Source organism: Mauremys mutica, chromosome 1 (assembly GCF_020497125.1).
Source record: "Mauremys mutica isolate MM-2020 ecotype Southern chromosome 1, ASM2049712v1, whole genome shotgun sequence".
Lineage (NCBI taxonomy): Eukaryota > Metazoa > Chordata > Testudines > Geoemydidae > Mauremys > Mauremys mutica.
Window position 1 is genome coordinate 166,899,284 of NC_059072.1, and position 144,179 is coordinate 167,043,462.

General features: G+C 42.2%; 1 protein-coding gene across 2 annotated transcripts; it reads left to right on the forward strand.

The window, feature by feature from the left end:
- The first annotated feature begins 29,860 nt into the window (after positions 1 to 29,860).
- On the forward strand, positions 29,861 to 96,026 carry ZPLD1 (zona pellucida like domain containing 1). 2 transcript variants are annotated; one of them, XM_044984526.1, is made up of 16 exons: positions 29,861 to 30,028; positions 50,895 to 51,018; positions 52,096 to 52,312; positions 52,399 to 52,537; positions 54,240 to 54,423; positions 54,548 to 54,660; positions 61,893 to 62,006; positions 74,831 to 75,051; positions 78,778 to 78,959; positions 79,652 to 79,724; positions 83,331 to 83,428; positions 85,612 to 85,692; positions 87,174 to 87,345; positions 89,194 to 89,302; positions 92,750 to 92,779; positions 94,178 to 96,026. In XM_044984526.1, the coding sequence occupies exons 7-16, from the start codon at positions 61,901 to 61,903 to the stop codon at positions 94,351 to 94,353; spliced, it is 1,248 nt and encodes a 415-aa protein (XP_044840461.1). In that variant the 5' UTR covers positions 29,861 to 30,028; positions 50,895 to 51,018; positions 52,096 to 52,312; positions 52,399 to 52,537; positions 54,240 to 54,423; positions 54,548 to 54,660; positions 61,893 to 61,900; the 3' UTR covers positions 94,354 to 96,026. The 2 variants fall into 2 exon arrangements, with proteins under 2 accessions (XP_044840461.1, XP_044840462.1); XM_044984527.1 differs by lacking the exons at positions 29,861 to 30,028; positions 50,895 to 51,018; positions 52,096 to 52,312; ... (2 more) ...; positions 54,548 to 54,660; positions 61,893 to 62,006 and adding an exon at positions 72,697 to 72,783.
- Positions 96,027 to 144,179: the final 48,153 nt, after the last annotated feature.

The window sequence follows — 144,179 nt, forward strand, 5'->3', positions numbered from 1 at the left end:
TCTAATATCTAATCTAAACCTCCCCCACTGCAACTTGAGACCATTCCTCCTTGTTCTGTCATCTGCCACCACTGAACAGCTGAGCTCCATCCTCTTTGGAACCCCCCTTCAGGTAGTTGAAGGCTGCTATCAAATCCCTCCTCACTCTTCTCTTCTGCAGACTAAACAAACCCCTTTCCCTCAGCCTCTCCCCGTAAGTCTTGTGCCCCAGCCCCCTGATCACTTTCGTTGCCCTCTGCTGGACTCTCTCCAATTTGTCCACATCCTTTCTGTAGAGGGGGGCCCAAAACTGGACACAATAGTCCAGATGTGACCTCACCAGTGCCGAATAGAGGGGAATAAACACTTCCCTTGATCTGCTGGCAATGTTCCTATTAATACAGCCCAATATGCCATTAGCCTTCTTGGCAACAAGGGCACACTGCTGACTCATCCAGCTTCTCATCCACTGTAATCCCCAAGTCCTTTTCTGCAGAACTGCTGCTTAGTCAGTTGGTCTCCAGTCTGTAGGAGTGCATGGGATTCTTCCGTCCTAAGTGCAGGACTCTGCATTTGTCCTTGTTGAATCTCATCGATTTCTTTTGGCCAAATCCTCCAATTTGTTTAGGTCACTATGGACTCGATCCCTAGCCTCCAGTGTACCTACCTCTCCACCCAGCTTGCTGAGAGTGCAATCTATCCCATTGTCCAGATCATTAATAAAGATGTTGAACAAAACCGGCCCCAGGATCGACCCCAGGGCACTCCGCTTGATACCGGCTGCCAACTAGACATCAAGCCGTTGATCACTATCCGTTGAGTCCACTACTAGACAACTTTCCATCCACCTCATAGTCCATTCATCCAGCCCATACTTTAACTTGCTGGCAAGAATACTGTGGGAGACCGTATGAAAAGCTTTGCTAAAGTCAAGATATATCATGTCCACCACTTTCCCCATGTCCACAGAGCCAGTTATCTCGTCATAGAAGGCAATCAGGTTGGTCAGGCATGACTTGCCCTTGGTGAATCCATGTTGACTGTTCCTGATCACCTTCCTCTCCTCCAAGTGCTTCAGAATGGTTTCCTCGAGGACTTACCCCATGATTTTTCCAGGGACTGAGGTGAGGCTGACCAATCTGTAGTTCCCTGCATTCTCCTTCTTCCCCTTTTCCAAGATGAGCACTATATTTGCCTTTTTCCAGTCATCTAGGACCTCCCCTGATTGCCACGAGTTTTCAAAGATAATGGCCAATGTCTCTGCAATCGTATCAGCCAATTCCCTCAGAAGCATTAGATCTGGACCCATCGACTTGTGCATGTCCAGCTTTTCTAAATAGTCCTTAACCTGTTCTTTCACCACTGAGGGCTGCTCACCTCCTCCCCATACTGTGTTGCCCAGGACAGCAGTGTGGGAGCTGACCTTGTCTGTGAAGACCGAGGCAAAAGAAGCATTGAGTACTTCAGCTTTTTCCACATCCTCTGTCACTGGATTTCCTCCCCCGTTCATTAAGGGTCCCACACTTTCCCTGACCTTTTTCTTGTTGCTAACATACCTGTAGAAACCCTTCTTGTTATCCTTCATATCCCTTGCTAGCTGCAACTCCAGTTCAGGGCTGGCTCCAGCTTTTTTGCCACCCCAAGTGGCGAAGCAGGGGGGAAAAAAAAGAGAGAAAAAAAAGCTTAAGCCAATTGGTGGCACTTTGGTGGCAGCTCAATCGCACCACTTCATTCTTCTGCAGCACTCAGTGGTGGGTCCTTCACTTCTTCTCTTCCTCTTTGGCGGCACTTCGGCGACAGCTCAAAAAAGAACAGAGACACTGAGGGGCCCGCCGCCGAATTGCTGCCGAAGACCTGGATGTGCTGCCCCTTTCCATTGGCCTCCCAAGCACCTGCTTCCTTCGCTGGTGCCTGGAGCTGGCCCTGCTCCAGTTGTGTTTTGGCCTTCCTGATTACACCCCTGTATGCTTGAGCAATATTTTTATACTCCTCCCTAGTCATCTGACCAAGTTTTCACTTCTTGTATGCTTCCTTTTTGTGTTTAAGCTCGCTGAAGATTTCACTGTTAAGCCAAGCTGGTTGCCTGCCATATTTGCTATTCTTTCTGCACATCGGGATGGTTTGTTCCTGTGCCCTCAATAAGGTTTCTTTACAGCCAGCTTTCCTGGACCCCTCAAATTAGCCTCCCAGGGGATCCTGCCCATCAGTTCCCTAAGGGAGTCAAAGTCTGCTTTTCTGAAGTCAGGGGTCCATATTTTGCTACTCTCCTTTCTTCCTTTTGTGAGGATCCTGAACTCAACCATCTCATTCTTTTATTTCTGAACATTTAAATTTATGTTTCGTAGGGTGTTGTGCGCGTTTTTTTTAAAACAGGCTTGGTACCTAGCTGAGACTTTGGATGGCAGTTTTTTTAGCCTGGGACAAGTTTTACTAGTGAGTTAAAAACACCAGTAAAAACAAATTTATAATGGAAACATTGACAGATCCTTAACTATAGTAGTGTTGGCAAGCACCACTATAATATTCATATTTCAGCTCAATAATTCTTATTCTAACCATAATAAGCAGATATTGACTTCTGCTGAGTTCAACATCAAGATTTATTGACCCAAGAGGTAAATATTGGCTAAACAAAAGTCAGGGTCAGTATGTCTCTTAAGGGACTGTTAATCTAGTGTAGCCTGGAAAAAAGTCAATATCAGAATTATTACATACTTCTATTATAAAGATTTCTATTACATGAACACACAAAGGAAAAAAACTTCACAAAAAAATAGCAGAGCAATTTTCTCTGAGGCCTATGACAACACTGTAAATCAGACTAGAGCACCCATACATTGAAAAAAATACCATGAAAGGGCTCTTTATTTACCACCATACACTGTGTAGCACCCATTATTCAAAAATGGGGTGGGATACGGGAGGAGGGAACTGGAGTTTATATTGCTGGTCAGACTAAGAACTCAATCCTGCAAGATGCTGAGCGGTCTGTCCCTGACCTAGCAAAGCGTGTGCTTTGCTTTAAAAATATGAATAGTCTAAGTCAATGGGAGTACCTCTATTTTTAAGCACTCATGTGTTTTCTTACTTTGCAGGATCAGAATACTCAGCCCCTTGCAGAATTGCATTCAAAATGTGGCTGGGTGAACTGGGTTGCGTAATAATCCCATCCAGACCTTCTTAAACATTCCCCTGAAATTGAACCTTTGCTGAGGTTAACTTTTTTTCCTCATCTGTTATTTTCTGAGGCTTCTGCTCTGCTCCTCCAAGTTAACTGAGATGGAAGCATTGGAAATCTTAGAAGCCAGCTTGTTCTTGTCTGTACCTCCTCTAAGTTTTGTGGATTCAACTGCCTGCACCTGAAGTTTGGCATGCTTATCCATATAAGACCCAAACTCCCATCCTCTCAAGGTTCACCATTACTATAGCTGTCTGTTGCTCTTTTCACAATATACATAATATGAGGGAACAATATGGGCACAGTGGGGTTCAAATAACATTGCTTACTACCTATAAGCAACTTGCAAGGCCTAGCTACGTAAGTGCACTGTGTCTCTGGCAGAGACCTAGTGGCTTCTGAGCAGAGATGAAAGTGGGCAAGTACGGCATACCAGCATGAAGTGGCCGCTGGTGCGGGTCCGTATGCAGCCAATGTTTTAACATTGCTGCCCCTTTTGCTTCCCTGCCTTGTGTGTGTGTGTGCGCGCTGCCCAGGCCCGGTGATTTAAAATGGGCCAGGGCTCCTGGCTGCTGCCGCTGCAGCAGTTGGAGCCCTGTGCCCTTTAAATTGCCACTGGAGCCCCAGGTGGTGTGGGCCAGGCAGCGTGGAAGGGCTGGTGGGGGGATGCTGAACCCCCAGCCCTGCCCCCTTCTGCCCAAGGCCCCGCCCTTTCTGGGAGCCTGGAGGTGGGCCCCCGTACTGGTAAGTCTTTTATGTTACTTTCACCCCTGCTTCTGAGACAACATGAGGGCTACTGGAAGGGGTCACAAACTATTTAACATTATAGTACTCCCAATTCCTATATACTATAACTAGACTAAGCACAAAACGAAGGGAGTTTTCAAATGTTGATTTTTGATTGAATATAATAGGGTAATTCTAAAGTGGAATAAAAGGTCCAGGAAGAATGAAACATAAGGCGAAATAAAAATAAAACAAAGAATTGACTAAAAAAAGTCTATAGGCTCTAGACCCTGGCATAGAGCTGAATGCAATGTAAAATTGCTCTGTAAGGCATCCAGGGTGTAAAAGTGGCACACATTTTAAATGTCATTTGCTTTCTTTGGTAATGCTTAATGTTGACCTGATATTGCAGTTAGAGAGTTTGCACACATTTCCTGATATGCCATATCATCAACTACTAAGGAATGGAGCTCAGCAAATATCTCAGGTTTCAACAGAGAGCAAGATTTGCTGTTCATTATTCATGATTTGTTGTTTCTCATTTGATGATCTCATGTTTTTCAAGTTTGTCACCCATTTAGGGAACAGAAGTTATATTGTGTGACTTAGGAGACCTGTCAAACAGCTTGGATAGTGAGTAGGGAACAGTCAAAGTAAACAATCTCATAGGCTGAAATTGTCCATATAAATTATTTGGTGAATACTTGCAAATAAAAAATACATTAGTAGAAAGTAGGATTGGGCCACAAATGACTCTTAAAAAGGAAATAGGTTTGAATTCACCAGACCCATTTATTTGGAACAAATAATTTGACCAGCTGTCGTTATCCTAATGAAGAAAGTATAAAAATAAAAATTCACATTTTGTAGGGCAAGGCAAAGCATCTTTTATGCAAATAGCAATACATATGCACATTTTTATTTACATAAAAGACTATTTCATCCTGTAAAATATGTGAATTTTAATTGTATAGTACATTAAAAAATGTGTGTGTTACTTGCATAAGAGATATTTTATACAAAAAAAGGCACGCACCCACAGAGAAAACGTTTTCATTTTTGCTAAATGTCACACTAACTTATTTTACTAATTTTTTTTGTAAATCCTTTATATCACTTATTACAAAACATGAACTGTAGGCCTGAAATGTAACTATCACATTCTAAAGCTTCATATTTTGTGTAGCTAAATACTATTTTGTTTTGTTTTTTCCCCACACTGCAGGACTGATTGGGATCCGTGCAGAGAGATAGTGTCACGGGGTGTATTCATCCTACACTGGACAAGACGGGGTTAACGCCACACTGTGGGCCAAGGAAGCCATGCTCCCTCACCCCTGCTGGGCATGCTCCAACTATAATATCAGTATAAAAGGGAGCATCTCAGTCTGGGCTGACTGCCGAGGAGGGAGGATGCACCTTGCAGGCTCCAGCCTGGGGGCTGATGATGTCCCAGACTGTGGAAGCCAGAGGCGCTGAGACCCCAGTGGATGCCCAGGTATCTATGGATGCCCAAGAGAGGTTAGAGCCATCGGGAGTTGCCCCGACCAAGGAACCCGGAGTCTCCCGGACCACGGCATCAGGGACATGGTAGGAAGTAGCCCAGGGGAACTAGACATTGATCTGGTTGTAGAACTAAACTGTAAGTCAATGTGTTTCTGTTGGATCCCTGCTGGCTCAGTGGTGAACCCAGTTGCCACTGCCAGGGCCCTGGGCTGGGATCCAGTGGAGTATGGAGGGCCCACTTCCCTGTCTGGCCACTAGGCCATGCAGCCTTGTGAAGGACAGCAGGCATATTGACTCTGGCCATTGGGCAATGTTACCCTGAAGCTAAGGATAGCCAGTTGGACTCAACCGTGGGGCTATAATACCCTTCTCCCACAACCCACAGGGTGACGGGTGTCGTCACCCATGACAGATGGCAAAAGAGGCCAGATGTGTCAAATTCTATGTTACCGCTTGTGCGTCTTCCAAAAAAGAATAGTCCCTGAAAGTACTCCATCTGTGGGGGAATAAGGGTATCTATGGTGACTCATAAAGCAGGATTGCTTTAGCAAGTTATAAAACAGCACGTCAAAAGGTGACCGAGAACTGCACTGGAACTAGGGGACATTTCAATCCATTCAGCATATATGCAGTTTCCATTTAGTGGTGAGTTGAATCAGTAATAAGTATCTAGCAAAGAAAGTGAATTCTTATCTAGAGTATTTTGTTACATAAAAAGTTACCATAAAACTCTACTGATGCATGTATGAATCTGTTGGTTTTTTTGCCATCTCTGGTTTATATTAAACAAGAATGACATTTCCATATAAAAGTGTGAATAAGCCATTATTATTAAGGCTAGGTGAAGGGCCTCATCCACAGGCCTCTGGTCAGTGTGAGTCTTTCCATTGACCTCAGTGTTTTTTGGATCAGGTTCTGTATGAATTTGCCCTGAATATAACAACTGAGGCGGCTCCCATTTATTGTAATGGAGATTGCAGATGCTTGGGCTGCCAGTAAGAGACAGGCTGCAGTCACCAGAGCTGGATGGTCTGGTCAACACATGACACGTGTGAGCATGGGAGGGTAAGTGGAGGAGCACTAATATAACTTTCAAAAACTTTGTTTTTGCAGGACACTTTGAAATGGCTTGTTTTCATTCTCAGTTGGAATGAAAACACATTTTTGAAATGTCAGAATATCCCACAGAATGGGAATTCCGAGTTTTGAATATCTCTAGCAAGTAGATCGACCTTCTTCATACTATTTATTATTTTGTATATCTCTGTAATATCTGCTCTTTAAACTAAACTGTTTTAATCTTTTCAGTCTCTCCTTATGTCAAAAGTTCTATCTCAAGCACTCACCACCCAGGGATAAGTGAGTATGATCATATATAGAGAGGTAAAATGTCTCTCCCACTCCTAAATCTCTTTAGCTCTATGTGATCCTTTTCATCTGTAGGACCTTCCCAGAATGCAGTGCTGTACACACGCACTATACAGGATTCAAGGAGCAGTGATAGGGTTTTTTTCTATGTATGTGTTAGACATAATTAGACACACAAGGTGGGTGAGGTAACATCTTCTATTGGGCCCTCTTCTGTGGACCTCAAGAAAAGTTCTGTGTAAGCTCAAAAGCTTGTGTCTCTTGCCAAAGAAGTTGGTCCAATAAAAGATATTCCCTCACTCATCTTGAATCTTTAATATTCTGGGACCAACACAGCTTCAACCACACTGCATAGAAATAATTAGAGCTGGTTACAAAATGGAAAGTGGTTTTTTTTTGTGTGTGTGTGTGAGAACTCTTTTATACAGAGTAACTAGAACCAGGTGAAAATGTTTGATTGGTAATTTTGACCAACATTTTTGTAAAAAATTTGAATTTTGACAAAGTCAAAATTTTTGCAAACATCTCATCCCATTTTTCGACCAGCTATAGATTTGGTTAAAGATCCTCAAAATTCTAAATTGGAATGTATTTAATGTATTTGTTTTGTTGTTGAAATTTCAACAACAAAAAAAGGGATGAAACTTGTGTGGGAAATTTTCACTGTAATGGTGACCTGTTTTTCAACCAGCTGTTAAGAGTAACTTCCCTACATAATGCTCAGGGAAACTATACTAGAAATCTGCTAGTACCAGCCATGTCAATCCATGGTGGCTGTTACCATAGCATGGTTAAGAGATCCTTCAAGATCTGATGGCTTTTGGAGACCACCTAACTTTCCCTAATTTAATACAAGGCCTGATTTTTCCCTTCAGCGGGATAAGTAACTCCTGTTTGTTTAAATAAGAATAATTTGTATCCTGGGGAGAAATAGGGCCCTGGGGGAAAAGCAACTGGTACTGAGATCCTCTCTGCTGAAAAATTCATTCTTTTTTTGTTTATGTGCTAAAGGATTGAGCAATATAGTATAACAGACTAGAAGCTATTGAAAAGTGGACCTTCTAAGCAGGAAAGTCTATCCTGAGGGACTGCACTTAGCATTATATGCGTACGTGTGTGACCTTTCTAGTGCAGTGGTTCCCAAACTTTAACATGTGAACCCCTTTTACTAAAATGTCAAGTCTCGCGAACCCCCTCCTAAAACTAAATATTTCAAGGGATCTCTTTTACCTGAGTATAAGTTATAAAAGCAGTGATCTTGGAACTATTAAATTTGTTTTTATGACATGCTTATTACACACTATTTATTATTAATTATTATTTATCATTACAATATTTTTATTACATTATTAAAACAGCACCACTCTCCCAAGATCTGACTTTCATAGCTTGTATCACTTTGAATAAGCCTGTTATAAGACAAGGCTCCTATGTTTAATCAAGGAATATCAGATGTGAAACAGCATGAAGGTATTTAAGAAGCCAACTCAGAGTTCCTCCTACACAAGCATTCAGGTCTTGAGCAGTCCAGGCAAACAACACACGTTACAACAAAGCTTAAACTTGTTCTTCATAATAATTTTAAAAACAATACTAGCTGCCTATTTAATTTAAAAAACAGCAAAAAATATCCACCTCCCTTTCCATTACTTATAAGGAGTCTTGAAGTTTAAATCTCCTCAGTGTGATAGATATGCTTGCTTTGATCTGCTTGGCTCTTGGAAGTCCAGGTGCTCTGGGCTGCTGGCCCCATGGTGCCCGGGGTTCCTAGGGACAACTTTGTCCGCCATTAGGGAATTTTTCCCTGAGAACCCCCTGTAACATTTCACGAACCCCAGTTTGGGAACCACTGTTCTAGTGTGATGCATTGTATGAATTATGCTCCATTGATCTGTCATGAAAATACACATTTTATTAAAATAATCAGCAGCGTCCGAGTCAGACTCATGTTTCCCTTTCATTGTGGATTGGTAATGCATTTTGTTTGAATGATTGTTGCGAAATTTCGGTTTCTTTCCTTTAAACACAAATGATACCAAGATCAGAATAACCTAGCAAAAGGGAGGAAATGTCTTCTCACAACCTTGATATTTGAGTGCAAATTGTCTCTGCAGCTGCTGGCTGGAAATTTTTGTTGCAGTTAGTATTAAACGAATGTTCAATTTCCATGCCCACAGCAATGGAGCTAAAGAACATTACAATCAGGATGACTATGGGAATCAGACACATGGCACCGGACTAACAAATCCACACACCATGCTTCACGTTAATTAGCTTTCTAATTTCTGTTGCGTTTCTTTTATAAGGTGCAAACTGTCCATTCAGACTAAAAAACAGATATTACACCATATGTTGGAAATGCATCAGAAAAGTTAAGATGATGTTAGGCTAGACAGTATCCATATTTCATCCTGGGTTAGCAGCATATTGGTAGTGCTTACAAGGACTATCTAAGCAGTCTCTCAACCCTTTTCTTTATTACTTTGGGTTGGCCCATCTCTTTTATACATTACACTGAACAGTCTATATTAGGGTTTCATTCAATTTCAGTTTTGGGGGGACTCCATTCTTTTCTCTCTCTCTTTTTTTTTCTGTAAAAACCAGCTCACTGTAGCTTTCATAGATTTGGTGTATGAAAAAAGCAATGGCTGTATTGAGGGATATAGCTCAGTAGTAGGGCACATGATTTGCTTGTATGAGGTCCCAAGTTCAGTCCCTGGAATCTTCAGGAGATTGTTTCGGCCTCTTCCAGGATGAGACACATGGATCTCCCCACAGGCAGGCTTTGGGGGTTGGTGGCTGCTGCCTAGCCCTGCTGGGATTTTAGCTGCTAGAACTCCATGAGAGTCTGATGCTCATGGGAGCAGCTGCTTGCTCCTGCACATGGGGTGACTTCCCATGCCCATGTGTCTTGTGCACACCATGGGGGTGCCTTGGGAACTGCCCTGCCAAGCTCCCATATGTGTTGTCAGCCCTGCTGCCCCCTTGGCTCTAGGCAGGAGGAGCCTGCCTGCCTACCCCAGCACAGGTGTGGTGGGAGCAGGATGAGCTCAGGGGCTGCCCCTTTCCAGGGTGCTGACAGCCCTTGCAGACCCCTCAGGTCCCCCCGGCTGGGGCTGCCTGAGGCTGGGGCTGCCATCTATGGGTCAGGAAAGGTGAAACAAGGCTGTGCCCAGGCTACCCAGCTCACTCCCTCAAAGGCTTGCTCTGGTGCTTGGCATATGGATGTGAAGAGCCCAGTAAGTGTGTTTGGCGTGCAGCAGCTTCCCACTATGGCTGAGCTGGCATCTTGGAGGAAAAAGCCATTCCCTGTGCATGACGGTCATTTGCAGGAGGCTGTAATTTATTCCTGCGCGCACACATGCACATGGCGTCATGCTGGGCTGGGTCTATGCAGTCGTTCTTGCACCTGAGGGGGGGACTCACCCTGTTTTCTGACATTGCAAGTTCAGATGGAGCTACTCACAGAGCTCCAGGAAAGTGGGCTAACCCGGAGAACTTATGAATCCATTACTGTTCATCACAGATCTCCAGAACTATATGGGTGCAACTTCTCCTGGGTCCAGGCTTCAAAAAACTTCATAAAGTGAGGTGAACTTGCATACCCCCCGCCTCCATCCTGCTAGAGCAGGATGCTGAAGAAAGAATGAAATAGAGAGGTACTTTTTGCTCCAATATCTGAAATAGAAGTCCAAGAAGGATATTTCTTCAAATCACCAGGAATCATAAGTGACTTCATGAAACAAGCAAGAGGGGCATACCTTCTAATGGAGGATAGACAACAGTACCTGGTCACTCAGAGCAAGCAGTCAGGGAGTGTCTCTGTTATGGACTACATGGCATCTAGCTCTTTGATATCCTACAGTCAACATGGGAACAGTGAGTAGCTAGGTCTTTGACTCTGGTTGCCTTGGCTTAATGCACTGAGTTGAAGAGCAATGAAAGGGAAAAGTCAGGCAGGCAAATTCAAACCAATTTTACCTTCAAGGTAGAAGTCAGTGTGTGATCTTAAATGTTTCCAGACCTAGTCCTCCCCTGGAGACCTTTGCCTGGCAGCTCTGTGAGTGGGGAAAAATATCCATTCTAATTAATCCCCTTGTTTGGAGAGGCCTAGCTATGAGGAAACTTGCAATGCAATGTGGTGGGATCTTCCTCCACTTTTATCTAATGCTTGTTTCAGTGTCTGCACAAAATGCTCTGCCAATCCATTTGTTGCTGGGTGACATGGTGCCACTTCTGGCATGTTTAAATGGCTGTTGCAGGAGTCACACTGGATACTTTCCACTTTCATATCTTGATCTGAAGCCAGAGCAAAAAATAACTTCTGGACACCCCTTTCATTTTTACTATTCCTTGGTGCTGCTCCTGTAACTCCACTAGAATCTTTTTCTGTCAACTGTGTAGTAGTATTTCTCAGTCTCCATAGCAAACAATGTTCTCCATAGATAACTCCAATTTCTCAAAATAGTAAGGGCTAAGCTGCTCTTCTTTTATGTGATTTGGCCACCCCAAAAGTGTACAGTACATCACCATAACCAAAATGGGGTATTTTCTTGTTTCTAGAGCAATTTTCTTAGTCGTAATAGGGAGGTCATCTAGGAAAGAGACTTTATACCCAGAATTTTCCTCTCTTTCCCTGTGTGAAGGGGTAAACTGGGAGAGTAAATTTGCATTAGTGGGGTTTTTGATTATCTATCATACTGGTAGGCAGAAAGATCAAAGCCCATCTCTGCAATCTAGCTGCCACTAGTGGAGGAGCTCTGACCTTTGGGACCTATATTTTTACCAGAGGTTCCAAGCAGGTACTCCTGGAATTTAATAACCCCTAAAATGATGCCTAAATCCTTTTCTATTTGTGAGTAGTTTCTCTCAGTCTTTGACAATGTTCTGGAAGCCAATGCTATGAGTTTTTCACTCCTATCTTTACAAATTTCTATAGGAGAGGCATCACAGGTTGTTATGGGAAGCTCTAGATTAAAATGTATCAGCAGACTGGCACTGCTCATTTCATTTTTTTTTCTTCCTCAGAAACCTTATTCTCTTCTTCTGTTCAAACACACTTAATATTTTTAGGTAACAGGGCAGAGTTTGATTCCAAATTTATAAACCTTAAATCTGCCTAGTCTTCCATAGTAGTTTAACATGACCAGAAACAATATAAAGTCGGAGACGTTCTGTGGTAGTGGTGCATTCTCAAGGGCTTTTTAATTTCTCTTTTACTGGATGTACCTCTTCTGCAACTATACAATGACCCAACTAAGTATCTTGAGTGTGTGTTTGGGGAAAAAAAGCTCATTATCGCAACATTAAAACCACATTTTTAGAACCTCCTGTAGGTTTTTAAAATGCTCCTCTGAATTCCTCTGTTATTAATGTCATCAAAATAACAGACACCACCAATTATCCCCTGCATTACCCAATCCATTATTCTTTGAAGCACAGCAGCTGTGCTGACTACCCCACAGGGTAATCTTTTATACCTAAATAACTCCTTATGTGTGTTCACTGTCAGATTTTTTTTTAAAATCTGTCTCCAATGCCACCTGCTGGAAGGCTTGGGACAAATCTCGTTTGGTAAACTTCAGTCCATCTGCTAGTTCTGCAAATAGATCTTGTGGTTTAGGAATTGGATTTGGTTCATTTCCAGCTTGGGATTTATGGTGACGTCCTAGATCCCACAAATGCTTGTGCTGTCATCATCCTTCGGCATACACATGGCTGGTACAGTTCATTCATTGAACTCATAAATTAAATTATGCCCTTATTTGCAATTCATCCAGTTGCTTTTTTCACAGGCTCCTGCAGAGCATATGGCACATGTCTAGGCTTCAGGAACTTAGGTTTTGTCAGACACAACCAGCCTCACAGTTATTCCTCTTTCCCAACCCATGTCTGTACTGCACACAGCTTTGTATTTTTCAATTCCCCCATTCTGTTGGGCATGCGGAGCACCACAATCCAATCCAGTTTAAGCCAGTTTGTGCCCATCGCTGAGGACCCATTTCCTTCGCTCACAATTAACTCCTAATGGTGAACAGATACCTTTATGAATTACAGTGACGGGAGACTGCCTAACATGGCTATCTGCCCCTAATTGTAATGCTGTAAAATCACATTAGTTTCTCTTGATTTTTATCCAGGAAATGGTTTTTTTCGTAACCTTCCCCTCGCCCCCCAGATCAGACATGACAATGGAAGCAAATATAGGACGGACCAATATCACATTTACCTTTGTTACCATAATATGGGGGATGATATGTCCATCCATTTCCTACCACATACAGTTCTGTGAAATAATATAATTCATGCATGTTTTCATCCAGGGGACAACCTGCTTCTGAGCCAGGCTTCTCCCCAGTGACATAACTAGGACAGTGGCTCCTATTTGTAGGCACATATGGCTTCCTCTTGACATATCCTTTGCTGTATCCTGGTGCAGCCAGGAAAGCCTGCAGTCGTGTCTCCTCTTGAAACCCTCTTTGCTCTGCAGCTTCTTAAGGAAACACTCCTCCTGCTTGTGTGATGTCTCTAAACCAGGGGCAGCTCTAGGCACCAGCAAAGCAAGCAGGTGCTTGGGGTAGCCCATTTGCAAGGGCGGCAGCGATCTAGCCTGGGAGCTGAGAACCAACAGGGGGCCCTGGCAGCTGTAGTTCCTTGGTTAGCTCCCTGCCTGTAGAGCCAGTCCTGGAGCAGGGAAAGAACTACATTTCCCAGCATTCCTCTGGCCGCTATCAACAGGAAAGGGAGGGGTGTAGGGAATATGGTAACTGAAACCTCATGTAAAAGCAGCAAAGAGTCTTGTGGCACCTTATAGACTAACAGACGTTTTGGAGCATGAGCTTTCGTGGGTGAATACCCACTTCGTCGGAAACCTCATGCTGCAGCTTGCTGTGAATGGAGAGCTCACTGCTAGAGCGGGGTGGCACCGTGAATGGAGAACAAGTGTGCCCAAGGAATAGAAGGCTTTGGCCCAGATATCACCCTCAGAAGACTTAGCCAGACTGGATTAGGGATACTGGTCTGACCTCACCTTGCAGCCCCCAAAGAGGGAATTGAGTGGACTAAATGGACAGTGCCCCCTCTCTATCTGAAGCCTAGCAAGGGAGGTATGTGGATCCCACTAGAATTTAAAATGTAAAGTACGGGAGGGGAGGCTCTGGCCCTGGGCAGCTTTAGATACAGTGCCAGGCACGTAGGAGGATTTCCACTTTTGAGCCATGGAAGCAGAAATTGACTTTTCCTTTCCAGATTTAGCTAATATTCAGAAAGGGAATCTAGCACCTGCCTTCCATATTTGAACACCTCAAAATTCAGGAGTGCTCAAGCTCAATTTGGGCAGCTGTTACTTCATTTCTCCCAAATCAAATATACTGATCCACTGTAATTTGCTGTAGAAAAAGTGGGATAAAATTGAGCAAGAAATGCTTCCCAGTGGTTTTTTAGGACTGGAATTGCTATTTTCAACAGCCATTGCCTTTTTTTTTTTTTTTTTTACAGTTTTGTTTAAAAGGAAGACAGTGATATTGCATTGGCAAATTCCCCATAGAAACACAGAGTGGAACAAAAGAATAATAAAGGCAACTCAACTTTTCCTTATTTATGGAGGACAGTCTTATAATACGCATCCAGATATCCTCCAATCACATAAGCTGAAAATTGTTCCACTTTACTGCAGCTCTGTAACCATATGGGAACCAATCCTGTCTGTGTTCTGTGCACATCCAAAATTCCTGCTGAATGACCTGCTCTGGGAGCAAGTTACCAGTGACGGGTAGGAAGGAGGGTGCGGAAGGAGGGTGCAGGTGTGGTGGGGGAGAACTCAGGCCTGGGGTGGCAGGGAGTGTGGGTGGAGGGGGGGAGAGCTCAGGGCTGGGGCAGCAGGGTGTGTGTGCGTGGGGGGGGGGCACTGGTGAGCGGGAAGGGGGGAGCCCAGAGCTGGGGCAGCACGGGGTGTGTGTAGGGGGAGAGCCCAGGGCTGGGACGGCAGGGGGGTGCGGGTGGGGGGAGGCCCAGAGCTGGGGCAGCAGGGGGTGCAGGTGGGGGGGGGAGAGAGAGCCCAGGGCGGGGGAAGCAGGGAGGTGGGAGGGGGTGGGGAGCCCAGGGCTGGGGTGGGGGCAGCCAAAAATTTTTTTGCTTGGGGCAGCAAAAAACCTAGAGCCGGTCCTGCTCTAAACAATAGAAACAGGGTTCCTTCTGTTCTGTTTGGATCTTGTGAGAGATGCCAGCCAGTGGTGGTGGTGTTTTCTACCCCTTGGTGAGGCCTTTCTTTCCAGGCCTGGCATGATGATGCCAATTTATTTTCAAATTTCGATTGTTTTCTTTTGTAGTGTCTGGAGTGCCCTCTAGTGGCATTTCCTTCTTATACACAATAAACAGCCTCTCTCTTCATTCAAGGTGTTTTATATCAACAACAAACTGATCTGAGAGCATCTTTCAGAAAATTCCCAGAACAAGTAGCAGCCCCCCCCCAGAGTTGCCAAAAATTCAGAGATTTTCTTTCTGTTTGTGGTAGGCACATAATGTTTCTTTAGAATCTGTTATGTCTTTATACTGCAGCTCACCAGGTTCTTGTGGAAAACGGAAGGCTTTAAGCTCTGTCAATGTTGATTTCCGCACCAAAGTTAGAAAAACTACCCTCTGTTTATCAGTATCTTCTATAGCATTTGCATAAAAATACTGCTCAAATCTGAGTATGTATTGCAAAATATTCCTGTTTGTCATTAAATTGGAAACTGTGCATATTGCCATATGAAGCCGTTATTTTTCTTCTTTTTTTTTTAAATTATCCCTTCCTCATTGCCAGTTTTTTCTGTTATGTTCACCACTGACACACAAAGAAGTTAAAAACAAAATGCTCTTGCTGGAAGGTTGTAATGTAACACTATTTTGCTTTTTAGAACCCAGAACCCTAACCCACAAGTACAAAAAACAGACCAAGCAGGCTGCTCCATAAGGGAGAGTGGCACAACTCACTCCAACTTGCTCAAGGCTGGCTCTTTGCAGACTGACTGCTGAATACAGTTCTCACAGTTTCTTACAGAGCCCCCCTCGTCTGCAAGCAGTACCAGGAAAACCCTGTACCACTTGAAATGATAGTCTTTGTGAATTTAACACAATTTTCCATATACCACCTCCTTTACGATTGCTGAGTCTAGATTTTGTGGGGCTCTGTTTGTTTTTTGTTTTCCATATTTGATTGTGGTGAGGGAGGTGCAGGCATGTAGGTTCTGTCCCAGCTTCTTCTAAATCCCATCCTGCTGTCCATCCCAGAAGCTGTCCCCATACCTGAGCCGCCCTGTTGTGTGGTCATTCTCTGTTCTTTCTAATTTCCTTGAGATGGATGTGGTCTCATGATTCCCCCCACACCCCACTCTAGGGTTGATTCCTGACCTGTCCAATCAAAATGCTTTCAATATTATGCTGAAGTGCTGCCGCTGCTGCCCCTGAGGCTCCTAGCACCTTGTTGTATGTGAGAGCTAGGGCAGGGATGAGTATAAGTGATGTACTGATGTCTGCCTGAATCTACAGCCTGCCTGAAGCAGAGGCAGGAAGCTGTCTGACACCACACTCTCCAGACTCCCTCCTGGCAACTCCAAGCCCTGAAAAGTCATGTCAGGCCCCCTCCCAATCCTGAGATGGCTTAAATCATTTGATACGTGTTTAGTTCTTTTTCTTTGCCTTCTGGCTGTTTGAGCCTTTAGGCTGTATTCAACTCACATGTTTGAGCTTTTCTCTGCAACCGTGAAGGCTGAGAAGGTGAAGGCTGAAATTCTCCTGAGTCCAGGAGCTGGGGCTTTAGGGAGAACAATATTTTAGCCAGCTCTCCAGGGGTGGGAGACAGACTTCAAAGTGGTTGATTTTCTGCATTGTCCTTTAAGTATCCATAATAGGATGGTTCTGTTGGTAGGCTGAAGGGTAGTGGGGTTGTGTGATGGAGTGTGCACCCCCACTAACCATGATCGAGTTAGTGAGGGCCTGAGAGGCTGGTTAGGTCACCTGAGAGGAGGAGGACATGGGTTAACTGAGAATGAAGCCCAGCTGGGGAAGGGCTGGGACAGCACTATAAAACTATGAAGCTGAGAGTAGAAGGAGTCTGCAGTTGCTATCTGGGCGGTGGGAGGCCTCTGGAGAACCAGGAGGAAGTGGTGGATGGGGAGATTCCTGTGATCCTGCCCTGAAGTAAGGAGCCTAGTAAGGGGCTAGGAGTACATTACGTAGCCATGGGGAGTAGAGTAGGCTTTAGGGGTGAACCCAGCAGCAGGCAAGAGGCTGAGTAGGAAGAAGCCCAGGGAAACCGTGACTGAGGACCTGAATTGCTAGTTGTAGGGTCCATGGGCTGGCATCTGGTATAGCAGGAGGGGTCTAGTTCTCCTGCCAGCCACTGGTATAGTGGCACAGAGCCCTGGGCGGGGTGGACTAAATGGTGACCTTGCTGGAGGCCCAAGTTACCAGCAGACAAATTCTTGCAGAGTGAGCAATGAAAAGCAACTGGGCATCTGATGCAGCAAGGATTAATTCCCAGACATAGACACAAGGAGGTGCACTAGTGGTGAGTAGCAACCTTGTTACAGGGTGTCTGACATATATGAACTGTGCTATGGATCATCTGCCCGGTATTCTTTCTGTTAGTTGTAATTTGCACTGGGCTTGTGAAAGCCAGGGGGAAATGTGTGCTGGTGACTGGGAAGGAGAGGTGTGAAGGTTTCTGATACGAGACCCATTACTGGCAACATTGCCAGTACCAGTGATGCCAGGGTCAAAAATGCTTTGCTTGTGTATTTTAAGAACAGGCCACTGTGGCTTATTGCTTTTTAGCAGGACATGTGCTGTTAAACAAACGAACGATACCTTAGCCATTCCCTGATTGTCTGTCTTACCGCTGGGATCTGTGCTGTTGTTTGACCTTTATCTTGTGCCCCTGCTGTGTTGCTTTTGTGCTCTGGATTCTTCCCTTTGGTTCTTTACCTGGACATGTGGAGTTGTGAATTGCAGACTGACTCGTGAGCCAAGCTTTATTTTGATTAGCTTCTTGCTGGACATGAAGCCTTGTTTTAAAACCAAGGATGCACCTCCATTGCTATATTGAACACTAGCACCTTTATTAACCACTGTGACAAAGTTCCTCCTCTACCTTGGTGGGTCCTGCGCTTATTGGCAGATTTGCTCACCTCAGTGATCTTCTCCACAGTCTGGATCAACTCCTCCTGTGTCTGATCAGGAGTTGGGAGGTTTGGGGGGGAACCCGGGCCCACCCTCTACTCCGGGTTCCAGCCCAGGGCCCTGTGGATCGCAGCTGTCTATAGTGCCTCCTGTAACAGCTGCATGACAGCTACAACTCCCTGGGCTACTTCCCCATGGCCTCCTCCAAACACCTTCTTTATCCTCACCACAGGACCTTCCTCCTGGTGTCTGATAACACTTGTACTCCTTAGTCCTCCAGCAGCACACCCTCTCACTCTCAGCTCCTTGTGCCTCTTGCTCCCAGCTCCTCACACGCACTTCCTCTCCTCTGGCTCCTCCCCGCCTGACTGGAGTGAGCTCCTTTTTAACCCCAGGTGCCCTGATTAGCCTGCCTTGATTAGAACACCGGCAGCCAATCAGCCTGTCTGCCTTAATTGGTTCTAGCAGGTTCCTGATTACTCTAGTGCAGCCCCTGCTCTGGTCACTCAGGGAACAGAAAACTACTCATCCAGTGACCAGTTTATTTGCTCTCTACCAGACTCCTGTACCCCACTGGCCTGGGTCTGTCACACCACACTAAAGGGAACTTCAATGAGCATGCACCACAAGCAACAAGGTTAAACTGTAACCTTGAAGGCCTTCCAGTTGCATATCTGAGGTTTGTGTCCTGCCTGGTAAAGCTCTCCTTGTGCTGGGGAGTAAGGGGTTAGTTCTCCAGTACCAGGCACAAGACAAGAGGTGGGTGTGGTTTGCCATTGCTGTGTCTCTGTTTATTAGAGGAACAGTTTCTTTTGCATTTTCTGGTCCATCTCTGTGCTCTGATTAACCTGTAAACAACATCAGTTGCCCCTCTCTGTCCTACTCTTTCTCCTGCCATGGCTCCTCTCTCCATCTCTGTGGCCCAGTGCTGCGGCTGCTGCTGCCACACGTTGTAGGGTCTCTTTGTGCCTCTCTGGGATTCACTCATCAGTGAGTCCAACAGAACCTCCCTGATCTTTCTTGTTCTTGACATCAAACCTGTGTTGCTGTGCAGATGTCAATGACTGTCCAATCGGCTCTTCTGTGGCTGCTGAAAGACGAGTCAGTAACCAGAGTGAACAAGGCAGCGACGGCAACCCAACCTTCCCTGGCCCAGCCACAACAAAATAAATGATTTTACCAGCCTCAATCTAGGGCACCATGAGGTTCTTAGGAATCTTCAAACTGCCACTTTTGTGACTGGGAAATGTAATGCCCCCCAGATGCTGTGAGTGACCCAGTCTCTTATGCGCCATCAGCCTAGGATTGGAGAACACACTTTGGGTGTTTTCATGTGTCGTAGAGTCCCACACATGTAAGAGCCCCACAGAGAGCTGGGAGGGCCTTTGCCCTGTGTGCACCATAAGCCCACTACTAATGGGGCTTATGGTGGCCTCTGAACAGTCCTGGCCTCTGAACAGCTAATGGTGCTCTGGAGATGGAGTGATGGCCTCCAGACACCAGGGAACCCCCGCCCTTCATGCCCAGAACATGAAGGAAAGCCATTGCTGGCCTTCATAACTTCTGTGCTCTGGAGATGGAATGGCTCCTCCATGCCTGGGGACCCTCTCTTCTGCTTACCTGATCTCTCCCTTATCCCTGACTCTGGCTCAACCTCCTGGTCTAGGTAGGAAGAATTTGAAATTGTCCCCCTTGAAACACTTCAGTTCTCAGCCACCTGGGAACTTGCCTATTGCTCAGTGAAACTAAAGTCAGTGAATGCTGAGTTAAGGTTGAAAGATCAACTTTATGTCTGCCCCCTTGTGCTTCTGTTACAGACAGATCCAATTTAAAGGCAATAGTAAACTAGTGTCTCATGATGTAGGGCACCAGAAGTTACAAGCTGGGATAGAAGCTTTCACATGGTGAGTTCCAGCATCCCCCACATACTCAGCGAATGGGGCCAATTGTCTGACCTTCTGCTTGTCACATCTAGGCAGTTTGCAGCACAGTTGGAGCAGCCCGTGGAACAGTGAGTGGAGCGGAGCCGAGCTGAGCGGTTTGCGATAAATTGACCCCCGAGCGCTCTCCCATCAACTCCTGTACTTCAGTGACATGAGAGGCACTGGCAAGTCGACGGGGGAGCGGCAGCAGTCGACTCACCGCGGTGAAGACACCACAGTAAGTCGATCTAAGTACATTGACTTCAGCTACATTATTCACGTAGCTGAAGTAGCATAACTTAGATTGATTTTTTTTCCTCCCTCCCCGCCCCCCAGGTATAGACCAGGGCCAAGTACCCAGGTTGCCTGGGCAGGCTTGTACAGCCTGCATTGAAGCCTGTGCTGCTGCACTTTCACTGCGATTGGTACTTGTGCTACCTAGATTAAAGCCAGCTCTGGGTATGTCTACGTGTGGTTGTCTCTGACTGAATTGTAGACATACCCTAAGGCTGCATCTACAGGGTGAGCTTAAGGCGGGTGATTCCCTACTCGCATACTCATGTATGTTGGATGGAAGCTAGTGCGAGTATAAATAACAGTGTAGCTGCAGTGGCAAGGGCTTAGCCATGATGAGTACATACTTGGGGTTCAGGTGTGTATGCACCCTGTTTGGCTACACTGCACTATTGCTGCCGCTGCTAGTGCTAACGCAGCTATGCTACTATTTATACTCATGCTAGTTCCCATGGAGCTAGTGCAAATTTGTGTATGTGAGCTGGGTATCACACCCCTCAGTTGTACTGTATTAGTTACTTGGGCAATGAAAATGAGCTATGGTTTGCAGTCAATTTCTAATATTGCTGGTTCTAGTAAATTAGCAGGATGCTGGAATATTTGGATTGCTGTGTGTGTGAGGGGGAGGAATCGTATTAATTTCTGATCAAGTTAGGTTGAATAAGAGTTCTTATAAAATTGAATGTTGGGCATAAATTGACCTGGCAGAGTCCTTTATATGAAACTATGTTTACTATATTTCAGTTTCCTCATTTGTAAATTGGCAGAATATCCACAAGCTCTTGATATATTTGTTACTCAGTAAATATTGTTATATTTATGAAATGATCATGAGGACAGTTCTGGAAGTATTTATTTTTTTGTGCGCTATTTGAGCAGTATTGATTAGGAGTGATTAATTACAGGATATTCATTCTGTTCCTTCTCTGGCTGAGTCCATTGCCTGTATAATTTTATATAGGAACCTTTGCATGAGTGAGAGAGAAACTTGTTTTTGGCGACTACTCAAGCATGTAACTCTGAAATTGTTACTGGCACAAATCCTTGCAAACAATGACAATCAATGACGTGAATATTTGTGAAAAGCAAACACAAAAGAAGTGAGCATGGTCAAAGCAATTCATGTAAACACTGGCAGACTTTTTTTAAAAACAGTATTCACCTGTCTCTAAGCAATACTTCCCTAACTCAAACGGATGTTGCGATGGCTAAAGTTCATAAGGTGCTTCATAGATATGCTATACCTCATCAAGTGTTAATTTTGAAATTGCAATTTTAATCAGTTTCTCTGAATATAGCCAGCCACTCAGTTAGTTCTGATGATGCACTGATTCTAACCTGGTATTTCATTGGTTGATTGAGTCATGATATCCCTGCTGGAAAAGATGTGGGTGGAGCTCTGAGAGGGGCCTTAATTATTTATCTCTGTTTCATCAGTTTAGCGTAGCTCCATTGTTACTTTTCTGACTCACAATACTGAATAGTCTCTACATGGGGGTGTAAATCCAGCATTACGTACATTTTAAAGTTTGGCATCAAAGGGACCAACAGTTATATGATGCTGCTTTTTGAGAGAATGAAAATAAGGCCCAATATCTAGATGGTGCTGTCCCTCCTAGATTCCTATGGATATAGATAACACAATGATGTAAAGTAGTGCCATTCCTACTCATTTTACTTAAGGAGTCTTACTGAGGCCAACAGAACAATTTTTTTGAAGGCAAGCAGGATCTGGCCTTTAATGTCGGGCTCATATCCCAATTACGACCAAAAGATGACAAGGGTTAAAAGCATGAGCCTCCACAGGGTGTTAGAGTTAGCTCCTGTAGCTGTAACAGATTTGTATCCTCTGTGGACCATGCATGTGAGGAGGGTGTGTAATACACATGAACAGTGGGTTGCAATGACACAGAAGTTAGAGCTAGAAGATCTTTATTAGACCATTGTCCAGCCCCATGCATGCAGGAAATAGGCCACTGAGAGATGTATGAGAAATTAAACCAACACTACATATGCTCTCAAGTCAAAGGTGCTGAGTTTCAGCTTCATCTCTGCATGCCCTCATTATGGCGGTTCTAAGTCAGATCCCTTCTGCTGTTGTCACTTATTTTTCGGTTCAGTTGTGTATGGGTAAAAAAATCTTGCGCTACAGTGGCTGAGCTGATATTAAAATCTAAGAGACTGTCTGATCTGTATATAAATCTGATACAGGTCAAAATTCAAAGCTCCATCTTATTCTTTCTGAGGCAATAATCTACACAACCGAGCAGTTTGTGACTGCATTAACTCACTACAATTTTTGACAGAAGAGACCTTGTTTGCAGAAATCCCTTGAATACTGATGGGAGTGTGATTACAGCTTTAACAAAAGTGAAAGCTGAATACAAATTTGGGAGGGCCAGAAAGTGTTTGGTATCACTTAATGTTTTCATCCAAATTCAAAATTTTATTCATCCAGATGACTCTGATCTTCATATCAATGCACCAAAGGAAAAGAACAGAGGAGCAAAAAGGCTTTTTGACTGAAGAACTGATTTTGTTATCATGTTACCAATGCAGTCCATTTGGGATATTGTTCAAGGGCAGGATCAGTGCTAGGCTTTTATTAGAGACCTTATGTTTAGAATACACTCCCTCTCCTGGGAGTTAATCCAATGGAAAAATGTTAAATTCAAGTCAGAAGATACAGAAGGTGGGATTTTGCTCAGCACGTTGAATTTTGCTGGCAGAGTGACTCTGCCATAAGCTTAACACTAGCCTGATTCTTGTGAAAGCTTTCAAACTTAATAGCTAGATTCTATTTTCCAGTGTCAGGTTTTGTTCCTGAAACTAATTGGCAATTAGCCACCAACCAAGGGAACAAAGGGGGTTTTATTCCAAGTAAATGCAAGCATTGGGGCTTGTCTTGGTATCTTTGTTATGAAATTAAAAATAAAGGTGTGTATTTTTAGCTGAGTAAGTTGAGCAGAATTGCGTATTATATTTAGGGTAGCTATTCTTTTCTTCTTGGTGTTCAGCTGCTGTACCCATGCTATAGCTCTAATATCACTGCTTCCGGTGTAGCAGTTTCAAAATGTAAATGGACAAATGGTTGTGGCCGGCCTCTGCAAGATGGGGACAGGGAGAAGGCACAAGCCCCCCCCCCACTCATTTTGTGCCCCTTTGCATAGACTGGCCAGTATCCCCTTGGGGAGCACAGTCACTGCTCCCTGCAAGTACTCTTCTTGGTGTCTGCTGTCTGAAAGGGGGCTTGGGTGAAGTCAGGGCCATGGCTCTGCCTCCTGTCTCTGTCCAAGCCTGCTGAGGTGTGTCCAGGTATGGAATATGGAATGGCTCCCTCCTCTCCAAGAGCTGTATTAGAGCAATAGCAGGTGCTCCCCTGCAGTCCCCAGGAAGAACTCAGTCTGCCACAGGGAGAATTCTCCCTGGGGGCTTCGGCCTACCTGTATCCTACTCCAGCACAGTAGGGGAGTGTGTTGCCCAAAGTTAATGTCGCATGAAGACCTTAGCTGAGAGAGGAACCCTTCTAGAGGCACTAGGTCCTGCAGTGAGCTGAACAAACTGGACTCCTAGTGAATTCAATGGGATTTGAGGGCATTGGGGATCAGACCAGTAACAAAGGGGTACTTTGTTCCACTCTGAGCACCCCAAACTCATCACTGTTCTGTATTATTTAAGCTAGCTCAGAAATACTTGAGTTTTTAAAATAGTGCTTAAATGAGTCTTATGTCAGACCAGAACCTTGTGAGGGGAGAGACCACACACTGCACCTTATATTGGAAATGGCCATGTCAAACATGAGGTTAGGACAAAGTTCCATTTCAGTCCAGTACTTCAGTGGCAACATTTAGAGGTCTATATTCTGCATGTTATGTGACAGTATTTGAGATCTGTGTTAATGGCAAGACTCGCTGGAAATGATGCTGGTGGTTCATGGCTTATATTTGGGAACCATTGTGTTCTGCTTTTGCTGTCCATTTTCTGGCAGACTAACACCTAATGTCATATAAGGCTGTGATTATTTTTTTTTTCAAAGGAGCCTAACAGAGCAAAGTTGCTCAACTCCCAGTGAAATTCAATGGGATTTGGAAACATCTCCTGTAGGCGCCTTTGAAAAAAACCACAGCCTTAGGCCTTGTGTAGGTGGGGAAATATGCTGGCAGAACCATACACAATTATATTTGTATAATTCCCTGTGTGGATTTAGAGGACCATTTTTTTAATGCATCTCGTCTCTTTGGAAGTGGTTTAAGCTAAGCTAAACCAAACCACTTTGTGGCCACATGCCTACTTCCAGAAATAATTTGGTATCTCCAAAAGAATATTCAGTATATTGCGAATATCCTTTTCTACATTCCTTCGTCCAAGGAGGATTTTTCTTTATCTTGCAAGATTCAAGCACACATCCTTGTTTTAATACTAGCATGGACAAATGTCATTAAATAGCTCTGTAAAGAAAATCTACTCTAACTTGTATTGCTGGTTTATTCTTTTATCAATACCTAAATGCTTCTGAAGTGAGTAGAGGTCATCAGTCTGAACCACCCAAAAGAATAGTTGTAAATCAGTGTTCCTCATCAATAACACAGAATGCCTAGGAAAACTCCCTCCCTCCCCAACCCTTCCTGGGCTTCAGAAGTCTTTTTTTTGTTTCTGAAAGTGGACACACCATCATAGGTACCGGAGATGGAAACAAAGTAAATAATAGAATTCTCATAGTCATTCAAAGTGGATCACTTCTGCTGAACAGATTGTGCCTCTGTGCATCCATGTTTTCTATATGGCTGTTCCACCAATCCATATGGTAGTGTTAGAACAAGACACCTACAGAATCAGATACAGGCTGGTGGAAAGGTATGTCTACTTGTTCCAATTTTTATGAGCGATGATAGACATTTTGACAGACTGATGCAGTTCTCCTTCCTTTGTCTTGTGATCCTGCAAGCCCTCTCCAGTGTAGAGGTCCAGTTTTGCTTCAGTAGAATGCTTCACGTAGCAGGCTTGGACCATGTATGAGCAGAGCAGTGGGTCAGATAGAGAGTGGTTATGCATAGCATTTAATAGCTGGTGTCAGTTTAGATGGGAATCATTGGATGATATTGGCTTTGTGATGAAATCTGTGACTAAACAGAAGGCTAGATGGAGAGTTCCCTGGCAGGCTCCTGTTGCAGGAGCTATGTCACCACAGGAGCAGCTCTGGAAAGACATTATGATTCAGCTACCTCTCATCTGGAACTCTTGATTGCTGTATGGAAGGGAAGTATGCTGCATTTACCCATTAGCAGAGCCAGTAGTATTTCTCTCCCCCTCCCCGCTCTCTGCTGCATAAAGCCTGCTCTGTTGGCTGTCATGTGACCAAGCACTCCTATACCACAGAGATGAGTGTAGTCTGGATGGATATGTAAAGTTGAAGTGGTAAAGCCCTGGCACAGCCTACTTGTTGGCTCCTCTCTGCTCTCACTGCACCTCTCTCTGCTCACCTTGCTCATTGAGGGGAATATTGGGCACAAAGTTTCACTTTTCCTTCTCCTCAGACTGGGATCCTAGTGAGCCCTGTGTTGCTGAGCTACTGGCAGGGCCAGGCCTTACAGCCTGTAAGAGGGGGCAGTCACCGCTTTAGCACCTCCTGCTGCTGTGTGCAGTAAACAGGCCTTTTCCTGCACCTGGAGCCCCCTGTGGGTTATTGGCTTGCTTGGCGGCTCTTCAGTGGCTTAGCCCTCTGGCCAGGTTACGCAGTCAAAAATCCCTTCCAGGATAGCAAAGAGTCCAGCAAAAAAAACCTGCCTGTCTTCCCTCACCAGGGTCTTCAGCCCTAGCTCTGGGGCCTTTTAATCCCGACCTTCACTTGGGCTTCTAAAGGAGCCTTGCCCCCTTCTAAGGGCTTAGGCTGCTTTGCCAGTGGGGGAACCCAGGCCCACCCACTACTCCAGGCTCCAGCCCAGGGTCGCTATTAAGAGCAGCTGCATACTGCTCCCTTCAGTTAGTTGCTGCTACTTCCCTGGACCTCTTCCCACCTGGCCCCTTTATCATCACCCCACCGCTTATGTTAAAGTCCCCTCTCTCTCCCATCTTAAGCAAATGCAGCCAGTTGAGCTCCTGTGGCCAGAGCAGAGCCCTTTTCCTCTCCCCTCTGGTCCCTGCCAGGAACTGCCTTGCTAAGACCCTGCAGCTCCTTTTATCCGAGCCTTCTGGACGCTAAGTGGCTCATAGACTTTAAGGTCAGAAGGGACCATTATGATCATCGAGTCTGACCTCCTGCACAATGCAGGCCACAGAATCTCACCTATCCACTTCTATAACAAACCCCTAACCTATGTCTGAGTTATTGAAGTCCTCAAATTGTGGTTTGAAGACCTCAAGCTGCAGAGAATCCTCCAGCAAGTGACCCATGCCCCATGCTGCAGAGGAAGGTGAAAAACCTCCAGGGCCTCTGCCAATCTGCCCTGGAGGAAAATTCCTTCCCGACCCCAAATATGGCCATCAGTTAAACCCTGAACATGTGGGCAAGACTCACCAGCCAGCACCCAGGAAAGAATTCTCTGTTACCTGTTGTTTTTGAATCCAGAATTCTAAACTAGTTGGGCAAAGAACGCACTCCTTGTACCCAGGTAGAAAACTTCTGCATCTTGTTTTTGATAGTTTCCCTATCTGCGGGTGCCAAATGCTGAGTTATACTGTTACAAGGTATTGTAGGATACTTAGCATAGAAGAACAAGATGTTTCCTTACAGTCTTTCAAGACAGGCTTGGAGGACCCACCTTCACCACTCCTTTCCTGGGTGGTGTAGAAGGACTGCAGGGCCTGCTGATCAGAGTTGCAAAGGCCAGGTGCAGCCCTTCACTCCCTCCCCTCGCTCTCTGGTGTGGTCATGGAGGGCTCAGTCATAATGGAAGCCAAATATTAAATTCTTGTTTGCTACTGTTAGGTTGGCAGATAATCTGGATGCAGGTGTTGGCTAATGTTGAAATATAGCCACAAAAGCCACAATAAGCAGGCTTATAATATCCCATAGTGTATCTCCATCACAGGGCAGACTTTCTCCTACCCTCAGAGTACTGCCGACTAGCCTGTGCTTGTGGTCTCCTGATCACAAACACACAGAGGCTGTTTCTCTTTGACCATGTGGGCATTTATTCTTCATTTCCAAAGCAAAACAGAATGTACCACAGGCATATACAGCAGGAGGAGAATTAGGGTCTGGCTACACTAAAGAGCTTACAGCGGCGCAGTGTCACTGGTGGAGCTGTGCCGCTGTAAGCTCTCTAGTGTAGTGGCTCTAAGAGGATGGGGAGAGAGCTCTCCCTTAATTACTTCAGCCCCCACCAGTGGTGGTAGCTATGTCAACATTGTGCTGTCCACATTGATGCTTAAGTTGGCATAAGTTATGTCACTCGGGGGGTGGGGTGGCTAATTCACATCCCTGAGTTGCAGTGTAGCCAGAGCCTTCCGCACAGCTTTCTCTCTTCTCCTAGGCTTACCCGCTGAGCTCCCCTTTCTTTCCTGTCCCTCCCAGCTACATACCCTCCTAGTTACTGAGCCAATTCCCTCGTCAGCCCAGCAATTCCCTCCCAAATGTCAGTAATCCTTAACGGGAATGAGTTACTTGCTTCAGTGAAGCCTGCAGCCTTCCTGGCGCTGCAGCAAACTCAGTGACCAGGATGCTACAGGTAGCACCTGTCACTATCTCACTATACGTAGTCTTGTCATCCAAATATCTTTTTTACGACAGTGATGAAACAATTTAAGACTATGCATAGAAATTATTGTTCTTATCAGTTATGATAAAATTATTCATTTGTTGTCTGTCAATATTTCATTGTTTTTACTCGTGGTCCAAATGCATCACAAAAATGATTGTGTAGTCAATTAAATCAAGTTGCTCTTTGGAATCTTGTGCTTCTTATTCTTTTGCAAATAGCCAGATGTCCCTAACTAAACTTTGGTGTTCTTATTCTCAATTATCTTAATGTCATAGGATTTTTTTAGTACAGGTATTTATGGAACTCAAGATATTACCTATCGTGCTGGTAGTTCATACTTTGCTCAGTACTGTACTTCACTAGAGTAAGTTGGAGTTGGATGCTAAAGTCATGCTGAAGTTGGCTGGTGGAACCTTTTTGGTACTATCAAAGCCATGCCATCAGCCTTAGTGAGTATCTGGCTGAGATCTCCTCACTATACAATCACGTGAACAAATGAGACATCTCTATGACTAAGTCATAAACTTCCAGGAAGACAAACACCCCACTCAACTCTTGCCTGCCTGAGCTACCTTGTTTAAGGTTTCTTTCAACAACAGACTGTGATCCATTTAAGAGTGAATAATTCATTTGTCATACCATGAAATACATCTCTTAGTTTCCGATTACTGGTTTGATGGTGCTCATTCTTTTGCAAGAGACCCGCTCCTCTTTCAAAGTTCAAGGTTGTTGTCTTTCACTAGGGTCTACTGACCAGGGGTGGCTGCAGGCCCCAGCACGCCAAGCGTGTGATTGGGGCGGCAAGCCTCGGGGGGCGCTCTGCCGGCGCTGCAAGGGCGGCAGGCAGGCTGCCTTCTGTGGCTTGCCTGCGGAGGGTCCGCTGGTCCCACAGCTTCGCAGGAGGTCCTCCAAAGCGGCGGGACCAGCGGACCCTCTGCAGGCAAGCCGCGGAAGGCAGCCTGCCTGCCGTGCTTGGGGCGGCAAAATTCCTAGAGCCGCCCCTGCTACTGACCATTGTTTAGAGGTACTAAGCACCCACTGATTTCTGAAAAATCAGGCCACATTCTTCTACTCTAACATAAAAAGCCAATGCAAAAAACCCCTCCAGTTCTGGAACTAAACCCAAATATTGGATTTTGAATATGCTTTAATAGTGCTCATGGCACTTCTTGGATGGATGAAAGCACTTGCTCTTGAGGGTCATCCTTCACAATGATCTTTGGATTTTGCCACTGGTTAAGTAACATACCCTGTTCTAACTTATTACTTAGACCCAAAGTCTGCCCATATATGCGTGAGTACAGCTCTTATTAACTTTAATACAGTCAGGCCCATGTACCCGAGGCAGAATTTATCTCTTAATTAGCATGCCACAGCTTTTTCCAATTCTCTTCCCAGCAGAGCATATTTATATCAGCGAGGCATCCAGAAATTCCAAGCATTGCTTTTAGTGGCTGAAAGTGATGAGAATCAATATTTAGCTTGCCTGGGGAGATGGATATTGTCTGTAGGCAGAACATAATCTGTGACTAATGTATTTTTCTTTGTACAGAGGTCAGGAATACCTGAACATGTGGAGATGTTAAAAACAGGTTAGATGAAGTGCTTAAGAACAGTATATATATTCAGCAAGAGCAGCAGTCCTGCCTCAATGGGTGGGTGGGTGGATGGATATAAATGACCTACTGCATCTCTAATATAGGATGTATGATTTTTTTTTTAAGTGAAGTATTGTACAGTCAAGCAGAGCTGCTGTTGTAATCACGTCACTATTTCAGAGCAGTACGTTTAGAAAGGAGTGGGGATGGGGCATATTTTCTAAAACTGGATTTTACACAGTCTTGGTCTTGAATTGAGGCTGAAACAAAACAACATTCAACAAAGTGCTTAAGCACATGCGTAAATCCCATTGATTTCAAGTAAGGGCAAGTCCTCAACCAAATTCCTAGCCTGAGTGCAGATTATAAACAGGCATTGGGGATGTAAATAATCATTGTCCCTTCCCCTTGTCCCCAAGTTACAGAGCAGATGCTGCTGCAGCCCCGAAGATGCAATAATTCGGTGGTCCTTATGCATCCCCTTCAGATGTGATTGGGAGTGTGAGATCCAGGAGAGGGAGGGTCTTCCTAGAAGTACGTTCTCTTGGCCTGCCCTTGCCTTGCCTCTGAGGAGCTGAGTTCCATGCTGAGCAAGAGGTGTGTACTCCATGAGGGCAGGGGACTGGACTCGATGACCTCTCGAGGTCCCTTCCAGTCCTAGAATCTATGAATCCTTCTTCAGCTAGCCATATCCTGCCTTATTGCACAGAAGAATCACACCAGTTCTGGCCCTCTGTGGGACTGGGATTTTCCCCTTAGAGCAAAGTTTTCCTTTTTGATTTTCCTGGTGTATCTTGAACTCTCCCTCTTCTTGTACTGACATGGGAGATAGGAGACTAAATTAGTAGGGAAAGCAGAATAGTAGTCAAGAGTCGCTCTTGTGTGGCTGTGAGAGGAGAACTTTGCCCTTGATTTGCAAACATCTTTCACAAATCAAACTGCTATACGGCATCAGGGGGAAGCCCTGGAAAAACTGGGCTTAGCTGTTTTGTGTGTGTTGCTGCAGGGAGGGAAGAAGGTAATTTGTCGCTCCATGGACTGTACTGTGGTGGAATTGAGCTTGCAAGTAGTAAACTACTGAGCACCCCGGTGACAGGCCATAGTATTTCACTACCTCAGCCCCCCCTTGTTGCCCAACTCACAGGCAAACAATATTGGTTTCAGCCCACAAGGGAAAAGGAAAAAACTACTACTAGTAGTGCAAATGTAATAGCAGCATTCACACCTTGTGACAGAAAGTTAAGCCTAAGGGCATTTTTGATCATAGAAAGCCTTGTCCTTTCTGGCTGGCTTTGTAGCACTGCTGTCATTTCTCTACTCCAGAATACAATTTCATCAATCTCAGTGCCTGTGCCTGTTGTCCTGGAGGGAGGAAAGGTACCATAATAATATATTAAAAAAAAACAAACCCATCAGAAGAGTATGAAGAACCTCCTACTGAGAGTGCATTGTAAGCAAATTGACATAGTGAAATGTACTTCAGCCCATTCCGTGCTTTGTTTCCTTGAATACGTTTTTGATGATGATTAGGAAAGTAATTTTTCTTGGGGTGTGGGCACTTGTTTTGTGTTTCATTAATAGCCATGCACTATACATTACTAAACAGGATTGGAATTTAGTAATGTATCTCATGTGGAATATGAATCTTCTGTTTAGTGCAGTTAAGTGTGTACATGTTTTGTTTTTCACAACAAAAAATACATTAAAAGAACATTAAGGCTGTGAAATGGAAAGGTACAGCTAAGGATGAAACCTGCACACAATGCAGAACTCCATGTTAAAGCTAGACTACTGCTACACTTTCTTGAGGTAGCCCCTGAGGGTTTGATACTTTGGTGTGAATTTCCTTCTTTGTTTTGCTGTGTTAGTCTGGATCTGTAAAAAGCGACAAAGAGTCCTGTGGCACCTTATAGACTAACAGAAGTATTGGAGCATGAGCTTTCGTGGGTGAATACCCACTTCGTCGACTTCTGTTAGTCTATAAGGTGCCACAGAACTCTTTGTTGTTTGTTTGTTTTGCAACTTTAATGTTCTTTACCTGTCTGGCTATGTGAACTGGGGGTGGGGGTGGGGGAAAAGGAGAATCTGTCATTTATCATTTATTTTTTTCAGTTGAAACACCTGTAACTAATGCCCCCATGAAACAATGAGCCATGCACAGAATAAATGTTGATGTGCTCTGTGAATTTCTTAATGTAAATTTTTACTTGATTGTTGTGTATTTCCATAATTAGTGTAATTATATCTAATCACACAATTTATGTATGTATGTTTAATCTCATATTTACAACTGTTTTATAATGATAAAAATCATTAAGGAAGACAAATCTTTATTGGGCATAACCTTTTTGTATATTTAAATACGTGGTGTATAAACCATGTACACAGGGCTTGAAATGCAACATCTCAGACATTTGAAAATGCGGTTACTTTAGTACAAGGGTTTCAAACGTGAAATAATGGCACAGGCCTTAATTTGGGTAAACTGATGTAATTTATCCATCCCAGAGATAATGCTGTAAATGCCACCTGCATCCTTGTATTTGTTGTCCTAGTGAACTTTGGAAATCCTATTTTATTAAACTGGGACAGGTCATCTGTGTTTCTTTTTTTAGGTTCCCACTGTAAGATGCTTCAGCTTAGTAACACGGGTCTTTTCATCCTGATGTTATGGGGTAGAGGACAGTGAATGACATGGAATTTGAAGTTAAGCATAACTCTGAAAACTAGTTTTTGGGTTCACAAAAATAACTTTGATCCCCCCCCCTTGTAATCTATAATCATGAGTGTCACAGTTCAACGCAACTGTACCTGTATTCCCCCTCTATGGAGCAGCAAGGGCATCCGGCTCCACTGGCAGTTGTCTCTCTTGGGTGGAGACCCATGTCTCTCTCCCTTCTGATGAGGTATTTCCAGGCTGAACAGTTTCCTGGCCTCACTGTGTTATTCTCAGCAAGAGGCTCTGCCTAAGCAGACCTGCTTACTTTTTCCTCAGAGACTAATAGAGAAATTGCTCACTGTTATAAGTTACCCACACAGCACTTCCTATACAAGCCTGTTTTATTCTCAATTCCTGCATCAAGTCCATAACTTCTGGTTGAACTAGATCAGGGGTGGGCAAACTACGGCCTTGCGTCTGGGCCTTCAGATGTATTAATCTGGTCCTCAAGCTCTTGCCAAGGAGCGGGTCAGGGGCTTGCCTCACTCCGCGTGTGCCGTGGCTCCCGAAAGCAGCAGCATGTCCCCCCTCTGGCTCCTACGTATAGGGGCAGCCAGGGGGCTCATCACACTGCCCCTGCACCAAGCACCACCCCTGCAGCTACCACTGGCTGGGAACCATGGCAAATGGGGGCTGCAGGTGTGGCACCTGCAGACAGGGCAGCGCACAGAACCACCTAGCTGTGCCTCCATGTAGGAGCCGGAGGAGGGACATGCCGCTGCTTCTGGGAGGTGCTTGGGGTAAGCACTGCCCAGAGGCTGCACCTCTGATCCCTCCTATGTCCCAACTCCCTGCCCCAGCCCTGATTCCCCTCCTTCCCTCCAAAGCCCTTAGTCCCAGCCCAGAGCACTCTCCTGCACCCCAAGCCCCTCATTCCCAGAGCCTGCACCCCCAGCCAGAGCTCCCTCCTGCACCCTGAACTCACCATTTCTGGCCTCATTCCAGAGCCTGCACCCCCAGCCCACCCCCTCCCACACCCCAAACCCCAATTTTCTGAGCATTCATGGCCCACCATACAATTTCCATACCTAGATGTGGCCCTCAGGCCAAAAAGTTTGTCCACCTCTGAACTAGAGCATGTCTTTTAGGACCTTCAATCTTGACCTAAACCTTCCAGGTGATTGAGAATCTACCATGTCTCTTGGTCTGCTTTACAGAGAGAATGTTACCTTGGGACAAAAATCTAAAAGGAGACAGACTAAAAGGAAGGCAGTTTCCATTACCAGTAACTTTTGGTTCCCCCTCTGTGGTTATTTTGGATATTTGTGTTTGTGAATTGAAGCTTTCTGCTCCACAGCTCCTTGGTCCTTTTTTAGCCAGTCCTGCAGTGTGTCTAGTGACTGTGGTTCCACTGCTATAGAATGATGACTTCACAGCAGCAGGAGGTAGGTAGGGGAGGGGTAATGAGGGAGTACTCCCTTTGAAGACAAAGATCTTGAATAATTAACCAACATGGCAAGACAAATGCTATCAAAATCATGGCAGATAGCTTAAAGTAGATACGCTGTGGAAATCCAGCTCTGGAAATCAAAACACTTTAATTGTAAAGTAATATTCTTTTTTAACTTAGTTTTTTTTTAGATAACTGGAAAAATAAAACATTAATCACAATCTAAAAGTGATCAATTTAAATATCTGCCTGCTGAGAGGAGTAAGCAGTTTAATTCTGGGAGCCTGCCAGCTTCTGCTTCATTCTCAATCAGCAGTGAGTTGTGCTCATAAATCTTCCATGCATCAATGGCAGATTATACACCCTAGGGCTATATAGTACACTCCCTTCAAGCCACACTCAGAATTTTCATTGACCGTAATGGGGGTGGAATGACGCCTGGTATGAATGGTAATAGGAAATCAAGTTAATTTCTTGGTTACCAGTCTTGATGCAGGGCTGCGGGAAGGTAAATTGATGTCTTGGACAACAAGTTAGGTGTCAGCTACCATCTCCCACCACACCACCTTCCAGGGGAGTCAGTCCTTACATCTTTACTTCCTCGCAGCCTCTTGTGTCTGAGCCCAGTGTCTCAGCTTCATCTACTGGTTCTGACAAGATCCCCTCCTCCAGGGGAGCAATAGAACTTGGAAAATTACATGAACATTTGTTGTATAAGAAACACTTACTGTTATAGTAGAGTACATAGATTTACCCTGTTCATGGATCAGATATCTGTGCATCTTTGTAATCAAGGAAGTTGGTACTTAAGAGCACATGCTAATATAGCTTAATGGATACCTAGAATTCTGGGTGCTGTCCTGTTCCCCTCACTTTTTTTAAGATATCAGTATCTATTTAGGGTTGATTGTGGTTTTGAGCTTGTTTCTCAATATTTTCTGGCAATAAAATTCACCTGTGTAGGTCTGTAATGTTTCAGAGCATATAAAACATTTTAAATTATTCTCTTTTTGATGGGCCATAATTATACATGTGTATAAACAAAACACAGCTATTTCTTAATCACGTGCACAATGTCAATGATCTCTCTGTGACACACCAGGCTACAGTCGAGACAAATGAGCAGTTGTGTGAAACCTGCCCTGCAACCCCTGGGTGCCTTACACTGCCTTCAGGAAGTAGCTCTCATCTGGACTGCTCAAACAGCCTTCTAGCTAGCGAGAGAGAGAGAGAGAGTGTGTGTAACTGCAGCCTGCCAGCCACACTTGGGTTATACTCTGGCTCTCACTAACCTTGGTTATACTGCAGGGTGACCCCAATACACTCCCAGTATCAGATTTCCCCCCCAGGAATGTATAGTCTGTACTGCCCAGTGCTCTCCTGGACAGTACAAAATATTTTAAGTTCATTCTTCCTTAAAGGGAATAATATGCCACCTTATTTCAAATGATTTTTTAATTTAAACACACTGGCTTAGATAAAAAGGTAAAACAGGTTTATGAACTGCAGACAGAACTACAGAGATTTTAAATGTGTACACATAATGAGGTGTCAAAATCAGAAATAGTTACAAAAACTAAAGATAAGACATTTACTAATACCTTACTTCACAAACTTTATCAGTTTCAAGCAAAGTTGCTCACCGCATGCTGTCAGCAGTCTTACTGACCAAATGCAGTAGGTCAGGACCCCTCACCCATAGTCCAACAAATACTCTCTTTGTTGCTTCAGGTACAGTGAATGCAATGGTCAGGAAGAGAGACAGGGAAGATGCCTTGGGGTGTTTGTCCCTCCTTTTTATAGTTTCAGTCCTTCTTTTGAAAACACTTCCAGCTGGGCACTAGGAGACAGTCATTGTGGAAGGATGTTCCCTGGTAGCTTTTTCTCACCTGTTTGTTTCCCTTCCTCCCTGATGTCTCTGTTTGCTGCTTAAATGCAATTTAATCAGAGCATGCATTCTGTTGTTTAAGACAGATCTGTTTGCCAATCTTTGTTTGGGCAGGGCTGCGGGGTTTGGAACATGTGTTAATAACACCATACAGGGAAATCTTATAACTTTATGTACAATGTTGCCACCCATTTTATTAGGGCAATACTGACCAACAAAGTATCAGTTTTCAAATGATACCTTCCAAGACATGCCTTGTACAAAAATTATTACAGTAGTGTGTAAGTTGTAAACACAGAGGTATATTATGTCACACTCTTGTTTCCTGAGTCAAGTATTATTGGTCTACTTGATTTCTTTGGAAAGCTTGTGGTGCCATAGGATGCTTTGAACTATTTGTAAAATCTCTTCAAGGAATACGTGAGGGTGAAATACATTCCACTCATAGAAAGTTTGATTTTTGGGGGGTGGTGGTGGGGAGGGCTCTCTACATGTAGGGTGTATTTCACCCTAGGGAGGTGAAATCCACTCTCTCAATCTTCAGTAGAGCAAGGAGAAATTTTTGATCTGAAACGCTTTTTGGTGAAAAATCCAACTTTGGCAACACTGAAATGTTTCAGGACTTCATGTTAGTTTTGTCACATTGTTTCAGGGAAAAAATCCACCAGAACTAAATGTTTCATTCTGATATTTTCAAAATGAAAAACATTTTAAATATTTTGTTTCAAACAATGTCTTATGCCAAACTTTCCTTCAATTTAAAAACAACAACAAAAAAAAACCAAACCAATCAAAATGAAATGTCTTGATTTTTTTTTTGTTTAAATGAAACTTTTGTTTGACCCCACAACCTCTCCACCCCCTGGAACTGCCAGTGAATTGAAAATTGTTATTCACACAGCTCTAATTTGGAGCCAGGGAATACAGTTGCCATGCAGCTCCTTATACCTGCTTGTCCAGCCAATGGGAATATATTGCCAGTTGCACAATGAATTGAGGCCATAGGAGCTGTATAAAGGGGAATCCATTGGCCCCTCCTGGACTTGCCTCCAACACTCCCTTCTGTAGAGCCTGTGTGAAACTGGTGCAGAGAGACCTTTTTTAACTATGGTGTCTCTGCACAGGGCTTAGCAGCTGCATGGAGCTACATCTGAATTTTGCCCTGAATGAATAGTCCAAAGGTCAGAGATGACAAAATGTAATGCAAATATAAAACACTTTGATTTAAAGTGTTAAAAGTCACAAAAGCATTCTCTACCCTAACCAGTTACAGAGACCAATCTGTTACTGCCAGCAACACCTCTGCCAGAGTTACAAAGAGGAAATGAATTCCTCGACTGAGAGCTCTCTGGCCTGGGGACCATCATCACTGTGGAGTTTGTTTGCATAGTCTAGTACAAGTGGCCCCCTTGGAAGTTAATTAGGCATTGTCCCAAATTGAAATTAATAAATAATGACTTCTACAGAATTTCCCTTGAGTGAGGAAGAGGACTAAGAACTAACTACAGCAGGGGTAGGTAATCTATGGCATGCATGCCAAAGGCGGCACACAAGCTGATTTTTCAGTGGCACTCACACTGCCCAGGTCCTGGCCACTGGTCCGGGGGGCTCTGCATTTTAATTTAATTTTAAATGAAGCTTCTTAAACAAACATTTTAAAAACCTTATTTACTTTACACACAACAATAGTTTAGTTATATATCATAGACTTATAGAAAGAGACGTTCTAAAAATGTTAAAATGTATTACTGGCACATGAAACTTTAAATCAGAGTGAATAAATAAAGACTTGGAACACCACTTCTGAAAGGTTGCCGACCCCTGAACTAAAGGCTTCCAAGAACTGAGTACACATGCCACAGTTCATACAAGTCATGAAATTGTGCCTAAGGATTAAGAAAAAAAATCACATTGGGACTTCAACCCATAATGCTCTCTGGTTAGAGAGGGCTCTATCTACCTATCTTAAAGCTTGCCAGTGAAATAATTGTAGCCTGTAGTTATAGTGCTATTTAGTCAGTGTATTATTAATGCTGTGCAGGTGACACAACAATATTATAGCATTATACAGAATTTCTCCATGATACTTAATGTTACAGTTAAAAAAAACAAAGTGAAGTTAATTTTTTTGGAAGTACCTTTACTGTTTTTGGATGAATAACAGAGTGGGGTGTGTGTGTGTGTGTGCGCGCGTGTGCATAGAGAGCACAAGATACAACATGTTCTTGAGTATTGCTCTTCTGGCTTTGAGTCTTTCTGTATGTATGTGCTTCATCCTGCAGTTTCTGCCCAAGAAAGCCCAAAGATGCTATTGGATAGTAATGGTATAAATTAAACGGAGATATTTGCTTCCTCGGCGCTTCTTGCTTACTCCATGTCTCCTGGCTGTAAAAGTGAATATCTTTTATTTCCTGCACACTGCTCAACTTCATATTTCATTTCATGGCCTCTGTTACAAATCTGAGCATAATAGACTGTGATGGGCTGGAGGGGGTTCTCTGAGCTGATTTCCCAGCCTTCTCTGCCTGCCACTAAATCAGTCCTGCACAGATTACTTATCCCTGAAGCTCATAAAAATATTTCTGAAGTGCAATTTTTATTTGCTTTCAGAATGGACTGGATTGCGCCAGATAACATATTTTCCAAAGATTTCCCTGGGGCAGAAACCCCCTGGGTCTCTTGCAATAATTTCATACTCGCTCCCTTTCACTGCATATTCCAAACAATGCGATATACTCAGCAGCACCAGAGTTCTTGTGCGTGCAGATGATGGAGGAGGAGCTTGGGGGAAGATGACTTTAAGACACCCTGGCACTCTCCCAACCCCCAGGACAGTTGGATGCAGGGTCAGACCCTAACATAGTTTACAAGCACTGTAGCTTTAAAGTTGCTCCATATTCTGCCTGTAAAAGCCCCCCAAGGGCGGCTATGCCATTTAGGGATTGCAGGAGTGCAGTACGGTCAGGCCAGGCCCCTCCTGCTTCTGGCATGCTCCCTAATATGGGTGGGTGGGGCCACTCAGAGGTGACATTGAGCTTACAGTGTCAGCTCTACACCTGCAGAGGAGTCCAGTGAATGGTTCAGGCTCAGGCAGACTTTTTTGTGTAGGAACCCCTCTCTTTCATTACCTCCTTCATGTAAATGTAGGGCCCAATTGTGTCCAGCTTCTCCGAGTTGTATGGAACATTCTATGCTGCACTCATTGCCATGGCATTGGAGGACACACAAAATGTGGTACCATTTTTCAAAAGCACCCAAGTGACTTAGGAACCTATTTTAAGACATGATTTTGGGAGTTAGGCCCCAAGTCGCTTTTGAAAATGAGATTTAGGGTCCTAAGTCACTTATGCACTTCTGATCATTTTACCCAAGGAGACTAATGGCTATCAAATAGGATTCCTTTCCAAACCTCTGCACTGGGTAAAATTACATGCAAGCTAATGTTGTTGTTGTTTGTTTGATTATTTGTGGTCATGGACCAGGATCAAATTGTGCTATGTGCTGTACAAACACAGAACAAAATGACAGTCTCAACCCCATAGCACTAGCAATCTAAGTGTTGTCTTCTAAGGGTTTTGCGGCGCTCACAATTTGATTGCTAGTCTCGCAATATGTGGTGTTTTTCCAGGAGCTGAAGCGTTAAGGGAGGCTGTTATTATTTCATGCAACTCTGGGCTTTCTTTTCTTTTCTTTTTTTTAAGTTAAATTTCTAGTCTTCACGGTTATGGAGTAAAGCTTGAAAATATGATCCCTAATGGGTCAAACCCCAGAGGTAAATAAAAAGAGCCCTGGATTTATTATTTTGTAAATCTCACCATTTTAAAGCCAATCTCATAATTTTTGTGTCTTGACTCTCGAATTTTGGTTGGTGTTGGCAATGCTATGAAAGGTGCAAATCAGACTTATGGTCGAGAGAATCTGCCCCACTATGTGGTTGACACTAATGCTCAGGGATTCCTGTTTCCTTTCAGACCACCCCCAGACTTGCATTCCAGAATCTCCAGTCCCATACTAATGTATATCCCTCTAGGAACACGATCCTCTTTCTTCAGTTCCACGCCTCATACTATACCCCAAAAATCTGCTTCTCATCATTTCTGATCCATTTGAGTTAGGCAACTAGTATATCAACTAATATTATGCTCACCACTGCTTGTTTTCTCTTCACAGTTAATTTTAAAATTGCTGCTTGCTATGCTGCACTAAGTAGAATGACTGGTTCTGCTGTTGGGTCAAATAGGATGTATTTACAGATTCGTTTAAATGAAACTCTATGCTCTGAAATGCTGTCACATTTTTTTAGTGCATCGAAGTTGTCTTGTCTAATCACCAGTCTCAAAAGTGTACTTAGGCTTCAGTAATTCTTAATAAATCTAGCACGATAACATACTATGCCCAGAAATTGGTTCATGTCTTACTATATATAGAGCTAAGTCTTTCAGCTTCATTAATTTCTTTCTCTTTCATAGACTCTGGACAAACATCCTTACTGGATAATGCATATCCATTGCAGTCTTCCTCCCCACCCCCCATGAATTTAGTTTTCTTTAAGAATTCTGTTATGATTTTAAAAAATCAGATACTTCTCTTGAGGCTCTATTGTGGTTTTCTTTCTTTCTTTATATTGTTCCAGAATATCACCACTATAATTAAATGCATTCACTACAGATTGTATCACCTGTCTGATTACATCTTGGAAAAATTCTACTGCAGAGGAAAATAAAAATGATTTAGGAAGGAAAGATGGTGTGTGGGACTGGGATTTAGGAGGTTGGAGTTCAGTTTTCAGTTCTGCCAGAGACTCCTTGTGTGATTTTTGAGTAGGTCGCTTTATCCCTTGGTGGCTCAATTCATCACCTGTGAAATGTAGAGAACGTATAGTCTCACTCTTAGTCTGTTTTGTCCATTTAGACTGCAAGCTCTTAGGTGCAGGGACTCTCTCTTACTATATGTTTGTATAGTGTCTATCTAGGACAATGGGGCCCAGATCTAGGCTGGAGTTGCTAGAGGATTTCCTAATACAAATAAGCCCAATATGAACAGATTAAATAAATACTGAGCTGGAGTCCTCTTCTGGTTCTAATTAATGACTATCTTTGAGATGCAACTTAGAAAATGTTTCGTTTCCATTTACCATCTATAAGCTCTCATTCATTGTATTTGTAGAGGTGGGTGAATACTATGCAAAATTGTTCATGAACACTTATTCATATGTGTAAATTCATTGGCTTTGCATACACACATGACCATAACATGATCTTTTAAAGCTATTTTCTTGTAGTTGTGATCAAAGAAGATAGAAATAGGCAGAAGTTTAAAAGGAGAAAATAGGAATAGGCAGTGTCCTTTAAAATACAAGATTATTTTTAAATGTTTTGGGAAAATTGAGTTGTACACGTGTGACTCCCTGTACCCCATGTTCACCCCTGTTATATGGTTATGATATAGTTTGTGAAAAGCATGCCTTTGTGACATATCATTTGAAAACTCATAATCTGCTGAATATTCATATCCTGTTGAAATGTGTGTAAATTGACACTGCCTGTCAAATTATGAGATTTTGTTATATGATTGCTAATGAAATATGCTGTAGTTCTGGGTGGACTAGATGGACCATGGGTCTGATCCCTTGGAGCAACAATTATGTTGCTAATGAGACTTCACATAGCTTTTCAACTAGGCAATAATTTTATTTTCTTGGGACCCTTCCCTTTTTTTTAGTTCAATTCAGTTTTAGTTTCTCTTGGTTGCTGTTGTAAAGTTGTCCTGAAAAGAAATGATGAGGTCAGACAGCTTGTTACATTAACAGAAACATTCATTTAAAAGTCGTCTTCAGGTGGAGCACATAGATCTGCTCTATTCATGGATAGTATTAATCCTTTGCAGATCTTTCTAGTCAACCAAAATTGAAGCATTTGATTGACATCTTGCTTAGGCAGAATGCTGGTATATCTTGAGCCTGCAGAGATGACTCCTCAGCTCAGGGGTAAGGCACTTTGAGGAAATGTTAGTTTTGACTTCATTGTTAAGGTTGCACTCAGGCTTTCATTACAAGCCTTCTTTTAACTGGCTCCCTTAAGGACTTGTAGGTAGGGTAACTAAATATCCCAATTAATATCAGGACTGTCCCGATATTAGGGGCTTTGTCTTATATAGGCACCTATTTTTCTCCCCCACCCCGTCCCCAGCCACCATTATCCTCCCCTGTCCCAATTTTTCACACTTGCTGTCTGGCCACCCTAGTTGCAGGTAAATTTACCAAATGGGCTATGAATTCACTGGAAAAAAAAGGTATGTTTTTTACCTTAAGAGAGCTAACTTGGGATAGCTTTCTCAATGCAAAATACTAATGGAGACAAGGCACAGGTGGTATTTATTTCATTGTAGGTAGCTGAGGTAAATTCCAGGGGGGAGGGGGAGTACAGTGATGATCTCGACTAGTTACACTGAAGTAAAAACTACCCGTATCCCCTAGGATTTTGTATCCAGACAGCTATCTCCAGGTAAAAACACACCTTTTTTTTTTTTTGCAGCGAATACATGATAATAGTCATTGGCTCCCTCTCACTAAAGAATTGGCAGTGTAAACTTGGGTTACTTAAGTATGATGAAGGTACTTCAATGTTAAGCAGCAACCTTAACTTCAGCTAAACAACATATTTCCTCTGTCATAAACAGAGGACTTCAGTTCCCAATGCTTTCACTACAGCTTCTGTAATTAGCACTAAGTTCATTTTAAAGTAAAAAACCTCCTCCCCATGCCCAAATTAAACATGCTGCATTTATAGACTCATAAACTCATAGACTTTAAGGTCAGAAGGGACCATTATGATCATCTAGTCTGACCTCCTGCACAATGCAGGCCACACAATCTCACCCACCCACTCCTGTAACAAACCCCTAACCTATGTCTGAGTTATTGAAGTCCTCAAAGTGTGGTTTGAAGACCTCATTGATAGATGTGGCACCGAGGCACAGAGAGATTCTGTGACTTGCCCTTGGTCACAGTGCGTCAGTGCTGGAGCTGAGATTACAACCTAGATCTCCTGGTTCCCTGTCCTGTGCCTGAAGCACAAGACTACCCTTCTTCTTGGCTGTCACTGCACAGTGTCTTTTTAACCTGTCTAGGTGCTTATGTGGCTGCGCTGCACCATGGTCTGACTGTCGCTGATCTCTTGCTGCTACATTGAGCCCTGAAACCTCATAAATGAAATGTGGTTTCTGAGCAGTTTTCTTGATTAAAGCACTTGAATGAATAAATAATGAAGTGGACTTAACAGCTGGGGAAGAAATGGCTCAGATAGAGCTGTAGGTCTAGAGAGGATCTGTTTCCAACATTATTTTTCATTTTTATGGATTATTTAAATGAAGTCACTAATCACAATGGCTCATAATGTTTTCATTTTGTATAACAGCATTTACTTTGATCTTCTTGTTACTGTACTCAGCACGCTCTTATGATATCTACCCGACAGTCTCTTTCTCTAATGTACAGGCAAATGAGAATTGTAAGCCTTTATTTCCTCCCCATTTCATCTGGAAACAAAGATGAAATTCAAGCCTTGAAGTGTTTTCATTCTTTTGTTTTCTTTTGCAATAGCAGGGCAAGCTGCCCTCATGCTGCCCCACCAATGTGTTTTGATCTTGTCCTGCCTGCAGCATTTTTGAGATATTCTCTCAGCGTAATGACAAAACTGTGACCAGGAAAATCACGAGGGTGGTCAAGCAGGGCAGCTCAAAGGGGTGAACTATGTCGCACTGGTTTATGGGCACATCTGCAAAGGGCTGGAAACAAGGATGCTAAGCAAGGGATGCTTGAAAGCTACCTCTTCACTAGTGGCGTAGTGGTGTATAAACTAAGCTTTTTGGTATTCCAGCCTGGGCAGAGGCATGGTAGGCATTTAAGGGTATACAGCGCTGCCCTTATTTCAAATTGGGTTTATTGGTATATTGAATTGGGTTTATTGCCCTTATTTTGAATTGCATTTTTTCAGCACTCACTTTCACTTGGAAAGTGACCACACTGTGCATGAATCTAATGCTTTGGAGAGTTTTATAAATAAATACATTTTAAAAAAGTGAGTAAATGCAATATTTTCCATTTACCATCTTCACCCTCAACTACACTACTGCTCTTCACTAGAATGGATTTTGTTGTCTCTAGTAACAGGGAACAGTATGCTTATTTGATTTCTTTAAATGGTGCCTAAAACATGCTAGGATTTTTAGAGGCTGACAGAAAAGGAAGTCCCTGCCCTAAGAGCTTGTGATCTGACATTCAGACACAATACAGTGAATGAGAGCAACAGGCATTGCGGTGGGCATAGGATGTAGAAGGAAAAGGTTTAGAAAGCTTAGGCTGTGCAGTTACTTGATATGCACAATGGATTGTTCTATTAAAAATACAAAGAGCTCAGTTCTGCCTCTTCCAGGGAGGAGATTTCTAGGGGGAACTAAATGGGCAGATGCCTTTACCACAGCCATGGCCAGTATTTCCCTCAGCTGCTCTCCTGCTAACACTTGATGGCATGCAACGACCAGGCCCTTGCCTCCCGCCAACCATCAAAACATGTAATCCCAGAGGACTTAACCCATTGCTCCCCTAGTGTCTGGTGAAGCTAAATGATGGCTGATTCCTGCATAGGTGTGACAAAGGTAGATGGGAGAGAAGGAACTGCATAATTTGGCCTAAAGAGCAGAAAGAAAAGACTCCCTCAGGAAGACGTAGGGGTAAAAAAATGGAAGTGCTGATATATTTTAAAATACGACAGTGAATTTCCAAAATTTTTAAAAAAAATTAGTGCCCTAAGTTAGTTCTTTTTCCCTATAGGAGATAAATGGCTCCCAAAGAAAAACATTTTTGCTTGAATTTTGCAGTTAGCAAACACAAATCATGTCCAGCTCTGAGGTGAGCCAGAACATGGGATGAGCACAGCTTTAAAGAAAATAAAAATAAAAAAGGTAGGAGGGTGTGTGGGGGTGTGCGTACCTTTAGAGCATAAAGAAATGAGACAATGGAATAGCAGACAGAGAGCTGGTACCAAACAGCCAGATTCACAGGAAAGGGCAAGCCATCGGCAGATGAGATGAAAACACTTCAAGGTCCAAAAGTGACAGCATAGCATTTTAATGCTTACTTTGCAGTTTCAAACCGCAAATAAAATCTCTAGAGAGACAAACTGGCAAAGGGGAAAATGTAACTCTTAGAGTCCTGGATCTAGAATGTCATCTCCAACACAGAAAGGGGAGAGGAATGGAGAGGCTGGGAAGTGCTATATCAGGGGTAGGCAACCTATGGCACTCACGCCAAGGGTGGCACGCGAGCTGATTTTCAGTGGCACTCACGCTGCCTGGGTCCTGGCCACCAGTCCGGGGGGTTCTGCATTTTAATTTAATTGTAAATGAAGCTTCTTAAACATTTTTAAAACCACATTTACTTTACATACAACAATAGTTTAGTTATATATTATAGACTTATATAAAGAGACCTTCTAAAAACGTTAAAATATATGACTGGCACGCGAAACCTTAAATTAGGGTGAATAAATGAAGACTCGGCACATCACTTCTGAAAGGTTGCCGACCCCTGTGCTATGTGGTTCACCTTGAGGCGATCCCAGGAAATGTGTTCTCAGGTGGGAGGAATTTGGAGGCTATGAAGTAGAAAGAACAACAATTTCTCAGACTCTGTGGGGAATCCCCACATGGTGCACGATAGGTCCCTGTGATACGGTTATGACCTCTCTCTTCCCTCTGCTGACATGGCTTCATCGGATGGTATATTGGAGGACTGTCTCCTTGCCAAGACATGAAGGAGAGAATATACCCATATGCTTAATTTGCTAAAGTGAAGTATCAGAGTGGTAGCCGTGTTAATCTGTATAACATTCAAAAACCAGTCGGAGAACACTTCAGCCTCCCTGGTCACTTGATTACAGACATCAGAGTTTCAGTACTCCAACAAAAAAACTTCAAAAACAGACTCCAATGAGAGACTTCAGAATTGGAAATAATTTACAAACTGGACACCATTAAATTAGGCTTGAATAAGGACTGGGAGTGGATGGGTCATTACACAAAGTAAAACCTATTTCCCCATGCTATTTCCCCCCCCTACTGTTACTTACACCTTCTTGTCAACTGTTGGAAATGAGCCATCCTGATTATCACTACAAAAGTTTTTTTTCTACTGCTGATAATAGCGCACCTTAACTGATTACTCTCATTATAGTTAGTATGGCAACACCCATTTTTCCTCTGTGTATATGTATCTTCCTACTGTATTTTCCACTGCATGCACCCGATGAGGTGGGTTTTAGCCCACGAAAGCTTATGCTCAATTTGTTAGTCTCTAAGGGGCCACAAGTACTCCACTTTAAAAACAAGAATGAGCAGTGCTAGCTGGTTTGTTTTCTGCCAGAGATAACCAAGTTCCGAGTTGAATAATAATCTCTCAGTATTGTACTGAAGTTGGCCTGGTTGGTTTATAAAGTATCCAAAGGTACTTTCATCACAAGTAATAGCATTAGAGGCCCTTTCAGGGACTAAAACACCAGATGTAATTGATTTGGTGATGATCTTGCTGTTTCTTAGGCAAATGCTTTCTGTTGTGTGGCTGTAACAGTTTCAAGCTGATGAAACGACAACAGAAAACACACAGGGAAATTGGTCACCCTGCCAAAGACAGCTGGGCATAGTTCCCTCTTCACAACAACTACTAAAAAGAGGGAATTAATTGAGTGTTGTAATAACTCACCATCCTTCCAGTGCAGAGGATGTTGCCTTTGGGACTGTGCTGCACTCCTGGCTCCTGATTGGGTGTGGGAGTGGGGAACAGACCAGGGACCCGTTCCTGTATTGCGTTGTCACTAGATCTCCAGGCCAGTCTTATGTTCTCATTTTGATAGCTATGTTGAGGTGTCAGCTTTTCATTTGCTTCAAGGGTTCTTTAGATCCAGTGGATGATTTTTTTTTCAACCTAACTATTGCGAAAAAACCCTTAGAAATACCACTGTATGCAATATTAGTATTGTGCTGCATTCAGTGCCTTGTACAAATGCTGGAGTCCATTTTGGTGCATGGCTTGTGGTGCTTGGAGGCAGAGGGATGCTCCAGTTATGCCATGTGCTTGAGAATATTCTAAGCCCAGTGAAATTGGTGCACCCTTGGCAAATGATGATTTGGGAGCTCATTATCTCTTTTGAAAAACTCATTTTCCAGCCTACTGATTAAGGTTATGAGAGCCTAGTTTCAATATGCCTCCTGCTCAGTTTTTAATTCCCTGGCTGACAGAAAAGAAAATTCTAGCCAATTGTCAGGACAGTTTATATTATTCTTTTGTCTGGATGGCACATTGATCCTTGAATGTGCCTTCTTGAAAAATGAGTTTGTCTAAAATCTAGCTTGCAAAGGGGAGGTATAAAGGTACATAGAGTTTTCCTCTCACTGGGGACCTTTCTGTTGTTCTGTATTTTGGTACAGAGTATAATTTAGAGTTATAATCTAAAGATCAAGCCTCTTGCATGGGAGAATCTGAATTTTCTGCTTTATTGTGCTTGATAGGGTATTCCCTGATTGATTGATTTTTATGAATGTGAACTTCCCCAATAAGATTGTTTTAGTAACTAACATGACCACGTTCCAAGACCCTCATTCAATTTTCACTCTGTGTTCACTCATTACTTACCTAGGAAAGTTCCAGAGAAGCGGGTTGCAATCTGAGTAAATACTGAAGATTAGGGGATTGTCCATATAGGAAAATTTTACCAGTTAGACAACTATAAATAGTAGTATAACTCTTCTTATGAACCACATTCTAGAATAAGAGTGTTTTTCTTCAGCTGATCTTAAACCCCTTTTACATGTCAGAGACATAAGCTAAACTAGAAGAGGGGTCTCTTATACCAAAATAAGAGTGTTCATATGGGCATTCTATGATATGACCATAGAGTATGCATTTAAAGCTCTATCTTATGCCAGTATATCTTTCCCATGTAGACAAGCACTAGATTGCACAACTGTTATTTGCATGATGATCGCTGATTCATGCAAGTAATCCACTTATTTCTGTTCTATTCAGTTCTTATAGCACCGATCACTGTAGCATCTGGGATGGTGTGTATGTAACTTCTCACCGGTGTGAATAAGGATTGAATATCTGAGTAAAAGCTAAATAAAGGCATCAGGATTTGTTCCCCAAATAATGGAAGATGCAGGCATATTTCTTTGTGATGCAAGCTAAACTACCCATAGTTTTCAACCAAATAATTATTGCTTCACTCACCCTACATTCTAAAAATGAACAGACTCCCAATCATATGAATGAGATAATCTTTCAGCAACTTAACGCTAAACTCCAGAAAAGGTGAAATCAGAAAAGCACTTAGGGCCATCACAGAGAGGCTATTTTACTCTTTCTCAGAAATACAAGATTTACTATTCAGCACCTGCAGGTGTGTAGGGAACTATTTGAATGGGAGACTCTGTCCACTCCTCTAAGTACTTAATGGGTCGCTTATTTCTTCTTGCCAAAGAGAGACTGGTGATGCCTGTGCTTTGTTGAAGTAGCTAATGGCAGAGGGAGGGGAAGGGCACTACTGTTAAGCAGCAGAGAACTAGCTTAGTGTCACTTTCCAGAATTAAAAGGCCCCCTCTACACAACCTCCTAAAATTCTTATAGGTCTCCACATAGGAAGAAAAATGCACTGAGTTAATGAAAGATGTAAATATAACACAATTAACAGGGAGAAAGTGTAGGATAATGGTTAGAGTAGGGGTTGGGAATTGACCGTATTAGTAAACAGGACTCTTGCTTGATTAATAAATGAAGGATAGATTGTTTAGTGTTAACTTCATTTCAGTAATGTATAATTTTGTCTGTAGGACTAAATGTGATGGCAAATGTTTTGTTTAAAATTAATTAAAAAAATCAGAGATGATCCCAAAGCAAAACACTAGGTGTCAATATCCCTGAACTGAGAGGAAATGCAGATCCAGATCTGTATTTTGCAGCTGGCATTTATTACTATAATGGGCCAAATCAAAAGCCTGGGTCCTTCCAAATGAGTTGAAGCTGATATCAAAGTCTAGATTCAAAATTGGAGATCCATTGCTATAAAATATAATAAAGAGAATATTTTAAAATGAAGAGGAGTTTTAACACAAGAAATTCACTGCTCTGCTGTTCCAAAGCACACGTATCTAGTCACTGCGAGGTATTTGTATAATCAGGGAAAAACTGGGAGTAGCCTGGTGCAGAAACACTCACAGATTTTAGTTTCAGTTAGCAATTGGTGACAATGTTCCCTTCACATCAAATTTGCCTTGCAAATAGTAACAGCATTCTAACCCTGTGATGGGTGTTATTAGGGTTACCATGACTTGTGCGGATTTACAGGTCCCAATCCTGCAGTCTTTATTCAGACAAAACTCCAAATGATGTCAGGACTGTAAGTAACCTGTCTTGGGAAAACATTTGCCTTCAGTAGTTCTACATGTTTAAATTTCATTTGGGCCCAGTGTGATGTCACAGTGCAAATACAATGTGATCTTCATTTTTCTCATATGTTCTCTCTGTTCTCCTAACAGGTTGCATTAGAAATATTTACATTTTAAATTATTCTGGCAAGGTAGAATGTGAACTGCTTGGCTTGGAGCTAGCCAGTCTCTAATAAACCATTAAATTATTTAAAATGGGTAATTCTACTCGCTACATCCTAATAGATCATCTAAATAGACATCAACGTTTCTAAACTGGTTTCTCTGTCTTTGTATGAAAAAACCTCTTAAAATGATTTCAGTGTTGATGGCTTTTCCCTTGCAGCTGCAGTTTTCAAAACCCTAACTGAAACTATATATGAAGGAATAATGTAAAATACTCATATACGCTCTTGGATTGTAAATTCACTATAATCTCCTGAGAAAGAGACGTAGATATTCCTGTGAGTAGCTCAAAGTGTACTTGGTGGTCAGAAAAGCAAACAGCGTTTGGATGTATAGAGAAAAGGGTAGAAATGAACGCAGGACATAATGCCTGTAAATAAATCAGCAGGGCACATCTTGGCGTGTAATACTGTTGTACTAATGACACTGTATCTCAAGAAATGTATAGAAGAGGTTCAGAGATGTGTGTTTAAAACATCTGGAGGCATGGAAAGTTTTCACTATAAAAAGAAATTGAATAGATTATTGTAGGTCATTTAGTTTACAGAGGAGACAAATAAGAGGGAATATGATAGACTTGTGTATAGATACAGTGTTTGGTGTACAGAAAGTAAATGAGGCCATTCCTGATTACTGTCTTCTAAAATACAAGGATAAGAACCTATCAATGAAATAGAGAGGAAAACAAAGCTGTGAGGCACTTAGCTGCACGACATCACTGAGGTTGAGTTTACCATGATTCACAAAAGGATTGGATATCTAGATGGATGACAATATCCATTGTTACACATGATGGAATGAAAAGTTATAAGATATGTAAATCACCATGCATCAGGACATAATGATTAACTCCATGATTTAGGAAAATCTTCCCTTGGAGTCGTATTATTTCATAATTGTCCATTATGAATGTTCTTGGACCTTCTTCTGAAGCATCTGGCTTTTGTCACAGACAAGATTTTGAACTACATGGACATCGGGACTGATCCGGTCTGGCAGGAATAAAGACAAATTTTGGTTGCATAATTCATTTAAAAACCATGCACAAAAATTACTGAATGAATCATCTAGGGCCCATCCAGAGACAGTATAACGTTTATTTTGAGTTTGATCAAATGACTTGTGGGAACTAAGAAAGGTTTTTTTTTTTTTTTTTTTTTTTTTAAAAAATCCATCTGGTTTTGTTCTTGTGCTCAAGCAGCAAACTAGCTAAGTTGTGTGTGGTTTCAGATTTCATTGTGGAGTTCTAATGGTGACTCAGACGAGGTGATTTCAAAACTATCAAGGAGGAACACTGTATCTTGAGACCTTTGTAAGGGATGCTGATGATGGCCCATTGACTTATGAGGGAATTCAGACAAGGAAAAATATGTAACAGGTCATTGGTGACTGTCTTGTTTTTTTTATGCATATCACTGGTGCTTAATGCATAATAAATAATGAGAGTTATGGCATTTGGCTAAATATTTGATATTTAGAAAATAAAAGCAAGTTATTTTAGAACTTATTATCATTATCATTATTACTATTATTATTATTTGCATCTACAGTTCTGAAAACCACTTTTTAAAAAAAAAATGTTATCATAGAAAAAAGTTTTACTTGCTGAGAAATCTTGGTTTTAAAAAAAAAAATCATCTTGGTCCAAATCCCGAAGCTTTTACTCAAACAAAACTGCAAGAGGAGCTTAGGTTGAGAATGGACTGTGTGAGAATTTTAACATTTGTCTCATTATTAGAAAGCAATATTTTCCACTGAGCTGAGCAATCCTTTGGACCATACTTTTCCTTTCCTTCTACCTCAGCATAGCTCTTTGGCTGTCAAGGCCAAAAGGTGCATCACCGCTGGCTTGCTTTTAAAACCTCTTTCAAAAAAATCCACGTGAAGAATCACCCCTCCAAATAGTAAAGGAGAAAGCTTGAAATAAGGTAGGTTATTTATTGACCATGTATAAAGTTTTCTAAACTATCAGTTCTGAGCGTCAGCAGTTCTGATTTCAAATAATGTACAAAAATGAGTAGTGAGATAGGAAAAGGTCTGTGTGGAATGGATTAAATTTGAGTTTGTAATGAGTAAAGCATGTTGGAATTGTAATGAGGTATGTTTGAGAGCCAGAATAAGTAAATGTATTTTGTTTTCTCTTATGATATATGCATAGCACCGTGCACTTATATTTCCTGGCGAGAATGACTGTTTGAAATTTTGCTATAGAAAGTGCAAAAAACATTGAATATTTTACACAGCAAAATCGCCCAGCAAGCTCATGCTTTGTGGAAGACAGTCAGTCACTTGCTATGACCCTTAAAGATTCTTCAAAGGAATGAAGATAATCTAGTTTTTGTTTTATTTTTCCACATTAATGAGTAAAGGGGATTCCTATTCTTTAAATGTAAAGGGTAGGTAAACACAATGTATTTAGCAGTAAAATTACTGAATGCCATTATTGATAGAGACCTGGATAATGTATCCTTTTGTTTTTATGGGTGCCCTTTAGATTGTACCTAGTACAACTCAATATTGAAGTGCCCATTTCTAAGAAGTATTGAGATTTGTTAATTGCTTTCTATAAATAACCAGATGAGTTAATTACCATTGAAACACGTTATTTTTCCTTTGCTATCTAATGTTAATGGATTTAAGGCTAAATTGTGGCCACACCAATGATGGCTGGAAAAGTGAGTGGGGAGGGCACAGGGAACCAGGCTCACCACCAGTGAAAGCGGCAGCTGTAATTTTGATAGTAGGGGATAGAGAGAAAGGTGAATTGTTTGTGCTGTTGGCAGTGTTAATGACCTATGAAGGAGTACGTCTTACCAGAAGGAAGGTCCCAAGTCTTCATAGCTGTACAGTGAAGAGAACTGGGGTACACTGCCTGGGTCTCTTCTCACTTATACTGGTACAACTACTGACTTCAGTGGAGTTACTTCTGGTTTGGTTCAGTGTGTGAGAAGAATCTGGCCTCATTGTGCCTTTCAAAGACATAATATTATACCTCTTTTGTACAGGTCAGGCTTTGAGGATCTGTCACACAGCCCATAGCACCTCATTCGTAATGGAATTATTTGCTTTGTATTGAAACGAAAAAGCGAAACTACATATCTGAATCTGGCCCAGGATTTCACTGTGTTCCTATACAAAGGAAAACAGTCCAAACATCATTGGAGGTCCCTGTGAAGCTGCACTTGCTGTCAGCGGTAATGGAGAGAAACTGCAAGCAGTGTTGTAAGATGATTTTATGTTTTTAATCATCTCATTTCAAAACCAGAAACCAATATTTTTTTATAATGGTGCTTTTTTTTTTAAATCAGGAGATTGGCATATTGGAAATCTGTTACAGGGTAGATGATGCTGTAAACACTCTTGTCTGTGGGACTGAAATTGCACTGAAATATTCACTCGTAGATTTGCTGGATGCAGAAAGCAAACTTGTCTAAACTTTAGTAGGAGGTAAGAGATGCGAAACTCCTTGTTGCTATGTTTGTCTTCGTTTTGTATTATTAGACCAAACCTGGGCTCTTTACTGTAGGCCATATCACACTGCTGATGGCATGGAACGGACTTTACATAAGAATGGACATACTGGGTCAAACCAAAGGTCCATCTAGCCCAGTATCCCATCTTCTGACAGTGGCCAGTGCCAGGTGTCCTAGGGGGAATGAAAAGAACAGGTAATCCTCAAGTGATCCATCCCCTGTCACCCATTCCCAGCTTCTGGCAAACAGAGGCTAGGGTCAGTGTCCCTGCCCATCCTGGCTAATAGCCATTGATGGACCTATCCTCCATGAACTTATCTAGTTCTTTTTTGAACCCTGTTCAAAACTTTAGTTTTTACTGAGTCTTTACCTACCCAAACTCCCATTAATATTAATGGGAGGAATTAGCCTGAATAAGGGTGTATGAATTTGCCTGGGTAAAGACCCCCCTAGTGTTTGGTCTATAATAATAAATCAGTCTTTATAATAATAAATCCTGCAGTCTTTACTTGGTCAAACTCCTGTTGAAGTCAATGAGTTTTGCCTGTTTAAGAAATGAGGAAGGCAAGATTTGGTTCTCTGTAAATCAGTAAGGGCCAGATTCTGCCTATCTCTTATGTGAGTGCACAGTGTTGGATGACTCAGCTAGAGGAGCACAGGGACTGCTTCCTCCCAGTTCCTTTGGAGGTGCACAGTGTGCTGATGGAGAACAGGACAATGGCATCCCTCCACACTGACCAATGGAGTTGGCTGGCTGTGCAGGGGTGGGGGATTCTGTACCTCACGAAGGGGCATGGCAGCGTGCACACAGCCTCTGCCTTGGGGAGGGTATTTCTTGATGTTCCTTCTGGAGCATTTTGGCTAGGCACCACTCCGTACTATGGACTGTACCTACATGGCATAACTGAGTCCTTGCTATTTAAGGAGAAGTGTGATGGCTTATTTCTGCTATTGTCATTAAACACTGGTGGTATCAGAATGATAATCATGAGCAGGACATAAATGCATAACCTCAGCACAGCACGTGCCATTACTGCACTTAGGAGATGACTGCTGGAAAAAAATAATGCAAACTGTGTAGGCTTGTAAACCTACAAAATACACTTCAATGTTTAGAGTGGTATCCTGAATGCAGTAATGGCAGAAGCAGGGCTTTGCTCTGTTTTTAAAAAATCAACCAACCAAAAAACAACCCACCACCCATGAAAACCCCACCTCACTCAAACATTCCCTGCAGTGCCAAAAACTGTAGGTTACCATTTCCTTACCCAATGAGTAATAATAGTGTATAGGTACGGACTGTTCCAAGTAAAACCAAAGCAGGGAGAAACCCCCTTCCCCCAAGGTGCTTTTTAAAAAAAAGTAGAATTCCAGAACTACAGAAGTAGATGTTATGAAGCAGGTTCAGTTTCTAGCAGCTTGATCTTTGCCTTTGTGCGCAGTTGGCTTTGTGTGCATTGATGTCCTGTTGGTAATTATAGTTCTGATGACACTCCGTATTCATGATGACACTCCATATCACAGTTTCATCGCAACATGAAATGTTGCTTTTTTTTAATGAGTTTAACCCAGAATTGAAAAGGCTAGACATTTCTCACAATGGGACATGGATAACCTTGCAGATTAGCTACTGATCCTATCTCAGTGCTTGTCTCTCACTCTTTCTCTCTTTTTAGGCAGACAAGGGTTTCCCTCAACAAGCTGACGACAGAATAATTTTTCCAGGTTGATTGCTCGCTCCACATGGACCTCTTGAGATATTTCTACAGAAGAAAAATGGAGATCAAAAGCCAGGGAAATGAAAAAAAAAGAGAGAGAGAGATTCAGGATTGAAAAAGCTACCATAAAGAACCTGCTCAGGTTTCAGTCTGGTGATGAACAGACTTGTTAAGAATTCTAAGACCTGTCAAATTTTCCCATCCGAAATCCAGGCATATTTTTAAAAGAATTTTCATAATGAGTGTCTCTTTACCCCCATCTGAAGGGTCGGAGTATTTTCTGAAAAAGTTCTGCAGGGCAGAGAAGTCAAACACTTATTCACATGCAGCAGTACAGGATAGATGGAGTACAGTTGACTTCACAGCTACAGGGGATTTGGTAAGTGCCCATCATGTAAGCCACCTAAAACTTTCTAGAATATTGGCATTTTTTTTAAAAGACTGCATTCTTTGATGTTTGTTTATCATTTTATCACCTGTTAGGCAAGGCTGACCTCACTGGGAACTCTAGCGATGGAGGAGAGGGCATTATATTAGGAGCTGACTATGAAAAAGGGGAAACAAATGTAAACATTTGCCAGTGTCAGTCTGAAAAGAAACATTAATTTTTCAACTTGGATTTTATTTGATGAGATCCAGTCCAGACCCACATTGTTATCTTGATGTGAGAAGGGCATCAAGGGTCCTCTCAGCAATTCCCTTTCAACCTTGAGGTTACTGCTGCAAGTCAAACACAGTCAAACCCTCTCAAAATGATTCCATCAAGGAAACAATCTTATCTGACTTGCAGTGTCAGTCTGCCAGTTCCCACACTCCTTGCATTGACAGAGACAAACCAGCTTTGATAGGCGAGAAGTCTTATCAGGGTCCCACTGCAATTGAACAACATCAGTTCATTGATTGGAACTGACATCTTGAATTACACAGATGACTGGATATACTAATTGTACTAGCATTGTTTCTTAAAATAATAATAATGACAATATATTCTTGACCAAGAAATAGCTGGAATTTGAAATAGGCTTTCTGTTTAGCTGATTAACAGATACAGGTCAAGTTGACATGGTTATTGTAAATATTTATATGCACTGTGAGACATACTGTTATCCTAGTCTGAGGACAACAAAAGATTGTCTAGAGGCCAAGCTTTTTGACTTTTGTGTTCTCTTGATCAAAGAATATTTTATCAGTGCATGACATTATTGTTTTCATTCAATTAGATCTTGAGCAGTATCCTTCCTCTCATTCTAGAGGTTGATTCGAATGTGTTTTCAAACCTTGTTATGAATCCAGGCTGTTTATGAAAGGGACTCAAAACAAGGTGAAAGAAATGTCCGTAAATGAATTATTTTCCCATTTCAACATGGAACCCATTTGTTTTTCTTTTTTAAATAAAAATCTGGCAATATTGTGTATGTACTCTGACTGAAAAGATTTTAGCAAACTTATGGTATTCTGTGCTTTCTCAAAATGAAATACTGGAAGCAAAAATTGTGTAACCTGTAGGGATTAGATAAAGCTGTAGTGTATTGCAGCAAAAAATTTCAAGTAATTTCTTAAAACCAGGAGAGCTAAAGTGATTCTGATAGAATAAACTATTGCTAGTTTGGTGCAGGGAAGTCTTGCTTTAATGGTGACGTGGCTGCAGTATCATCTATTTGCTAGTGATATTAAACAGTTATTTACTAAAGATTTATATTTATATGGCTCTCTCCAAAAGTGTAAAAGGAGTCCCTAAAATAGAATGGTATTCATTTAGATATTTATTTACCTGTGTGACTGGATGACAGGCATAAAGATATGGAACATCTCACTGCTAGATCGCTGGTTTGAATCCAGCCCAGGGTTAGAAGCAACTATAGGTCATTAGCATCTGATGCTTTTTTGGTGGCCTCTGTAAAATGATTTGATAGTCCTTGTAAATTTCCAGGAGGACCGATGGCACCGTCATGATCAGTAGTCTAAGAAGACAGTCAGTTGACTTGAACATGCATTGACAATGAACTACTTCTTACCCCTACCCCTGTTCAGCACAGGATTGAGAAAGGTTTTTGGGCCTGCATGGGGAATTCTGCACAACTATGGACTGGGCTGTGCACAGAGGACTTGAGTCATTTTGTCTGCAATCTGGCTGGCCACTTTTGCAAATAATTTACTCACACAGGGCCGCCCGGGCCCCAGGCCCTGCAGGGGCCCCCATGAGAATATAGTATTCTATAATATTGCAACTTTTTCTTATGGAAGGGGCCCCCGAAATTGCTTTGCCCCAGCCCCCTGAATCCTCTGGGCAGCCCTGACTCATAGCTGAAAAGATCTTGGGCTGATTCTTATCTTATACTAGTGTAAATTAGGAACAACTCCAATGAAGTCAATAGAGTAAAACCAATGTAAACTGGCATGAGAGAAATCTGAATCAGACCTTTTATCCCTCTCAGTGGTGAATATATTTTAAAAAGTAAGAAACACTGTTTATTTTACAAACGTTCTGCTATTATTTCACACATTACAAATTCTTCTGGAATACACAGTCTATAGTTAGTGCTTGTGAAAACTGTAGACTGTATTGGGCAGTCATTTTTAAAAAAATGATCAGCTTCATGCACTTCTTTATGAATTAACAGCATATTTGTTATATAGTATATTTATTACCTGTGCTACCTGATCCCCTAGTCCCTAGGCAGGTGAAACTCCCACTGAGCTCAGCTAGAGTTCTACCCATCTAAGGATTGCAAGATGAGGTGCCAAGAATTCATACACTATTATTGATCGTAAAACAAATCTTTGCTGATTTCAGCAGGAGTTCTTCATAGGTTTCTGGGCATTACATGGCTTTATTATCCAGCATCCACATCTAACTCTTGTTGGCATCAATGTGACGAAGGTCAGCCTGAGATGCATAATTCAGATGCACATCTAGATTTTGAACATTTTCCCATTCAACGGTGCTTAGCGCTGGTATTTTGGTTTGACTTTTTAAGGAGATGGGGACCATTTGTACTTAAAACTACCTCTGGGTTTGGATTTTAGTTGCCCACACAGAATTCAGATCTGGGGTTGAAATCTTCTCTAACTTACCCCCAAGCCCAAACTTCAGTTTGGTTTGGCCTCCTCTTGAAATGTGATGGTTTTGTATGTTTTTAGAACTTATATTTAGTATGTTTGAATATATTTGTAACATGATGTCCATTTCTCTGTCTCACTCCTGTGTTTTCCCTGCTTAAAAATAAAATGTTATCAGACAGAGATTGGCAAATAAATCAGAATATTGGAAACTTTTGCTTTAGTTTGTTTTACTCCAATGTGTTATTTTCAAAGAGCCAGATCCTGATGTCACTCAGGCGTTCATCCTGCAAACACAAAGTGTTTGATGGTTCAGGGTCTTAGTAGTTATCTCTTTATTAAGGCAAAACATCCATTTGATTTCAATGGGGGTTGATTAAGGGCTCAGGATTTTGGCTGAAGGTGAATTACAAAGATGAGTTGAGAATGAAATTGTCAGATTTATATGTTGACTCATACTAAGAACTGCAAGTATACAAGGATGATCCTGGGATCAAATATTTGATGTTAAATGCAAGTATTATGCCTCAGTATGGACACTCCTGCATATTCTATGCATGATCTTTGTTGCATCATCTGTATGTTCTCCTCGCCCTATTGTCAATATAATGGGATGACCCAATAACTGATGGTGGGTAGGGATGTCAGAGAGAAATGAAGCTAGCAAAGATATACCAATCTCCTAGAACTGGAAGGGACCTTGAAAGGTCATTGAGTCCAGCCCCCTGCCTTCACTAGCAGGACCAATTTTTGCACCAGATCCCTAAGTGGCCTCCTCAAGGATTGAACTCACAAGCCTGGGTTTAGCAAGCCAATGCTCAAACCACTGAGCTATCCCTCCCCCACAGCGATCAAAAATGATTAGGGGGCTGGAACACGAGATTTATGAGGAAAGGCTGAGGGAACTGGGATAGTTTAGCCTGCAGAAGAGAAGAATGAGGGGGAATTTGATAGCTGCTTTCAACTACCTGAAAGGGGGTTCCAAAGAGGATGGATCTAGACTGTTCTCAGTGGTAGAAGATGACAGAACAAGGAGTAATGGTCTCAAGTTGCAGAGGGGATGCAAACAGACAAAAATAAGTATGATAGACATAGAGCTTATTTGTCAGCTGTAGAAGACCAGAGAGAGGGGCTCTAGCTGGATAATCCACAGACAATTACTTTGCCATAAACATCATGTTATAGATTGATTTAAACAAAATGTTTTTGTATTCAATCACAAATAATGCATTTAATTCTGGACATTTGGGAAGGTTTTCTGGCATGGCAAAACTTGGGAAAGCAGGGTCAAGGTTCCAAAAAATGGTGATAATGATGTTACTGGGAGGTTGTTGTCACCATGATCTGTTTCTTTATGATGCAAAGTGTAGAACAGTCAGAACTGCCTCTGTGCTGTGCATATAAAGAACCAACTTGATTCAGTAAAGATCACTGCTAGCTGTTTCTATATTGTGAACATTTTATTGTTTCATTAAATAGGGCCTTTAATTTGTAGGACCATTTACATTTTGAATTGATTATTGTTTAAAAGAATGGAATAAACTGCAGTTTACAAAATGACTTAAATAACCTGGCTTGATGGGTCTTTTTAAATCTCTGACTGTCCCTTTGTCCGTGTCCTTTCTATTAATGCTTGAGATATTAATCAAGTGAACGTCTGTGGGTGTTAATGGAAGTCTTGTACACAAATTTCACCTCTGCCCCTAAATCCATAGGGAAAATAGAGCCTTTCAAAGCAGAAAATACCATACTTAATACGAGGGAGAGGGCAGGGGGAAAATAATTTAGAAGTAAAATTATTAAACTGTTTAGGAACATATTTTGGTGTGTTTGGGCCACATTGTCAGTTTTCTTCACAAAGCCAAAGCATTACAGTGTTTTTATAAACAAAACACTTCAAATCATTTGAACATTAAAGATTACTTGCAAAAACCCTCAGCAGAGACACCAATGGGAAAGGAGGACTTGGAAAAATAAATGAGAACTCAGCATGTCAGTCGAAATTGGATCAGGTTTTTCAGCTAAGGATTTCATAGTCATTAAGAATCATATTTCCCTTATGGCATATGTCAGCATCTTTAAAGGCATAAAACTTCAAACTGTTTTTTTGACAACTGACTATATTTCTTACCTAGGCTAAGCAGCATTTTCAGGAATGTGCTGTGTGTGTTTTTCTTTTTCAAAATAGGCTCAAAGGACTTCACATAGTAGGGTTAAAAAAATTGCAAAATTATGTATACCATGATTAGATGCTCATTTTTTTCTTGTTTAAATAGAAAAAAATATTTTCTGTACCTTGAATCTAAGTACTGAAACTAGACTTAACTCCCACAAAAAAATAAAAAAATTCAGTCATGACTTGATTACAGTGTATAAATATCTTCACAATGAGAAAATACAGGATACTAAAGGGCTTTTTAATCTAGCAGAAAGAGGCATTATGAGATCTAATGGCTGGAAATTAGTCAGACAAATTAGAAATAAGCCACACGTTTTTAATGGTGGGGGTGATTAACCACTGGAACAAACTACCAAAATCCAGAGTCATTCACTGAGATCACAATGTAACTGGATCAGAATCTGGCCCATATACAGCAGAACAATAATTGCAACTTTGTCCATCCAGTACTATAAAAGCAGAGGCGTTGGGATCTTTTACTGCAGGAGAGATGTCATTTTCCTGAATGAAAAATATGATTCTTACAAAATAAAAATACAAATTGTAGGGGAAAGAGCATTTCCAGCAGTGGGAAACAGAGGCCAAGGAGGAGAAAGTGTGAGAGTGCAAGTAAAGGTTTCTGCAGCAACCCATTTAGCCAGTTTCTTTCATAGCTTTTTCAACTCTTCTTGTCAACATTCACTGACAATAGGATCTAATGAATGAACTAAGAAGGCCAAAATGTGCTCTCATTAACAGTGCTTGAAATAAAATGGGATTGAACTTTTGTGACCGAGCAAATTTGGCCCAGAAGCTGCACAATTGCAGTTAGACCAAGTGTGTTTTGGATGGACCAATCAAAAATCTAGTTTGATTATAAAGTACCACATTTAATAAGAATCTATTATGTACAGTATTCCATTTTTTTACTTCTTGCTTGTTCAAGCAACGTTGCACAGAAATTAATGGGTCAAATTTCTTCCGATTACACTCGTATCTCCCTTGACTGTGCTGGGATTGCAAAAGTGTAAATGAGAGCAGAATTTGGTTCAAGATTGTATATGCTCCAGTTGCTTAAATTTTGCTTGGAGGGGAGGAGGAATTTTTGTATACAGGGAATGTACCATATGAGGCGCTTTCTGCATGAGCCTTTTAAAAACTCATGTTTTGTTGGCTCTATGGGTCCCATCCAAAACCCAATGGAGTTCATGGGAGCTTTTCCATTAATGTCAGTGCGCTTTGGATCAAACCTTGTGCAGGCACTAAAGATCCATTGGTACTTTTGCGAGAGAAAAGGGTTTAACCTAATGTCACTGGCTATAACTTTCCCTCACCCTACAGTTGTCAACTCTTCTGCACTATGGCTGCCGTTCGCCATGCTAGAAATGGCTGCTTTTCAGTCATGTGGTATTTATACAGTTTGTGAAGGACTTTGAGATTATTTGGGATGAAAGACTGATGATAGTAATCTGAGTAATGTATCAATAGTACCAGCATTACAGAAACCCAAACTTCATAATTTACCACCTCTTAGAATTTCACAGCATCTACTGTCTGGAAACATACGGAGTATCTTAAGAGCTATATTAGAGTGCAGCTTTCTTTCCTAAATGAAAATGTTCCATTTCTTTTAAATTCTGCAAGTTGTAGATCTTTTGTCAAACATTTTTGACATTTTGGTAAAGCAAACATTCTTCATGATTGGCCTGTGTTATATATCTATTGCATATACATTATACCTTGAGGGTTTTCTGTCAATCAAGGTGTGCTCTAAGATGTCCGTTTGTTCTGATTTTGTAGCCTGGTTGCCAAATTTCATTTCAAATGTTTTCCGTTTCTATGCAAACTCTCTCTAGTAAAGGGCAATGCAACTGCAGGCATGCTTCCAAGGGCAGAATTTGGTGATAAGATATAAAAAGACAGATTTATTCCAGCACCTTAAACTTGAGAAGTAATTTACATACATTTAGCTGTATTGTTTTCAATGGTTTACTGAAGCAAAACTGTTGTTCTGTCAGATATATCTAATTTGGCATTACCTCTCCTTAAGTATCTGAAAGTAAAAGAACAAAAATACTCTCTGTATTTAACAGTTAAATGCTCTATTAAATCTGTAATATACTTTTGAAACCTTTATTTCTTAGCTGTTTTAGGAGCTTTTTGTTTGCCATAGAATATAGGTCAACTCCATAGAAATCAACAGGCATTACTCATATCCAGCAGTCGGAGAAATGGGACCCTCTGCCCGTGGTGTGTTATCAATTTGGTTTGTGAGCCTTGTTTCTGATTCCTGGGTAGAAAACTTGAGTGGCTATAGAATCATTAAATCTTTGCATTAAGTCTCTTTAATGCAATAAACAAATGCATGCAATAACTTCATAATGTCTTGCTAGGTTTTGCAATGGAACGAATATGGTTACTGCTCCTCCTGACAATTCAGGTGCTTTCGGTGACTGCACAGTTCAATGGATATAACTGTGAGGCCAACCTACATAGCAGGTTTCCTGGTAAGTGTTAATGGGCTTTTTAGAATGGGCTCTTTATTATGATTTCCAGTGATGATTATTTTTAAGTACAAAGCTTTAATCTGCAAGAAGTCTAGAAACAGACCTTCACATAAAGGAATGTTAACTGTCAAGTGACAATGAAACTCCTTTGGAGTTGCATGTTATGCCAACATTAATGGGGAAAAGGCCAAATTCAGTTCTGGTACAGGCAGGTGTAATTACATTGACATCACCAGGGTTTAACCCATTTATGCCCTTATATTGTATCCAGAAAGTTCACCAGAGTTAATGTTGCTAGAATGATTGCTCCCAAATGTAAAAGGATTGGCCACTTGGTATAAAAACTGGGTGCAGCTAACTTTTTAGACATTTTAAACTGGAATTTTTTACTTTTTACAGTTTTTACTCTGATAGCATAATATGGTCGTTTAGTGCCCCCTTACGACAATACATTTTTAAAAAAATCTAATATTGAGGAAGCTTAAATTAGGGCCGGCACAGAGTTTTGCTATTGACTTCAGGATCAGGCCCTTAATTACTAGACACATGAGTAAGTCAGTGTGTTTTTATACCAAGTGGCCAATCCTTTTATATATGCATACACACTGACTTACTCATGTGTCTAGTAATATATAATATATAATAAAGAAAAGATGTACACTAATGTTTACACAAGAAGGCTGGAATTGCATAGGGAACTCTGGAGACATCAAAAATAATTAAAGCAGACCTTGTGAGATACATTTACATAAATCAGAGCCGTAGTATGTATATTGGATTATGTGCTGAAATGACGTACTCTGTCTTTGTTTCTTGCCTCACTCTCCCTTCTTTGTTTCTTGACTGCAAAAAAAGGAAACCAGTGGATAAGGGCTGATATCATGGTCTATGCTTCTACTAGTAATTGAATCAAACAATATAGCACTGAACTCTTAGCACAGTAGTGTGCTGTAACACTTCTCAAATACTTTTTACAGTATTTAGCTTGGATTTGCTAGCATGAGTCAATTGTTATTGTCAAAATTATGAGCCAGCAGCAAATCTACAATATGTAGTATTACTATTTTTTCCATGCTGCCAACAGTGTGCTACATGCCTGTGGGCATGTTTAAAGACAAAAGGTTTGATTCTCATCTCACTTAAACTGGTATAAATCATGGGTAACTCTGCTGAAGTTAATGGAGTTACTCATGGTGTGAGAGGAGGATCAAGTGTGTTGGATCTACCTTAAAGAGTTTACCATCTAAATACACCTACAGGGAGAGCTTGCATTACAAAATTTAACTCTTGTCAGTTACTGACATTGCTAGAGTTGTGCAGCTGTTCACTGTACATGTTTTTTACTGGTACCATTCAAGGCTTCTTGCTTCTAAGTGTTAATGAGGAGGCCGGCATGTTATTTGTAAATAGTGGCCTGAACTAGATCTTGAATTCAAATACCAGATTCATCAGCACATTACATTAAAAGTACATCTTGAAACTTACTTCAGGTTTATTCTAAGAACTTGTCTACATTTACAGTTCTGCAGCACTTAGTGAAGACTCTATCTATGCCATCGGCAGAGCTTCTCCCATGAACATAGGTACACCACCTCTCCAAGAGGCCGTAACTATGTTGATGGGAGAAGCTCTCCTGTTGAGGTAGCACTGTCTACTCTGGAGGTTAGGCTGATATAACTACGTTGCTCAGGGCATGGAAAATCCCCACCCCTGAGTGACGTAGTTATACCGACATAAATTGGTAATGTAGACCAATCTTAAAACTGGGTAATTCTCCTCAGACAATCAGAATTTATGGCTGCCTGATTCATCAGCAGCATAAAGTGGACTCTCATTCCACTTATCTGTCTCCTTTCTGGTGTGGGGGGGGCGGAAAAGAGGGTGTCTGGCAAAGAGAGGGACGTGGCAAGGCCAGATGTAATGTAACTTATAAGTATCATTCATGTTATGAACAAATCATATCGAACCATCCTAATAGCTTACTTTGACAGGGTAACAAGTGCTGTAGATAGGGGGGAAGTGGTAGATGTGGTATATCTTGACTTTAGTAAGGCTTTTGATACTGTCTCGCATGACTTTCTCATAAACAAACTAGGGAAATACAACCTAGATGGAGCTACCATAAGGTGGGTGCATAACTGGTTGGAAAATCATTCCCAGAGAGTACTTATCAGTGGTTCACAGTTATGCTGGAAGGGCATAACGAGTGGGGTCCCACAGGGATCGGTTCTGGGTCCGGTTCCATTCAATATCTTCATCAGTGATTTAGATGATAGCATAGAGCAGGGATCGGCAGCCTTTCAGAAGTGGTGTACTGAGTCTTTGTTTATTCACTCTAATTTAAGATTTCGCGTGCCAGTAATGCATTTTAACATTTTTAGAAGGTCTCTTTCTATAAGTCTATAATATATAACTAAGCTATTGTTGTATGTAAAGTAAATAAGGTTCTTAAAATGTTTAAGAAGCTTTATTTAAAATTAAATTAAAATGCAGAGCCCCCCAGACCAGTGGCCAGGACCTGGCAGTGTGAGTGCCACTGAAAATCAGCTCACGTGCCGCCTTTGGCAAGAATGCCGTAGGTTGCCAACCCCTGGCATAGAGAGTACACTTATAAAGTTTGTGGACAATACCAAGCTGGGAGGGGTCGCAAGTGCTTTGGAGGATAGGATTAAAATTCAAAATGACCTGGACAAACTGGAGAAATGGTCTGAAGTAAACAGGATGAAATTCAATAAGGACAAATGCAAAGTATTCCACTTAGGAAGGAACAATCAGTTGCACACATACAAAATGGGAAATTTCTGCCCAGAAAGGAGAACTGCGGGAAAGGGGTCTGGGGGTCATAGCGGATCACAAGCTAAGTATGAGTCAACAGTGTAACGCTGTTGCAATAAAAGCAAATATCATTCTGGGATGTATTAGCAGGAGTGTTGTAAGCAAGACTCGAGAAGTAATTCTTCCGCTCTACTCCATGCTGATTAGGCCTCAACTGGAGTATTGTGTCCAGTTCAGGAAAGATGTGGACAAATTGGAGAAAGTCCAGAGAAGAGCAACAAAAATGATTAAAGGTCTAGAAAACATGACCTATGAAGGAAGATTGAAAAAATTGGGTTTGTTTAGTCTGGAGAAGAGAAGACTGAGAGGGGACATAACAGTTTTCAAGTACATAAAAGGTTGTTAGGAGGAGGAGGGAGAAAAATTGTTGTTCTTAACCTCTGAGGACAGGACTAGAAGCAATGGGCTTAAATTGCAGCAAGGGTGCATTAAGTTGGACATGAGGAAAAACTTCCTAACTGACAAAATGGTTATGCACTGGAATAAATTGCCTAGGGAGGTTGTGGACTTTTAAGAGCAGGTTGGACAAACACATGTCAGGAATGGTCTAGATAATACTTAGTCTTGCCTGGAGTGCAGGGGACTGGACTAAATGACCTCTCGAGGTCCCTTCCAGTTCTATGATTCTATGTATTGGCGAGTTTAAAAAAAATTAAACACTCCTATAGTTTAGAGCAGCCCTGCAGCTGGGGTATCTATGCTCAGAACACTGCCAGTATGACTGTATGCTATGAGAAGGTTATCTTGGGAAAAGCAATTTCATCCCTGATGTTGAGCCCTCTGAAACATAGATGTGTGTTTTTGATAACAAAATTAGAGCTCATTCTACAGCTGAGCAGAATTTACACTCTGACCACAGGAGAGGAGAGGAAAGTAGCTCCAAGCCAACTTTCTGTACCCCTGTTCCTGGTCATCTTGGAGCCAAAACAACTTAGCTAGCCACTGCACCGGGTGGCATGCCCACTATATGGTGGAGAGAAGAGAATGAGTGGCATAGAGCCAGCTTACACCATCTTTATTCCAGATGACAGTTCCCCGGTGGCAGAGGGATCTTTGGCTGCCCATTTGGGCTAGGTTTAATTTGGGTTACACTGGCATAAAACCAAAGTGAAGCAGTGGAGAATCATGCTGTGTGTGTCTCAGGCCCATCTTTAATTATTATACATGGAAGTCTGTTTCAGGCTTCTTAAATTAACTTTTTAACAATGTTGGGTGTATGCTTTCCTCTCAGTGTGTGACAAACTCTGTTAGGATAATCCTTTCCATTGCATATGCATCAAGAGGTGTATATTTGCTATTTGATACTCATGAACTACTCAAACTACTTGTATTAGTTTATTGTGTGCATACAGAGGACAGCTTTAAAGTGTGGTTTCCACTCTGAAAATGTCTCCATAGCAATGGCCCTGTTGGATGTCATGTCTATGGTCTCAATGATTCCAGATAAAATTTGTTCAGTTTGCCAGTAAAAAGATGCTTCCCCCCCACCACTGCCATTCTCCAAACTAACCCTGGGTTGTGAGTCAAGCTGAGTTATTGTTGGTGGTGCACAAAGCCCTGCATGCTAGATCAGAGGGAGTTCCCCCAGAGCACATCTCCCCAGCAGGCAGGTGCATGAGCTCACAGGTGGGCTCACAGTCATGTCCATGAACCCCACAAAGCAGAACTACATCAGCGTCACTGCATAACATATATCTGCTCTCTGTGTGTATTCACAGTGTAACAGGATGGACTAGGCTCAGAAGGCTCAGGGTCCTGCCACACCCATCCCAGGAAAGGGGCAGTGGAGCTAAGTCCTCCAAGCCGCCTACAGAGACTGTGCAGGAAGGAACCAATCAGGTTATTTGAGTCTGAGTTCCAGGGCTCCATCTGTAGCCCTCTGGGTTCTCTCCCTCTGGGCCTGGGCCAATGCTTCCTGCAAAGCCAAGCACTGGTCCCTCTGCCCCTGGACTTCCACCTGTGCCCAGGCCAACTCCTGCTCTGGACCAGCTGGCTAATGACTTTTCCCTCAGGAGATGCTGGCTGCGTCCAACTCTTGTTGGCACTTCCTCAGTGGGTCCCTCACGTCTGGGGTATTCTGATCTTGCCTTCAGGCTATTTTCTGGGATCTTCTTACCCTGGATCCCAGCCCTTCTGCTTTCCTTCCCAGCTGAGCTTGGACTCTTGATGTCCTGGGTCACTGTCCTGGTCCTGCCCACATGAGGGCTGAGTAACTCCCCAGTCTCTTCCCAAAATCATGGGCCATGGAAGGTCCTTGATCACACCAGCACAGTTGAGCTCTCCAGCCCTTTATGTCCAGTCCAGCTTCTGCTGTGGGATAGACTCAGGTCTCCCGATTGTACACAGGAGACATGTACTGGGAGGTGCCAATCCAAGCCAGTTGCTGTCAGATGGTGGTCCCACACAAAGGTGTACCCACACCCTGGGTCTACCAGACCCTTAACTATGGTTCATCCCATCTTGACTGTCACTACCCATGGTGGGAACACCCTGATCTTTGGAGTATACCCGCACAGATAGGTCCCACTGTAACAAGTTTAGTCACACTCCATTACTGGGCAGTTCCTTTTAATATGCCTATGCTGGCCACACCTGTAGCAGACTATCGGGTCTCCTGGCTTCTTCCCACTAGTACTTCCTATAGGCTGCAGGGTTTCCTGGACCCCTTGCTGTTGCAGTGCAACCCCTAAGTCTAGAAGCCTTGGGGCTTTTTCCCCTTGTGAGCTTCCCTGGGCCACCCCCTGGTGAATGCCTCTCAGTTCACCAAGGAGCTTGGGCCATTCCTCTCCTTAGGCCTCAAAGTAGGCCTCATCTTGCTTGACTGCTTCCCCCATGGAGGCCAGCTTGAAATGCCTTACCGAGCTCTGTACCCCTCCTGGTAGGACCTGCAGGAATTGCTCAAGGACCACGTGATCCAGAAGCTTCTTCACCGAGCTGGTCTCTTGAGAAAGCCAGTCCATCTCCAGGTCCTGTAACTTCTGGGCCACTACCCATGGCTGTGCTCCTTGAAGGAATGATTCTGTCCAGAACTTGTGCCTGTATGACTTTGGAGTCATCCCTAGCCAATCTAAAATGGCTGCCTTCATCACTGGGTAGGAACTTGCCTGCTCATCACTTACCACTCAGTAAGCTGCCTGTGCCTCACCCATCAGGAATGGTGTTATAAGGGCCACCCAGTGGACTCTTCCCATCCTGCTGCCTTTGCCACACACTTAAAGGTCCAGAGAAAGGCCTCAGGGTCATCGTCCAGCCCAATCTTTGTCAGGCCCAGTGCCAGTGGACCACCAGTTCCATCACCAATTGGGTTCTCGGGTGCGGCATGACCCAGCCACCTCTGTATCCACTGCTGCTGGCTGGAGTGGATCTCCTGCCATCACTGCTGTGCTGCAACCTGAGCTTCCTGTTTCAGCAGGTTCTCCATCAATTGAATCAGTAGGGCCTGGGTCTGCTTCTGCTGCATAGGAGCCCCCTGCAGCTGCTGGCCTTCCACCCACAGATGAATCACCTCGTCCATAGTCATGCCCTTTGTTGATCAGCGGTCGGTCTGAAAGATCACCACTTCTGATACCAAATATAATAGTGTGGCACCCACCTCTTGAGAGCACCCATTCTGGTCGGGTATGTCTGCAGTCTTTAAACAGTCCCAGCCCTGATATTGATCCATACCCCCAGAGCCTCCTCCCTGGAGGCAATGGTTTTGTCCTTTGTGGGCAATTCTGGCCTCAGGTCTCCACTGGGCCACTAAGTAGTTCAGATCCCCTTCTGGGAGTTTATCATTGTTCAATTGTAGGCCACTTCACCTGTGGCTTGTGTGGGGTGCTGGAGTGGGGTGGTGGTGGTGGGGACCTGGCCCATCCACTACTCTGGGTCCCAGCCCAGGCACCCTGAGAATAGCAGCCATGTGCTGCTCTGTCTCTTTAACAAAACTGCTTTCAGTTCCCTGGGACACTTCCCCGCATCCTCAGCCTTCACTGATGCTTCACCCTTACCTCAGGGCTTTTATATGTTCAGCCCCGGCAGCCATCCAGGAGCTCTTCCTCACTCCCCTGGTCCCTGCCAGCCCTGAGCTGTCTGTAGTGCTGCAGTTCCCTTTGGCCAGTCAGGAGCAACCTCTGTACTCCTCTGGCTCCAGCAAGGACCTGACTGTGGTCTGCACTACAGCTCCTTTTATATTAACCTTAAACGCTCTGCTTGGCTAACCCCTTGCAACTTTCCCTCCTGATTGGCTGCTTTCTTCACAGTCTCTTTAGGCAGCTTGGAGGACTTAGCTCCACTGGGATGGGTGTGGAGGGATCCTGAGGCCTACTCCACCCATCACACTGTGGATACACATACAGAACAGATATATGTTATGCAGTGAAGCTGATGTAATTCTGCTATGTGGGGTTCATGGACATCAATGTGAGCTCATACACCTGCCTGCTGGGGAGATGTACTCTGTGGGAACTACCTCTGTTCCAGTACGCAGGACTTTGGCACAGCTTATGGGCTTGACATGAGTATGGATCATGGAGCCTCTGGCCTGCCTCTTCTCAGATGAGGCAAGTAGGGGGAAGTGCCAGCAAGACTTTTGCAATGATGAAGGTGTGACAGCAGTCCCCGAGCCTTAGTATGGTAGAGATTACCATTTGTTCCACATGCAGAATTTCCCTTGATGTTTCTTGCTTGGAATTCCCCAGTGGCAAGTGCAGAATTTCCAGCTGAGAACTGCCCTGCAGATTCCAGATGATGTTTTTTTCCTGAAAGTTGTTTTGCACAAAAATAATGAAAAAAGGTTGGCAAATATATGCAAGTTTGGCTTCTGCATGTGTAAACAAAGGAAATAAAATCTCCCTAAAGCAAAATCAGAAAAGCAGCAGCAGCCTATCCATTTTTCATTTGATTATGTTTTTATCATTTATTGCTGGGGTGGCATCTTGCACACCTGTGGTGTTGCATAAATAATCTCACACAATTTTGATTTATGCTGTTTGAAGGTTGATTCCAAGCTAAGGCTTGAACTAGTCTGCTAGATAGAAGAAAAAGTATTATTCTGATGAACTGAAAATCATATACCTCAATATTTGAAGACTAGAACTTTGTAGCACAGACTAAGTTTTGCTGGCATAGTTCTGTCAGCTAGGGTGTGAAATAAATAATCCGTCCCTTTAGCTGAGATAGCTAGGCTGGCAAAACCGTCAGTGTAGACCCAACAACGTTTAAAAATCAAGTTTAATTTTTCAAATTATACTTTCAAGGATGCTTTACTTACATGAAAATGACATTGTTCTTTGGTAACCCTAGAAAAGTTAGCATTGAAATGTAGGACTAAAATTCATGTACCAATTGAAGTCTTCAGTGTCATCTTCATCTAGGGCGATATATTGTCATACTGATCCTTGTCCATGCCTCACTTGGATATTTTCCTACAAGAGAGGCTGCTCGCCAAACATTTGCAGGGAGGTGTGCATCTGGTCTTTGCACATGAGCATTTAATTAGCTGAGAGATTGATTCACGAGGGCAAGGTATTTGACAGATGGCTGGTGTGATCAGTTCATCCTCCAAGACCCATCCATGCCCAATAGGGGAGGGTAGTTTTGGATGCACTCGGTCATCCAGCAACCATTCCATTGCTTGATAATCTGCCCTCTTGATAGAAAATGCGAGAGGGCATTGATAAATACACAGTTTGTTGGTGGCAATTTTTCTTTGTTTGTCTTCTTCTTGGAAAATATTCACTGATTATAGCGCTGCAAGTGTCACATTGTTGGTCTTCAAACAGTAAACGCTGCAGATAAATGCCTGGAGCAGATTTATGAACTCCTCAGTGACTGTTTCAGTTGTTCTTGCTCTGAAAGTGCTTGGAAGAGTCTTCAGAGGCTGAATCAAATGCCTTCTAGTAAGATAATTTGGTCTTTCCAACCAACATGCCAGAAATGTCACATTCTGAAAGGGCATGGAAACCTAGCAGTGTGTCAGCTTTTAATAGCCGGAGTGATAGGAAAACATCTGTGAGGGATATACAGTGATTCTGTACCCCAGCAGTCTGCATAAAAACAGACTCTTGTGGAAGTTTTGGGTAGAGTCTTACAAAGAGCACTAGAACATCTGTGTCTTGTGCAAAAATCCAGAGTTTAGCAGCACCTCTCTCTCTGGCACTGATCGCAGGCAAGATCATTTTAGTGTCAGCCTCCTCATGGGAATGACGAAGAAATTCCACTGAACAGGGCAAGGCAGCAGCTTCATTATGCCATGCAATGGTGAAACTCTTCAAGCAATTCTTCATAAGCTGGAGCATTTTTCTTGCCGGATATGTGCTTAACTCATCCTTCATGTGAGTATGGGACAGTAGGTTCTCCATTGTGACATTGGAGATGTTTATGGAGTCAAACATTTTATATTGCACAGGTGTAATACCATGGAGTCTCTTCTTTCTGGTAATATTTTTTAATTGATTCCTCTGCATACATGTCAAATAAGAGGTGGACTTCATCATAGGTCCAGTATTTTCTCTGTAGCCTCATAATGAAGTGATCAGCCAACTCTCGGCAAGTGTTAACAGTTTCTGGTTTGTTGAGAGCTTCTACCTCAGCTGTGTCTTCTAGATTGCTACATTGAAAGGCCTCTGTTGGCATAAAGTACTAGTCATACTGTCAGTAGATGCTGGTTTAGGAATACCACGCAAGAAGTTCATGTTTGCTGTTCACCTAGCAAACATGCATTGTTCTGTTGCATTCAAACATCAATTTGGTACCATGGAGAACTCGTACTTAACCTATGTGAGACTTTGGGAAACATCACGATGAGATCTTGACATGATCAGGAGATGAGCAAACAATGGCCTGTCTGTGGTCAGCTCTGTAATAGTCCCTGCCACCATCATTCTGAATGTCTTCTTTGCATTAGAGCACAGCTTTAGGCTGCTATTCTTGATTCTATAGATTTTTATGAATGAAATGACACCTCCCTTACCTTTCTGTTTTGCCCACGGAATTGCATGTGCTCTCAGACTAAACAGCTGTCTTTGGGTTGAAAGCACAGTTGCCAACTTTCATGTGGTAAATAAGAACCCCGACTTTCACAATAAGCCAAATATGAAGCTAATCCCATTTCAAAACAAGACCAAGACAAACTAATCTCTTGAACACCAACACTCTATGTGACTAGATCACCCCAACGTGCAATCTGGGACTGTGGTGGGCCTGCTGTGCACTCTTGACTCTCTCCACCCTTGCCCCTGCTTGCCGGGAACTGATAAAAAAAAATAAGAAAAAAGCTACAACAAGCAGCAAGCTACAAGCCAAACAAGCTACAAGCCAAAAACTAGCCAACAAGCAACTCACAGGCCAATTAAGCCAAAAACAAGCCCAATTTCTGCATTTTTAACCCGGGTTTGGCATGTCTGGTTTTCAATTCAGATGTTTCTCTCTCTCTCTCTCTTCTCAGAAATGACCAGAGAGCAGTAGACCTCAAAAACCATCTTGATGAAAACTTCATCAAAACAAATAATCTCTTCAAAATGTTCTGGCTTTGTCAAAGCTGAATATTTTGATTAAATTTTATGGTGTCTGAAGTGTTCCAACTAGCTTCCTTAGTCTACTTTTAATTCAGTTGGTTCTAAGGCAAACTCTCTCTCTCTCTCTCTCTCTCTCTGCTCCTGTTGTTTATGAGTAACACAAAGGAGATGCAAGTTGCAGTGGGAGTGTGAAAAATTTGTAAATTAGGCCCACACATGTAAATTACTAGTGTTCAATGTCATAAATGCAATAGAAACGAGCCTGAATTAGAGCATTCAGGAAGAGGTGGTAGGGGTATTTGCTTCTGGGTTCAGACTCATCTCTAACATCTGTACTCTGTTTTTGTGTTGCAGAATGGGAAAATTATACAGGAGTAACCCTAGGTACAGTGACAGGGAAGAACTTGGTATTGGGAAAGGCCAGATTGTTATAATATAATCCAGAGGTAATAAATATATACTTAACTGAGCTAGGGCACCGTTCCTCTTAAAGTCAGTAGGAGTTTTGAAAATGACTTTAAAAGTAAAGTAAAAGCACACTTCAAAAGTTGGTAGGAGTGAGAGTGAAGACTTTTATTTTGCATTTACATTTGGCTTGTGGTAACTCTGCAGGATAACCTTAATGGCACATTCCTGTTGCTATGTCCTCTTTTCCTGCTGCCCCCTCCTCCTTAACATATAACTGCAATGAGTGACTTATTACCCATATCTATTGAAGGCAAAGGGCCTGATTCTTCTCATACCTTTGTAAATTGGGGAGTAATTCCACAGAAGTCAACAGAATTGCATAAGCTTATGTGTGAGGAAAATCTGAGCCCAAGTCAGGCCAACTCCTCCTACTTGCCTCCCACACCCATTTCTGCCCAGTGCTTAATGTCTAACGTGTAGAGCAGGACAGAGTTTGGCCTGTTTTGTACTGTTTTTGATTATTTTTTCTCTAATGCCACCATTTAAGGCTGCATGTAGTGTTGCTGTAGCTGTGTTGATCCCAGGATATTAGACACCCACCTTGTCTCACTATTGAGGCTATCTAAATGAAATTACCTGGGCTTCTGTTGCATGGGGAAGAGCCGGTGCATTGTAATGGAGATTCATTTCCTTCTGCTGTGGCAAATGCAGCACAACAATTTATTTGAGCAGTCGTAATGGTATAGTATTGACTGAAGTTGTTCTGCCATTTTTAATAGCACTAAATCATTAAGCAAATGCAATAAACTAGTTGTCATTTAAAGGAGTAATGCCTGCATTTAACATGCTGAAAAATGTCTCTTTGTAGAGCATTGAAAAAAATGTTTAATAATGTGCAGTCAGGAATGCGTCTGAAGACAAAAGCTATATTATCTTGCACTGAAGCTAAACATAACTATCACTTGTTCCTCTAGCCCAGGGGTTCTCAAACTGGGGGTTGAGACCCCTCAGGGTGTCATGAGTTCATTACATGGGGGTTGTGAGATGCCAGCCTCCACCCCAAACCTCGCTTTGCCTCCAGTATTTAAATATGTAAAAAAGTGGTTTTAATTTATAAGGGGAGGTCGCACTCAGAGGCTTGCTATGTGAAAGGGGTCACCAGTACAAAAGTTTGAGAACTACTGCTCAAGCCTGTTGTGATGTGTACATTTTTTTCATGGACGATCACAAGAGTCTTCAGGACTTTCAAACACAAGGCCAGTCTTCATCTAAAAATGTTTGGAACAGAAAGATGTGACTAGCTCTAACTGCCATTTTCTAGGTGTTTTGTATTCAAGGTGTTACAGTGTGCAGTATGGTAAATCGCCAGCATACTTCACTGTATTGATCACTGTCTCTCACAAGCCAACTGATTTGTATTAATGCTAACGCTGAGTGTTCTTGAAAAGGAAAGCTTCAGAACAGTAATAATGAATTATTCTTATAAACTGTTGATTGCACTTCAGTCCTTTAACTGTCCTGTTTGAGCCTGTACTTGGCACCTGAAGTGGACTCTGTCCTGCCTCAGATAAGCACTCTCAGCTTCTATGAGAGTTGTACAGTTGCAATGGAGGGCAGAATTCAGCTCCCTGAATTTCTATTGAAATCAGTGGGAATTACAAATGTGTTTATACAATGCCTAGCACAATGGTGTCATGTTCCACAAAAAATAAGGGCTTCAGGATCAGGCCCTATACAGTTAACCCTTTGCCCATTTGTATCCCTTGGCATTCTCTCAGTTTATCAATGAGATTATGATTTATTTAATGGTGAGATTTTGGGTAGTCACTTAAATTCCATGGTAGATTATATTGCCAAGTATTTTAGTTCTGATTCTTCATCGGCCTAGTTAAAGAACAGATTAGTGAGGTTTTTACATGATAACACAATACGGCTCAAACCCTCTGACAATAGTATGAAGAGTGATTTGATAGAGCTGTAGAATATAACCAGACTAACTGATGTAGGAGTCATCCTAGCATTCCTATATAGTTGTCAAATGAAATCCCAGTTCTTACATTTGCTTTTCCTGTATTTTCCTTACAGCTGAACGAGATATCAGTGTCTACTGTGGAGTACAGGCAATTACTATGAAGATTAATTTTTGCACAGTTCTTTTTTCTGGTTATTCTGAAACAGATCTGGCCCTGAATGGGAAACATGGGGACGCTCACTGCAAGGGCTTTATAAATAACAACACCTTTCCAGCAGTGGTCATTTTCATCATCAATCTCAGCACTTTGGAGTCCTGTGGAAGCACTCTAGTGGTAAGGCAAGATCACCCACAGATTGTATAATCGCTAGTAGTGCCTGGAGTAGAGTGTGGGGGTTACTCCAGCATTACAAAACCCTCTGAAACAGTCTTATACACTTAGTAAAATAGTTCACTACACAAAAATTTGTTTTTTGAAAGAAATTGATAGCTCATCAATTTGAGTGCTGATAAGAAGCCAAGGACTAGGATATACTGGTTGACAACAACTTTATTCTTATAGAGCTGGTTGGGAATTTTCCTTCAAAAGGCTTTTTTCACTGGAAAATGCAGTTTCTTCACAATCAAAACTTTCTGCAGGAATGGTTCAATTTTGTGTAAGTTTTCCAAATTTCCATCTGGAAAAATGAAACAAATATTTTATTTGGGGTTGGTTTTTCATGGGAATTGTAGTTCAAGCTCCCTGACTGAACTACATTTCCCATAGCACAACATATTCTGCCCTCTGAGTGGCATGGTGCATCATGGGAGTAACGTGTCTGCAGGTTCATCATGGGAGATGTAATCTGGCCAGGAATCCTGACCCTGAGTGGAGAATGGAGACATCAGGTTTCTGAACTACAGCTCCCAAGAGGCACCACCATTGGGAAATATTGTGTAATGCTGAATTGACCTGAAACAAATGCTTTGCCATTTCTGAATCAAATGTTTTTAGAACTTCTCATTTCAATATTTGAATTTTTCATTCGATTTCAGGACAAAAATAAACATTGAAATGTTGGAATTTCCCACAGGAAGGAAATTCAGATTCTCACTCAGCTCCAATTCTTATTTAATATACTGCGAGTGTATGTACCAGAGCTTCTGCTGGATGGTGTAAGACCTGCTCAAATGTCTGATTTATGTTGCTCTGTAGTGGTTCGTCAGCAGAAGGATGGAAGCTTTAATAGTGCTAACAACTAGTTGAGATTCTCTTTTAGTGGAAGGGGTAAATACTTGTGTTTCTAGAGCCAAATATCTTAGACTTGATATGCTATGCAGCATAAATGACAGCTATGATATCTGGCTGTGTGCAGACAGCCACAAATTTGTTATACCCAAATTGTCACTTAAGGCAAGATTCTGGTACCTTTTTTGCAGCGCTGTAATTTAATTAACTTTAATGGAGTTACTCCTGATTTACACCAGTGTGAATGAGAGCAGAATCAGGCCCTCAATATTCTAAACTGTCGTATCCAACAATGCCTCAATCTGTGGGGCAAGCCCAGATTTTAGACTTGAATTTCCTTTTACCCTTTAAGAATTGTTGTTCAACTTTTCACTATAGGTAGGATCTCTGCAGTATGCTTTCAGATGTAAGATGAGGGTTTCTGACACGCACAGGGATGGTCTGGGTCACTGAAGATGCCAAAATCTTTATTAAGTAATTTATAATAGAATAACAATTTATAATATTTTGCCAGGTTGCCATTTATAGCCAGAGTTGGTAATGACACTTAAACTTAAGTTCTCCCAGCACTTTCTGTTATATGTCCCTGTTTTCAGTTGCTTATAAGTTTGCCAAAGTGTTCAGGCTGAAACTTTCTATGTGCATTCTCTGTCTCAGGCTGAATTTTCTTTTTAAAGGTTCAGCAAAAATAGTTCAGTTGTTTTCAAGGGTAAGGCTAAGAAAAATGGGTAGTGTTGCCAATGCTAAAAAACCCCTAAACTGTGTGGCTTTTTTATTTTTTAAAAAGAGCTCTTCCCCTTCCATAGTTTGGAGCAAGGCCTTGAAATTTGGAAGATAGCTCTAGGGTCAGATAGATGTCTTTTGCTGTCCCCATGAAAATTACCCAGATTGGGCAAAATTTATCAGCCTCTGAAAATTGCTATTTTGACATGTTCATAGAGTTTGTTAGAAATTTGCTGTTAAAATCTCTGACCATTTCAATTGCTCTGTGCAGGCTCTCATTCCCTTTGGAGCTCCCTATATAGCAAATTCTCTGAATGTTTGCTCATGCCTTGCAGGACTCCCTATGTGTATCCCTATGTGCAAAGACAAAGCAACAGCTTGGGGGAAACAATAGCAACCCACCACCTGCAACCCCTATGGCTTAGGAGTGCTGGGCTCTGAGTCAAGAGGAGACCATGAATACTGATCTCAGCTCTTCTATTCACAGGTGTTAATAGACCACACATTTCATAGCCCTTATTGATAAGCAAGACTCATACCTCTACTTCATGGGGCAGGCATCCTTCATTTTACAGATGGTGTAATTGAGAGGCTGTACTTCTGGAAAGGCTGGGACTAGAACACAGAACTCTAATGTGGTAGACTCCTTTGACATCCTCTTAACCACGCCAGCTTTCAAAATTAATGTGCAACATTTTTGTGCTAGGCTGTACTTTCTGTAACCTCTAGGCCACTCTCTCTCTTCCAGAGCCAGGAACAGAACCTAGGAATCTAGATTCCTAACATTTTTCTGCTGTCTAGCAAATGGTTATGTACACCAATGGAAAAATGTACAGGGAATAAGAGCCTACTATTGCTACCAGGTTTTCCTTTACTTCAAGAAATCAAGTTGTGCTATGAATCTAAAGGTCCTGGGTTCAAACCCTGATGAACTACTCAGATGGGCAGTGTGATTTGATGAATTCCTGTTTTTTTTCCCAGTTTTTCTTTTTTAAAGATATGGGAGATTACATACAAAAACTACATCAAAACATTGCAAAATCAAGCAACAATTAGGTAACGCCACAGTTAATCTCATGCAACCTCAATGTGACCCTGTTGTGTACATGCATTATAAATACTCTTAATTACATATTCACATACTATTTTCTCCACATGACCATTAACTCACATAGTACATGGGATATATGGTGAATGAATCAGTGGGTTGCAGGAAGAGAGAGGATGTTTTGAAGGCATGGGATGGGGACCCAGGAGAGCTGGGTATTTATTTCTGTGTCAACTATATACTTATGTGATGATGAGCAAATCAGTCATAATTCAGACATGCCAGGGGGCTGAATTAAGGTTACACAGCCAACTTTAATTGTGGCATTGTCTAAATATTGAGTGCTTGGATTTGTAGCATTGGCATTCTTTTAATTTAGTTTTTGTGTGAGTAATTTATCATATATAGATACGCAGCTCCATACAGACAGACACAAGCATTGACCAGAAATTCAATTGTTCGGCTTGAATTGCTTTACTGTCTCATTAATATCACTTTAAAAATATTATAACTCTCCCATTTGCATCATCTATTATGTGATTTGGAATCCTTCACAAGCCAACATACCAGTAGTGGCCACACATCACTTCAGTGAGTGGGATTCTTTGTAAAATAACTTCATTTTCAAGTATTAAAAGCTCCAATATTTTGTTACCTTTCAAACTGAAAAGAACTGCTTCTTCAGCCCCCCTTCCCCAGTGATCCAGGGGAATTCATCAGGAATGGTCAGAGAAAATGCCCATCTGAAAAATTATTCACGGGACTTCAGGTCTGTGTTTTAGGTGCTACAGTGAGCCATATTTTGCATTCAGTCAGACCCCTGTAATCCCAATTGACTACAGGCTCTGCAGGTAAAATAGAAAACAGAATCTGATTTAGTAAGCCCAGTTCATCCCTGGTGTACTGAATGAAGTTACACCCAGGATGAATTGGGCTCAAAGTGGCAGAATTTTTCAATGTGTATCTCTCTCTCTCTCTCTCTCTCTCTCTCTCTCTCTCTCTCTTTCTCTTTTATGTGCTTAACCTTCTGGTAATGTCTGTTTTCATACCTTCCTCAATAGGTATCCTCCGTTTCAGGCATCAATGCCTATGGGAATGTATCAGTGGTACAGATAGGTAACGTTTCAGGCTACATAGATACGCCAGATCCACCAACGATCATCAGCTACTTACCAGGGCTTCTGTACAAATTTAGCTGTAGCTACCCATTGGAATACTTGGTCAACAATACACAATTGGCTTCGTAAGTATTCTTTTCATTCATTCATATATATTTATATGTATAAGGGTGAGGGTATCTGTCTCCATGCATCTGCACACCCCAACATTTATCTCCATAAAAATTGTGCTCTTGAACTGATGGTGAAAAACGTAAAACCAAGATTGTGGGAAGAAGTGGCAGGGAGAAAGTGGAGATTGAAGAAAGAAGAAAATTTTACTAGAGGATCTGTATAATAAAATGATTTACCAAAAGCTACTGTAGTTTGTTGCCTGACTAGTGTAAAAATTTTCCTTCTAAATGCATGTGGTTTTATGACTGAATAGTACCTGCATACACATTTTAAATTTCCCATGCAATATCATTTTTTGTGTAGGGTAATCTATGACTATGTAGTGCAAGGAAACACATTTTCCAAGAACAGATACACTACATCCTGGAGAACTGGTTCTTTTATGCCGTTTTGCCTTTCTGCTAATTATTTGCCTGATTCATGTTTTTAATAGCCTCCATTACTGCCAGTATAGTTACTGGTCCTATCATTGTCTCCACTATAAATTCCTATTTTCAGAGGCTTCTAACACAAACCTTAAAAAAATCACTCCTTATGATGTAGCTCAAGAACTGATTAGGAGTAAAAAAGCACTGAAATAGGAAAACGCAAGCAAAAACAAACAAAACCCTTAAACAGTTTCTGGTTTCTAAATCTGTTTTAGGTCCTCAGCTGCTATTTCTGTAAAAGAGAACAATGGGACATTTATCAGCACTCTGAGTTTGCTCCTTTACAATGTAAGTATAAAATTAGTAAAACAATTTATATGTAATATTCTGTGAATTACATGGCTGCAGTTCTCATTGACAGAGCAGAATTAGGCTCCTTATGTGTTCATTATGTTCTATTTTCCCCAGAAGGGAAGCAGGCCTTTTCATACAGTTGTCATTCATCTAATTCTTACCTTGTGCTTGTCCTTTTTTTTGGAATGTACCTGTTTTCTCTCTTCTTAGTCTCTGCCCTGAATGACCTACCATCTCTCTCCTTTTATTCTGCGTTTGCACAGCGCCTAGTGCAATGGGGGTCCTGATCAACAATTAGGGCCTCCAGACCCTATGGCAGTACAAATTATAATAAGTGATACACTAGAATTCATATCTATTGCATATTGTACCTGCATATTATATCTATTCTTAATATGATCTTATAACAATATTGATATGTTAAATTTCTCACAAACATATGTAGATTCAAGCCTTGTCCAAATATGTTGACCATTTTAAATAGGAGTGAAGTAGGCAGGATTTCCCCCCCAGGGGTGGCTCCAGGCCCCAGCACGCCAAGCGCATGCTTGGGGCGGCAAGCCGCGGGGGGCGCTCTGCCGGCGCCACGAAGGCGGCAGGCAGGCTGCCTTTGGCGGCTTGCCTGCGGAGGGTCCGCTGGTCCCGCGGCTTCGTCGGACCTCCCTGTTTTCCCCCCAATCTATACATCCATACAGGTGCTTTATTGCATGTACTTTGGATACTGCACGGGTTAATATTTTTAATAACAGCTTTTGGCTGCTGACACTTCTCTCATACTTTTTCAGATAATTGGGTTTGAATATACATCATTGTATAAACTTATATTATGTAAATATGGACAATGACAATAAAACATAAAAAATGTATGGACTTCTATTTTTAACAGCAACATTAATCCCAGAAATATTTTTTGTTGATTAAAATTTTTATTCATACATTATAAATACCTGATTTAAATATCAATTTTTCAATCTATCAAGCAACATTTTTGTAAATTATGAATCTGGGTTTTTTTCCGCTTTATTATTCATGTAATCGTGATGCTGAGTTATAATTCATGCAACTGATTTAAAAGTCAATGCTTTTTTCTTGGAATATAATGAGCTATAAATATTGTAACAAGACATTTTCCAAAGGCATTTTTTTTAAATTCATGTTTGGAAGTTTGTCATTTGGCAGAGCAGAGTTCTTAAAAACAGATTAAAATGTGTTAGAATGAAGATTATATTTCTCCCATTTTTAAATAAATTTGTAGTCAAAAGGAAAGAGAGCCAACTTCCTCAAAACTACAGGAATTGAATAGTGGATAGGAAGAGCCATTCATAGTTTCTGCAGTGAGAGAATAATAACATACATTAATATCATGCCAGAAGATGCCCCAAATGAAGTGCCCAAGCTTAAAGGGCCTGATCCCGCCCAACTAAAGTCAATAAGGTCAGATCCAAGGTATTTAAGTAATTAAGAATGAAATCATTGGTAATTGACTCTGGGTTTTGATCTTGTGAGATGCTCCTAGAAGAAATACTGCAATTCACAGACGCACGAAAAAGCAACCAAACAAAAGTATTAAGATAATCTTAGCAATTGTAACTATTTTTAGACCCTTGTACATAGATGATCTATACAGTATATTTTGCTCCTCTTATTAAAGACCAACATTTACAAATGCAGACCCCAAAAACAGACATTTAAAAGTCCTGCTTGTCAAAGGTGTTGTGCATTTGTAGCACCCAAAGACACTGTGGCTGTGAAAATCAAGCCACTTTTTAGGTGTCTAAGTTTAGACACCTATGTTTGAATGCTTTAGATAGGCTGTTTGTTTTTTGTCTCTTATTTCTCTAATGTTTATACTCCTTATCCTCAAATCCCTCTCTCCCCCCTCCGACTTGTTGATGTATTCATTTGTTCTGTTGTGCTACTTCGTGCCTTTGCCGTGTGTGAATCTATCTGCAAAATTCCTGGATGCAAGCACAAAACTAGCCATTACGGAAAAGACCTGAAGAGATTAATAGGGATTAAGGTTTGGATTTTCAAAGGAGCCTAAGGGATTTAGATACCCGTGTGTAAATCTTTGGATGTGACTGCAGCATGTCTAGCTCAGGTACTGAGTTAGCTTTGCTCTAATTAGTTTGCTAAAAATAGCACTGTTGTCATGGCACCACAGGCAGTGCCACAGGCTAGCTGCCCAAGTACAATCCTTTGGGTATATACTCAGGCAACTAGCCCATGCCATGGTCTGTGCTGCTGCAGCTATATTTAGCAAGATAGCGTGATCAAATTTAGCTACACATGTTGCAGTCGCCCCTCCCAATTGCAGTACAAGACCTGTCTTTAGACTCCTTTGAAAATCTCAGCCTAAACCAATAGCGATCTATAGGAATTGCTCCAAAAATCTGTAGGACATAATAAGAGTGAGATCTTTTCTACAGATTCTCTTAACCAACCTACAGATTTCACAGAGAAGTATATCCCTGCTATCAAATTCTACTGCTTGGTTTAAAAGTTCTATAGCAAGTTTTCTCTCATTCTCTTTAACATTCTAAAGGACACTTCCATAGGGGTGAAGTATATAGTTATAAATTCTGTTTTTCATTCCATTAGAAAAACCATAGGCTTTGCACATTTAATTTCATATTTTCCAAACTTTCTATACCATCCTGGTTTTATTGTGACACAGTTTCTGCAAGGCAGGACTTTTTGAAAATGTGGACTGAGTCTTGGGTATCCTCATCTCCCACTAGAGATCTTTCTCCCATATGCTGAACCTCCCCCACCAATACCCTATTTCTAATGCTCATCTGCAATATATTAAATGATGTCCCATCTAAGTGCATTTTGTATAGCTAAATTATGTCTTTGTGAACGGGTTCCTACTTCAGCTCCTGGAAATCCTGGCTGGTAGGCCCTCTTTGTGAATTTAGCAGCATACACAGAGCACCAGGGTACATCCACCCAGTGTCTTTGATTGTTTATATTCCAGGTACATTACAACGTGGTGGGTGTTATGCTCCCTTCCTGCTCCCTGTCTCAACTATTTACATGGCTTGATTTCTTCTCAGGAGTACCCAGCTGGTGAGCTAATTACCTCATTAGCTCATCAGGCTCTCTACAGGTGCAAGTGATCCCATTTACCCTTCCAAATCCAAACAACCTAAGTCATTTCTTCTCTAACTATACCTGGTGCCCTGGGTGTTCTAAGTGACCAGGGTGCTGGCTTCCAAAGAGCTCAGTTTATAACTGCTAACAGCACCCTGTCACAGTCTGACACACCATATTCATTTTACAACATTGTACAAGCTGTGATTCTCTCTCTCTCTCTGTACACACACTTACACTAGTTTGGTAATGGAGCTTCTGAAAGGAGATGATTTTTAAATACCGTCTTTGTTTGTTACCTAACACTTTTAATGTGTCGTTTCCCACTAAAGCTGCATTGTGGAGAGCAAAACATCTGTTCTAATCATCTGAGGAAAAACCTTGAACTGTGTGAAACTTGATAGCACTGCTGTTTCCACTAAACCAACTGACCAAAAAAGCTTTTGTGTTGCATGGTGTTGATATTGCCATTCTGTTGCAGCAACTGTGTGTTTGTTTTTTCAGGACTCAACCTACAGCCAGCTGCTGGTTATCCCCAGTATAGGTTTACCTTTGAAAACAAAAATATATGCAGCAGTGCGAGCAACCAACCTAGATGGCAGGTACAGTAAAATATGTTGTTTCTTCCCTTTCTAATTTTTGCAGCTCTTGAGCAGCATCAATCACCATGTAAATTAATAATTCTGTATGTCTCTTTTTTTTTGGACAGTCTTTTATATTGAGGCTTGGTAGAATTTGATATTTTTTAAAATAATTTTGATGGATAACTGATTATTTTCAAGCATTGCTTTTTATTAATTTAAATGTTTGCAGGTGTGGAAAACTATGGGAGTGTCAGACAATAGAAGAGTCAATTATTTAATGACAGTACACATTGAGATTCAAAAAGTTAAATCTTTATAACTGTTAAAATACAAACTGTCAACATCATGTCAAAATATATAAAGTAAATATCCTTACATCAAACTCTTATAACTTCTCAAGCAGCATTTTCTTACTTTTTCCACCTGTACATTTTGAGTATTATCGATGGAAATATTTTTTGTAGGTTTGTGTCTGTACAGTGAAATTCATGTTTTCTGATAAAAATCTAATACTTCCAACCCTATTTACAAGTAATGAAATGGCTAATCTGTGTGAATCACTTCCCTCTGTTGGACGGAATCAGATCTGTTTTGTTATGTGTCACAGGCCTTTTATTGGTAATCATCAACAAAGATTCTCCTTGAGCTCAAGGGAGGGAGTCTTGGGCTTTTGTAAGAGGGGGAAACAAAAGGGTAGGAATAAATGGTCAGTTTCCAGAATGGAGAGAGGTAAATAGTGGTGTCCCCCAGGGGTCTATACTGGGACCATTCCTATTCAACATATTCATAAATGATCTGGAAAAAGGGGTAAACAGTGAGGTGACAAAATTTTCAGTTGATATAAAACTAGTCAAGATGGATTGCAAGGAGTTACAAAAGGATCTCACAAAACTGGGTGACTAGGCAACAAAATGGCAGATGAAATTCAATGCTGATAAATCCAAAGTAATACACATTGGAAAACATAATCTCAACAACATACAAAATTATGGGGTCTAAATTAGCTGTTGTGCACTGAAGAAAGAGATCTTGGAGTCATTGTGGATAGTTCTCTGAAAACATCCACTCAGTGTGCAGCGGCAGTCAAAAAATCAAACAGAATGTTTGGAATCATTAGGAAAGAGATAGATAACAAGGCAGAAAATATCATAATGCCACTATATAAATCCATTGTATGCCCACATCTTGAATACTGTGTGCAGATGTGGTCATCACATCTCAAAAAAGATATATTGGGATTGGAAAAGGTACAGAAAAGCGCAACAGAAATGATTAGGGGTATGGAACAGCTTCCATATGAGGCGAGATTAAAAAGACTGGGACTTTTCAACTTGGAAAAGAGACGACTAAGGAGGGATATGATAAAGGTCTATAAAATCATGACTGGTGTGGAGAAAGTAAATAAGGAAGTGTTATTTACTCCTTCTCATAACACAAGAACTAGGGGTCACCCAATGAAATTAATAGGCAGCAGGTTTAAAACAAAGAAAAGGAAGTATTTCTTCACACAACACATAGTCAATCTTTCAAACTCTTTGCCAAAGGATGTTGTGAAGGCCGAGACTATAGCAGGGTTCAAAAAAGAACTAGGTAAATTCCTGGAGGATAGGTCCATCAATGGCTATTAGCCAGGATCGGCAGGGATGCAAAACCATGCTCTGAAGTGTCCCTAGCCTCTGTTTGCCGGAAGCTGGGAATAGGCGACAGGGGATGGATCACTTGACGATTACCTGTTCTGTTCTTTCGCTCTGAAGCACCTGGCATTGGCCACTGTCGTAAGACAGAATACTGGGCTAGATGGACTATTCGTCTGACCTAGTATGGCTGTTTTTATGAGGATGTAAATCCTGTCCAATGCTGCCATGAAATTCTTAGTGGGGATGATGTGCAGCAAAGTGATACCCATTGAAGTGCTCTGTGGCCACTGATCTGTAACAGCTTCTTTACTGTGGAACAGATGGGTGTAAAATCATGTTGGTTGAATTGTATCATTCATGCACTGTGCAGTAATGTAAGTAATGCAGAAAAATAAAAACTATTATGCTGACATAGAATGGTCTCAGTGAGAATGCAGGGATTCTATACATGGCTCATAACTGTACACAACTGTGTAGGTTCAGTTCATCAGCTGGTACTATCAACTTGTGCCTCAGTTTTTTTTTAAATCTTTTTCTCTGACAATTATCTTGCTCCTCATGCAGATGGAATGTTTTGATGGACTATTGTTACACCACTCCATCTGGTAATCCCAATGATGAGCTTCGATATGATCTCTTCTTTAGGTAGGTACTTTGCAAATCCAGCATTTGTATGTAAATGTCCTCCTTTTAAGACCGCAATTATGAGCCTCTGTATGATGGCGTGATGCTACATTTCTTGACGAGCATGAGGTTTTTAAGGAAGGCCCAATGTCTAAGCTTGTAAATAACTTATTAGTCACTTACCTAGCTATTTGTGGACATAAATGTTGGGTAAGTGTGCACAGACTTGAAAATTGTGTGCACCAATGTAGATGTAGAAATAGTCATTTTGCGTGCACATACTAGGGGCCTTCTACTCAAATTTCAGTAGGTATGTATTAACATATATTTTAATGCCAGCAAGTGGGAGGATGCCCTATGGGTAGATGATAACCATCTGACATGTCTAAGGTGCTGATTCAGGAAAGTGGTTAAGCAGAAGCTTAAGTGCTGTCCTGAATAACAATGGCTTCCTGAACTGGGACCTTAAAAAGGCTAGAAAAGAGCAGCTTGGTGTCTCAGCAACACCACAGATTAAATCATATCAGTGGCTCTTGATGGAGCTGCTACCTTCTTTCAGAGGTGCTTGTCTATACAAATTAGCTTACCTGATAACTTTTTGTTTCAGGTCTCATAATTATTTGTAAATTTGAATTTAAATGGAACCTGGAGCTGAGCTACCTTAGTTTTGGTTTTGATGTTGCAAAATACACAATTCAGTACTGCTTTAAAGAAGTGTGTGTGTGTGTGTGTGTGTGTGAGAGAGAGAGAGAGAGAGAGAGAGAGAGAGAGAGAGAGACATATATACATACATACCCTTTGTGGGCCTCTTCAACAGTGGCCCTCCTTTCAGCAGCCACCACCAGTTGCCTTCTTTCTTGTCCCAGGACTCCTCTTTTCATCCCCCACCAGCAGGCCCATCTCCTAGTCACCTCAGCTCTGAACCCAGGTTCAGCTCAGCTCTAAACCCTCTTAAAGGGCCAGATCAGTTTGTGACAGAGTGCCCTTATACATACAATGTCAAGCAGACTTGACTTCCAGTTGTCAGTATTGTTGGGTCCCTATCTGCATTAGCTAAGAATGCAAAAGCAATGGGGCAAAATTGTGCTCTGGTATAACTTCCACTAATGTCAACGGGTGTAAACACTGCAGGATCAGGGCTAGTTATCTCACATCCTGTGTGTTCCAGACAGTCTAAGGCAAGCGAATCACCTAAAGAAAATATTGGAAATGTGGCATTCTTGAACACAGATCCTTTTTAGTGTTTCTAAGAGTAATTCTGACTCTGAACCTTTTGTTCATTGTCATTCTCTGCCTGCCTGTGCATCTGAGCAGTGCTCACTGCCATGCCATCTCAGCACTTGGCCTACTCATAGCTGCCCATTTTGGACATTGTGGTGCTGTCTTGTTTTGCACAGAGCTTAAGCATTGATCTTGTTACTTATAGTCCCTTATTCTCAGTTAGGGGCTATAAATCAGAGGTACACATGGTCATCCCAGTTTTAATCTTTTATAACCATTAGCTGTGACAAGGACCCACAGACCACTGTAATTGAGAATGCCAAGAGCCAGATGGGCCGGTTTTCCTTTGAGGTGTTCCGCTTTGTGAAGCACAAGAACCAGAAGATGTCTACAGTCTTCCTCCATTGTGTGACAAAGCTGTGCAGAACGGATGACTGTCCCTTTCTTGCACCTGTAAGTTTTGAGGGGGGCTCTGTCAATAATCTTTATGAATCTGTGCTGTGCCAGAAGCAGAACTGTAGGACCATTCTACACCTGTAATTTGCAGATGGATACGGGAGGTGGAGGGCATCTGGGTTGTGCAGATGAAGACAGCACCTAGAATTTGAACTTTTCATCTGTCCCTAGAGAATGTGAATGCAACACACGAAGAGCGGCATTTCAATGTCATCACCATTGTGTGACATAACACTGGGAACTGTAAAGCTCAGGGAAATTGGGCTTGGCATAAGGAGTGTTCACCTTTAGGTTTCTGGCCTCGGATGATAGAGATCAAAGGTGACCACTGTCAGAAAGCCATTCAGATAGTTTATGAAAAATGAGCTGGTGGTCTCAGTATAGCTCCTAGAAAAATGTTATTTGCATCACAAGGAACCGTAAGTGTGTCTTGGGAATAACATCAGTAGAAAGCTCAAGGATAGAGAGTGAGTTTGAGCCTTAGACTGACCTATCCGCTCATTTCTAGATGTGATCCCCACAAGACAAAGTTGAAGAACATTCATAGGGTGTTTGGGGGAATGTTGCACTTCCCCCTGCTATACCTATTTAGTGGGTAGAGTTAATGAGTCTTTAATACCCCTTGCCTAGCAGTAGAGCTGGTCAAAAATATTCTGATAAATCATTTTTTCCATCAGAAAATGCCATTTTGTTGAAACTCAAACTTCCTGTGGGAACGTGTCTATTTTGATGAAATTTTATTTCAGGGGAAAAAAAGTGTGTGTGTGTGGCGGGGGGGAGAAGCATTTTGATAAGGTCAGAGCTATCTGTTTGGCATTTTTAGAAATGTCCATTTTGCTTTTTATTGTTGAAAACAACATTTCACTTAGACATTTTTTATAACAGAAAAATGACAAAGTTGAAATGGAAACAAAACTATTTGATCAAAAGAAAATGTTCTGATATGATTTTTTTTTTGAAAATTTTGTTTTGTGGGAAATTTTAAAATTCTGTGTTTTCATTGCAATTTTGAATTAAACAAATTTTGAAATTGCAGAATTTCCTGTGAAATGGAAATTCTGGTTCCCACGCAGCTCTGTCCAGCAGTTTTCATGATCACTAAAAATGTTTGATAGAAAAACCATATAAAATTTACTCATCTAAGCCCCAATTTAGCAAAGAACTTAAAGCATGTTCTTAAAGTTAAGAATGTGCTTGAGGTCTTTGCTGAATAGGGCCTGAAACATGAAGTATTAAAAGAGTCAAATTGGAATGATTGATTTTAGGTCTCAGCATGGTTTGCATCCCTAAGATATGTGTGGCCACGTTGGATGGGAAAGAGAGGAGGGTCAATTAAGGATGGATTACAGACACTCCAACATGAGACTATTCTAATATGAACACTAATAATAAAATGTAAAGCCAACTTCATGCTATTGTTCAGAATATGAGTAATCCAACATAGCTGCCCTTTAAAAAAAAATTAAAGGGTTTTCTAGGATCTCGACTGTCATATCTTGTATGTCCCTAGTCTAGCACGTAAACATCAGCTGGGATGGGGGCTATGAACAAAGCCTCGGTAAATTAATTACTGAAAAGTTTATTATACTGTAATATGGATATCGTACGTGAGAGCAATGCAGTTCCATAAATGAAATGAGGCAAAATACAACTGGAAGCCAATCATTTACAACATGCACTCTTAGGGGATATTGCATCTCTTTTTATCGCAAAGTAATTGAATACATACAAGAAATAAAGTTGTAGTATCACTTTTTTAAAAGAGCTGGCATTAAAAATGAAATCACAGGAAGGCAATAATTCTACTCCACTCTGAAACTGTGATTGTTTTGATTAACTGCTCAGGTTTGCAGTAACAGAGAAAGAAGAGATGCTGTTAGGAGAACAACTTGGAGCGCTCAGAGCACCTCTGGAAATGCTGTAATCTCTGCTGGCCCCATCATTACAAGGAGTGGTAGGAATTCTCAAACCTTTCTGTATATTGCAGGAATTTAAAACACATGAGGAAATGCTTTGCTGTTTAATGAGAGTTTGCAGTGACTCAAATAAAAAACCCAGCTAACTTATTTGGGTCTATTCCTACTGCTAGACTAAACTTTCATGTAAAAGTTCTGAGCCAATTGTTTTGGTAATATATGCACTGAAAACACCCAATGAAGTCATTGCGGGTTATGTGCATGTGTCTGAGGCAACCATAAACACCTAAACTCAATAGGCTAAATTCTTGTTGGTCATACAGATTCAGCTTCCATTGAAGATAACGGAAAGTGCACCCATCTAACTAAGAAAAAAATGAGCCTGATTAATTTTGCTTAAAATCACAGCTCAAGATGGGAAAGCCGCAAAATGAAAAAAATTGTTTAGAAGCTACTGAACACCCACTCTAACACTGACTACTCCTTGCCTGGCTCTTTCACTTCCATCTTAGGGTATGTCTACACTGCAAAAAATGATGTGTTCTTAACTAGGGTTAGCTCACTTGATTTAAGTTAAGACATAGCAACTTAGCTCTTAACTCACTTTAAAAGTTTGAATTAAAGCCTATAGGGCTGCTAACCTGAGTTAAAACCCAAGTGGCTGTGCATTCACTGCTATTTTAACCCAATTTAGATAAGCCGAGTAAAGAATATACCATTTTTTCCAGTATAGATGCAACTTTAATGACATTAACTATGACTTGCATTGGTAATATACTTTTTGCTCAGCTTTCAGCTGTAAATAGAGCCTGAGGCAAACAGTTCAGGTTTTCAGTTTAAAGACAGTTGCCCAGATTCTGTTCTCATTTAAACTGATACCTAACCAGAGTGTAATTCCACTGATTTCCGTTCTCCTAGAATTTTAAAGTGTTTCAAATGCATCTTGGAATTTCTGAGAAGCATTCATTTTGTGAATACCTGTGGTAACTAGTAAAGATAAAATATTTTGAGCCAAATTCTGCTGTCAGATGCATGTAAGTAACTGTCATTGGGCCAGTGGTTTCAGTGGAGTCAATCTGGATTGAAACCAATGAAACTGAGAGCAGAATGTGATTCCATAGAGGGAAAAGAATTATTAGGATCTTAGGACTAAATCATCTCCTTTTGCTATGCAGTGGTGGAGGCATGGACATATGTGAGAGGAGAAATTTGCCCATACAGAATTGAGAATGTATTCCGTTTTTTGTATGTGCCTGGTTAGAAAAGGTTTTTTATTAGTAGAATTGGATGAATAATGCCAAAAAATTCTGCACATATTTGAAGTAGATAGGCATTTACTTCAGCCATGCTCATGGCCCTTTGGAGTTCACTTTTCATGAATGTTCACTTAGTTTAAAAATATCTGGGGAAAACTAATTTCAGAGTTGCAAGCATCAGGAAACTGAATTTCAGATTTGCAGTTATTTGCACCAGACATGATCATTCACTCAGGGAATAAAAACAAGACCGCAGGATTTATCTGAGCAGTCATAAGCAGCACAGCTCATATTTTTAATATTTGGGATCAATCTATAGAGGTTTACAAAAATAGAAAAATATTAATCAGTTGCCTTTGGATATGGAATACATTCAAGTAAACCACAAAAAGTTCATGGATATTCCATGAGCAGAAGAGGTGGCTAAATTCTTTAAATACATGATTGTTGAAAATTCTTTGCTTAGCTCTAGTTTAGCCATGAATAGATATGAAAAGAGGAAATAGAGGAGACTAAGGGGGGATATGGTAGAGGTATATAAAATCATGAGCGGTGTGGAGAAAGTGAATAAGGAAAATTTATTTACTTGTTCCCATAATATAAGAACTAGGGGTCACCAAATGAAATTAATTGGCAGCAGGTTTAAAACAAATAAAAGGAAGAAGTTCTTCACACAGTGCACAGTCAACCTGTGGAACTTCTTGCCTGGGGAGGTTGTGAAGGCTAGGACTATAACAGGGTTTAAAAGAGAACTAGATACATTCATGGAGGTTAAGTCCATTAATGGCTATTAGCCAGGATGGGTAAGGAATGGTGTCCCTAGCCTCTGTTTGTCAGAGGGTGGAGATGGATGGCAGGAGAGAGATCACTTGATCATTACCTGTTAGGTTCACTCCCTCTGGGGCACCTGGCATTGGTCACTGTCGGTAGACAGGATACTGGGCTGGATGGACCTTTGGTCTGACCCAGTATGGCCATTCTTATGTTCTTAAATAATCATTTTGCAATTGTCGTCTATTTCAGAACTGGAATTCTAACGTGTTATGGAATATATAGAGGACAATTTTACTTTTATTTCTGGCTTTTAGGTTGCACAGGTAGGAAAGATAGTTGGGTCTATGAAGCACTGGACTATGACTTGGTAGGCCTGGGTTCAGTTCCTGACTGCCACAAGTTTCCAGCATGACTTTGGGCAACTCAATCTACCTTGTGCCTCAGTTCCCCTTTTGTGAAATGTGGGGAACAGTACTTCCCTATCTTGAGGCTAAAATCTATTAATGATTGTAGGGCCGTCAGGTATTACGGTTAAATGAGGAGCCATATAGAAACCTAGATAGTCACAAGCAGCAGCAATCCTCCCTCACTCATGTATGTTTTAAGCTATTCTAACATTGTTCTCTTTCACAGAGACCTTGCACTTGTTTGTTTATCTATAATAAGTCATTTTAGACATGGTTTTCTCTCTGTGTACGGAAACAAAATAGTTATCTACTCGTGAAGGCAAAAGTGTTAAAAATTAATGGTAGCCGTTGTATGTCCTAGTTAAAAATAAGTACAAGTCAAGACCTTGAAATAAATGTACTTTTGAGCTGGGATTGAGGCTTACGGACAGAAAAGCAAAACCAAACAAAGATAAGATATTTAGTTTCAAGACCAACAATGGGGAGTAAGTGAAAATTAGGGAAAAAACGTCAACTCATCCCTAAAAACGTAAACTCATCCCTCTATGCTCCTGTCAAGAAAAAAGTATGTGTGAAGGAGAAGTTTTCTAATGATTTGTAGTCACAGATTTCCTTGAAGAAACGAAGATAAAGTACCTCCACCATCACAGAGATCCTTCCCCCTAATACAGCAGATAGATGGTGAGAAGTAGTAGTTCCTGCTGCATTGTCTTGGGTCATATTTTTATGAAATGGAACATAAGAGAATTAGCAACACGTTAAGATAACTGGACCTTGAATAAAGAATTTATTTATTTATTTATTGTAGAGTAATAAGTGGTGCATAAGACCAATATCCTCACAGTAAAAATTAGGAAGCTTCTTATAGTGAATGTTAGCCTGACTTGATCAGAGACATTTATTGTGACAAGCCACCGTTGCCAACACAGTTGCTGAGTTTTAGGATAGTCCTCGCTTTATTTTTATCTGGTTTTAGTGGGAGTGCAGAGAGGATGCAGATATTGATGACTCTAAAATATAATAGCTCCATTTTTATATTTTTATACAGATGAGACACCAACCAACAATTCGCAGCTAGGTAAGTTAATCAGAATAAGAAAAACACAAAAGAGGGGTATTACAGGAGTGCTACACTAATGAGTAGGTAAACCATTTGGATTCCGCTATATGTGTTGAAGTTTTCCTTATTACCATTAATTTAAAATGAGAAAATATGAATGTGTTCTAAAGAAAGCAATTGGTAAATCTGGAATGCTCAGTTAAATTCATATGCCCAACAGTTTAGCAAATTCCAATCTCTACTATGGAACTGAAATTACAAATCAAATGCAACCCTATTTATGCTGCTATGGCACATTAGGAAACAGTGCAACGACCAGAAGCAAAATGACAGGTTTAAGCAATAAAGTCATTTCCTACAACAGATGAATTGAACCACAAAATGGTCGTTATAGTGCAGCCTAGCCTGGCTGACTTCACAGCTCAAAAAGGTAAAAGAATCCTGTTTCAGCTCCTGTAGTCCCTGACCTTTGGCCTGGATGTAACCATAGGAACCACACAAATGGTCTGTGGTAAGGCAGATGGGAATGGGCAACAGGAGATGGATCACTTGATGATTACCTGTTCTCTTCATTCCCTCTGGGGCACCTGGCATTGGTCACTGTCAGAATACTGTCAGGATACTGGCTAGATGGACCTTTGGTCTGACCCAGTATGGACATTCTCATGTTACAGAGCCCAGTGCTTCTGCTCTGGTGGTTGAGGAAGTAGGCTGTATAGAAAAATAATGGGGTAGTATAGGGTAGAGGAGGTCTTCAGATTGTCAGAGTGCGCCTCCTCCTGATCACCTGGAATTCTTTTGGGTGGAGAAATAAATCTGTAGTGTGTTCCTGGTTTCTCTGTTACTGTTGTCTGGCTGATCACTCTTTGTCAATATTTACTAGGGAACCATGTACAAAAATTCAGCTGCTATCCCTCCTGAAGCCTAAAGCAACTGGGAGAGAACCCCTCCCCTCCCCCGGTTCTCCCTTCCTCCAACACATTTGAATGGTGGGGACTCCAGAACCATATTAAGGGTCCTCCTCCATAATAAAATCATGTAAAAAAACCTAGCATTAAATAGAAAGATTTAGTGTTCCTGTCAGCTGACATCCTGCACACCTGAGTATGGAGTTCAGGTCAGCTTATGCATTAAATATTGTCATCTTGTTTTACTTACACACACACACACACACACACACACACACACACACACACACACACACACACACATACCACTATCATCATTGTGAGTGTGAGACTGAAGGAGCTACGCACCTACAGTCACTCCCTAAATACATTAGATAGACTTAATGTGAAGTTCAGTATCAACCTGTTAACTGTAATTTTTGTATATAAAGACATTGTGGCAGGAAGACACAGCGCTGCAGAGAGAGATTCTGATGAGACCTTTCTGTACCTTTTTTTTCTCTTGCAGCTCATCCAAATGGACCTCCTTTCCAGCTGAACTCAGTCACCAGTGCACTGATTTCAGGAATAGTCATTCTAGGGATTATGAGCATTTTCTTTTTTGTATGTTCTCTCACCCTCCTGCGCAGGAAATGGCCCAGCAGCTCAATTTTGGGTGGTGTAGGAAACCCAGTTTTCAACTAAATTAATTTGCACTTGTTTTGGGGGTGGGTGATTGCCTTCGTTGTCCATGAAATATACTTTGTTATAAATTTACCAAGGCAATATTCTGCCTGTATCAAACTTCAGCTAGTCTTATTTGTAGTGTTGTAGACTTTATTGTATAGCTAAACAGTCATAGTGATGGCAAGACTCCTACGTAATTCCTCTCATTTGTGTTTGTGATCAGACTATTGAACATTTTGCCTGTGGGTGTACTGACAATAAAATTGGTGTCCTACTTCCAACCGGGGTCTTAAAATTTAAAGATGTTTAGGATAAAACACATTTAAATACACCATTATTAAACCAGGCCTGGCCAACCTGCCACATTCATGTTTAACCACTGCTTTTGATAAAGACTGCCTCTACTTTTACTTTTTCTCTGTATTTACCCACTTTATTGTGGAGCTTATCCAGCAAATTATTGTAGCTCAGAACCTACATTTTTATTTTCTATCTGGACTAAAAATAACTGCAGAAAGAATCAAAATAAGTGGACAGTGATTATCATTCATGTGGAAATGGGATCATATGACACAGTGGGCAGACGTCTGCTCTGTCTTCTAATTCCATTGGATTCAGTGGGATTGCACACAGTTTAAGTTGAGTCAAACTTTGTCATGGTATCTGTCTGTCAAATTGTTTAGTGCTGAAAATTCAAAGCCGTTCCTAGGGTACAATCCTGACATTCACTGAGACAAAAAACTCTCACAGGGAAGTCTTTGACAACTTTAATGGGAGCTTGCCAGCCTCATCAGTTGTTCAATTTTTGCTAAGCCTAGATGCAGTCAGCACTGCTTGAGTTAAACTCTGCTCTCATGGACATGCTAGGGTGAAAATAATTTCTTCCTTTATTTCTAAAACCCCTCCCACCCCTGAACAACAACAACAACAACGACAAAAACCCAACACTTGTCCAGACAAAAGGATGATTTAGGGCCAAATTCTGCAGTTTGAGCAAAAACCCCACGGAAGTTATTTGAAAGGACCAATTCTGTCACATCAGTTGCACAGTAAAAAAAATAAGGTGGTCCTTCTACACAGAACTTTCCACAGAGTGATGCTTCCCTTTGGCTGTTTTCCCTATGAATTAGACATCCTCCCTGTTTGGGGGAAAGCCTTGCAAGAACAGACCATGTGCCTGACCAGACTCTCAACTCCAGCTAATCTGATAAACCTGAGATCATCTGAATTAAGTGTGAATGATCATGTGTCTCTTTCAGTAGGTATTTATGAATAGGAATTTAGGTACATCTATCCAGGAATCTGGAAGAGGATATTGGTACTGATAAGTGAGGCAATGGTAGATACAGTATATATATTAATTTGATTGCTAAACAGTTAGGGTTTGGGTCTAAGCTCAGAAAGTAAATTCTTAACTTCATTGACCATGTACTGTACATATTGGCTCAGCAGCACCTCATTGTTATTTATCACTTTTTCCCGTATTAATGATGTGTCTGTTTTCTACGATGTGACACAAGTGGTTAATGTTCAGGGGTCTCTGAATCTCAAGACTAAATGCAAATACAGACATGTCATATCACCCTTCTCTGATCTAGACAATGCTGTATAAAGGCCTGTTCAGAAATTATCCAGCCTGTTGTAGTATAGGATCTTTAATAATGACACTGTGCATGTTTTCCTCCAGTCTTAATACCTCAGAAACAATTTTTTGCACTTCAGGGGTTAGGTCTGATGACATGTAAAACATGATTGTTTAATAAAATAAACTGAAAAATATCAGAAGAAATTTGTCTGAATGTATTTCTTAGAGGCAAAACATGGGAGAGGGCATGGGGGGGGGTGTCAAGTGCCCCCCCCCAGATTAGCCTGTTGGGAGTGAGGAGGAAGAGGGGCTCTGTCCTCTCCCTGCTCCTCCCCCCTGGCATGCTCTGCCCCTGTCCCCAGCAGCCAAGCCTGGGCAGGGAGAGGGCCGCTACTGCCTCCCAGCCAGGTTCTCTCAGGCAAAAGCAGATTCGTCCCATTCCCTGCCCAGCTGACAGGGAGAGCGGACAAATGTGAAGGGAGGAGGCACAGGAAGAGACGTCTGGAACCCCCCCTGCAGGTAATGTGGGCAGGGAGAGTGTGGTGGCCTGGGAGGGGCACAGGGCAGTGAGGTCCCTGGGCAGAGGAGGCACATGAGCGGTCACATATCCTCCCCTTTAGATTGTTTCCCCCCAATATGGGGAGGTACCAGTCGTCTATGGTTATTGTCTTGATTATGTTTCAAATTAAAATACTTCATCCTACAAAGGTGAAAATTGGGATCACATGTTTAATCTAAGTAAATTTCTTGTATTGTGACTAGAGCTGGGTGAATTTTTTTTTTGGTTGAATAGTTTATTTGCCTAAAAATGCAAACTGTTCATGAATTCTGGTCAATTCAGCTAATATTTTCTGCTGAAAAGTGTGTGTGTGGGAGGAAATGCAAAAAAGTCAAAATGTTCATTTTGATATATTAAAAATGAAATATTTTGACCTTTTGTTTTAAAATTTAGCTAGATTTAATTAAAGAAAAGTGGTAAAAAACCACCGCAGAGTGAAACATTTAGTTTTGGGAAGAATTAAATGTTTTGTTCAACCCCAAAACAAATTTTTGTGGTTTGTTTTTGTTTTAGAAAGAAAAAGAGAGATTGTTTCAGGGAAACCTGAAATTATTTTTTTTCAGATACACTTCTACCTCTATATAATGCTGTCCTCGGGAGCCAAAAAATCTTACTGCATTATAGGTGAAACCATGTTATATCGAACTTGTTTGATCCACTGGAGTGCGCAGCCCTGCCCCCCCCCCCCCCGGAGCGCTGCTTTACCGTGTTATATCCAAATTCGTGTTATATCGGGTCACGTTATATCGAGGTAGAGGTGTATTTTGGTTTGCTCACTAAATCAAAAAATCGTTTTACTGGCTGAGCTCTTACTATGACTTAATCTAAACAAACATCATATAGTCATACTGAATCTAAGGGGAGTAGGGAGAAACTGGAGATTTGCATCTGGAAATGAGTGAGATTCAGATTTAAAGGCTTATGATTCATAGATTTATTTTTTTAAGACCAAAAGAAACCACTGTGATCATTTAATCAGACTTCCTGTATAACCTAGGCCAGGGGTGGGCAAACTTTTTGGCCTGAGGGCCACATCGGGGTTCCGAAACTGTACAGAGGGCCAGGTAGGGAAGGCTGTACCTCCCCAAACAGCCTGGCCCCTGCCCTGTATCTGCACCCTCCTACTTCTCACCCCCTGACTGCCCCCCTCAGAACCTCCGGCCCATCCAACCCCCCCGTTCCTTGTCCCCTGACCGCCCCCTCCCAGGACACCCCACCCCCCACCCCTCCAGGACTGCACTCCCTATCCAACCCCCTTGCTCCCTGTCTCCTCTGTCCCGACCCCTATCCACATCCTTGCCTCCTGACAGGCCCCAGGGGACCCCCAGGCCTATCCAATCCCCCCGTTCCCCATCCCTTGACTGCATCCCCCCAAACCTTCGCCCCATCCAACTGCTCCCTGTCCCCTGACTGCCCCCGGGACCCTCTGCCTCTTATCCAATCCCCCCACCCTCTTACCATGATGCTCAGAGCAGCAGAACTGGCAGCCGCAGAGCTGGAGGCATGGAGAGCTGAGGCTGCGGGGGAGAGGGGACAGCAGGTGAGGGGCTGGGGGCTAGTCTCCTCAGCGGGAGCTCAAGGGACAGTCAGGACAGTCCCGCAGGCCGTAGTTTGCCCACCTCTGACCTAGTCCATAAGACTTCCATGAATTAATTCCTGCCTCAAATCTAATAGTTGGGATTGAAGAAAAACATCTCTTCTAGAAAACATCCAGTCTTCATTTAAAGATTTGCAGCGATGGAGAATCCACCACACCCACTGGTAAATTTTTCCAATGGTTAATTACCCTCACGGTGGAAAAAATTGTACCTTTTTTCTAGTCTGAATTTGTTTTGTTTCGGTTTTCAGCCACTGAATCATGTTCTACCTTTGTCTGGTAGACTGAAGAGCTCTCTATTATCAGATTTCTGTTCCCCATGTAGATTTTTATAGATTGTGATCAAGTCACCCTTTAATCTTTTCTCTTTGATAAACTAAATAGATTGAGCTTCTTGAGTCTTTCACCATAAGGCATATTTTCCAGTCCTTTAAGCCTTCTCTTATGATTCGGGTAACACCACAGAAAAACAGTAGTTGTTATTGGTGGGGGAAAAAAATTCAGAGCATAACACATGATCAGTTCAATACATTTGTTGTATCTTTGAGTCCATCTCAACTCTTGAAGGGGACAGAACCGTAAGGGAATTGTTGTAAATAGAAATCAATTGTAATACACCGGACCCTCAGTAGAACGTGTGTCTATATAGCGCTAATTCACATATAACGTGGTCGCGGCCATGGATCCCAAATGTAATTACGTTCATTGCAATTCATTTTAACACAGTCCCCACTATAACGCGGTCCCCGCATTAACGTGGTACTGCTCAGGGATCCCAAGTCCCACGTTCCAGCGGGGGTCCGGTGTAGTTAACAAGGAGCCACACACTGGTATTGTGCTGCTGCTATAGTACAACAAAGTTACATGTAAAAAGTATTCGACTTAGTAGATGACAAGTTAGTTAAAATTTCCAGCATCAGGTTTAACCCCCACCCCCAAAAAAAACTATTGCCCCGTGTTGTATGTTCTGCTATGTGAGTGAAAATGCATTATGTTCTAACAACTGCACCATGCATGTCAGTGGGGAAATGATCAAGTCCCTAGTGAATAAGGTACCAGGCTGGGAGTCAAACCTGGGTTCTGTTATTGAAGATCCTATTGATGGGCAAAGCTCTTAACAGCTTTGTGCCTCAGTTTCCTGATCTGTCAAATGGGATAATACGTACCCCATTTGTAAAGCACTTGGCGATCTACAGGTGACAAGTGATATATAACAATGCAAAACTATTATTGTAATGTATTGATCTGGCGTTGGATGTTTGTTTATTTATTTTGCATACAGTAGAGTGGGAGCACACTTGTCCATTGGAGATAAAAATAACCAGAAGAGGTAAGTCTTATTAATGCACATTTTGTTGATCGCATCCTTCTGTACTAATGCTACACATAGCTTATGGAAGCAATGTCCTTAAAATATGTCTGACCTTTATGCATGTAATGTCATGAGAGCACCAAGCAGTGGTATCAATAACCTTAGTGGAAATACATCAGGCATGGTACACAATAACACAAATCCTGTAAAGCAAGCCTTTAAAGTTAGTTTCTATAAGATTTGCCATTATTCCAAGTGTTTGACATATTTTTCAAAAACAATGGGAATTAACATAGGGTCAAATAATCACTCTTGTTTTTCCTTGTACAGTAGAGTAGAATCTGGGTTCCCAGTGCAGGGGATTTTGCCTATGATAGTTCGGTTCAAGGTTGGGGCTTGCCCACATCTCTGAATAGGCCTGGGGTTTAGCCTCTGAAGAGCCACTAGAGCCATTTGTGTCGCGCTTCAGTAATTCCTGGCCTTTCTGTTCTAGGAGTGGGTCAGTCTGTGGTGGGGAAGCCAAAGTGATCCATGGAGCATTAGCTTGAGCCAGGATGACTCATACGTTTCATTGAGAGGGTGGTGGAGGGTAAATGCCAAGTAGAATGGCCTTACGCTGGTCTGCCCGAAGGTAATATTAGAGACGTAGAATGGAGAGAGATTCCCAGTAACTGGGACGTCAGCGAAGTAGGGCCGGTATAAATTAGAAAAGCACTATAAAGTCATTTGATTTTGTGACTTTTTTCGGTTGTGAAATCTCAGCCTCGTCACACACAATGGGATTTAAGTGAAAATAATAGACTAGAAGAATGTTTAGCTGTGCTAATAAAACTGGTTGTATAATGGATACACGTGATATTTCTGTAGACCCACAGGGTAACTCCAGCTATTAAAATACTCCTGGTGAACCTAAATCACCTTACAAGCTGGTGATCTTAAAAAGCTATAAAGTCAGTGAACCAATTGATTGGTGGTTGCTGGAATAACCACAGAAGATTTTGAGGGTTGGTCTAGATCCAAAGGAACTTAATAAAGCTATAGAGAGTTGAGTACTTTTGGCTCCCTACTTTGGAAGAAATAAATAGCATAACCAGCTGGAGTTAACACATCCCAGCTGCTAATATAGTTCAGCTGGTTTTGGCAAATAGCCCCTGGATCAGGGTATATCACATTTCCCACTCAGTTTGGCAGACAATGTTTCTGATGGCTGCCTTTCATAGCTCTAGTGTACCAGGGTATTCCACAAGCAGGTACCATAAATACTCAGATGATTAGATGATACTCTATAAGATCTCCTCACCTGGAGGGCAAACAGGGTAGAGGAGCACAATATTAAACTAAGGAAAGTTCTCAGTGTTGCGTGCAAATCATTCTTCAGATTCCTGCCACTCCTTACGTAAGTGACTCTTGAAATCTTTCCAAGTGCCTTCAGAGCAGAGGTGATAAATTTTGTTGGGGGAAGACAGATCTACAAATGTATGTGACTAAATTTCCCCAGTTACCTACACTGGTATTGATGGGTCCTGCTCTTTATTTGTATGAGTGCTATTTGTGAAAATGTGTGTGAATCCAATACCTTCTGTGACTTTGGGCTATTCACCCGTCAGCAAAGAAATCTTGTACACTCCAGTATGAGTTAAAAAAAAAGAAAGATGCTATTTATATGATTAGGAAACTGTCTCCACAAATTGAACAGCTCATGAAACCATATTGTATGAACATTATTCATCTGAGCCATATGGTGGATGCTTATGAATAGGGCTCGATCAGCGCACAGCTACAGATTTACAGCTGCAGAGGACCTCTGGGTCCTAGGCATGGGTTGAAATGCTCGTGGTATACTTTAGGTCTGCCTGGTATGATATGTGAACTGCTTTGTGATAAATTAGGATGAAGCTTTTCTTTAGCAGCCCCTGGCCTAGGGCATTTTACATAAACCACCTTCTGATTTAATGGAAAACCTACATCCACTATTCTCCTGCCTCCCTCTGCAAACACACAGCCCAGCTCTGGATGCATTCTTTATTTCCCCCCAATGCCCTATCTTGGGGCTGAAGACAGATTGCTTCAGAGCTGGCAGAGTAGAAGAATTTGGGACAGATGAGATATGGGAAAAGGTCAGGCACTGAATCCTGGACCTAACAGTCAGTGTTTGTTTAAATGACTTCACAGACCGGTCCAGAGTTGAATTAACAAGCCTTGTTTACAAACAGCAAATACATTAGTAGAAATCAGGAATGTTTTGCAATTGATTTGCAGACCAAAAAAGACCTAAATCATCTGTGTTAAAAGATGTATTAGCATTGGAAAAGGTGCAGGGAAGAGCAACAAAAATGATTAGGGGGGTATGGAATAGCTTCCGTATGAGGAGAGATTAAAAAGAGTGGGACACTTCACCTTAGAAAAGAGACAGCTAAGGGGGGAATATGATAGAGATCTATAAAATCATGAATGGTGAGGAGAAAGTGAGTAAGGAAGTGTTATTTACCCCTTCACATAACACAAGAACAAGTGGTCACCCAATGAAACTAATAGGCAGCAGGTTTAAAACTAACATAAGGAAGTATTTTTTCACACAATGCACAGTCCACCTATGGAGCTCATTGCCTGGGGATGTTGTGAAGGCCAAAAGTATAACTGGGTTCTAAAAAAGAATTAGATAAGTTCCTGGAGGGATAGGTATGGCCATTCTTATGTGTTTCGATTTGACTAACACTGTGACCAAGATGGCTTTTTCCCGAACACAAGAAGCGGAATGTAGCATCTCTGCATACATCTTTTTTTATTTATCTCTAAAAACAGTTCTCTGAGGTTGTTTCCGTTCTTAATTTCCATATTTTGCACATAAATGAAACTTTTTTTAGAAAGACTGTGCCTAAGGATATCCCCAAGAATATAGCGTGTGCATCAGACTCATGACACTCACATCGATGTCTTGCAGAGCCGTTTCCTCTCACTGTTAAGAATCTGCATGACATCCACCTCTGCTATTTAAAATGGATAACACAGTCTGATTTTGCAAGTGCTTTTTCCTCAGCACATAAGAAAATTTCTTTTATCTCACGCCTCTTCATTCAAAACCAAAATGTTTTTCCTTTGCTTGTTGTCATGTTGCCAAGCTCATAATTCTTAGCAGGCAATAACATCTGTTTGCATGGTCCTGCTTCAAGGAGCATACGTAAGTTTTCTGTGAAGTCATCAAATGGTGAATGGAGGAGGAATTTGTCTAATTAAACAGCTGGGTGGTTCAGTGAGCTGGATTCATCGATGTGATAATAGGTTGTTCCGGACAGTAGTTAACATTCATAGTGGCAATTCATAGTTACTGGGCCAGGGAAAGAGAGTGAGAAGGACTCTATAGCTTGCTGGTTCATTAGGGCACTCACCTGGAAAGGGGGAAGCTCCTGCTCCATTGACTACTTAATTATTCATAAAAAGTGGAACAGCTTCAACAGGAGAGAGTTAGAGAACCCTACCTCAGAATGCCCCATACCTCAGTGATGAAGGCCCTTTTTAAAGAAGGGAGACACCCAAGTTCAGATCCCTTCTGCACACCAGGCAGAGCGGGGAATTGAGCATGAGTATCCAACATCCTAACCACTTAACTAAAAATTCTGAGGGTGGTCGTGGCAGCACCTCATCTTCCTCCAACTGTTTTGTGAATATAGCCCGTTAAAAATGCCCTTCAAAATATTTTGGGTTGAAGGGCGTGTTTTGTTTGCCCCAAAATGGATTGTTTTGGTTTGCCTTTTTTGTTTGTTTTGTTTTGTTTGTATTTTCAGATGTGGGTTGACCCAAACCAATTTTTTTTGGAATGGTCAGAGAACCAAAAATCAGCTGTGTCCAGCTCTAACTCTGAACTTGTGGGAATGCATCTAAATTACACAAATATGGATATATAAACTAAAGGGGAAATCACTGAACAATAACCTCTCTGAGTGTCTGTGTTCTCTGACTTAAAGTAAATACGCAGCCAATCAGTGAGAAGAATGGAATAAAAAGACCATGGGATTGGCTTGTGAGAAAGCATGATACATTTAGTATAAACTGCCTCAGGAACTGTAGAAAAAGGTCCGACACTCTGGATTCCAGGGAAGAGATTCAGCTGGGCATCTGGGTTACAAAGGTTAATATCCTGTGTCATGAACAGGAGCCACTATCCTCTGACTTCAGTGGTTGCTGGAACATCTGCTAAATTATATTGCAACTCCATGTCCACTCTTGGCTGTGGCTTCAGCTTCTTGAGGCAGTTTGGGATGATGTAGAGCAGGCTGGTCTGTATCAGGGAGGCCAGCCTCACATGGAGGCTTCAGCAGGCTCAGAAGAGTGCAAAGGTGAAATCTAAGCAGCCTGCCCTCAGTGCAGATCAGATGCACACCAGGATATGCCTCATTGTTTTTGTAGCATTTTAAAAACCACAGGAAACTATGGGAAAACTGATTATCAATATTTGTAGAGAATGGTATTGGTATATTGATTGCTTAATCACCTAATGCTGCTGGGGCTGGGAGCCTTTCATTAAGTTAAGCTTGCTAAATGAAGACAAATGTATATTTCCACCTGTCCAAACTTGTGGTTGCGGTCTCAATCAGAAAGATTTTATTGTGGATAATGTTCTAGGGCAAGTAGAAAACAAGCCTATAGCATAGAACTGTCTTAGCAATAGCTTTGGCTATAATTTAACCCTTTGAGAACATAAACATTGCTTGAGAGAGGGGCAGGAACTCTACAATAATATTTTGTATTTGCTTAGCACTTTTCATAAGAGGATTTGAAAGTGCTTCATAAATTCCTTAAGCTTCACCTGTGTGAGTGATATACAGCGACCACCATTAAAAAGGGAACATATGCCAACAGTTACCAAACAATAGTGTCAGTGAGATAATACAGTATTCCTAATAGACTCTGAAATAAGTGGTACGACAACTGCTGGTAAACGTTGACTTTTTATTATAGGTAGGACCTGGTAGTGCTTCTTTTGCTTTTGCCAACCTTTATTTGGGCTAAAATTTCCATGCTGGACTTCTGCTTCACACTGGTTTTTTGTTTTAACTAAAACAGCTCAGCCATTTCTGAGAATAAGATTAAGGGGAAATACATTGTTTTGTCCATGTTAGAAAGATTCTTACTGTTTTGTTGAGAAGTTCTAACGCTTCTATGTGCTGGAGAAAGGGTTTGCAATTTGAGAGGGTGGTCACACGGGTGCCAGGAATGTGCCTTTTGTCATCCCCATGAAAATTTGCCTCAAAATTTCCACGCTATAAACCTCAGTAAATAGGAACAGAGTGAAATAGAGATAGGATTGAGGGTAGTGGGGGATAGGAGCAGAGTTGGAGGGGACATGAGTAGAGGGGTGGTTAGGTGCAGAAAGTGAGGAGAGCTGAGGAGGGGGAATGGGTGGAGAAGAGCAAAGGGCTTGGAGGGCAAGAGCCAGGACCTCGTGGGGTGATGGTGGATAAGAGAAGATGGGAAGTGGGGCAGGAGCTGGGATGAGGGCACAAAGGCAGAAGTATCTGTAACTACTAGAGAACACTGCCCTTTAGAACTTGGAATTAAACCAAGGAGTCCTGAATCTCTACCTTCCTCTGTTGTCAGCAAATAGCTGTGAAACCCACTGGTGAAGTGTACGTCTCATCCCTCATGGAACATAAAGGATAATAGCCTACTACTGCTACCAGTTACTCTGTTAGCTTCCGTGGTAGACATTTGTGCTATGTATCTAGAAGTCCTGATCCAGCTGGTAAGCCAAGATAGGGGACAATATTGTTACACATGATAGAAATTTTATTTTTCTCAGCTTTTTTAAAATTAGGAAATTACATCCAAAAAACTACCTTAAAAGAATATTGAGGTAGCAATGTCAAGCATTCAAAAGTTAGGGAATGCCGCAATTAAGACTGCCTGCACAAAGTTAATTTGGCCCTGCTGTGCATTATGATATAGTCTGTAATTACATAATCAAATACTATTTCTCCACAAGACCCCAGGGATTCATTCCACAGCGCACAGGATGGATGGTGATCTGGGTTTGGTGGAGAAGGTGGCTCTGTCTCATTGCTGCACAAGTTCAAAACTGTAGTGAATGAGGCAGGAGATTCCAGGAAGAGAAAGGAGGGTCTCATGGGTAAGACAGTTGAATGCTGCTCTGGAGGACTGGATTCTTTCTCCGCCTCTGCCACAGTTTCTGTATGACAGTGAGCTAGTCACCTAAGGTGTACTCTTAGACCAAACTGTTCACAGGTGATTACTAAGGGTAAATCTACACCAGCAAGTTTCTGCGCCACAAGTTATACCACTTTCATTAAACCACTGGAATTAAACCGCTGTTGTGTATCCACACTGTGCTCTTTGTGACTCTGGAGAACATCCACATTAGTAGCCCTTGTAATGGCAAAGACAGCAGTGCACTGTGGTAGCTATTCCACTGTGCAACTGGCTGTAGGCTGCTTTGGGAAGGGTTTGCAATGCCTCATGGGGCAGGCACAGCGTCACATGATGCAGGCTTCCCAATTTCATTGTTCCAGGGACATCCTACTACATGACCAGCTGCTTTTCAACTGAAGTGGGGGTGGCAGAAGAGTGTGTGACAGGGAGTGTGTGTGTGTATGGAGGGAAGGGAGAGAGACAGTGCGTTTTGGGGGACAGAGAGTGTGTCAGCATGCTGTCTTGTAAGTTCAGACAACAGCAGGAAGCAACCAGTCCTGCGGGAGGGAGAAACCCAGACATCAGCCCCCGCCTCCCTCCGTGGGCTCTCTGCACATGCACACACCCCTCCCTGCCTCTGTGTTCAACAGCACGAGCATTCCACATGAGTGGTTTGCTTTGTGTCCCGGAGCAGATCAGCACAGCACCCAACGGCTGTCAGAAATGGAACTTTGAAAGGGGAGGGGTGCATGTCTCCTGGGCAGCTGAGTTCAAAACAATGGGCAGAGTGGTCACTTGAGGCATTATGGGACATCTCCGGAGGCCAATTACAGCGCAGAAAGCAAACAAGTGTCTACACTGGCAATAGAGCGCTGGAGCCCCAGTGCAAATAGCCTTACGACTCTCGTCGAGGTGGGTTTTTTGCAGTGCTGCAACTGAGGAGTTTCTGCACAGAGACTGGTGTGGCCATGTGTACATGTCTGCAGTTTGAGTGCAAAAAGCTGCTTTACTGTGCAGAAACTTGCCAGTGTAGATGAGCCCTAATTGTTTGTCCGTCATTATCTGATGTGAGACACCTGGGGTCAGATTTGTAGCAGTGCTGAGCTGTCACAGCTGCAACTGAAATCATTTGGGAGCTGTCCTTTGAACAGACAAAGTTACCTGGAAAATCAAGGCCTAGACATTTCAGATTGGTACATTGCCTTTCAGCTGTTCTATTTAGGGCTGGTTTCTAGGGTGACCAGACAGCAAGCGTGAAAAATCGGGATGGGGGTAGGAGGTGATAGGAGCCTATATAAGAAAAAGACCCAAAAATCAGGACTGTCCCTATAAAATTGGGACATCTGGTCACCCTACTGGTTGCACATAAAACCCCAGTGCCTCAGTGGCATTACTCTGATTTTATACCTTTTGTAAAATCAGAATCTGGGCCTTTGTAGTTAAGAAACTAAGGCAAACAGTTCAAAAGGCAACCCCCTCTCCCCTAGCCCCACTCCCACCTTCAGCTGTTTATTCTTATGATTTCGACAGGATTTCTCTGATGCTAGAGAGGCTGGATGTGAGCCTCATTGCTTTGTGAATTTTTCTCAAGAAGAAATCACAAGGAAGAGTCCTACTTCAGACTTCTTCTTGCTGCTGTGATTAACTCTGTTAATTGTGCCTACAGGTGTGCAGGGACAGACCATAATCTCTCTTAATGAGGATATGCAAACTACATGTTTTTTCACTGCCTGAGGCTTGATAGGACAAAGCAACTGAGCTGGATCCTTGCTGCCATTTGTACGGCATAAACCCAGCACCCCCTGTGAGGCATATGCCTGCGACAATTTCAAGGCAGCGAGCATACAATGCAATAAATGTTAATGTCCACGTGTGTTGATTTGATGTGGTGAAAACAGCTCTGCAGTTCAAGCTCCAGTGCACCTCATAAATGGATCCCTACTTGAATTGTTGACTGAAACACTAAAAAGTGCCCGTTTTATGGAAGAAAATGTGGAATTTTCATAAATTATATGCTTCCTTTTCTTGCTTCTCTCCTTATCTGTGCCTCCCCTTCCTTTTCTCTGACACTATAGTCTCTTACCCCTTTACCTCTCTATCTTTCCCCTTCCCTCTTCCCTTTCTTGTTAGTCGCCTTCTTTCTAGTTCTTTCTCAGCACCTCTAAAGCACAATCCTTCTCCCATTGGTTTCAGTTTCTACCTTACCAATAGTAAGGAGCAAATAATTAAGAAATCAATTTGCAGACACCTAGAAGATAATGAGGTGACAAGTAACAACATGGATTTGTCAAGAACAAATGGTGTCAAACCAACCCAATAGCTTTCTTTGGCAGGGTAACACACCTTGTGGTTAGGGGGAAAGTGGTGGATGTGGTATATCTTGACTTTAGTAAGGCTTTTGATACTATCTTTCATGACTTTCTCATTAACAAACTTGGGAAATATAACCTCGATGGAGCAACTATAAGGTGATTGCATAACTGTTTGGAAAACCATTGCCAGAGAGTAGTTATCAGTGGTTCACAGTCCTGCTGGAAGGGCATAACGAGTAGGGTCCCACAGGGATCAGTTCTGGGTCTGGTTCTCTTCAATATCTTCATTAATTATTTGGATAATGGCACAGAGAGTACACTTATAAAGTTTGTGGATGATACCAAGCTGGGAGGAGTTGCAAGTGCTTTGGAGGATAGGATTAGAATTGAAAATGATCTGGACAAATTGGAGAAATGGTCTGAAGTAAATAGGCTGAAATTCAATAAGAACACATGCAAAGTATTCCAGTTAGGAAGGACAATCAGTTGCACACATACAAAATGGAAAATGACTGCCTAGGAAGGAGTATTGCAGAAAAGGATCTGGGGGTCATAATGGATCACAAGCTAAATATGCGTAAACAGTATAACACTGTTACAAAAAAAAAAGCAAACATCATTCTGGGATATATTACCAGGAGTGTTGTAAGGAAGACACAAGAAGTAATTCTTCCGCTCTACCCCATGCTGATTAGGGCTCCACTGGAGTACTGTGTTCAGTTGTGGGTGCCATGTTTCAGGAAAGATGTGGGCAAATTTGGAGAAAGTCCAGAAAAAAGCAACAAAAATGATTAAAGGTCTAGAAAACATGACCTATGAGGGAAGATTGAAAAAAATGAGTTTGTTTAGTCTGCAGAAGAGAAGACTGAGGTGGGGCATGATAAGTTTTCAAGTACATAACAGATTGGTACAAGGAGGAGGGAGAAAAATTGTTCTCTTTAATTTCTGAGGATAGGACAAGAAGCAATGGGCTTAAATTGCAGCAATGTAGGCTTATGTTGGACATTAGGAAAAACTTCCCAATTGTCAGGGCAGTTAAGCACTGGAATAAATTGCCTAGGCAGGTTGTGGAATCTCCATCATTGGGGATTTTTAAGAGCAGGTTAGACAAACACCTGTCAGGGATGAGCTAGCTAATACTTAGTCCCCTGCACTCATGGCAGGACTGGCCTAGATGACCTCTTGAGGTCCTTTCCAATCTTTCAATTCTATGATTTGTGCTCACCAGCTCCTGATGCGTATCACAGGGCCAATATTAATAGCACTTCTGGGGCAGTATGTCATGTGTCAAAGGAGGGGAAGCATGAGGACAATAGGCAGAAAATTCTTAATTTTGTGGGCTTGTGGAAAGTGCTTGATGATGGAGTTTCAGAAAAATCACAGTCAAAATCAGGCCTTGCTTTATCCCTGAAAAACACTGAGTGGGACTTTCTTGAAGACTATCAGTTACCCCATAGCTCAGCTGGGATGTGTCTCTCCTTCCCCCCAACTCTAGGAAGTACAGAGACACACACAAATCTTGAGAAATGGTGTGCGTTTGTGTGTATTTAATTGTAATGTGGTGACTTAGTTCATATGAGCAGCACCAATGAAATAGGAAGCCAGAATTAGAATGGTGTGAATGACTGATTGTTTTGGTTTAGTGGCTGAACTGAAAAATTTGAAAGAAAAATTTCAGGCCAGAGAAAATGCTTCTTTTAGTTTTAGAGGGTTTTATACCTTTTTTAACTTAAAATTGAAGTAAAATTTGTAACACTTCAATAAAAAAAGTCAAAATATTTTGTTTTGAAAATGTCAAAATGAGACATGTTGACTTTCAGATTTTTTTTCCTAAAAGAAGCAATTTGGCAGATTTGACATGAATTTGTGAAACGTTGTAGAATATGCATTTTCTGGTGAAAAAACTTTGTCTGAAAAATGTCACCGTATTCTACTCCAGAATATCAACATATCAAAATGATATGGTAAGAAACCAGATATAAGTGGTCTGCAACACTTATTTTATTCATTCTGTCCTTTGATCTCCAATACTTTGAAACTGCAGAGAAAAGAGAGTTCATTTAAAAAGTGACCAAGATTAAAAAGGCAAGTATTTAGTTTCAGGACATAAAGTGAAGCTCTTACAGGGCAAGTGTATTATTTCCATTGGCAGCAGTCTAGTTACAATATTTGAGGTGAACCTTCAGGCCCCACCTCCAGCACAAACAAAGTCAAGCTGGGGGATAAGTAGACTAGAAACCCGTCACCTAGGGGTGGGGGGTAATAGGTGCCTGTATAAGAAAAAGTCCCAAAAAATGGGACTGTCCCTATAAAAAGAGGACATCTGGTCACCCTACTGTCACCTGATCTGGATACAACAGTTCTCCCTCCCATCCCTGTGTTGATGGAACATTTAATTTTGTTCATGAACCATGATAAAACCATTCCACTTGTAATGTAGTAGCGGCAGAGCAGTGGAGGGGGCAAGCTATATTTAGCTTAGGGTTTTATACTACTGCCTATCACTATAGTATCTAAGGATATGTGTACACTGCAATTAGACACCTGCGGCTGGCCCGTGCCAGCTGACGTGGGCTTGGGCTGCGGGGCTGTTTCATTGCAGTATAGACTTCTGGACTCAGACTGGAACCCAGGCTCTAGGAACCTGTGACGTGGGAGGGTCCCGGAGCTTGGGCACCAGCCTGACCCCAGAAGCCTACACTGCAATTAAACAGCCCCATAGCCTGAGCCCTGAAAGCCCGAGTCAGCTGGCATGGACCAACTGCGGGCTTTTAATGGCAGCGTAGGCATACCCTGGGCTGGAGGTATACGAGAGAGATTAGCCAGTTAGGGCCCTTTGTCTCACAGGTCTCCTTGACAACATGTCCTGGCACCTGGCCACCATGCCCTGGACTCCATTGGACACTAATGTCCACCTTTCTGGGGACAGCTTATACAATGCCTCAGCTGGCCTGGGGTGGGAGAGAGGGGCACAACTGCACAGAGCAAGACTGTTGACATCCTATGACATCACAAGGAAAACACTCTAGTTTTAGGATACAGACTCTTCTAATGCTACTACTGTACACCATGAGTTTATTTTCTGTGGGGTCTGTCATACAAGCTGGATCCCAAAGGGGTTAAATGGTCAAGTTTAAATAGTAGCGTAAACACAGAGGGAGAGACAGATATTAAAATATGCAACAAAACATGAAAAGATGTTTTTTCAGATGAAACTTGAAAATGGATCAGGCCTGATTCTTTTATCTGAAACAGTGTTTTCAGTATAGGTTACAGCAGCTTCCAGCAAGCTAGATCAGAGCCACAGACATCAGGGCTCAGTATTTTATTTTTGAGCACATAGAGACTAAACTATAACATCACCCAACAAGCAAATCTTTATGACTGATATACAGCTGCAATCAGTTTAACGGTTGTGCTATTTTGTTCCTGAACCAGCAGGTTTCCAAATCAATATAAGTCAGCATGAGGGAATGCTAAGTTGCCACTGTTGTAAGTTAATGTTAGCAAATTTACTGAGGCATCATATAACTGGAGCCATTAAGGTTAGTATACATAATGTCATGGTGTCAGCAATGTAGATGTAAGCTCAGAAGCTGTTCAAATTAGCATAGCTTATAGCATTGTTTATATCCGGCTGTGTTGCTCATAATACTGATGTTTGGGGAAATACTTCTTTGGCAGTTGTCACACTTAACATCCAGCTGTTGGGAAAAGAAATATAATGGCGTTAAAGATCTGTAGTAAAAATGAAATGAAATGGGTGAAATGTCAGGAATTGATGTGCCTGTGTGTAAATAAATAACCTGAAATTTTTGAGCTTATCACTTGGCTTTTGTCTGGAAGGCATGAACGTGGTGTCCTGCAAATTTCAGTGGTAGTTCAACCCCCAATCTCATCTTGAGACCGGAGCATCCCAAGAACAATATGAGAAGTCTGAACCCTGCAAAGTGAGTTAACATTATATAGAGCGCCTGTCACCATAAAACTTGGGAGAGCTGTGTTACATCCCCAGGATGAATTCTGGGCGTGGAAGCTAAACTCCTATTGCGATGTGGCATGACAAGGTGAAGAGGTTTTTCCACAACACACTTGTGTAATAGTTCTACGTTGTGTTGCATTATGATGCGGTGCTTTTATTGTTGCATCCTGGTGCCATTATATTTCTCCATAAGCAAAAAGATGGAGGATACTTAGTGTGACAGACCTAGGCCAGTGGGGTACAGGAGTCTGGTAGAGGGCAAATATACTGGTCACTGGGTGAGTAGTTTTCCGTTCCCTGAGTGACCAGAGCAGGGGCTGCACTAGAGTAATCAGGAACCTGCTAGAACCAATTAAGGCAGACAGGCTGATTAGATCACCTGCAGCCAATCAAGGCAGGCTAATCAGGGCACCTGGGTTTAAAAAGGAGCTCACTCCAGTCAGGGTGGGGGGAGCCAAAGGAGAGGAAGTGCGTGTGAGGAGCTGGGAGGAAGATGCACCAGGAGCTGAGAGTGAGAGGGTGCTGCTGCTGGAGGACTAAGGAGTACAAGTGTTATCAGACACCAGGAGGAAGGTCCTGTGGTGAGAATAAAGAAGGTGTTTGGAGGAGGCCATGGGGAAGTAGCCCAGGGAGTTGTAGCTGTCATGCAGCTGTTACAGGAGGCACTATAGACAGCTGCGATCCACAGGGCCCTGGGCTGGAACCCGGAGTAGAGGGTGGGCCCAGGTTCCCTCCAAACCTCCCAACTCCTGATCAGACACAGGAGAAGTTGACCCAGACTGTGGGGAAGATCACTGAGGTGAGCAAATCTGCCAAATAAGCGCAGGACCCACCAAAGTAGAGGAGGAACTTTGTCACATTAGTTATCCCTACACCAAATTAGCATTTTGGGGGCACACGTGTGTGTATGGGGGGAAACTACTGTAAGGTACTCTTTCATTAGTACTGAAACTGCAATTTGGAAGCTAGTAGCAGCTCTAGTAAGGATGTGCATTTTATTTCATATTGAGATGAATTTATTCTATGTAGACAAACAGCCATATGAAACAGATTAAGTTTTGAACTGAACTGCTCCCCTTCCAAGCATAAATCCTTAAAGTCTATCTCTGGAGGGAACTTTCATTCTAAATATATCTTCCTGAATTCAGCCCTGGTGTTAATTCGTGCAAATGCCAACGTGGTGCATGGATGATTGCCCTGAAGGTTTGAGGGAGGAGAAGAATCCAGTGGCCTGTGGACCTGGAACCTGCAGACCATCCCACAGCAGTTTCCATGAAGTTAGGGGGAAAGGAAAAATCACTTTCTTTTCAGTGAGCCCCTCACTGGGATCCATGGGTTTTGGCTTTTGTCTGCTAAGGGAAGTGGAGCAGGGCAGGAGCCATAAATTGTAGGGAATGCTAATATAGAATGTTAACGTTACTATACAATCAGTCCTCACCAGTCTCCTGAGCTGTCATCTAAAAGGATTCTGTGACTTAAAGACTGGTTACTGGAATGTATCTTACTTTTTATAATCAACTTCAGCCAGGTCAGCAACCAGGCTGAAAGGGGAGTACTTGAAAGAAATGTCTAACTTAGGCCTTGTCTACACTACAAGACTATTTCGAATCAACTTAGTTCGAATTTGTGGATTCGACCTTATGAAGTCGAATTTGTGTATCCATACTAAATACACTAATTCGAATTTCTGAGTCCACATTCACGGGGCCAGCGTCGACTTTGGAAGCGGTGCACTGTGGGAAGCTATCCCACAGTTCCCGCAGTCCCCGCTGCCCATTGGAATGCTGGGTAGAGCTCGCAATGCCTGCTGGGGGAAAAATGTGTCGAGGGTGGTTTTGGGTAACTGTCATCATTCAACCGTCACTCACAAACGCCCTCCCTCCCTGAAAGCGCCGGCGGGAAATCTGGTCGCGCACTTTTCTGGTCGGTTACAGCGCGGACGCCACAGCACTGCGAGCATGGAGCCCGCTGCAATCATCGCTGCACTTATGGCCGTTGTCAACTCCTCGCACCTTATCGTCCACCTCTGCAACAGTCAGCTGCTGAGAAATCGGGCGAGGAGGCTCCGGCAGCGCGGTGAGGAGAGTGGCGCAGACCTCTCAGAAAGCAGGGTACGCCGGGCAGTGGAGATCATGGTGGCAATGGGTCAAGTTCATGCTGTGGAACGGAGATTCTGGGCCCGGGGAAACAAGCACGGACTGGTGGGACGCCGCATAGTGCTGCAGGTCTGGGATGACACAGAGTGGCTGCGAAACTTCAGGATGCGTAAGGGCACTTTCCTTGAACTGTGTGACTTGCTGTCCCCTGCCCTGAAGCGCCAGGACACACGCATGCGAGCAGCCCTGACTGTGCAGAAGCGAGTGGCCATAGCCCTCTGGAAACTTGCCACGCCAGACAGCTACCGGTCAGTAGCGAACCACTTTGGCGTGGGCAAATCTACCGTCGGGGTTGCTGTGATGCAAGTAGCCCACGCAATCGTTGAGCAACTGCTCTCAAAGGTGGTGACCCTGGGAAACGTCCAGGTTGTCATAGACGGCTTTGCCGCGATGGGATTCCCAAACTGCGGTGGGGCTATAGATGGGACTCACATCCCTATCCTGGCACCGGCCCACCAGGCCAGCGATTACATTAACTGAAAGGGCTACTTTTCCATGGTGCTGCAAGGACTGGTGGACCATAGGGGACGTTTTACCAACATCAACGTCGGGTGGGCGGGCAAGGTTCATGACGCGCGTGTGTTCAGGAGCTCTGGTCTCTTTAGACTCCTCCAGGCAGGTACTTTCTTCCTGGACCACAAAATAACGGTTGGGGATGTGCAGATGCCTACAGTGATCCTCGGGGACCCAGCCTACCCGCTAATGCCCTGGCTCATGAAGCCCTATACAGGTGCCCTGGACAGAGAGAAGGAACTCTTCAACTACCGGCTGAGCAAGTGCAGAATGGTGGTGGAGTGTGCTTTCGGACGTCTCAAGGGGAGATGGCGGAGCTTACTCACTCGCTCGGACATCAGCGAAAAGAATATCCCCGTAGTTATTGCTGCATGCTGTGTGCTGCACAATCTGTGTGAGAGCAAGGGCGAGGCCTTTTTGTCCGGATGGGAGGTTGAGGCAAATCGCCTGGCTGCAGTTTTACGCTCAGCCAGACACCCGTGCCGAGAGAATATCCCAGCGGGAAGCGCTCTGTATCCGGGAGGCTTTGAAAGCAAGTTTCCTCGGAGATCAGGGTAACCTATGACTCTCCACTTGCTTTCAAGAGAAACTGACCCTGGGCCTGTGTCAGTTTGTGTCAATTTGGATCTGCGGCTACATGCCGCGTTCTCCAAGTTTCCCCCACTTCCAAAGCACGTTTTTAAGCAAATTAATTGTTACACTCATTATTAATAAATCTTTCTTTTACTTTGCATTTCTGTTCTGGTGTTGAGACATGGACGCATACTGTGCTGGGCACAGTGTGCACTGACGTACAGACCGCTTCCTCCATAGAGGACTGACATCCTCCTGCTCCTACATAGGTCTCTGGGGTGGGGGACGGATGACAGTGGTTCTGCATGAAGGGGAGGGTTTGCAGGAAGGGGCGAGTGGTGCCTCCTTTGCATAGGGGTTTGGATGACGGCAGTGGGCTGCGGGTTTCTGCGTGGGAAGGGGTGATGGGTGTGGGAGAAGGGTGACTATCTGTCCGTGGATGAGGGCTCTTGTTGGGGCTCAGGGCAGCGGATAGGCTCGTGGATCCGTTGCAAGTGCATCGTAAGGGCAGCCTGCCTTCACAGTAATGGCGTGGCAGGCGCTAGGACCCTGGACAAGCATACACATTACGAAATGATCAGGGGCAGCATACACAACACAGAATGACCCTGGTGCCTACTTGACTGCAGTGTGTGTGTGCCCCGCAGTTGATCCTTTCCCCAAGTCTGTACCCTGGTACTGTAGGCTATACCGTGCAAGTATGAAACCCCTGTCCACCCCATACACCGAAAAATCCTCTGACAGGAAAGACATGACGGAAACAGTGATTAACAGCAAACATCTTTTATTAATCTAATAAACAGTGGGGGATGAACCTTGGATTTGGGACTGGCTGAGCCTATAAGGGAAGCACTTCTACAAATTCTAACGTGAGAAGGAGAAGTGCGGGGTACACGGCCACTCTGCTCTGGTTCAGTGACAGTTCTCACGGCCTCTACCACCCCTCCGTCTTGTACTTTTGGGTGAGGGGGGCCAGGACTTCTTGGCTGGGGAGGGCGATTGCAGAGACACTGCAGGGGGGCCCTGTCCTCCAGCCTGCGGTCCTGCAGGACATCAACAAGGCGACGAAGCGTGTCCGTTTGTTCCTTCATGAGACCAAGTAGCGTTTGGGTGGTCTGCTGGTCTTCCTGCCGCCACCTATCCTCACATTCCATGAGTGTGCGATGCTGCTCACATAGGGTCTCCCTCCAGTGTTTCTGCTCTGCAGCCTCTGCTCGGGAGCAGGCCATCAGTTCAGCGAACATGTCGTCCCTAGTCTTCTTCTTTCGCCGTCTAATCATTGCCAGTCTCTGCGAGGGGGATGCCGGGGCAGTCCGGGAAGGAGCCGAAGCTGTGTGATGGGGAAAGTTAGTGATTTCCTTGTACAGATACATTTTGGCGAACAGTGAACACCGTCTAGTCAATTTCTATGAAGAAGACCGTACCGGACAACAAGTGTCACGTGGTCTCCAGAGAAGCACAACATTTTGGCCTACGCTCTGATTGGCTGCGCCATTGCACAGGAGAGCGGAGAAGTCGGGAGAGATAGCAGAATCCCTCTAGCAGAGAGTCCTGGTAAGCCTTACAGTACATTATGCTTATCAGTTAACGGATAGCTGTGCCGTCGTGCTAAAAGGCAATCTGGAAATCAGATACTATGACCCTTTTGCAGCCACTCCCGACACTGCAGGGGAAAGATCAATGTATGCTTTTTCCTGTGTGGCCTACAGCACGTGGCTGGTAAGCGCGGGGCTTTGTTATGCAAAGTTTTAGTAAACCATTTAGTTAAGTTACTATTCGCTAATTGCCCTAATTAGATGCAGCACTTCAGTAACGAGTTTACCCTGAGGCGTGTCTCTCGAGTGCAGAAAGAAAGGATGTTTAAGGGAAGCACTTCACCGACCGGGACCCTACGCGGCCATGCTGGTAGAGGCGATGGTTCCCCTGTATCTGAGGATGTCGTGGCGTGGAAGAGTGAGCTTCACCGGAGGACCAAATAAGGCACCTCTTCCTCGAAACCTCCTGCGGAGGGTATTTGAGGAAACTGTTTAAAGCATTTGTGAATTGTCCATGGAGGACTATTGTTCCATCCCAATCTGTGTAGACCTACTGTTCGTTTAGTTTCCCTTTAAAAACTTTTAGATATAGTATTTAATAGATAGAATTTATATTTTTTGGTATACATGTTTTCGAGCAAATAAATATTTTCTTGGTTTATACGACTTACCGCCTGATCCTTCCCTGACTCTGAGTCCGGGTTCACGGCGGTGAGGGTTGGTAGGGGATCTCTGTGAGGGTGAGGAACAGATCCTGGCTGTCAGGGAAAAGTGGCATTGTGTTCGCTGTCGCCTGCGCCTTCCTCCACGGACCCTTCGTCGTCTTGCCCATCGGCGAACAATCGAGTAGGAACTGTCCTGGCTCACTATGCCATCCACTGAGTCCACGGTCACTGGTGGGACAGTGGTGGCAGACCCACCGAGAATGGCATGCAGTGCCTCGTAGAAGCGGCATGTCTGGGGCTGTGCTCCGGAGCGTCCATTTGCCGCTCTGACTTTTTGATAGCCTTGCCGTCAGGTCCTTGACTTTCACGCGGCACTGCATCGCATCCCGGCTGTATCCTTTCTGTGTCATGGCTTGGGAGACCTTCTCGAAGGTCTTTGCATTACGCTTGTTGGAGCGCAGCTCCGACAGCACAGACTCCTCACCCCACACAGCGATCAGATCCTGGACTTCCCGGTCTGTCCATGCTGGGGATCTCTTTCTATTCTTGCATTGGGCTGACTCCTCTGCTGGAGAGCTCTGCATCGTTGCAGGTGCCGCGGAGCTCGCCCCGATGTCAAAGCAAGAAATGAGATTCTAACTGTCCAGACAGGAAAAGGATTTCAAATTTTCCCGGGTCATTTCCTGTGTGGCTGCTCAGAACATCCAAGCTCGGACTGCTGTTCAGAGCGTCAACAGAGTGGTGCACTGTGGGATAGCTCCCGGAGCTACTAAGTTCGATTTGCATCCACACCTAGCCTAATTCGAGCTAGCAAGTGCGAATTTAGCGTTACTCCACCTGTCGGGGTGGAGTACCAAATTCGAACTAAGGAGCCCCCTAGTTCGAATTAAATGGCTTCCTGGTGTGGACGGTTGAGCGATTAGTTCGAATTAACGCTGCTAAATTCGATTTAAGATCCTAGTGTAGACCAGGCCTTAGACAGCAAGGTACAAACTTAAGGGTATTTGGGGTTTTTGTTTTGTTCTTTTGACCTCTATATGCACTTTAATAAAGAAACATTTGTTAAGATGCTTATGAGTGCAATGGACTGTAGTGCACAGTCTGTTCCACCTGCTTTTTCTCTAATAGATAGTATATGTCATCAACTGTTTATAGGTGAAAACCAGGTTAAACTACAGAAATACTTGGATTGAGCATTACCATTTCATTTACATTTGATAGCAGAATCATGACCTTTGTGTTTAATCTACACTAATTTTGGCTTTACATGGTGCACGGAAATGCTCTTGGGTGCCAGTCCTCAGCTCCTTAATCAGGTAAAATTCCCACTGAAGACTCCTTCTATTCCCCAATGAATTAGACAAGGAGACTTTGAGTTGGAATGGGCCATTTATGTGTCATGTGGACTCAAGCTGAGCCTATGGGTTTGGGTTATCCTTACAGCTCAGAATTCTTATACACGAACAAGAAAACGATGTCTGCAGAAGCAGAGAATGCAAACTTTTCTCCCAAAAGGTTGAGAGTTATTTATGCTAATTGATTCACTGCTGCTGAGTAGCTGGTAGGGAGGATGAGAGTAATTCTGATTAATAGATTCATGGATTTTAAGGCCAGAAGGGATCATTAGATCATTTAAATTCATAGTTTTCTAAGACTAGAAGGGACCATTAGACTATCTAGTCTGACCGCTTGTATATCATAGGCCATAGAATTTCATCCCGTTACTCTTTATAGATCCCAATAGCTTGCATTTGACTAAAGCACAACTAACAGACAGGCATCTTACGTGTGTCATATATAAAGCAAAATTTTAACAACGCTGATAAAAGTAAAATAAAGATGTTAGTATTGTGTGCATTTTTATTCAGTCATAAAGTGAGAATTCACCAACAATTACTACAAAGTGGTATCTTAAATATCACAGTGTTCCTGTCCTTAGAACAGGGAGTATCTGCATAACCTCTGATACTCTTTTTCATAGCAACCACTATCTATACTGGTGAAACTTGAATTTATGGACCATTTGATAAGTTCTAAGTTTTTGATCTCATTCTTCATACAGTGGTTGCAGTCAAAAATGTTTCTTTTTAATTTTCACCACTAGATAAGACAATTCTAGCTGTCTTCGAATGGGTAGAACAGGTGTTCCATCTCACTTACCCTCATAAAGCTAAAAGGAGCTTAACTGAGACCATTGTAGCTCAGTGAAATTTGCCCAGTGCACAGAAGCACATAACAAGGTGAACAGGATGGTTCAGATGCAATCAAAATGGAAAACAAATCCAATGTCTGAATACGCAGCAAAGATATGTCCTTGTGGATATTTTGGTTGTCTCACTCTTATGATACAGCAGAGATTGTAAAAAGTTCAGAGAAGAATGTAACATTTCCATAGTCTTTATCTACTGTCCAGCCACATAGGGCCAGATTCTGCCATCCTTACTCATGCTGAGTAGTTACTTTACTCTGGGCCTGATCCCAACCCCTTTGAAATCAATGGGAATCATCCAATTAACTCAAATGTGACTAGTCTGGCTGAAGTTAGTGGGAGCGTCAGAGCAGCAAAGCGCTACCCACCAGGAAGAAGGTATCAGAAGATGGTCCTTGGTTGGATAAGTGGAGCTAGAATTCTGGGTCTTCTGCTCTAAAAACACATGGCTTGATTTTTTACTTTAATGGAAGTTGTGGTTGCTGGGGACCTCTGAAACATCAGACCAATAATTTCCTATCACTGGATAGGGAATAGTCATTAGCTGTCACTTTACATCGCCTTGGCCCAGCAATTAGAGCTCAATTATAATCACAAACTCTAAAAGGTCTGATGTTCAGTTCAGTGGAGGAGTGATACTGTGCACATACCCTAGCCTCCAGGGAATATAGGTAGAGTACATAGAAGTGTGTGTGTGTGTAATGACAACACAGTCAAAACACTACTCATTCTTCCTAGAGAGAAGAATGTTGGTATGTCTACACTGCAGCTCGAGCTAGTGCACTAAACATTGCAGTGTGAACATTGTGGCACCAGCAGAGGCCTGAGCTAGCTATCCAAACCTGGACCCATGCGACTCCCTTGGTCGGAGCTCAGGTGGCTAGCCCAAGTCCTGCCAGTGCTGCAATGTCCACATGGCTCTTCTTAGAGTGCTAGCTCAAGCCCCACTAATGTGAGTCTGGCTACCTGGCCGTGGAGGCTCATTCTCAGCTACAGTGTAGACATAACCTGTGAGTAGACATGCCAAACCTGTGAAAAAAACACAGAGATTGGGCTTGTTTTGGATTAATTGGCTTGTGAGTTGCTTGTTGGCTAGTTTTTGGCTTGTAGCTTGTTTGGCTTGTTGCTGGGAGCCAATAAAAAAAAAAGAAGCAGCAGCAGCAAGCAGGGGCAAGGGGCAAACAGGGAAGAGAGTCACGGGTGCACAGTGGGCCCACCACAGTCCCAGACTGCACGCTGGGGGGATCTAGCCACATAGTCAGGGGTGGCTCCAGGCGCCAGCGCAGCAAGTGAGTGCCTGGGGCGGAAAGCCGCGGGGAGCGGCCTGCTGGTCACTATGAGGGCGGCAGACAGGCAGCTTTCGGCCGCGCACCTGTGGGAGGTCTGCCGCTCCCGTGGCATTGGCGGAAATTCGGTGGTGGGGACGCCGATGGTGCGGCACCAGCGGATCTCCTACAGGCATGCCGCCGAATCCACGTGACCACCGGACCGCCCGCAGGTGCGCCACTGAAAGCCGCCTGCCTGCCATGCTTGGGGCAGCAAAAAACATAGAGCCGCCCCTGCACATAGTGTTGGGGTTCTAAGGGATTAGCTTGTTTTGGCCTTGTTTTGAAATGGGATTAGCTTGATTTTTGGCTTCTTGTGAAAGTCGGGGTGCTGATTTACTATGTTGAAGTTGGCAACTGTGCCTGTGAGGCAATTTGATGTAGCTAATGGAAAGTGGCCCACTCTCCATCGTATCATGTATTTATTTTAATTACTTCAGTGGGAGTTGCAAGTGCTTAGCACTTCTCAGGATCAGCCCTTCGAGTGTTTCTCATCCTAGCACCTAACTTATAAGAGTAAGGGGATATTTAACAAAATGGAACAAGCAATAAAAGGAAATACTATTTTACTTCCTTTAGCATAGAGTCTGCTCAGGGAATTTGCACACAGAGGAGCTCAGGTACTAACAGTGGTGGGCGTCCACAGAAATAATTCAATAAATAGTCATTGAGTCAAATATTGGATTGTAAATTCCCCATCCTCAGCTAAAATAAGCCTCAAGCTTTTATGACTGCAGATAATCCCTGTTTTATTTAGCTTTATTTTTACTGTATCTAGAAACGCAGTAGCTGACCCATACATATGTTTATCAGATTTCACAATTTTCTAACGTTTCTGTATTGTTGATGTTCAGTGTGAGAAGGGCAGTAGAGAAAATAAGTTGAATGGAAACAGTGCAGTGACTTGTAATAACTCGAGCCATCCTGTTAATGCTTGTGAGCTGTTTTTCTCTCCATACCAGAGGAGACAGATGTGTTATTTCGTTTGTCAGTTGGTGGTAGGTGGAGGGGTGGGAGAACCAAATGGCCTGCAATAATGGGATGGACTTAATCCATGCTTAGTAACAAAAGCAACAGCAGCATTAAAGAAAAAAGAAGTCTCTGTTAGCAATAGCCAAGTTGCCAACTAACCTCCTTCAACATCAAATGATGTATGGGTAAATCAGAAGTATTATTTGAAAAAAAAGATACCTTCTAGGGGACACTCCTGTTATTTCTTATAACAATAATGTATCAGCAGATACTAGAAAGTCAATATTGTGTTTGTGAGAGGCCATTGATGTTTTAGGAAATTGCTTTGCTTTATTTTGCTTGTGCTAGAGAATTTCCATTTATTATCTGAGACCTGGCGGTGATTGATTCTCGGAAGCGGGTAGTGACATTTGAATAGTCTGAGCTGCACTGACCTACTTCCCATAATAGCCTGATAAGATGTTCCACAATGGATTGTTCATCCAGAACAGATGTATCTGGGAAAAAAAGCATTTTGCTTCATAGGAAGTCTAATCTCATCTCTGCCTCTTACTGGTTATACTTTAACTCGAACATTTAAGGCATAAGGATTACACAGTGAGGCACACTGGTGATGACAACACAGTGCATTCTTGCCTTAGACTCCAGACTTTATATTCTTTGGTTGTTTGCCTCTACCTTCTGCCTCCTTTTTACCTCAATCCCTCTGATGTCAGCCTCAGTCTCCTTGCCCTTGCTCCTCATCATCCTTCTTTCCTCTCTCCATCTCCCTCCCTTTACCTCGTGTTCCTCTAGCTTTTCCTTCTCCCTTAATCAGAAGAACACCCCTCTATCTGTGAATCTGACATGACTTAGCTACATTGCTGTCTTTAATTTCATCTTAATTTTTGGAAAATGGTGCATTCTAGCATTTAATCTGAAAAGAAAAACAATGTACAAGGTATATCAAAATTAAACAGATTTTCCAAAGAAATATTGAAAAGGACAAACAAGGTACAGTATGTAAAACGTTGGGCTTCGCAACCTTTACAATTGTCCTTTTGAGTAAAAAAATGCTCAATAAGTCTCTCTAAAGTTGACTGTTTAGTATTTTAATGTTGAGGCTGTTTACATCAATAATTTATTGCCATGTAACTGAAATTCACAAAAGGGCTTTCAGACTTTGGCTGTTGTTCAAATAAATAGGAACAAATGAGGCGTCTCCACAGTTATTTTTTCACTGAAATAAAGCTATAGCTCATTAAGGAATGAGTCCATGGAAATGAGCTCCTACAATTAAAAATACCTTAGATTAGTGATGATCCATTTCAGGAAAAAACAAACAAACAAAAACCAACCCAGCCAAAACCAAAAAATACCGTCTCAGAAAACATCTTTCAATTTGCACTAATTTATTTTGAATAAAACAAAAATCAATTTGGTGCTAAGGCTTTTTTGTTTACAGAAAGCCCTCAATGGAATCAGGTTAAATAATGGAAAAAATATATTTCTGCCAAGAGGGTGTATCATTAAAACAGGAACCAGACAAATGAGACCCTAATGTATCTTAATAAAAACAATATATTCCCCTACTCATTCTAAGATCCTGAGCCTCTACACATTCTTTATACTTTGGCTGGCAGCGATGTGAAGCTCAATTATAATTGCCCACCTTCTAGCGCCTTATGGCACCTACAATGACTAACCTCTGCAGATTGTGTTACAAGAATGTTGCCGTTTTCTGAAAGCATTATATCTTTTGTACATACTCTAGTGCTGTGTTCAGCCAATTAGAAATGTAATGATTTCATATGGGTCTCCAACTGTTGAAAATACTTTTCTGGCCTAGCTATTATGCCTTTTTTCTCTAAAAATGTGCAGTTTTATTTTGAAAAATAACTAGGATGTGTAAAAATGGCACTTTCTTACTCAGCAGTTCTGCCATGTGTGTGTATTAAGAGTCCTATACATTTACTTTAATGAATACAACAAGTGTTTATTACCCTATACGCCTGTTAGCACTGCAGAAACCATTGAACTACAGGACAGTGACCTGATTCTTTTCTGGCTCATGCATAATCAGCACAATTGTTTTAACTAAATTTAGATAGCAGAATCTTTATTCTTGATGATGCATGAGCCAGAAAGAGCTTATCTTAACTTTCAAGTACCAGGCTGAGTTTGTATGGCTCGTAGCTAGGGCAATACAAATCTTTTAACTTGTAAGCTGGTCAGATTTGATTCGGAAATTATAAAGGACAATAAATGTGGATGCTCATTGGGTCAGTTTTACAAAGTCACTTTTCAAAGTCCCTGACTGCATGAACAAGGTGATAACTACATTTGCAAAGTCTTCCAAACTGGTGTGCTATTCAGCTATGTTATGTTTCATAGAATTTTTCTAGTACTTAACACAATCAGCCTTTTGGCAAAATCACGCTGGATTTTGATGTAAATAACTAATGTGTTTTTTCTAATGTTCAGAAGACAATTAAGATCTTTGGTATCTGCTTATTCCGCCTGCCGCATTTTTTGAGATGATCACTTCCTCGATTCCTGCATTTATTTCTAAGCTGAGTTTCAATTTCAAATAGAAAACCACCCAGCCTGCACATTGATGTAGTAACATCGTGGTTTGCCAGATTGACTACAGTACAGGAAATAAGAGTGTGACGATTTAGAAATGTGTGAATATTTTAATGTTTTCACTCAAATTTATGTGGGAATTTGGTGTCCAGGAGTGTGAAGGATCTATAGAACTATCATCAGACATAATGTGAACAAGCATGATGCAATACAAGCTTTGTCACTGCCAGTTACTTCTTAATTGTTTGACACTTGGATAACATTGTGATGTATGCCTTAGAAGTACCTTGCATATAGTGGATAGATGGAATGCACCTCAATTCTTTGGCCTGTAAATTTCCCCACCGTTCCAGTATTGGCATTCTTTGAGCAGAGACTGCAATGATAACAAGTTGGTCTTCAGCTCGCTTCTGAAGGTAGGGAGAAGCTGAAGCGACCTCTTCTATATTTGCACTGTGTGCGAACCTGAAGGCCAGGCCTTCCAAGATTCCTACTGTACTGTGGTGTAGAGATACTAAGGAGATCTTATTCATGACAGAATATTTTTTTGGAGTTCACTATGCATGCTCCCCATTGCCCGGTCCTGCCGTGCCACTGAAACTTGGCTTTTTGGCTGTGTCTGGGCATTACCAGGATCTGGCCATTTTAAAAACATTTATTAACCCAAGTGAAGCATTTTAGCAGTTTAATATGTATTGATTAGCCATGCTAAAAGAGCAGTTGTATAAAGCCAGGTGATAAATCTAATGCTCTGACTTTAATTCATCTAGCCAGCCAACTTTTATTTGCACTGCTGTGTTACTGTATGTGGTCATGAGAAAAAGGAATGAATAAAATAGAGCAGAACAAGATTTTAGATCTTAGTTAGGAGGAAAGAAGAAAAGCTGAAGCTTTTTATATGGCCCTACTGATAATACTGTTAGAACTAATTGTTGGCCATACTGTTAGGCAAATGTATGCCTTTAATCTACTGAGGGGAAATAGATAATTGAATTTATAGTGAGACAGAAACCTAGCAAAATCAAATGTATGTTCAAAACATTGCCCACAAGTCTAACTAAAACATTAGGGGTCAGTGTTCAGTCATGCCAAGGTGGATATATAAAGGGAATGCTATGCCCTCTTTCTGCATCCCCTGCACTCAAGCCAGTGAAAGACAAATTGTCACCATATTTTCAGTCTAATGCACTAGCATTAGCTCAAAATGTTGGTTCTCAGCAAACTCTTCCTCTGGCTTTGTCTGTCATGCTTGATCTGTCTGAGCTGGAAGAAAATATGTGTCACTATGCAATGTTTTAAAATTGTTAACTACAATTTAATTACCATCAGTCTCAGTGGACTTACTCTCTTCTATACAATATTTATATATATTTATTATACTCTCCTGATTAATATTTATAATAAATTCCTGCATAATGGCAGAGAATGTAGAACACAGTTATCCTAGCAGAAAAGTCAGTGCAAGATTCCTTTACTTTTCTTCAGCATAAAAAGCAAAAATCAACCACTGTAACTCAGCTGTCCTCTTCATGCCGCCTCTTCCCAGACTCTGGGGGGCCCAGTTGTGAATCATGGTGGGATTTCCCAGGGAAGCCTTCCTTATGTCCCTGCCCATCTCCGCTGGAAGATCCCTGGCAGTGGAAGTGGAAAATGTCATTCCTTGGAATCCATCTTAGCCTACAGTGAGGGGCGTGAGTCTCACTCTTGCACAGACATACTCACTGTCACTTGATAAATATAAATAGTAGTGTAGCGATGGTAGCACAGGCAGTGGCAGCAGTAGCATGGCTAGGCCATGGCAACTACAAACACTCCTGAAAATGTACGTGGCATGGCTAAGATGAGCTGCTGCTCCCTGAACTACTGCAGCTACACTACTATTTATACTCGTGATAGCTCTCAGCGAGTTACCACCAGTGTATGTGTACACAAGCAGAGGAATTACACCCCTAGCTCGTAGTGTAGATGTAGCCTTGGAGAAAGAAGATTCTAGACTGGGAAGTGAAGAGAGAGAGAAGCTGTGTGTTGCCAACTCCAGCACAGCTAAGTTTCTCCCATGGATTGCTGATGATGCCGCACTGCACCATGTTGAGGCACACCCTGCCTTGAACGCTGTTCCAGACAGCAGCCTGACTCCTGCTGCCCAGGCTGAAGACGTTCCGAGAGCACCAGAACCCCCTGAACACCAAAGGGGAGCATCTTGGCAAACCTCACAGAAAGGGGAACCCTGATTACAGCAGAGTTGGAAGCTACTGTGACCTTTCTCCCTTTTGTAGGAGTATAGTTTATTACCATAATCCAGACACAATGTAAATTACCCTACCCTTAAACACTCACTCAGCATGCAGAACTCTCTGATGACATCTCGTGGAAGAGCGTAAGTGCACTGAGTTAGTGTAGTTTGTGTTAAGATATTTGTATTGTTCCTGTGTCATTTGTTGTACATATTGTTTACCTTTTAATCCAATCTCCTTGTCCTCTCCTACCCCCTAACCATTAACAATCTTGCCAAGTCTCATGAAGTCATTGCGTGTCTCCCAATATTTGTTGTTATTTTCTTAAAGCCCCAGTTCCTGTAGTCATGTGATTGTGTGACTCTCAGGTTTCACTTAGAGAGTTTCTAATTCACTTGGTTGTAGAGAGATCTTTAAAATGTGAACCCTAAAGGCCAATAAAAGAACCCCAAATATATAACCACTCTGACAGTTAGGAAGTTTTTCCTAATGTCCAACTTAAACCTCCCTTGCTGCAGTTTAAGCCCATTGCTTCTTGTCCTATCCTCAGAGATTAAGAAAAATATTTTTTTTCCTCCTCCTTGTAACAACCTTTTACATACTTGAAAACTGTTATCATGTCCCCTTTCAGTCTTCTCTTTTCCAGACTAAACAAACCCAATTTTTTCAATTTTCCCTCATAGGTTATGTTTTCTAGACCTTTAATCATTTTTGTTGCTGTTCTCTGAACTCTCTCCAATTTGTCCACATCCTTCCAGAAATGTGGCACCCAGAACTGGACACAATACTCCAGTTGAGGCCTAATCAGTGTGGAGTCGAGTGGAAGAATTACTTCTGGTGTCTTGCTTAAAACACTCCTGCTAATACATCCCAGAATGATGTTCGCTTTTTTTTACAACAGCGTTACACTGTTGACTCATATTTAGCTTATGGTCCACTATGACGTCCAGATCCCTTTCTACTGTACTCCTTCCTAGGCAGTCATTTCCCATTTTGTATGTGTGAAACGATTGTTCCTTCCTAAGTGGAGTACTTAGCATTTGTCCTTATTGAGTTTCATCTTATTTACTTCAGACCATTCCTCCAGTTTGTCCAGAACATTCTGAATTTTAATCTTATCCTCCAAAGCACTTGCAACCCCTTCCAGTTTGGTATCGTCTGCAAACTTTATAAGTGTACTCTCTATGCCATTATATAAATCATTGATGAAGATATTGAACAGAACTGGACCCAGAACGGATCCCTGTGGTAGCCCACTCATTATGTCCTTCCGGCATGATTGTGATCCACTGATAACTATTTTCTGGGAATGGTTTTCCAACCAGTTTTGCACCCACCTTATAGTAGCTCCATATAGGTTGCATTTCCCTAGTTTGTTTATTAGAAGGTTATGCAAGGCAGTATCAAAAGTTTTACTAAAGTCAAGATATACCACGTCTACCTCTCCCCTCATCCACAAGGCTATTCCAGTCATGCATATTATCTCACCAGGTCTCTGTGCTGCCATCTATGTCATAGTTGTGTTTATTTACTAGCATTTTGAGTTCTTCCTTCTTATTCCCCATTCTTCTTGCATTAGTACATGGACATCTAAGATACTGATTTGATTCCCCCCTCCTAGTTCTGTCTTATCTCTCCTTTATCCCTATAATAGCCCATGATCCCTCCAAATTCCAAACCTTCTCCCAGGTCTCCATGTTCAAGACTTACCTGTGGGCTTTGGTCACTTGCCCCCTTTGAACCTAGTTTAAAGTCCTCCTCAGTAGGTTAGCCAGTCTGTATCCAAATATTCTTTTCCCCTTCCTAGATAGGTGGACCCCATCTCTGCTTAGCAGTCCTTTTTCCTGGAACAGCATCCCGTGTCTCTGCCTGGGCCCCTACCCTTGACTGGAAGGACTGAAGAGAACACCACCTGCACTCCCAACTCCCTCACCCTTACTCCCAGAGCCCTGTAGTCACTTCTGATCTGCTATGGATCATACTTCGCAGTATCATTAGTGCCCACATGGATGAGTAGCATGGGGTAGCAGTCAGAGGCCGGATGATCCTCGACCAATTCCTTGGTAACATCTTGGATACAGGCCCCTGGCAGGCAGCATACCTCCCAGGATCCCACGTCAGGGTGACAGATGGGTGCCTCCATCCCCCTCAGAAGAGAGTCACCAACCACCACTAACCAACGATTCCTCCTGGGAATGGTGGCTGTGATCCTCCCAGCCGGGGGGTACATGGCTTCTCCTTCTCTGGGGGTGATTCCTCATCGCTCATTGCATGTTGTCTACTGGTACCTACAAGCCACAATAGTGATGTGCTGTCATTTTTTACCCTCCGTAAGGCTACTACTGTTATCTGTGTAAGTTTTCTTGAGCGGCTAGAGTCTGGGACAGTGAATCAAGGCTTCTTTGTTCTACTCAAGGCTCTCCCAGTGTCTCATTTTATAATAGATATGGTGAAAGAATATTCAGCCAACAGTTTATTTGATGGATTTGGGGCATTTTTATCCAACAAATAACATTTTGCATTATTTGATCAACTCCTTAATCAGCTGGAACAGAGTTTGACAGATAATTTATTCAGGTTTTTCATTAGTCATTGAATAAATTATTCATGAGTAATTGTTTACAATATTTGATCAGCTCTGGCATGATCTGATGTCCATTGAGTCTTTCCACTGCCTTGAAAAGGAGGTTGGATCTGGTCCTTAAAATCTCTAACTTCTCTTTATCTATCTGTAAAATGGTGCTGGCAGTACTTTCCTACAATTCCTAATCGGTACTATAAAGTTTTATTAATTAAGACTCTGAATCTCCAAGCTGTGCCACGTAATCAGACCCCTAAACCCATGCACAGCCCAATTGACTTTAATAGGGCTCATTGTGGGCATATGGGACTACCTTCAACTTCCAGGATCAGGACCTCGGATTTTAGACTGGGATTTTCAAAGAAGCCCAACAGAGTTAGGTCTCACAACCCTAACAGAAATTCAGTAGAATCTAGGCCCCTAAGTCACTTAGGCTCCTTGAAAATCCCAGCCTTCAGCTCTATAAGTCAGTTTGAGTCCCTTGGAAGAAAGTCCTATATCAGAGGAAATTATTACTGTTACTGACATGATAATAAAAAGATGAAATTGGACATTGTCAAAAAAAGTAGCTATGAAGCCCAAATAGCATAAAACTCCACAATTTACATTACCCATCAAATGGTACCAGTATTTGCTCACGTAAAGTAACATTTCATGTTAAATTATTGGGAAATGAGAGGGTGTGATTACATGGCCATTCACAGTACTACTTAGCATTTCATTAATAACATTATCATATAAAGCTGATTTAATTGCCCTGTGTGTGTAAATATTTACATTTTCAAATGGCAGCTCTGTTCAGTTCTTTGCCACGGAGGAATATAGTATATTGCTTTTCAGAAAGCACAGATTTGTCACGAGTGACTACCTCTATTCTCTGTGCAGAAGAAAGGACATAAAAGATGGTATGATTTCTTGGGAGAGTGTACAGGAATAACCACATAATTTGCATTCAGATATTTGCATAAAAAGTGTACAGTAATTTATCACAGTTTTAAACTCAATATCCCAATATCCATAAAATCTAGAGCTGAAAAATCACTATTAGATCATCTAGATATCCATGTCCCTACCATTGCAGAATTTTTCCATATAGCATGTTTACTAATGTTTTATCCACATTTAAATCCACCAAGTGTTGGATTGGCATTAGTTTCCTTGGGAGATTATTCCATAATCTAAAAGATCTCATCACTGGGGAATTTTCCCTGCTATTCAGTCTCCGTCATCTCTTAATTTCATCCCATTTCTTCTAATTATACTTCTGTGCCTCATGCTCTCATCTTAGTTGTCACTTAGCCAGGCTGTCCATAGCTAGCTCTCTTAGCACAAGATGTTCAAGAGCACCTAAGGGAGTTAGTGTCTAACTTCCTTATGTGCTTTTGAAATTCCCACCCTTCATCTTTCTGTCGTATTTCCTCCTACTTGTTAGGATCTTAGTAGTTAGAAATGTAAAGGAGATATTAGATCATTGTCCATTGTCTCTTGAGGACTATCACGACGCAGGACAGTTCTGCTCTCCCTACAATTTGTCAATATTTTTCTGGTAATGTGGTGCTCAGGTCACAAAGCAATGTTCGAGATGCTCTTGAATCAGAACCACGCAGGGGCTGATCCCCAGCTCACTGAAGTCAATGAGAAGATTTTCATTCAATGGGGCTTGGACCTGGCTAATAAAGAGGAACAGTGATGTGATGCCTCAGAAGCAATGTTAAGGAATAATCATTTAATAAATAACAGTGTAAGCCTATTGTATGTTGCAAATGCAGAGGATTTAAAGGCCAACAGTCCTGCATGAAAATAGAGGCAATAGACAAATATCTAATACATCTTTTACATTTCTAACTACTATCATCCTAATAAGTAGGGGAAGCAATCATCCCAGTTGTAGAACAGCTAGTGTATTGTGCGTTCCAGTGAGTTCTGCAGTACTTAGACATTTTCACACTTACCGTCCTGTAACAGGATGGTACGCTGTAGGAAACTGAGCATGAATGCAGGATCCTCTCTTGAAGGATCCTACTATCTATAGCTTTATGGAGGTGAAGTAGAATTTCTGCTGATTCATTGTAGAAGGTACAAGCATGTAAGTCCAACTAATATAAAAGGGGTTGGATCCCCTCTTCCAGGGGCAGAGGGGAATTAGGGCAGAGTCTCTTGCCTGTTCTTCAGTTTTAGTCCTTCAACCTGTCCTCTGGACCCCAATCCCTCTCAGTTCTTGATCTCTCACCAGCTCCTCTTCCGTATCGCTTGTTCTTAAACTCTCACTCAGTTCTGGCTTCTTCCCCTGAAGATATAAGCACACTCTGCTTTCCCTGTTCCTTAAGAAGCTAACCTTTAATCATGACTGCATCTCCAACTACTACCCTGTCTCCCTTTAGCTCTTCACCTCTAAAGTCATTGGCCCCAGTTCTCAGGTATGCCATTCCTGTACTTTATGCGGGAATGCAGTGGGTGTAAAGGTGGGTTTAGGCCACCATTATAAACCCTGTAATCTGGGGCCATTTGCAGGTCACTGCAGGTCCTTAGTGCCAGTCAGAACAGCCTCAGGGATGATTTAACTTGTCTGCTTCCTGAGGACCCAGGGAAAGCTGAGAATAGAGAAAATGCAGTGCTGTACAGCTCTGCCCACACCATGATGTGGGTCCTCCTCCCAGCTTGATGAATACACACCCCCTCTGTGGTGGAGGTGGCGGGTGGAGCTGGTATAGGCCTGCTTGGGCAGCTCTGCACTGTTTGGGAATGATCTTATTCAGGGGATATTACCCAGGAAGCCACTTCCATGCTCTTTAAAACCTTCTATGCCACCAGAGCAGCACAGAGACCCCCTACTGGCATGTAGAAATGTCCCCACTGCATGAGGGGCTTTACAACCACTGTCTTGAGTGTCTCTCCTCCAAATCCAGTCTTAATCCCCTCTGGATCAGGTCTCAATCCACTCCACTTGCTGTCACAAGGGCTTCTAACCATGTTTTACTGGCCAAATCTTGAACTTCTATTCCACTCTCATTTTTTATTTTTAAGCTACTCTTGATACCCTCTTCCTTCCTTGGGTCTTTTGGCTCTAGCCTCTCCTGGTTCTCCTCCTACACTGGTCACTCCTTCAGTGTTTCTTTTGGTGGAAGGGTCCTCCTCCTCCTCTCCTTTTCCCTTTTTTTGCAGGTCATACAAGGCTTTGTCTTTGGCTTCCTCATTTTCTCCCTCTTCATGCTTTTCCAGGTGATCGCATCTGCTGCTACACTCTCCAAGCTCAGAACATACAAGTCTGCTTCTCCATTCTGATCAGTCTCCTACCTATCCAGTCCCACACATCAGATCTTCTCTATGACATCCCCTGGATTGCTCTACTCTAAGGGACATGACCTGAAGCCCCTGAGGGCAGCAAAAATTCTCAGCTAGGACTTCATCGCCTTTCTGGATTGCTGTAATCTATTCTATCCTCTCTGGTCTTCTTGGCATCACCCACTAGATTTTCCTCTTCTCCGGTCCACACAAAATACGGCTAATAAGTTTCTTTCTGGCCCACTACCTCATCCCACTCTTTGACTCCCTTCACTGGCTTCCCCCTGCTCCAATGTATCAAGTTGAAGCTTCTTGTCCTTGCCTTTATGGAGTTGCATAACTTTGCCTTTGCCTACTACCAGGCCTAGTGTCATCACATGACCCTCCCAATCTCTTAGTGGATAGTGCCTACGATATTTTAGTTTCTGTAAAATAATAAGTTCAGCTATGAAATGAGACTGTGCAAGAAAGCCCTCTTCTTAACAGTTCTGCTCCCTCTGTGTATTCGGAGTCATAGGGTACGTCTACACTACGGGACTATTCCGAATTTGCATAAACCGGTTTTGTAAAACAGATTTTATAAAATCGAGTGCGTGCGGCCACACTAAGCACATTAATTCGGTGGTGTGCGTCCGCGGTCCGAGGCTAGCGTCGGTTTCTGGAGCGTTGCACTGTGGGTAGCTATTCCCTAGCTATCCCATAGTTCCCGCAGCCTCCCCCGCCCCTTGGAACTTCCGGGTTCTGTCTGGAGAATTTTAAAAAATGATTCTGAATTTCATCTTCTATAACGGAGCGCTGATAGAACGGATTTGCCTGCCCTTACAGTGATCACGTCCGCATGGTCCATGCTGGAGCTCTTTTTTTATTTTGATTTCGGACTGCATCGCCACCCGTGCTGATCGGAGCTCCACGCTAGGCAAACAGGAAATATTCAAAAGTTCGCGGGGCTTTTCCTGTCTACCTGACCACTGCATCCGAGTTCAGATTGCAGTCCAGAGCGGTCAGTGGTGCACTGTGGGATAGCTCCCGGAGGCCAATACCGTCGATCAGCGGCCACACTAACCCTAATCCGATATGTTAATACCGATATTGGCGCTACTCCTCTCGTTAGGGAGGAGTACAGAAACCGGTTTAAAGAGCCCTTTATATCGATATTAAGGGCCTCTTGGTGTGGACGGGTTGGGCGTTAAATCGGTTTTACGCTCCTAAAACCGATTTAAACGCCTAGTGTAGACCAGGCTATAGAAATATTTACTGTAGTGATGGCACGTTTTTGCTCTTTTTAACACTGCAGAGCAGACATAGCTAGGTGCGGCAGAGTGAGTTGGTGTCTACTCTAGTTTGCATCTAGTCAGCAAGCTTGTTAATTCAGGTTTCCATTCTCCCCTTCAAGCTTTTGTCTGAAGTAGCTTGCTTCATGTTAGCATTTCTTTTGCATAGAACCACAGAGGTTAGAATTTCCAAATGACCATCCAACAACAGCAACTAGAAATGTGACTATATCCATACGTGGAAGTGATTTTTTCATTTGATTTTATTTTAACTTCTGTGGAATTGCTCCTGTGAATAAGTGCTAATCAGCATGAGTTAGGGTTGCAGACTCATCCTCTGAGAAAACAAGGAGAAAATAATGTGCGCTAATAGCAATATAGGAAATGTTTAGAATAGCATATGCAATGACAATTACCAATAGAAAAGAAATGAAATGAGAGGATAAAGACTAGAAAATGAAGAAAAGCAAGCAAAAGAACAAATAAACAATAATTAAAATATTCATGAGAGAGACAACATGGGTGAGGTAATAGCTTTTATTGGACCAACTTCTGTTGGTGAAATAGACATGCTTTTGAGCTCCACGGAGCTCTTCTTCAGGTCACCAGATCTTCCTAAAACTGAAGAAAAGCTCTGTGAGCTCAAAAGCTTGTCTCTTTCACCAACAGACGCAGGCCCCATAAAAGATATTACCCCACCCAGTGCTATTCTCTAATATCCTGGGACCCAGACAGCTATAACCACACTGCATAAAATATTCATGTCATGATTGTTCATTTCTAAGGGTATACTGCCACCTGGCAGCCTTTAAGTGAAATGCACCAGAATAAACTGTTTTTTAACCTTAGCGTGGCTCTTTAACTGCTTGATTCACAGATCCACTGTGTGGGCTATGTATTTATACAAAAATCTTCAGTAAGGAATGTGTCAGAATAGTTGTATTTTTTTGCAGTTGCACAAGGTTTACAAGGTGTACAGAATACATTTGGTAACTGAAGAACTTCCTGACTCCACCCAAGTAACCTCAACCCCCAAAAGTAAGGCCTCATTTAGTTTTCAGGTGGCAGCACTGTTACAACAGGGAACAGGGGGGCTCAGAATTCCTTGGTTCTATCCCTTGTTCTGCTGCTGGCTTACTGGAGTATTATGCGCACGGTGTTATGAGATATTAACTATGAGGAGCAGTTTAGGGAAGAGCTAGAAATTATGAATGTGCTGGAAGAACCCACTTACGTGATAAGGAAAGATTGCTAAATAGGGAGGAATTTCTAAATGAGATCAGCAGTAGCAGGTGTCATCAAATATCTGATGGGTGCACATATGGAGAGGAATATTTAGGGTAGTTCTCCAGGGATGACTAGGAGTAATGGGATGATTTCAAAAGGAAACATTACAGTTATGTATTGTGACATGCTTCCCTTACAGCGAGACCTATTAGGCTGTGCATAATCTCCCAAGGGAAATGGTGGAAGCTTCATCTCTTGAGGCATTTTAAAACTAGACTAGATTAATTACTAGGGAAGTTACGAAAGAGAAAAATCCTATGTTGGCATAAGGATGATCTAACAGAATAAATGTGTATCTGACTTCTTTAAATCTGTCCTTATCTTAGATGACATAGGGTTTATAGGTCATTCTATTTCAGAAATCTGCCAGTGACCCTATATTATATAGTAGTATCAGTTTAATTTCCAACACCTTCCCCATCCAAGGATGGAAGAGCTATATCCTGCTTTTATACTTCCTGCAAATGGTGAGGTAATAGGAATTTTCCATCTCTAACTAACTTGCTCCATTATAGATTTGGTTTTATGTTAGTACTGTGTAATTTGAATTATTGTGAAGGTCCCATATGTTTAGATCAATGTTGCTGTGTTATATAGGAAAGAGACGCTTTTAGTCTGATGGATACACCACCCAAAAATCTTATTGAGCCACAAGCTAGTTTTAGTTAATCATCTGTTTAAAAACAACTCAGTGGCCTCCTTCTAACATGTTAATGTCTTCTTTTGGTATGGTTTTGTGGGACTCAGAGATTTGAAAATGCCTCTGAAAATGAAGTGAGACTCACAATTTCTTATTCAAAGATGTATTTGTGTCTATGTCCAAGTTGGGATTATGATGAAAATGACTGGTTTATATTTGTCACTGATTGAGTGTACCCACCGCTTAATCTGAGCCCAGACTTTACAACAAATGGGAAACAAATAAATCATTAACCTCTGGAGGGCTGGATTGTCTTCTCACTTACAAAGATGTAAATAAGTGGACTCAGTGAAGGCACACAGGTATAAGACCACTGTGAGAGCAAATTCAAGACCTGGATTTTTGTGTTCTCAGTAGACAAGTTCAAGTTACAACAAAGGAAAAGCAAAATTTTTCTCCTTTTTTATCTTCCTTCATATATTTTGAAATCTCATTTATCTTTTTAAGAGCAATATAACTTTGCTATTGGCAAACAGCCATCATTCTGCATCATCCAGAATTTTTTTTCTCCTTCTTGAGGTCATTTAACAAAGGTAATTTAATAACAATATTCATAAATGTATTATATCAGCCTCGTGCTATGTTACGGAGCATGTTGCAACAATTACCATCTTTATATATGGGATATAAGTGCTTCAGTTCCTCTGTAATGCTGAATCTTCATATTTCTTTTTCTTTTTTTTTCCCCAAGGGTCAGTTCAGAATAACTGCTCTTGGAGATAGAGACAGAAGCTCCAATTCAGGAAAATAATTCTCACATTCTTAAGTCTAAGCATGTCCTTAAAGCCTCATTTCCTTAAGAAAGGACTTCAGCAAATACGTAAATGTTTTTCTAAATAGGGATACTTGCCTGAATGAGGATCTGATCTTGTAAAATCAGTTACTGTACTTGAATAGGTATAGGGGCACATTCTGGCTTCACGGAAGGCAGGCTTGAGCTTTGAGGGTGCTCACTCTCTTCAGCATTAGTAAAAAAAGAAACAGTGGTCCAGACCAAATACAATAACAAAGGTTTCAGAATAACTTGGAGTTTCTAAATGACTGAGGTCACAGGGCTCAGTTTTGTTGTGCAACTCTTGAGTATTGGAAGCAGTAGCTGTCAAACTGTGGCCCATCTAACTCTCTTCCCAAAAGTCTGTGGAATAAAATGTTTTGAGACGCCAACACAATGGGGAGGGCAGATAGCTGGGGAAGCAGTCCATGTAAGGACTGTTTGCTTATTAGGTGGCCTCAGAATAGAATAGTTGAAGAACTACTTGTAGTCAGGAAGAACTAGCATGTGCCTTCTAGGGGCCGTAGAGGTGTGCTGCAGGAACAGATGTGAGAAAGGGATGGTGGACAAGAGATTGGGTGGAAAGAAAAGTAAAATACAGGAGTGGAATGGAGAAGTACTTGAAACCATAAGTAATCCAGCTGGACTGGCTTGTTCTCCATGGTTTTTCCTTGTGAGTGTTGCTATGCACTTAGGTACTAACATTGCAACTCTTCATTAAGACAATGACAGTAACCAAATCTCATGCTTCAGGGCTTCTGCCTGTAGGGACAGGAAAGAAATGCTGCCCCTGACTGCATAATTGTACTTTGGGGGTTGTTTTGCCTTCCTCTGAAGCCTTCCTCAGAGATTAGCTACAACTAGAGATGCCACACCAGACGAGGTGGGCCAGTGCTCTGAAGTAGTATAGAGAATCCTCTGTCTTAGCTGCCAGACTGGTGGGTCTTGTTCACATGATGAGAGTCTGAGTGCCAGATTTGGGGTCAGGAAGGAATTTCCCTCTAGGTCAGGTTGTCAGTGACTTTAGGGTTGTTGGGTTGTTTTTTTTTGCCTTTCTCTGCAGCATTGGGCCTGGGTCACATATTAGGATCATCTGCGCATAACTCATCTAATCAGGGGATAGGTGGCACCTGAGTGTCTCCTGGTCTCTGTCTGTGGGATAAAACAGTTTAGTCTACTGAGGACTGAAAGGCTTTCATCTAACTAGTCATTGGGTTCAATATAGAGGTATTTGGGTGGAATTCAAGTCAGACTAACTTATCTAATGGTCCTGTCTGGCCTTATACTCTATGAAACTATGGTGATGGATGCTTTATGAATACAGACAATCGCTCTTAATAGAAATATTCAGTAGCATCTGCACTTTGGGTGGGTAGGCCAGGGAAGGCTCATGCTGGAGATTCAGTCCCCTCCAGAAAAAAAAAAAAAACAAAAAAACCCCAAATACTAATGATCACCCCTATAATCCCTTTCAGAGAGCAAGCTGTGGATGGGTTAAATGAACTTGTATTGTCTTATTTCCTAATAAACTGGTGAAGCGATTATGAAAAGTTTATGAGCTTTGTGTTAGATAATCATCCTCATTGTTTCATTCCTACTGCATACCATGTAAAATAAATTAAACTAAATGAGCCTTTATGGGAGTTCTTTTTAACAATGTTTTTGTTTAGAATTTTCACCAGCTTTATGGAGCTCCTTAAATTGCGAAGTTCTCAGAATGATCTTCCAGTATCCATCATGTTTGCTGAAACATAAATATGAAAGGGAAACCAAGTTCTCATATAAATGCCCTCCGGGACTAATTACACTGATTTGACTAGAGTAGCAGTTAGATCTGAATTATAGTCATGAATAAGTTAGATCTTAATTAAAGTCATGTATAGGGTGCAAAAGGCAATGTCATACATGCAAAGAAGCTGCTTGGTGATAAGTAGAAATTAGTATTAATAATACGTTGTGTATGAGATTTGGTTTCCAATTTATTCTGTCTATTGCTCTATTTAGCTATCTCTCCATACATCAGAGCATAGTGTTCCCATTACCGTAGTATCTGAGTGCAGTACCTCTGTCATGATGTTAAGTAAAATATTACTAAAGCAAAAAACCAAACCAAACAATCCATTTTCAGCACATCAATATTTAAAGAGCTCTTTAAGTGTTAAGGCTTTTTAAGGTGTTTGTCCATTTGAGGTACTACAGAAACTTTAGCAATAATATAATGTAATGTAATATAATGATTATTACTATCTTTTAAATTCTATAAGGATTTCCCATAAGGTCAGCCAGTGATTACATTTCCCTGCTCCCATATCCAGTGAGCTTCCTGGCACTGGCATACTAATCTTTCCACTAACTCATCAATATAGGAGTGTATTGGGTATATGTGGGTGTATTGGTAATAATACAGTTTACCTTTAAAGCGCTGTTAGAATGTGTGCAATCATCAGCTTCATCTGTTTGTGACCACAGACCTGTCAATACTTAGACAATGGTAAAGTCGTTCCAGGTTTCAATCTAAAAGTGAACTGACTGGATTAAGCAAAGTGAGTGAGGATGATAGGCCCAGGAGTAGGGTGGATGGGCAAATAGGGTTTGGTATAGAGGAGATTGTTCATGACTCTACAGCTTTTTTGAAAATTTTATTTATAGGAACATAGCTTTGTATGTGTGTGCTGCAGTTAATATCAACAGATCATCCTCTTCTGCCCTAACATGCACTTAAGGGGGAAAACTTACTCCATGAGTAAGTAAGGATGAGCATTAGAAACTGCAGTGTTCTTGCTCCTCATGACCGGAAGCAGGTAGTGATAGGAAAGAAGCAGGGTCTAAGGCTAGTGCAAACTATGTGAAGCCTTAAGATCCAGGTGAACTGCCAATCCTGCCAATCTCTTTGAGCCTCTGGATCCCCTCCAGCAACAGTCAAATTGCAGCTGGTTCAGCTGCTGAAAAGAGAATCCCCTGGCAAGTCTCTTTGGTTTATTTTTAAAAATGATTATGATGATGATTTATTTTATTTATGAGCTTTTATTTCATTTTTCTATCTCTTATTCATACTTGTCTAAGTCTTGAAACAAAAAATCACACCAGTGGTAGCAAGCACAAACCCATAGCCAAAGATACGAGATGCAGTGTGGTGTGGTTTTGGTACAAATGGGCCCGCTAGGCTTTATTCTTATCCAGATTAGGATGAAGACATGATTTGGAATTTGGATCCAAGTCTAAACCATAGCCTGCAGAAATCTGATGAAATTAAAAGGCAAATATAGAAAAACTAATATAAAGAAATGTTTTGTTTTATACAACAGATACTAAACCTGTGGAACTTGATTTTTTACGCAGAATTTAATTGAACACTCTGTATAAACCCCAAACTGGGACAGAAGGGGCTAAGGAGCAGTTCTGGGCCTAGGTGGCTCCACCTTGGTGTGCCTGCAGAGCCTACTCCAGCTGGCTGAGGCGCTTAAAAGAGAGCCAAACAATTCAGAAGAGGGGCAGGTAGGAGAGATCTGTCTTGGGAGCTCCTGAGTAAGGGTGCTGCTGGAGTGTTGGATGCAGGGGGGAAATCAGCAAGTGGCAGCTATCCCAGGCCCTAGACTTTCTCAAGACTGGGGAACCCTTCTCTCTAACCTATGAGGTATTTGACCATGCCCTGGACTGGGAAAGTAAGTGCCAGGAAGTGGCCCAGAGAGGCGACCCTGAAGCACTCCAGGGTGTTTGCTATCACACCTCTTCTCGAAGGGCCCTGGATTGGAGCCTGATGGAGAGGGAGGATCTGGGCTCCCCTACTAAACACTCTCTTGTGAAAGGGATACAAACCTGACCTCCTCTCCCCTTGGCAATATGGGGGATAGAGTAATTGTAAACTCTGAGACAAGGGTGTGCAACCCACAGGAGCCTGGAGATTGGCTGAGGACCAGGGGAACTTCAGGAGAAATCGGGCTAGATGTATTTTGTTGGACTCTCTTACCCAGTAAGGGGGTGGCCTCATTTGGTGACCTGGCCAGTCACCAATTGCTACCTATGGGAAGGGGAACTCCACAGCTGGCAAGGGACATCGGAGATGGGGGAGAGCTGGGACCCAGTGATCTAACTGGTAGGCAGCACCACTGGTAAGCCCAGCCTTGTCACAAATACCAACAAGAATTAGACATTTATACAGAAAATAATATCTGCAATTGACCAGCTAGCATAAAAAATATTAAGGAGATAGCGCTCCTGCTTCAGGACATTAATCAATCACGAACTGTCTGGGGTTTGAAAGAAACACCCTCCCACCCACCATAGGAATATTACTGCATATGTGTCTGCTATCGGGGATACCTTCCTCTGAATTGTCTGGCTCTGGCCATTGTCAGAGACAGGGTATCGGACTAGATGGACCCTGGGTCTGATTCAACATGGCAACGCTTATGATTCCTAGGAAATATTAGGCACTAATGCAAAGCAGCGCTCGGTCCTAATATTTCCCCCTAACAATGCTTTCATTTCTGGCAAGGCTTCTCTTTCAAGACAAAAATAATGATGGATAGAGATGGCTTGGATTGCAAATACAGGTAATGCATTCCCTTAAAACATTGATTTATTGACTCAGAGCTACTTAAAAAGGTAAAATCTAATAATTTAGAAGTGAGTGGCAGGTGGACTATCCAGTATGCATTGTTATCAGGGTGTGAATGATTGCTATCAATGTGAAGTGTTAGTGTGAAAGCCTGCAATAAGGATCTTCCTGTAAGGGTAAAACAATTGATCCTTCATTTTATGCCTAAAGTGGAATTTATTACATGTTCTCCTCTGCCAGCTCTATCAGTTCTGGACTGTGGCACTTCCTTGCACACAGACAATGATTAGACCACAGTTGGTCTCACTTGGCTTGAAACATGTGTTTGGTTCAAAGTGTCTTGCTCCCACTGGCAAATGGAGACACTCCTTAACTCCACTTGGCATGAAGGAGCAGAGAATATCACTCTGACTCGGGTGAATATAATTAAAAGTACATTTATATTTGTGCTGGAAGACCAAGGTCAGAAGACCGATTAATCTGAAAGATTGGTTCACTGTAAAATGCTTGACTGTTCCCTTCCCCGCCCCCAGCAATGCTGTGTATCTCCTCTGATGTGTCCTCTCTCTCTACAGGCCTATGCAATGTCAGGTTAGGTTGGAAAAAAAAATAGGAGGGATATAAGTACCGGTAGGTTATGGTGTGTTGCATACGTGTCAGTGAAGTGAAAAGAAAATTACACACCCGACATGCCTCTTTGTTGTCCTTCACAAATAAACTGTCTGTAGCACAATGCAGGAAAAATCTACTGTCACCTTCTGGGATCTCAGGTACTAAGAAGATAGGGCCCTACAAGTTGCTAAATCAATACAGTTATCTCTAGGGAAGTGACATTTGCCAACACTTGCCATGCTATGTTATTTGAGATATATAAGAAATAACTGAGATAATTGTTACCAAATATTGCCTTTTATAATGGTGATCACTGTAGGTTTCAGGTTAAAACAAGTGTATCACATGCCTTTTACTTAATGAATGAAAGAATAACACTTTACACTCATCTAGAACTTACACCTGAGGAGCTCAATGTGATCTTTACAAAGGGGAGGTAGCAACTAATATTATCCACATTGTAATGGTTTTGGGGCAGGGTTATAACTTTCATTAACTGCCTGCCAAAAGGTGATTCCTGGGATATTCTTAAAAATGTGCCTGCCTCTTAGGGCTTGTGTATTCACAAGAGTTGTGCTGCTTTAACCATACTGGTGTAATTCAGGCAGTACAATCCGCCCCCTAGTATGGACAGTTATACTGGTATAAAATGAAGGGATCCATGAAGGGACTTAGGCATTGCAATGCTGAGCATCAAGCCACCTAACTCACAGGAACAGCACTGTTATCCATGAAGCCAAGTTAGGCACCTGGCTCCCAATACAAGGAATGGGGAGAGACCAGCACCTTAGACTGTGATCCACAAAACCCAGCATACTAGGCAGGGAGCCACCTAAGCTAGTCAATGAGAGACGCCAACCAGAGGGGGTTTGCTAACCTCCCCTCTCTGCCTCAGAGATAGGCAGCTCCTTGAGCTTGAACTTAGGCCCCTATGTCAGCTTAGTGATCCATGAATGGGAATCCACCACCTGGAGTCAGGTGGCTTAGGGACCCAAGCTGCTTTTTGAGGGGAAATGAGTTAGGCCCCTGTTTCTCGCCACACAAAATGGCTGGGGGAAGTGGTGGAGGTGCCCACGGTATAACATTTAGTGCAGTGGTTCCTGCAGCATACTGGGATTGTGGTAGACCCAAGATCAACTAGAGAGTGGGAGAAAGAATTTGAACAGGGATCTCCCACCTCTAAGGAGAATGCTCTAAGCACTGAGGTATGTGGGGTCTCTCCTCTTGAAACTGTTGCACTCTGGATAAATAATGAAAGAGTGATTGGAGCAGAGAGACTGGACCCAGGGGTTCCCACTTCTCAGGTGGGTGCCCTAACCCTGGGCCTACAGAGTCATTCTCACACTCTCACTCTGTCTGGTCCAATGACTATTCCATTGTGGATAAATACTGAAACAGTTGCTGCTGTCACCACCACCTCCTCTGGCTCCATTTTGAGTGGGACCCGATCCAGTAGGTGGCCTCTGAGCACACCTGCTAGATCAGGACCCGCAAGCGACGTAGATGTCCGGACGCTTATCTTCCCCTGGTTTGTGAATCGGTCTAGGGATGAGGTGGGAGATAAGCATCCAGACGCCTAAAGAGAGGCAGCAGCGTGCATGCTCGGAGGCTGAAATATAGGTGTTGAGGGAATTTTTACTCTGAAAGACTTAGGTGCCAAGTGAGTTTGTCTGAGATTTAGGCACTAAGGACCCTTCATGGATCCCACCCAAAGCTCTTACACCAGTATAGCTTACTCCCACCTGCGAACAGAAAAAGCTTTACTGGTATAGGACACCTTTACAGCAGTATAATTGCATCCACACTAGATGTCAAGCTGGTGTAATATTTTGGTGAAAAGTTCCCTCCCCCACCCCCAGTTATACCAATACCACTTTCAAATGTAGAGCAGGCTTTAGAAAACATGTTTTGCTCTGTAATGATGTCAGATTTTTTGTTGCCCTACTCCCTGTCTAGTCACTTGTCAGTGCCAGATCAGAATTGGAGTACTTTGGTCCAGTGCAAAGTGAGTGTAAATGCTTGTACAAGGTGCATGGTAATGGAGAATCAGGCCCTATGTTTGCATTGTTATATTTACCTTACTATGTGTATTATGCATGTGAGCTGGCACTACATCTGAGGTAGCTCCTGTTTCTACCTCTAAGGGATAGAATAGCTTTTCCGCCTATTAAAAAAAGAGAGAATATATATTTGTGTGGCCAGTGGGCCAAAACCATGCCATTCCCTTGTCAAGATCTATTGGAGGAAAGGCACACGTGGTGCACTTATCACACAGGTGGCCTAAAGCCCTATTTGGAGCATGGGAGCAGCTGGAGAAGCTGCATTTCAACCAAGATATAGATAATTTTTGCTTCTCATCTTGGATTCACTCTGCAGATCTTAAGAGGATTCTTTTTGCCCTTAAATGTTGGCAGTTATGAATAATCGTTGCTGATATATATTTTTTTAAATTGAGCAAATATTTCATGCTCATGAAGAAGGTCAGAGATTAGCTGCACTAGAACATGAAGTACCAGTTAACCTCAGGCCACATGGAGCTGAGC

Bases quoted from the DNA above. Each gene is read 5' to 3' on its own strand.
- ZPLD1 (XM_044984526.1), top strand. From the start codon at position 61,901: ATGGAACGAATATGGTTACTGCTCCTCCTGACAATTCAGGTGCTTTCG. The intron at 79,725-83,330 runs GTAAGTATAAAA...TTGTTTTTTCAG, and splicing joins TGAGTTTGCTCCTTTACAAT to GACTCAACCTACAGCCAGCT. The intron at 87,346-89,193 runs GTAAGTTTTGAG...TTAACTGCTCAG, and splicing joins ACTGTCCCTTTCTTGCACCT to GTTTGCAGTAACAGAGAAAG.